Source organism: Chinchilla lanigera, unplaced genomic scaffold (genome assembly GCF_000276665.1).
Source record: "Chinchilla lanigera isolate Chin_1 unplaced genomic scaffold, ChiLan1.0 scaffold00011, whole genome shotgun sequence".
In the NCBI taxonomy this organism is placed as follows: domain Eukaryota; kingdom Metazoa; phylum Chordata; class Mammalia; order Rodentia; family Chinchillidae; genus Chinchilla; species Chinchilla lanigera.
This window is the reverse complement of record NW_004955412.1, coordinates 1,844,207-1,988,385: the sequence shown is the minus strand read 5'-3', so window position 1 is coordinate 1,988,385 and position 144,179 is coordinate 1,844,207.

Genomic DNA, 144,179 nt, shown 5'->3' with positions numbered 1-144,179 from the left:
TCAAATTGTAACAGCCAGATAAGCTAAATTAGCATGGTTCTGGCTGTCGGAGGCCCACCTGAGGACTGTTGCCCACAGCATAGCAGAACTGGACGGGAAGGTGGTGCGCTGCTGACTTTCCCGCAGAAGCTTGTCATGCTGGTTTTACCCGCCGTACTCACCAGAGGAGGAGCTTGGGACCTCATTGCCATGAGGAAGGCTGCGGTTCTCTTTGGGGGAGCTCTGCTCCTTACCTGAAGCATTGCTTCCTGGCTCCAGTGCAGATCCCTCAGCCTGCTGGCTCAGATCCTTCATCCCACTGGTGCAGACTTTCTAGCTTCCACCACTGACCTTTGGGCCTTCCCAGCACAGATCCACGACACAAATTTGTAAGAGACATTGTTGTGGGCTCTTGGTCTGAGGACATTGCCATGGGATTCAGGCCTTCAGCTGGATTCTTGGGGTAAATGGATCTCAGTTTTCTGCATTTGACTCTTTAGGTGAATATTATAAAATAATGCTATAAATTACGTGTCCTGCATTAAATGTGTTCCCTGCAAACCCTGACCACCACTCACCCCGCTGACTAAAAGCAAACTTGGAGCCATCCCTCACCCCACAGATCTGCGGCTCACCTTCTCTGCAGTTTGCTTTCAGTACTTTTCTGAATGACAAACCCATTCCCAACAACTTATAATTTACCAATTATGACATGCTGTTCTGCACCTCACTGCCTGCAAATTTGCTGAACATTTGGCCTAAGAGACTTCCTTTTCTTCTACAGCCAAGTCAAACATTGTTTTCTGAAAGAAGGCTCTATGACAGCAACAAAATCTCTCCTAAGCAATTTTTCAGCAGTAGTGTAAGGTGGGTTTTTATTTTACTGTTCAAAATTTATTATTATTAATAGTAGTAGTAGCGATAGTAGTAGTACTGGGAATCAAACTCAGCACCTTGCCCTTGCCAGGCACGCACTGTGCTGCTGAGCTATATCCCTGGATGAAATGATTGATTCGCTTCCCTTATTTAACTGTGAAATCATTGAGATCAATTATAATGCATTTATGATTATATTTTGTACATTGCACACCTCAGTTTGTGAAGATGAAAAGAAAGACAGGCAAAAAGAAAGAATAGGCAGTAATCCCTAGTGGAACAGAAACTATTCTATTTATATATACACATATACATGTATGTCATATATATGTTTATGTACATGTATGTACATAACCACTTAATATAAGAAATTGTTTCTCTTGTTGCACATAGATATGGCGGTTCTAAAATTCCCCCACCTGCAGTTGTGCAGTTTCAACCCCAGTCCACAGGTGTGGCAGCCAGAACTAATATTGTGTATTTCAAGTTGAGCCATAATCAAATTCAGAAAAAGATCAGTGTCCCAGCTCAAACACGGGCACAAATCATGCATTTTTTATTCTTTTGTAGTTGAGATTAAACTGGGGGCCTTTACCCTGAACCGTACCTCTCGCCCTCCATCCCCCTTTTTAGAAAAGTTCTTGCTAAGCTGCTACACTGGTCAGGGTGGGCTTGAACTTGCATTTCTTCTTCCTCAGACACCTGCAGCACTAAGATTACAGGCAGAACCACGGCGCCCAGCCTGAATCCAGTCTTAGTCAGCCCTTTGCTCTGCTCAGGCCTTAGCGGACTGGATGAGCATGCCCACATCAGGAGTGCAATTAAAATGTAAGCCTCACCCAGAAACACCCTCACTGACTCACGCAGAACTCTGTTTATGCAAGTATCTGTTCAGCAATTCGATGGTAAAATTGAAATGTTTCAGTCTACCAATGGAAACAAATAATCAGCTTATCCACAGAAAAGAGTTAAAATTGCTTTAAAATTGTGCTCTCAGTTCTTGCATTAATTATTGAGAAAGTATGCATTGACCACCTTTCCTGTTACTCCCTCCCCTACATTACTGACATCTGAGTAACTGCCATTACCCTTTCCACATCTACAAGATCAACTTTTTAGGTTCTGCGTATGAGTGAGGTCATGCAGTAGTTGTCTCTCCGTGCTTAGTTATTTCACCATAAGTAATGATCTATAGTGGCTTCCACATGGCTTCAAAGGACAGGCTTTCTTTCTTTTGCTGGCTAGGCAGTGCATACACGTACGTACATTTCTCTGTTCACCAGCTCGAAATCACTGGTATTGGTCACATGTCTTAGCTATTGTGAATAGTGCAATGAACATGGGAATGGAGATTACTTTTTAACATATTGCTATCATTTCTCATGGATATATCTCAAGTCATGGGAGTGATGGGTTATACAATAGATCCCTTTTAATTTTTGAGGACCTTTTTAAACTTTGTAATAGCTGTTGAGTTTTAATTCTTTTCTTCATATCCTTACTGGCACACTACCTTTAGTCTTCTTAAAAATAGTGATTTTCAGCTGGGTGAGGAAATATCTCATTGCAGTTTTGATTTATATTTCCCTGAAAATTAGTGATGTTGAATATTTTTTTCTGTTGGCACTGATTTATCTTTTTAGAAATGTGGAAATGCCTGTTAAGTTTTTCTGCTATTTTATATCAGGCTGTTTTTTTCAACTGAGGTTTTTTTTGGTTCCTTATATATATTTTGGATATCAAGCCTTTATGAAATACATAGTTAGCAAATTTTTTCTGCAGCTTGTCTGTACTCTGTGTGTACTGTTTTCCTTTCTATGTTGAACCTTTGTACTTTGATGTAATCCCTTTGTCTACATTTCCTGTTATTTTTCATCTTTTGGAGGTCTTGGCAAAAAAATTTTTTTAATGTATTCTATTCTAATGTTCTAAGAATGTCATGAATATATAACTATATTAATTTCATAGTTCCTGTAGGTATATTTAAGTCTTTAATACAGTTTGGTTTGATTTTTCTTATAACTGGTAAGTATTAGGGTTCAAGTTTTTATAGACCATTCCACTTTCTTGCCTGGAACAGTATAAACTACATCCAAGATATGATAATCTTTATTCATGTATTTCAGTATGATTCATGAAAAATATGGATTTAATTACATAGCAGTAATGGTAGTTTTACATCTAACAAAACTACTTTTAATTCCTTGGTATGTATTTAGTCTGATTAATTTTTTATAGCATGAAAATGTTTTTTTCTAATTTCCCCCTTACATTGCATGTTGTTTTGTTTCTAAAGTGGTTTTACCTTCCTGCCCTTTCAACCCTGTGGTAGCTTTCTGTTCTGATGTAATTTAAAATTTATAGAGAACTTATAAAAAAATTCAGAGTGGTATAGGGAAATTCCAATATATTTTCACAATCTATAATATTTTGTATTTTAATTCTAAGTCTATCTATCTTTCTATATAACTTGCTATGTATAGATTTCTGAAGCATTTGGAGTTAACTGTGGATATCCTATTTCCTTATACCTAAGTGTCACAGGGTCTAATTCTTAAAACATTGTTATATAATAACAATATAATTATCAACCTTAAGATGTTTCATTTTAATGCAATATCGTTTTGTAACCCCAAATCCACATTATTTTAACTGTGTAATGTCACTTTACTTTTGGGGGGAGGGGAGTTAGATGATTCAGTTAAAAATTTTATAAAATTCTTAACCATCACTTCACTTTAGTCTTTTCACATCTGTAATAATTCTTTAGCCTTACTCTTTTTTAGTGAATATAGGCTAAATACTTTGTAGAATGACTTTCAGTTTGGGTTTGTCTGATGTTTCCCCATGATTAAATTCTGGATAAGTACTGCTGAAAATTATATCACATAAGTGATGCTGCCTTTCTCAATGCATTATATGAGAAGGGATATTTTGTCTCTTATTGCATTATGATAATCTTGAATCGGACTCTTTTGTTAAAGTGGTATACACCCATTTATTCACTATCAAGTCCTTTTTCCATATACAATTAATGGTTGTTATGTGATAAGACACTAAAAACAATATAAGCTTGGACTGACGTAATGTTCCTCCAAGACCATTCTTTCTTCGGAATTCTACTTTAATGTAGAACAGCTTTTGCCTCCTTATGACATCTTTTATGCCTTTGATACAAAAACTGATTTAATGGTTAAATAAAAATTTCCATCTTCTAAACTGTCAGCTTCCTTCTATTTGGAATTTGTTTCCTTAACCTCTATATTTCATATAAATAGAAATTATCTTCTGTGGTTTGATTAAATTTGTGCTTAATGTTTGCAAAAATAGTTTCCTTATGTTTCAGGGTACTTCCTATTTTACAATATCAAAACAAGCATAGACTGAAGTTTCTGTTTATTTTTTAAGATTGGTCACATAATTCACATACTATCACTCCAATCTATGTTTTATAAAGTTCTCCGTCAAATTTTTGGTTAGTGGCTTCATTACTCCTTTCTGTTTTTACTTGATTTTATTGTGTAATTGAAGTGGAATAATTTTGTACTTTTTCTAATAGATCATTTTAATTATGGTTAACCTTATCCACCCCTAGGCAATGTCCTTTATTTTTGCAATCTGGACTCAGTAAAAGATTCAAAGAAGAACTACTTCACTATCTGTCCAAACATTTTATTTATTCTTGGTTTTCCAACTATTTGTAGAAGGGAAACTGAACACCAAGTATAACCCTATCTTTTATAGTTGAAAAAAAATTTCCATGTAGTTTCCAAGGTTAAAACATAAAGTTATGCCTAACTTCCTTTTAGCAAACCTTGGTGATATAATATAATGCTATCAAGTTCTATTACAACAAAAATTAGAGTATAATGGTTCTTCCTAAAGCATGTGATAACTCCTGAAAATTATTTATCACAAAGAAGGATTCTTTAGAAGTGGGGTCATACATGCCTCAGATAATTATTCGATTTCTTCTAAATTCTCCAGTTTATTATCATATAGGTTCACAAAGTAATTGTTAATAATTTGGATTTTGGCTGTGTTTACTTTGATTTTGCACTTTCATTTCTAATTGCGCTCATGTGGGTCTCTTTAATCTTTTTTTGTAATTTTTTTGTGAGATTGGCAAGGGTTTATATTCTTTCATAGAACTGGCTCTTCAGTTCACTGATTCTTTGTATTTTATATCGTTAGTTTCATGAATTTCTGCTGTGATTTTTAACATTACCCTTATTGTAATGTCTTTGGATTTTGATTTTTCATGTTTTCTAAGACCTTGAGGTATATTATTAGTTTGTTTATTTGGCCTCTGTTTTTCTGGTGTGGGAATTCATAGCTATAAACTTGCATCGTAGTATTGTTTTCACTGTGAACTGTACATTTTGGAACCTTGTACATGCATTATTGTCTGCCTCTAGGAACTAGCAAAATTCTTTCCTGATTTCTCCTGTGACCTAATTATTCCAAAGCATATTAATTTCAATGTGTCTTTATATTTTCTGTATTTTTTACCGTTGATTTCTAGTTCATTGCTCCATTATATGCATGGTATAATTTCAGTTCTTCTGCATATATTTAAGCATGCTTGATGGGTTAGTACATACTCTATTTGCTGGTAAACTCTGTAAATATAAATCCATTTGCTCAAGATTTGGTTCAACTCTGGTATTTCTTTGTTGATTTTTTTTTCCTAGTAGACCTATTTATAATAGTGAGGTTCAGGATTACAAATGTTTCAGTGTTTATACATTATTTTGTCCAGTTTAGTGGATGTTTCATGATATTAGGTTTGCATGGCATTTGGTGCATATGTGTCTCAGTTGCTTTTCTGTCATTGCTGGGACAAAACACCCAACATCCAAGGTTAAAGGAGGAAAGGTTTATTGAGCTCACAGTTTGTGAAGTTTCAGTTCATACTCGGCTGGCTCTGAGGTAGAGTGGCACATGACAGAGGGCAACAGTTCATCGAGGCAGAACACAGCAAAAGAACAAGAACAGAGGGAGGAGCAGCAGACAGCAAGCCTCCTTCTCTCCCTTACATACGAAAACTATCTGCCCCAGGGCGTGGGAAGCACTCACACCCATGAATCAATCATAAACTCTAAAAGGCTGCCCCATGACTGCATGTATCTTTGAGGGGGGCATCCAGACACAAAGCATAACAGTATGTGTTTATAGTTATTATTTCTTCCTGTTGAAGTGTTCTCTCAATCAGTTTGTAGTGATATAAGTTTGAGCATGAAATCATCTTTAAAATCAACACAGGCACTTAATTTTTTGGGGGGGTTCCAGTTGCATGCCATAGTTTTTTTAAATCTTTTGATTTTCAATATGTATTAAATATGCTTTGTGTTAAATATGTTTCTCGTATATAGCATACAACTGGACTCTTTGAGATCACAATCTGTCTTTTCACTGCAGAATTGAGATCATTTATATTGAGAGTTATTACTGAAAGGTATTTGTTGGGTGAACTAATTGTCAGCTTGTAACACTTAGCTTGACTGAAGCAACACGATTCTGGGTGGGAAGGCCCTCCTGAGGATTGCTGCCAACAGCGTAAAAGCAGAACCGGAGGGGAAGATGACAGTGCTGTTGATTCTCCTGGAGAAGTTTGTCACACTGCTTTTACAGAGATGAATTCAGCTGTTCTAGTTGTTGGAGGAGCTCTTCAGTTCATTGTCCCTGAGGACAGCTGTGCATCTCTTTGGGGGAGCTCTGGTTCTTTCCTCAAGCATGGCTTCCTGGTTCCAGTTCAAATCCCTCAGCCTGCTGGCACAGACCTTTTATCCTGCAAGTACAGACTTTCTAGCTTCCACCAGTGACCTCTGGGCCTTTCCAGTGCAGATCCTTGATACAAATTTGCATGAGACGTTGTGGTGAGCTCTAGGCCTCCATCTGGACCCGTGCAGAACCTTCCTTTGGGGTCCAGGCTTGATTCTTTGGGTCTCTTGTGGGCACAGATGTCTTGTACTTTTCTACACTTGACATTTTGGGTGAATACTATAAAATAATCCTATAAATTATGCATCTTTTATTAAATCTACTTCCCTGCAAATCCTGACTGCAACAGTATTGGTTTATTTCTGTCATTGTCATATTCTCTGTTGCTGATCCCCTGCCCCTTTTGCCTATTTGTAGAACTGCTCATCCTGCCTTGGGTTTTCATTTTATTACACATGTTGGCCTTGTTGACTTCATTTCTCTTTCTAGAACATCTTTGAGAATTTTTATATTGTTGGTATGGTGGTTATGAATTTCTCAGGTTGCTCTTTGCCTTGGAAATTCCTTATTTCTCCACAAATTTTGAAAGATAATTTTATAGCATATAGAAGTCTAAGTTGAAAGCTGTATTCTTTTAGAGTTTGAAACAGTTAACTCCAAGGTCTCCTGTTCTTTAAAGTTTGTGTTGAGAAATCTACTGTAATTCCAGTGAGATTACCTTTAAACGTGATTTGGTGCTTTTCTTTAACAGATTTTAAAGGTATTAAAGTGTTATACTTCAGGGATTTTGACTGTAATGTACTGTGGAAAGTTTCCCTTTGGGTCCCAGCAATTTGGAGTTCTATGTGCCATACTTACTGTATGTTTATTTTCTTGCTATATTTGGAAAATTTCCTACTGTTATTTCTATAAACAAGTTTTTTATTCCATTTGTGCTGTCTTCTGCCTTTCACTTATTGTAATAATTTTAGATTGCAATTCTGTGCATCAGCTTGCAGCTGTTGGATCCATTTCTTTCATGTTCTCTTCTTGTTTTTAAGGTATCTCTGAAAAATTGTTCCTTGGATCCCTGTCTTCTAACTCAGACACTCTGTTCTCATGTTGGTCTTTTCTGCTGCTTGTACTTGGGATGTGATATTTAATCTTCTGGATATCTTTTAGCAACTTTTACAAGGGCAACAATTCTTTGCTAAATTTGTTCATATTTTATATAACTTTGTGCAGCTCAGGTAGCTCTTTACTAGTTTCTTTTGCTAGTTCCCTTTTTAATTACATGAACTATTTGTTTAATTACTTCACCTGTGAGCCCATCTAGCATGTTACTGATTTCTTTCTTTAGTCTTCTCTGTTATCCTTTCAAATAATTTGGCTTCCACTTCATCCCCCTTGATCCTCACTGGATCAACTCCCAGTGAGTTTGAAGTTTTGGAGGCATCCTGCTTTTATAGTCTAACGTTGTTCAGACCAATACTCGTCTGTTGTCTTCTCATGTTTCTAATGTTTATTTGTTTTTCTTGTTTCAGTTTTCAGACATTTATCCTGGAAATGTTTGTTTCTGGTGTGAAGATCTCTTTAGTTACTATCCGCTTTTCAGTGATGCCCTCTGAGCACGGTAACTATAGTCCATTGGTTCGTCCCAATATTCAACAACCACTCTTAATTTTGAAAGGAAGGATGCAGTGTAACTGGGCCAGCACGCAGTTCAGAAATAAACTGTAGTGTTGTTAGTGACACAAAGGTCATTCTGATACTGGCACACGGAGGAAATCTGTTAATAGCAGCATCTATGAAAACCTGAGAATAGCAAGTAAATTGACAAGAATTTTATTGTCAAAGACAAACTGGATATTGACATGCTATAAGATATCCAATAATATGCCTTTAACCATAGAAAAGGGTTCTATAATTATGGTGTAAACAGTAAGCCAAATTGAAAACATATATTCAGAAAATATCTACTAAATGTGACAACTATAGGTCCACAATCAGTAGGAAAAATCCAGCTTTAATACAATAGAGTTAAGTAACAAGCTAGAGAGAAGTAAAGCTGAGTGGCTATGCGCATATAGATGTAGAAGTCTTGGAATAGGAGAATGAAAGAAAATATCTCAAAAGTTTAAAAAAATGGCAGAAGAGGAGAGAAAAATGTGATAAATGACCCTATTAATAGTTGGAAAGGGAGTTGGGGGTTTAGCTCAGCAGCACAGTGCCTGCTTGGCAAGTGCAAGGTTGTGAGTTCAATTCCCAGTACCAGAAACCCTCCCCCGCAAAAAAAAATTAAAAAAAAAAATAGTTGGAAGGGTATAGCCAAAGGTTATAGAGTAGAACAAACAAGAAAAAAGAAGAAAAAGCATGAAGAAAAATAAAAAGCAAAAGTTTAAACAAAAAATCAAAGGGAAAAAGAAAAAAGAAAAGCAGAAGATACTACAAAAGGTTAAAAAAATAAAAAGGAAAATTCCTCAAACCCCTTACACCAGTTAAAAAGAAATGAGGAAGAAAAAAAAAAAGGAAAAAATGAGTCCAAAAACAGAAAAAACACTGTATGTTTTAATAAGCGGTTTCCTTCCAGGATGCACACATTTTATGGCCAGCAGTCATGTTCTCCCCATGAGTTTTCTGGCCTGCGGGTTTGCGAGGAGCCCCTTGTACCATGGGGCCGCTGTCTACCCCAGGCTGTGGCAATCTTCCAAGCATGGGTTTGCTCATGTTGGTAGGTGGAGAAAGCAGCCAGACCTCAGACCTGCGCCGGAGGCAGGCAGCAGAGCAAGGGCTCGAGTACTCTGCTGCCCTTTTCAGATCCAGCCACTTCTGAGTGCAGCTCAAACCAGACCTGGTTTCCCACTTCAGGGGGCAGAGCACATGTCCTCTAGAGCCCGAGCCTAACCCTTCTGGAGTTCTCTGTCAGCCTCCTCTGGTCCACAGCTGCCTTCCACCCAATCAGTGGGGGAAAGCCACACTGGAAACCCTGAAATGAAGACATCGCCAATAGTTCTGAGTCCAACAGTCAAATACTCAGCCCCTTTCTGAAGTGGCACAGGGTGAAGCATTCTCTGGTGAGGTAGTGAACACTGTACTGGGTTCCCTCTTCCACTGTTGCCTGCTGCATGCAAAGAATTCTCCCAGAGCCAAAGCTTGCACCTTCTTTGCAGTCTAAAGGAGATGCAGGCTCATCTAGGACCTGCATTACCAGCCCAGCCTGCCACTTCCTCCTAAAACTCCTGGCTCTGGGTGTTTATTCTGTGTCTGTGAAGCTAGATTCCCCTCCTCGAGAACCTGGCATTGGGGTGACTCTTTGACCCTCCAGACTGCCTCATTCCTTTCTCTGTTCTGTGGTCCGGCTCTCCACCTTCTCTGTAGCTGCTAATTTTCCTGTCGGTTCCTTCCCAGTTCCCAGCGATACACTTCTCTTTTTCTCTTCAGCAATTTTTTATTCTCTAGCTGTCTGGGCTTCAGATCTTGAAGAGGCTTAATTCTACTGCCGATCTCCACTCTACCATTTTCTCACCTTAGAGTGGAGATTTCCCATTCGTAATTTTTTTCATATGATGGAGGAAATTTTATTTTAAAGATAAAAGAACCAAAACATATTAACAAACACACAGACATAAACAAAACAACACAAAAACAATACAGAATTTCAGGCAAGGTGATAGAAAATTAACAGTGGTTGTTGTATTACGTAACGTTATCTTCAAATTGTCTACTTAGTAAACAAATATAGGCATGTAAGATTGATCAATATATATCAACTGTTCCCTTCAATAAAGCAATAAAAATCAGTAGTACAATTATCTTAGTTATCTTGTGTATACATACATGCATAAGTATTTTTCCTTTCTTTCTTTCTTTTCTCTTTTCCCTCATCCCAGTCATTCCTTTCTTTTATAACTTTTTGAAGATCCTCCATATTGCTTTCCATAATAGATGTATAACTTTGTATTCTCACTAATGATTTAAATGGCTTCCCACTTCTACAAATCTTCATCAGCACTTGTTGACTTTAGCTCTTTTTTGATAATAGTGAGGTGATGTATCATTGTGACTTTGAAATGTCACTGTTTTATAGTCTAAGGTTGTTCAGACCAATACTCGTCGGGTCATTTTAAAAATCTTCTAGTGGTGCTCTCATATTTGGTAGACAGAAAACTATTAAGTTATGTAGAGGTTACCAAATTGTCTGAGGAACTGAAGTGTTAAGGTTATTTAATTTTTATTTGGCCACATATTAGATAAAGAACATCTACAGAATGAAAAAAATCTAAACACTATTTGTCTAAGACTTTATGGTAATTTAAAGTTTTTGGATCCTAAATTAATACTTTATACAGAGTAACTGCACTAGAAAGTAGGGGTCTTTTTTACTTTGCTGTGATGGGTCCATATTCACAACTTTTTACTTTTATAAAGGAAAGGGAATCGCATAACTTATCATTAATGATGGACTCTTTCAATTTCACTGTTGAACAATGGAATATAAATTCTCATTCCTTTTTGTATGTAAGTGATACCTCATTCCAACACCATCCTACTTCTCCACCACAAAGCTTCCTCTCTCGCGTGTTCCATGGAGTTACTGCCAGCATAGTTAGCAGTTTTTTCTCTGGTAATAACCATTTCCTGAACCTGTGAGAAATCTGTGGAAAGAAAAACAACAGCTTTCATTGTTCACTTGCACTCATTATACCAGAAATAGTGAACCAAGTTGCTGACTGTTTTGCTGTGAATAATTTTTAAACTTGCTTAATTCTTCAAGTGAGCTCAGATTTAGAGAGGTGAAATGAATCACTGCAGTTCATCTGACCACATCCATCGCCGCCAGATGTTATCGTGTGCCTGCCGTTGTCTATATTTTATTTGCTATATCAAATTGATAAAATTCTCACCTTTTAACTATATTTGACTTAAGAACAAATATAACTGAATTTCTGCTTTTACTTAGCTGCAGTTTATCTCTAAGTATTCTTACATGGATTTCAGATTCAGTGTCTTCTGTTTGTGTCATCCTTATGCAACAGTGAGCTCCAGATGTTTGCCCTGAGAGCAAGCACAAAATCCAACACTCTACAGGTTACTTCTCAATTCAAGAAATGTGAGCAATTTTTTCCATCCTGAAAGCATTCCAAAATTTTAGTACTCCAATTTCACTTTGTCTCTTGGCACAGTATATCAGGACCCTATAGTAGTGAGGTCTGACAGAGGGAGCTTGCCTCTGGCACCTCCTGTGACTTACTTTTCTGCTCTAAGTTTCAGCTGTGCAGTTTCCTTTCCTCCCAGTTTTTGATGTCATGTTTAGTAGAAGCCAGGTTTCTTACAACGGGTCTGATGGTACACTTAGAGATGTGTGCTTTAGGCACTCTCAGTACCCACGTCAGTCAGAACAGTCGAGCACAGTTGCCATATGAATGCTCCTAATAATTCCTCCCTCCTGGCCTCACCTTTATCTCGCTTCCCTTTGCCCACTGCTGGTGTCCTTTGACCCTCTGTGGCTTTTAAGCTACTTGAGGTTCGAGGCCCTCAGAATGAGCCTAGCCATCTGAATGACTTGATTTTTCTACTTCTTTCCATAGATGATGCTTATGTAAACAAACTGTTTAAGTTAATAGAAACAACTACTTAGAAAGTCTCCTACTTTGAAGGATAAAAGTGTGTCATACAGATTTGATAATGCAGAAAGTATTTCTTATGCATTTTATGTGGGTTCACAGTGACTAATACAATTAAAAGCTAAGTGTTCTGCTTGGGATAGACATGTCTCAAAACTTTGGTTCACAAAGCTCGTTTAAAGCTTTCTATTTGAAGCAGCAATCTTCTAGGAAAACAGATCCATGAATGAAAGTTATGAAATGCCACTAAAGCATTGTCATGACGTCGATGTTTCATCACCTCTCTTACAGCATCTTAGACACCTTCCAATGAGTTATTATAAAAGCTCATTCCCCACCCTGTTGGAAGGACACAAAACATGAACATACACAGATTGGAGTTTTCACTTAGGAAGTAGGCAACATCTTAATAAACTAGCTTCCAGTAGTGATCCTTGGGCCTCTCGGGGGAGATCCTCCACGTGCACTTGCATGAGGCATTGCTGTGGGCTCTCGGCCTCCAGCTGGACTCACGCAGGAGATTGCCATGGCATCCAGGCCCTCAGCTGGATTCTGTGGGTCTCTAGTGGGTCAGATCTATTGCACCCTTCTACATTTGACTTTCTATTATATTATAAATATTATAGAATATTTAATACTATATTACTATAATGATAAATATTATGAAATACTCCTATAAATTATGTGTCCTGTATTAAGTCTATTCCCCAGTAAACCCTTACTACAACAGACGGACATAAAATAAACTATCTTGATCTTCCTAAAAGTTGGAATTACTTTTTTCCAGCTGCTCCAGGGCTTGGGGACAGCCTCGGTTACAAAAGGGACATACTAAAAGTTGTGCCCTTCCCGGGGCAGTACACACCCAGGTGCCTGTTGGGGGGGAGGGACAGTGGTGTCATCACTCAGTGCTGTGGGGGCCCCTTCACTGGATCGTTTCTCTCCACAAGGCCACGTAGCCTGGACACGGTTACTGCAAGGCCAGAGTCCTGGGGTAACTTCTCCGCTCTCCTTCCGTCTCCTCTATTCACAGGTGTTGGTCCTAAGTTTATTGCCAATGAAAACCCTGCACTCTAGATTCTGCCTTAGTTTCTGTACCCAGAAGACTCAATCCACAGCAGCTTGTAGGAGGAGAAGCCCAAAACATATTACTGATATATTAACTTTAGACTCACAGAAGATTTACATGGGTAATGCAGTCTTGTAAATATTTCACCCAGTGTTTTCAGATATAAAAATAACCATGGCACGATTATCAAAGCTAAGAAATTAAAATTACTATACTAGTGAAATTACTAACTTTCTTCAGTATTAGACTATAGACTTTATTCACATTTTCCAGTTTTTTCGCTAATGTGCTCTTCAAATCTTTGAGCTAATAAAATGATACTACATTATGTCTAAATTTCACACTTCATAATTTTTCTTTAATCTTTGAGAGTTTTTAGTCTTTCTTCATGTGTTATGATATTTTTAAGAAAAGGAGGAGAGAGTCATTCTCGCAAGAGGAGGTAAATAGTGTGCGTATGTTTCTTAACAATGCCTTTAAGACTTCAGCCAGCATGACTATTTGATGGTTTAACATTGGCATAGGGCTATACATAATATCACATCAATATGGGAAACACACTTTACAGCTGAAGAAGTATTGGAGTGTTTCCATGACCTTAGGACTCACTGGTCTTCTCACATAGTTCACTAGACAAAATCTTGAAGCAACAGTTGTGCAGTGCTAGAATGTATTTATACACAATGGAGTACTATTCTGCCGTAAAGAATGATAAACTTGAGTCATTTGTAATGAAATGAGTGTACCATGAGACCATAATGTTAAGTGAAATAACTCAGACTTAGAAGCCTAAATATTGTGTGGTTTCTTTCATATGAAAATCTTAAATATATAGAATATACATAAACTACAAAATTAAAGGCAGATAATAGGAAAAAAGAGAAACAAAAAATTACTGTGGTCCACTGCACACAAGTATCTACAACTGTACACCAATTTAGTACAATTGACTTTCAAGTTTTATGTGTTCGGTATATTACTCTGGTTTTAAATCTATATTTGTGATAACTTTATAAAGTCTTATAAATAAATCGACGCATTGCTGTAAAAATAAAAGAGTGTGGCAGGAAGGAGACGAAAGAGAGTTGAAATGTGTTCTGTAGCTGTAACAGTTCCCCATGGTGAATATAGTCACTGTGTCCTACAAACATATACTAATGAAAGTCACAAAATAAGGTTAAACATTTGGCAAGGCTGGGTGGTGCATGCCTGCAGAGGTAGCACTTGGGAGGCTGGATCAGGTGGATTCCTGCAAATGAGGCCAGGCAATAATAATGTTAAACAGAGATTTACCACATAATTCAGCAATATAATCCCAATTATACATTCAAGAGAAATAAAAACATGCCCAGAGAAGTGGCAGAGTAGAATATCATGTCACTTTGTAGGAATTATGCTATTTGAATCCAAGATTTATATAGTATGCCAAATGGTGATTTCCAAAATATATCAAGTCATGATGCCAAGGTCCAGGATATGCTACATTAATTGGAAAAAAAACCTTCAGGTAAGACCCTGAGACAAGTTGAAGCAGAAGTAGTTAGAGTTTATTTCTCTCCTTAAGATTCTCCCAGGAGCTGACGCCCACTTGAATTCTAGGAAAGCTACTTCTAGGTGACATGTAGTAATGGATCTAGTCAGAACACAGGGCTGGATTTTACGCAGATGACTGTGTGCTGCAGATAACTCTTTAAGGAAGGGAAAAACAGACTCCAGAAGTTGGTCGGCAGTTGGCTTGCACCTCCCGCCATGCTGGAATTGCATCAGATAAAAGAACTATTGTACTTGAAACGTCTTTCCTAGGCTGGCTCACATTCAAGGACTTACAAAGGCAAAGTATTTTTTTCTCATTGTATAGTTGTTTCTCTTCTGTCTTGGTAGGTCAGTTACTGTGAGCCAGTCATTGTACTTCATTTGAATTCATTCTGATGGTCTGTTTTAGCTCATAGGTTCCAAAGAGTACTGTCTAATATCTGATACAAACTTACATTACATTTGACTTCTCTTTCTGTCACATAGTACTTTCTTCCCCCGTTAATTCACTGAATGTCCCCAAAGAAAACCCTGTAATAAGTATCCTTCACCCTGAATTTTATAGCAGGACGTACTTCAAAGACAACTGCGTTTACAAGAGCCCGATCGCATGGCTCTGTAGACTTGCTACCAGATGTGAAATCCTGTGTCCCAGGATAGTCCATCCAAATGCGCAAATCCCTCCTCGGACGTGCTGTTTACTCTCTGCTTCCCACAGCAGGCTGGAAACGCAGGAGCCAGTGCTGGGTGCCAGGTCAGCTCCTTGCATGTAGTAGGTACTCAGTAAATGTTACATAAATTACGTACATTGTCAATTGGGTCAGTCTCCCCAAAATGCTTCCTGGTCATTATTATTATTATTATTATTATTATTATCATCATCATCATCATTATTATTATCATTATTATTATTATTATTATTATTATTTTAGTACTGAGAATCGAACTCAGGACCTTGCACTTGCAGGCAGGTACTTATGCCGCTGAGCTGTATCCCCGGCCCGCTTCCTGGTTATTAAAGTGTATTATAAAATGTGTTACAAAAATCCTAACTCTAATCCACCCTCACCACTTCTTGAGATGACTGAGATTATTTCACTATTTTGTCTTTCTTTCTGGCTGGTCTTACAGGTACAATGGCAAAGGCGCTCATGGGTACACGGGAGGTTCTAAGGGGGCGGAGAATTTTCAGGCTGAGGTCATTGTATTTCAGCATTAGCTGTGGTTCACGAGACTAAAAGCTTCCTTTTGGCATTCAGGCCTTAGTGTAACTAGCTCTGTCATTTTCAGTGGGACATTTTTGCTAGTCAGTTTATTTCTCAGTCTTCATAACAACAGCCTGTTTGGGTTGAAAGAGAATTATTTTTTCTCATTTTATACTTGCTTATTTTTGTCTTAGAAGAAATGTAAGGGGATACGATTAACTTTCCCATACCACAAAACAGATATAATCATACATAAACAAACACACACACCATGCTGCTCACATCTACACAGAATATAGAACTGTAATTAAACTACAGAGCACAAAATGTGTAATTTCTCTCTATTTTAAAAGGAAGAAAGCATTTCTAGGAACATTGAAACATTTATCTCTTGATGCTTAAAAATATTTGTATGTTGACTGTTTCTACATAATAAAATTTTAAAATGTAAATATTTACCCTATTTCTATTACATTTCATACACATATCTTCTAACTAAACACAAGTACATCCATTTTGAAGAAAATCATTAAGTGGTAGCATTGTCTTAAAGAAACCGAATGCTCTTCGTATTGTCCCTGAGATCCATGTATCCCACAATGGCTACAAGTATTTTATCAGCAAACCAACCAGAACATTTTAGACAGCTGGATACACTTCTATGCTAGGGACTCTCAAGGTCTAAACCTACAAGCGTCTCTTTACTCTGAAAGCTACGATACAGACTAGCCAGCCTCGGTGAAGCACAGGGATACCCTTGCTTAATCTATAACTTTATGGAAATAAACAGAAACATACTAGTAAGAAAGCGATTTTGGAATCAGGTATAGGGTGTTAGTATCAGAAGTGCGGCACTGTAGACCTATAAGCCTGTGTGGGTTAATATCCAATAGCAAATATAAAATATTATAATTATTGTCAGTGAGTCATTTTATTTAATGGGAATAATGTTTTTCTACTAACAGTTTGTGATTATGGGTAAATACAATTAGCAAGTGAAAGCATGTTTCTTATTAACTGAATGTAAAGGATAAAAATTACAGCCAAGCATGGTGCCACATGCTTATAAGCCCAGCAGCTGGGAGGCTGAGGCAGGAGGATCTCTGTGAATTTGAGGCCAGCCTGAGCTATATAGGGAGATTCTGTCTCAAAAAACAAAACAAACAAAAAATAGAGGATAAATATTATAAAGAGATACTGACTCATATTTAGAAGTATATCACTTTATAAAAAACAATGCAAAATATACTTTTGACATGGCATTTAGTATGTAAATTTCTATATTTTAGAAAGTTTGATCACCCAAATAAACATGATATAATATTTTTATTGATACCAACTGTGTAATCTTTGCAGATATACGGTGCTCATCTCTGTCTGTCCTAATTTAAAATTGATTCCAGATGAAAAAGTAGTGGGAATTCTCTGAAAAGATTGTTAGGTAATGAAAAAACAGTAATTCCCTTGGCAAATGACGCAGCTGATCCATACAATAGACAATCTAAATCCAGGAAGGAAAAAAATGAGAGAGTTTTGTTAAATTTATGAAATTAGATGTACCATGCACACTAGGGGATTTAACATAGCATGAAATAGCCACATATGTTCCTGTTTCTCTGATCTCCAAGCTCAGTACAAAGAGGAGTTAAGTCCGAGAGTTGTAATGAACTGGCAAAATGTTCACAGAAAAATCCATTACACAGCCAATACTAAAACGCCAGGTCATTTTCTATTTTCTTTTACCTACTGAAAAACAGGAAATTTTTATAAAATATCAGCAGAACATAAACTAAAAGAACAGAGACTTCAGTGCCTCAATGACAAGGAACAGAATTCTTGCACAAAGAGTTTCAAAAAGTCACCAAGCAAAGAGATGATTCCTTCAGTGATCAGAAACGTCAGTACCAAATATGTGTCTAATTTCCAACCATAACACCAAAATCAAGCCAAAAGAGAAATGTATGTCTCATTTAGTGCAATAAACTAAATTGATGGAAATTGTCCCTAAGGAAACTTAGACATTACATTTAATAAAAACTTTGCAACGGTAGTCTTCGGAGTGCTCAAAGAACTAGAGGAAGCTATTGGTAAAGAACTAGCATGACTAGTTTTAAAAATGTAAATTAACAAACATCTGTGACGATGTGGAGAAATTTTCAACCTTATTGCTGCAAGGATTATAAAATTGTGTAGCCACTCCAGAAAACACTTTGGTAAGGAGTCAAATAATACATAAGTATTACTCAAGCCAGAAATTCTACTCCTTTGTTACTATATAGTCAAAATAAGACAAAGAGGGACACAAGCATATGCTTACATAGTAGGGTTCAATACCAGATTAGTCACAATAGTCAAAATGCAGAGACAATTCAAGTCAATCAATACACAAATGAATAAACACAATCAGATGTATACAATGAAATATTAATCACCTGAAAAAATGAATAAAACTAAGTATATGTTATAACATTCACACTTGTTGAAAACATTATGCTATGTGAAACAAGTCAGACACACACAAATTTCACTTCATAAACTACGTAGTGTAGGAAAATTAGACAGAAAATAGATGAGACATCATAATCACTGGAGGAAGCAGGGAACAGGAAGTTATTGGTTCACAGGCAGAGTTTCTGTCTGGGGTAACAAAACCATTTCGGAAATAATGGTGATGGCAGCAGAATATTGTTAATGTAATTGATGTCATTAAGCTGCTGTTATTGTAATTATTTGTCTCCCAAAATAAAATGAAAAGTAAGAGGCCACTTAAAATTCTAGATTACCTACAACAAAGAAAAGGGTCCTGTACCAAGGATGAGCCTCTTTTAGCCTGGAGAAAACCATATGACTCTTGTGTGAGTGCTTCTTTGATTGACTGAATAATTGATAGGGTCCCAGGATTCAAACGGTGCCATGAGCAGGAGAAAGATCTGCAGCTGCTCTGGTTTGCAGAGCAAGCTGCTTTGCCACTTGGTATTTATGACCCAGCTGATTAAACAGTGCCCTAAATATTTGGGGCATATTGGATGCTCTAGAGATTTTTTTTGGTAAGCCCCAATCTGGGGACCATAGCACTTGCTTTTCGCCTAGTACAGAGCAAAGCTGTACCCTGTTCTGAAACTGTTTTCTATTTGTGAAACAGGTCTTGCTTTGCTAATAGGGCAGAGCAGAGACTGCATGGTTGATGATAACATAAGCACCTATGTTTTTGTGCTACCCCAAATGAAATAGATATCATCTGATCCAGCAGACCATAAAGCTGTGCTGCAGTAATTCATCCTCAAGTAAAATTTTATTGCATTAAATAGATTCAAATGTTTCTAAAGTAGCAAGAAATTTTATGAGCAAGTGTTTCACACTGAATGGAAACTAATCCTGCAATAGTGATGCAACTCTTCTTCAGTCCATACTATAGTTGTATCAAAATATTTCTGTGGCTCTCTCACTGAAGAATAAAATATAGGGACCAACTCACATTACTGATAACAGCTGGAAGTATACTGGTACAGCATCACACTCTGACTCAGTGGACTAAAGTATGACTTGAAGAACTAACACTGGAAAATAAATACAAGTTTTCTTGAGGAGTAAATATTCAAACAATTTGTACATTTAATTCAGAATTCAGATCTCACAATACTAGTAAAGAGCTTACTTGGATTGGAAGGATCTACAAAGAATTTAGTAACAAAGATAATTGCACAAGTTGTCTGGATATCTAACTCCAAATAAACAAAGATGGAAAAGTATATCTTGTAGATCTACTAATAAAAAGGCAGAAATTATGTTCTTATTAATTCATTAGTTAGACGGAAAATGTAATTTATGATGTGGATATTAGTCAATTCATTTTTCCAAGCCAAAACAGAGCTTATTAAATAGATAATAAAAAGTGCTTAGGTTTGCAGACGCAGCGAGTGTTGATTCATTAACGGGCTTCTTGTTCACAAAGCTCAGGTTGCTGGTAGTGCCAAATTCCAGCATCACCACATGTGCCTTCGTCACTACTATGGTATTAACATCTTTTGTTGTGACCAAGGAACATGTTTTACCTTCAGATATTGAGACAATATGCATACTATAGTCCAAGTTGGTGAGAAGTACATGAGAATGTCATTAAATGCTAAAGTTTTGCAGATAGAGCTACAGAAAGACAACCTGAGAATTTGTAATACCGTTCTTCAAGTTACATTTAAAACAGTAACCAATGTGTGATATTCTGTACTTAATTAACTTGCGCAAATCCAGGAATTACAGAGTGAAATGTCACTGATTCCTTTTCACTCCCATTCTGTTAGCAAATGCATGGTAGTTGCTACTGTAGGATTATTTTTACCATGGTGCAAACACTATTTCTACTGAACCAACATTTGAAAGTGGAAACTAGCCAACCTGGTCTCTCCGTGTCATCAAAACTATTGACAAAATAGTCTTGCTATTGTGTTGCTTGGAGCATTAAGTGCAATTACAGAAGGCAGCATAAGCATTACTTCAAATTAGTGTGAGGGAGGTGCCTAGAGTCCAGAGACTTTCCTACTCCTGTAGCTCGTAGTACTGGAAGTAATGCAAGCAACTCATGGAAGAGTGTGGGAATCCTGAATTAATGACACAGACCTTGGAAGAAGGAGGGTTTTGAAGTCATCTCCTCAAATAACAAATAAAAGTTAGCTGAGAAAAGAGACAGTAGATGAAAGCAATATCAGTAATAATCATGGTGTCATTAACAATTTCAAACAAGGTCTGCAGTAACTAATATTTTCTTTCATGTTTTACAAAACTGTTCCCCGTACTATTTTCTATAATATTTACTAGAGAGGTGTGAGAGTTAACTTCAGTTTTCAACCTGATCAGATTACGAGGTTACTAGCAGCTTAGTACAGCACCCTGCTAGGTTTGTGCGGGTGTCTCTCAGGGTGTCTGCAGAGGTGACTGCCACCTGGGGCAACCAATGGGAGGGAAACTTCCTGCGACTGTGGGCGGCACCATCCCATATGGAGAAGGCAGGTATGCAGCAAAAGAGTTGGAAGGAGAAGCCGCACTGGCCGGCGTTCCGTTCTTTCTCTATCTCCGCCTCCTGTGCGTCCTCCACGAGGGGAGCTACTCCGCTCCGTTACATACTTCCCAGAATGATGCGGTGTCTCATCACAGACCCAGCAGCAGGGCACCAAGTGACCATGGACGGAAATGACGGAGATCATGAGCCAGAATAAACCCTTTCCCCTTTAAATGATCTCCAGGGTTTAGAAACATTGATAAAAGCTGACTGACACATGGGGATTAAAATAATGTCTTCTAGGGGCCAGGAAGATAGCTCAGGGGCACAGCGCCTGCCTGGCAAGCCCAAGGTCCTGAGTTCGATTCCCGAAACCAAAAAAGAAAAGAAATTATGTCTTCTATCATGTAAAGGAGCTTTCTCACTGAAATAGGAGCAAATAAAATAATAATAGATACAGTGGACATGTGCTGTGGTCTCACCTTCTGTAGGGAAAAGGTAAATCCACATTACTTTGTACAAAGCATAGTCTTACTAGGTTATAAAGTCTACCAGACACGTTGCTATTTTTCTTTTAAGTTGAATACTGGCGAGCGGCTGTGTGTGGACCCTTGATAGTGAGTGGGTGGGCAGACCATCTTTCCACCATGCGGAGTTCTCTTCTCTGTCACAGGGGTGGAATGTTAGGAAGCTAGAACTGCACACACCCAGGAAACAGAGTCACACATTTGAAACTGCTCATGAAAGCCATTCTCTTTAAGATTTGAAAATAAATGACAAAAAATTCAGAAACATTTATTTCTGCCAAAGTAAGCAAGAATATGAAAATTTCAGAGGTCGTCATGAAAGGAAATTTTGCAAGTAGCTTTTAACATTATATGGCAAATCATCCATTTGAATGCAGAAGATAGTTGAGTTAATCGGAAGTGGTTTCTGCCTTTCCAAAGCTGAATGCTAGACCTTACATTCTTTACCTTATTCCTCTTTTTTATTTTATGGAAAAAAAGTAAAACAAAATGTCATAACAAAATTATAGGAAAATAACAATAGTTATTACACTGCATCTTGTTATCTTTAAAGTAGTTATTCAGAGTATAAAATATGGGCATAAAATATTCTCCAATCAATATCAGCATAATCCTTTCTTTTTTAACAAAGACACTAGCAGGACAGTGATTTGGGGTTAAAGAACCAGCGTGATTCTGTATTGATGAATTTTCATGAAGACATAGAAAGTAGGGAGTGAGGTGGGAAAAATAGGCACTGATCGATCTGCCCAGTGCTTTCCAGGGCATATCCACACCCTTTAACACCTACCCAGTCGACTAGAAGTGAAAACAATATCTGAAATAAAGTAATATTGTCTACTATACACAAAGTAGGCACTGTAGAGAAAATAACCAGAGAATAGTTAGAAGGCATAGAAAAACTCAATGCAGGTAACAGTAAGCATAACACTCATTCCAAGATTATCTTAATAAAATTTTAGAAAACTGTGTTAAGAGAGACTTTTAAAAAGCAGCCCAGAATGAAAAAAATATCATCATCTATCCACTGACAGAAAGAGATGAGACTATAGTGAAAACATACGTATAATTTTTTTTTTTTCAGTACGAGGGATCGAACTCATGACCTTGCAGTTGCCAGGTAGGCACTTATGCCACTGAGCTATATCCCCAGCCCCGTATGTATAATTTTGAAAAGTCATGACTTGGCTGAAATTCAGATTTAACTGTTTATGTTATATGGAAACCATACCAATAATAAAATAAATATACCATGTACAATTAGTGCAGGCAAGTTTTTGCTGGAATAGTAATATAAGTGAAGATTAGAAGAACTGAAGAAGAGAATAAAGATTTACTCACTGGAGACAGAAATTATTCATGCTTAAAATGTGCAGTCTTGAGAGCTGCTTTTGCGCTTTGCTTTGGTGTCATTGCATTATCTCTTGTACTGTAATCTGATTGTATGATATAACAGTGTAGGCGTTGATAGCACGGACGTGGAGTGTCTGCAGTATTTCTCCACCACAACTGCTATTCTTTACACAAGGCCTCTATTTTCTTGGCATTTCTTTTATTTACTTCATTTTCTTTACTCAGTTTTATCGTGTTGTGGACTAAGTCTATTTCTGTTTTTATTTTCCTACTTATATTTCAAAGTGTATCTGAAATGTAACTTCTTTGATAAGATTTTGTTATTAGGCAGATTGTTTAAGTTCTCCAGTAAGTCTTTGTATACTTCTATTAAAGCAATTGTCACATTGTTTTATAATTTCTCTCCGAATAGAATGAATTTCTTAACCACAGGAACAATACATTATTGACTATTTCCCAAGAGCATGGTCTGACATATACTTGCTTAAAATGTGCATTGAATAAAATTAAATTTGTAGAAATAATAATATTTTAAATCTTTACTGTAGGCCCAATGTTTACTGTCATTCTGCTAACAATGATAAAAGCAAAATTCTGTCATACTGTATGGTCAGCTGCCTCGTACAGAAAGATATCGCAAATATTTGAAGGAATCACGACTGTGGCTCTTGGGGAATTTATTACTAGCTTTAGCAAATGTGCTCCTACTGATCAATGGGCCATTACGTTGACCTTTCCCTGCTTGTTTGCTCTGATTCGGGCATTTACAGTAGATTACTCTCTGGGCATTTCAACTCTGCCCCTCGCTTCCTTTTAAAAATGTTATGGCACCTTTGTCAATAGGCATTGCCAGAAAACACAATTGATGTCTTACTTTTTGTTTTTACTTCTTTGCTTTTTCATAGTGATAAAAATATATCTGCTGCCAAGATGGAAAAGATTTTTGAAGGTTTATATAGATTGTAATCGTTGGTTATAGACACCTTTATGTGTGTGTGCAAATATTACCAGGTTAACATGAAACTCTGAAACCTCAGCGAGATATAGGGTCACCTGACAAAGTAGAATGCCAGCAAACCCCAGCAGGAGAAATTTTGAGGGTAAAGGATATTTCAGCATCTAAGAATTAAAATAGTATATGCATGTTCATAGAACACTTTAACAAAATGTAACGATACCTTCAGTCTTTATGATTAACCAATTTGTTGTAATGTTACAGCTTGGAAAAACTTACAGCTGAGGAAGTATGCACAACCATGATCAATAGTCTTGATTCCAGTAATTGAAAAACATATAAGAGCGCTAATGCTTATTTGCAAGTTTCCATCCATTGGTTCTTTCTTACGTTACTTCTCATGTTTAACTGATGAAGTTGAATATCCTCTCTATTCTCTTAAACCATGGAAAGTTTTCTCGCTAGCCTTCCTGTAACATGTTTTAATGTCACTAGAAAAGCAGAAATTGTGACTGTGAGAAAAAACTGTGAGGATTACAAACAAGAATCTAAAACTGACAAACGGTAAGAGAGAAGTTCAATAACTGATAAGCAGAACCCAGTGAGGTTAGTTATAGGAAGTTTGTAGATGAGAGAATCAGAATTATGTCATGGTGACAGAAAGAAAATGATTCATTCATTTATTTGGCCAGTATTTATTGGATGTTATGTTTTAAGTAGGCTTCTAATTTCTAGGAGTACAGTGCTGAATATCATAGACAAGACTATTCTTTTAATTGAAATCCTAGTCAGGGAAAGGGGGAGAAACAGAGTGAGAGGGAGACAGAAAGAGAGAGAGAGAGACAGACAGAGACAGACAAAGACAGGGAGAGGGAGACAGGGAGAGACAGACACTGAGACAGAGGCAGAGAGTGAAAATATTAAAGGAAGTACCAGGGCTATATCTTTCATTTTAAAATGCCCGTAGCTTCTTGAATCTCACAGAACACTCACTCATTTTTGCTAACATCTATGTCCATGGGAGCAAATGATGATCAGGTCCACTTCCAACATGAGAACTGGTAAATGTTTTCTTTTACAACAATTAATAAGAGAAATATGAAATCACAAATGTGTTTTGGAATTTTATACACTCATAAATGGCTTAAGTCAGTAACTATGCTCGACCCAATTTATGAATCATCTATTCATCACTCAGTGAAATCATCTTTTCTAATACTTCTGTGTAACTTTAGTTTTTCCTCCAAGCCTAATCTGTGTTTTCTTGATAGTGCTATCAATCACAGTGAGAGGACTGAAGAAGAAATTTATTGTAGTGTTACAGTATAAGGTATAGAATGGAAATCTCACCATATTACCCATCAGCCCATGTGACAATGGTATATTGATTATTTCAGGTCTCACTTTTCAAGTGCTTAAACATTCAGAGATCTGTAGATAAAATGAAAAACACTTTAATAGTTTAAAAGCAATCTTCATTTTTTATTTTAAAGAGATAAATAATAAAACGATAAATATGATACAGAATTTCAAAACGAAATGAAAGGAAATTCACAAAGATTCTTATATTGCATGTTGTTATCTTCAAAGTAGTTGCTCAGATTACCAGATATAGGCAGATTACAAAACTGATCAAACAGTTAAGCATTAACTTCAATAAAGCAATAGAAATTAATAGTACAATTACCTTAGCTATCTTGTATACATATATATATACATAAAATTTTCCCCTTTGTTCTTTCTTTGTTTTCTCCTTTCCCCCATCCCAGTTGTTCTTTCCTTTGGAGCAGTTTCTTTCTCTTTCACAATATCTATTGTACTTTTTGGATTTTATTTACTCTTTCAGTGTCTTACACTAGGGAGACAATGGTCTCCTTTTTATTTTTTTGGTACTAAACACAACATGATAGGTATACACATGGCCTATGTTTAATTTGAAATGTTTTTTTCTTTATCATATTTTCACCTAGCAAATCAACAAAGCACTTGGAGTATTCACCAGATTTCATGGTGTAGATACTTTATGTCAATTTCAATTTAAGATGATGCCACTGAATATGGAGCTAGCAAAAGATTTGCATTAATACAGAGTGTTTAAATCGTACAGACAAAACAGGTATCAATAAGTTCAAGAGCAGAGGTAAAAGCAAACGTTAGTAAAATAAGTGTGAAAGTGATGAATTTTGAGTACATATTGTGTTTGGGTTTTACATATTCTAAATTTAGACAACTTAATTCTTATTAATTGTTATAAATGAAGCATAGTTGAAAAGTGCCTGAGAGGTAATAGCATGCATGAGCCGGTATAAACGGAATCAAGCGTCTCCATGAGCGAAGAATGCTGGAGTATGGGTTTCTGCTCTGCCTCTCAGGCAGGAAGTTCCCTCTGAGGACGTTTGCTGACATGGTTCTGACAAGTCTCCTCCAGCAGGCTCCTTCAGGCGACGCAGACGTAGGACCGCCCAACCTGTCCGCCTCGGCGCGTTCTGCGCCATCCCCCAGGAGCTCCAAGGCTCGTAGTTCCCTGTTTTACTTGATAATGTTTTTTCTACAGTTCAGTGTTTTCTCTTCCTTGAAACGCATCTAAAAATCCAGGCAAATTTAAGTCTAATCTTTGAAGATTTTTCTTATTTTATTTTTATTATTTATTTAATGTTCTCTCTACACTATTTTTTAGTAATGACTATGGATTACAGCACAAAATTCTTCATTATTTTCTTGAGCTTATATTTAAAAGATAGGGTAAGGGCTGGGGATTTAGCTCAGCGGCAAAAGCACCTGCCTGGCAAGCGCAAGGTCGTGAGTTCGGTTCCTGATACCAGAGAAAAACCAAAAAAATAAAATAAAATAAAATAAAAGATAGGGTATTCCACTGTACTGTCATACTGTTTGAGAGAGGATCATCCCCCGTCTTACGTAAAATAACAAAAACCAAACTAAAAACAGGAAGCATAAAAGACCCCAAAGTCATGCCTGTATGACCCACCCAGACACACCCAGAGAGTGCTTTACTAATTCTTGGGCAGCTGCCAAGTCAACCAATTGATGAACAGCTCTGCTGTCACATTTGCTGTTTTTAATTATTAGTTTTAAATTTATATAGAGCTATATAACTTCAAAAAGTTTACCAGTTTTTAAAGTTGTTTCAAAGTATCATATTGTTACAACAATTGGATATATATTTTTGAAAATACAAAATGATTTTTCTTTTTATTTTAATGCCTATTAATTTTGCAAAATGCTGGTTCTCCGTGTATATTGCATATTATGGTCATGTCCATTCCCCTTACTTTGCTTCTTTAGACCACCCTCCTCCTCAACCTCATTTCCTCCCTCTTGCCAAAAAAGGCTTTCCCTCAAATATTTATGTGAATTGTGGAATCAGTTCCGTACTACCCACATAAAAACACTAGGCACAGCTGTGGGTTTAATAAGATTTTGCTGAATATATCCATAACTGTTTGAAAATGGCATGTTATAATACTAAACTTTCCAGGGCTGGGGATTTAGCTCAGCGACAAAAGCGCCTGCCTGGCAAGCGCAAGGTGGTGAGTTCGGTTCCCAGTACCGGAGAAAAACCAAAAAAAAAAAAAAAAAAAAAAAAAACTAAACTTTCCAATTGATGAGCATACCATGTCTTTTCATTTACTTATATCTTCTCAAATTTCAATATTTTACAGTTTAATGTATTAGTATGACACAGCTTTGTTAAATTGTTTCCTAAGTATTTTAGATTGTTAATAATATTGCAAACTCAACTTTCTTTTAAATCTCATTTTTGGATTATTCAATGTTATATAGAAGCACTGTTGATTTTTCTCTATCAAATTTATATCCTATAACCGTGTATCCATTTAGATATTAATTGTAATATTTTCTTAATGAATTCACTAAGATTTTCTACTTATATGATTATGCCACTTGTAATTAGTTTTACACTCCTTCATAATACGGATTTTGTTCTCTAATTTTATTGGGTGAAGCTTCCCGGGCAATGCTACAGAGGAGAGGTAGGATAAACATCTTTTTCAATCTTGTGACACAGGGTTCTGATGTGAACGGTGGGTTTTCAGATGTACTTCTCACCAGCTCCCCTACAATTCCTGGCACTCCTGGTGGTATTTATTTTAAGAGCATGTTGAACTTCCACAATATTTTTCTGCATGTATTGAGGTGATTATGTACTATTCTGTCTACATTCTATAACATGACATGCCATTTACTTGATTTGTACGTGCTTAAACAATCTTAGGTTAGTGGGTATGTAACAAGTGAGCATAATCTTTCTTGTATATGCTGCGAATGGAGTTCATTAGAGTTTTGGATGTCATTGTACATTTACATTCATAAGTCATATTAGTGTAAAGCTTGAGAGTATCTTCCCTGGCGATATGTTTATTTGGTGTGATATAAAAGTAATACTTAGGAGTATGCCCGTCTCACTGGGAATTTCAGTTTGTTAGCATGCAGCTGTTCCTTGTATCCTTAGAACTCTATTACAATTCTATTGTTTCTTGGAGCTCTTTGATGCTCCTTGTTCACTCCTGATTTTAGTAGGTTAAGTCCTCTTTCCATTTTCTTGGCCAGTGTGTTCACAGGTTTGTCAGGGTTTTTACTCTTTCAAAGCAAAACCTTTTGCTTTTATGGATAACCTCTGGTTGCCTTTCTATGTCTTTGTTCACTATTTGTGCTTCTAAATTTTAGATTTTTCTATTACCCCGTGTCTTTGTTACTTTTATTGCTGCTGAGAGAAAAGACAACACCCAAAGACAACGGGGCAAAGCGTTACTTGGCTCACTGCTTGTAGAGGTTTCCGTCCATGATAGGCTGGCTCTAAGGCACAGCGGCATGGCAGACAGCCCTCGCAGAGGAGAATACTCATGGCTGGAAGAATGTAGCCAAACAAAGGGACCTTAGTAGCATCTTCTGGCCCCTTTTGTGCTCCAGGCTTCCAGGATTAGGGCAGTGTTACCCCAATCAGTGGGCTGATTCAGTAATCACGCCCCCTTAGTCCCAGTATTGCACCACGAATCTATTACACATTTAGATGGAGCCGCCTTTGAAAAGGCCCAAACTGTGACCGCACGAGGCTTTGCGGGGTCCTCTACGCACCGCCACAGCACCCCATATTAGTTACACACGGTGATGACTTCACTGGCGTTTTCACACCTACGTACCTGCTCTGAGAGAGCGCAGCAGCTCAGCACTCCCCTCCACTCCCGGTCCCCAGATCCCTTACCTCTTCCTTAATAGTTTCCCTTCCAGTTTGTTGCCCACCCCTGCCATGCGATTCTGTATATGAGGGAAAGCATGGGATACTTACCTATCTCAGTCTGTCTTTTCCCTTAACATCGTCATCTGCAGTTCTGTCCGTTTTCTTGCAGATGACATTATTTGATTCTGATATATGGCTAAATGATTCTCCATTATATATGTTTTGGCTACTGTCAATTTCACAACAAGCATGCATATTTCTGTAATACACTAATTGTAAGTCCTCCAGTTGTACACCATGGAATGGTATAGTTGTCATGTTCACAGTATTTTTTTGAGGAACATGCTAGAGACTTCCAAAGAAGCCATTAATTTACATTTTCATCAGCAGTAAATAATGTTTCCTTTTTTCCCACATACTTGGAAAGTTGCACTGTTTTTTGTATTTTAGGTGGCAGCACTCTCACCATAGTGAGAGGGAATCCTCATGTAAATTTGCTTTTCATTCCCTGATGACTAAAAACGTTGAACATTTTTTTCACATAAGTATTGGTCAGTTGTGTTTGTCTTGGAAGTGTCTCTTTGGTTTGTTTGACTATCTATTGATTGGACTATTGTTTTAAAAATCAGTTTTTGAGTAATTTCTAAGCAACATATGTTAAAAATATGATGACTACTTAAAGTTTAAAACGTATATTACAGAAAAAGCCACAGTGCCATTAATCCCCTTCAAAATTAATCTCCTTCAAAACCTCCTCTTATTTCAAACACACCTATCCCATTGATTTTCCATTTTAAATCAATTCTAGAAGTTCTTTTACTATGAGTGTACTTAATTATGCTATTGTAGCTGTCTTGATGTCTCAAAAAATTTCAGATATTGTCTTTCATGGTCATTTTGACTTTAGGCCAGGGCCAGAAGTTTCAAAATATGAGATCAAGTGAGTGAAGACATGCCAACCTGCCTTTCCATTGAATGGAAGTTAGCAGAAGCATTCAACTTATTTTTTTAATCACACTTTATAAAGACATTCAGAAAAAGGACCTCTGGGACTGCTTCAGAAAGTGGTAAGAAAAATGGAGCAAGTGTCTTTGAAGTGAGAGGTAATATTTTGAAGGACATTAATAACAATGTGTTTTTACTGTAATAATTTTTTGAATTTAAATGTTCACCTTACATTTTGATTACCATTTGTATTCTGGATATTATTCCTCTGTCAGAAGAGTAGATGCCAAAGATTTGCTCTAATTTTACAGGCTCTCCTCTCACTCTGTAAATTGTTTCCTTTGCTATGCCAAAAATTTTAATACGATGACACCTATTTGCTTTTTCTTGTTGTAGTTTCTTAAAGTCTTGTACTCATGTTGAGGAAGCCATTTCTCATACCTATAGTTTGATGTGTTTTTCCTAATTTCTTGCAGCAATTTTAGTTCCATGTCCTATATATTTAAAATTTTGATCTATTTTAAACTGACTTTTGTACCTTCGATAGATGCAAGGTGAGAGATAGTGAGGGAGTTTAAATTATCTATATATATACCAAGATCACCGAAAGAATGTATATGCAGTTCAGGAAAAGAAAAGTAGTACGACATTTTCTCAACAGATGGTGTATCCTCTGATGGGGGACCCTAGAGAATGTCATATATCACAGAAAACCCACCACGCTGCCAATCTGTGGTGAAGAAATTGAAAATACACGTGCAGCAATCTCAGTGACCAAGGTTACCGAAGCAGCATTTCAGTGTATTAATAAATATCTGAAAGCTAACAGGTACCACTCTGAGTGTCCCTTATAAATGTAGAGGCCAAAGGTAACATGTATTCAACTCATGATGTCTTGATAAATTTAGTGTTAAAATATTTATACCAGTTTTCCTTTTCCTGATGTGTGCATACATTTTTGACAAACTCTGTAAACAATAAGGTTTTCCATTTCCATTTGCTCTCCACTGTATATTCTAAAAACTTTGTCAGGAATCAGACAGCTGTAGTTGTGTGGGTGGCTTTCTGGGCCTTCTATGATGTTTGACTGGTCCGTACATCTGTTTTAGACAAGTGCAGTAGTGGTTTTCTCTCTTTCTTTTTTTTTTTTTTTTTGGTTACTGATGTGTTGTAGTACATTTTTTAATTCACTGTTGAGATACTGCAAATATTGCCATTTTTGCTCAGGCATGATTTTTCTCTTCTACATATTTTGTTTCCATATGAATTTTATGATTTCTTTCTAGCTGTGAAGAAAATGTCATTGTCGTTTTGATGGTGGCTGCATAAAGTCTTTCATAGATTTTGGAGATGTGACCATTTTAAAAGCAGGTACTTTAGCACTGTGTCTTAGTGCGCTGGTTGTGCAGAGCCTCAAAATCATTCAAGTGTAAAAGATTTGGAATTCTCTTCACTGTATGAAGTCCTCAACTTGCATGTGGTCTTGAGTATTACCAGCAACAGATGGAAAGTTTTCAAAGTCCCATTTTGTATACTCAATCCTCAGTTTATCCTTCTAATGTTTTTGAATCTTTTTATTAGCACTGGTCATAGGTAACTAGAGTATTAAAGGATCATCACTGATTGTTTTACAAACATGTTTGTTTGTTTATTTAATTATTTATTAGGGCTGTTGTCCAGAGGGATCTCTCTCGAGGCAAATAAACACAATCAAATGAACACAATAACTTTCCAAAGTTATTGCCCACCGTGTCTAATGTTGCCACTTTTGTAGGTGTGAGGCTTTTGTGGGAGTTTTAAATTCAATCTAATTTCTAGTGAATACTAGAAGTGTGGCTTACATCGCCTCCATAGCAGTGTGGGTAGAGGTTGTAGAGGTCACAGCAGAATGTAGAGGAGACAGCAGTATGTCAAATTACAAAGCACGGAGTTCATTGTTCTTCCCAAGATATCGCCATTCTTTAAAAATAAGCTTTCTTCACATGGTTGCAAATTTTGGGTTATTTCCAGAGTTCTGAAAATTGTTGATTTTGACAATTTTTGATAGTATGTTCATTATGTGTATGAAGAATAGTATTTTTAGCTGTTTTTTCTACCATTCTACATGTACTTTTTCTACTAGGTATGTAAATTAAATACACAACCATTTATTATACATAATTTGGTCATTACACCACTTAGTATATGCACTCACATATACAACTCATGAATTTATGTGAAAAGTTCCAGTGCTTTACCTTTCATTCCTTTTCAATAAAATAGATTGATTTAGGTAGATTAAACTTCGTATTTCCTGTGCAATTTACATGTTTGCCCTAATTACCCAAAATAAACCTAGGATGAAAAGCTTTTTCTTCTCACATCTCATGAATATCCTCAAAATAAAGTGCTTTGCTGAAAAGAAATATATAATTCTGATATGGATTATAGACTTCTATCATCTTTTCAACTGAACCTGCCAAGAAGGACACTTTTCTTTTTGAGAGTGGGTGTCGCTATGCATCTTAGGCTAGGCTTGAGCTCACTTTGTGGCTCAGGCTGGTCTCGAACTTGCAATGACCCTCCTTCCTCAGCCTCCTGAGTGCTGGGATTGTGGGCGAGTGCCACCACACCCAGCCTTAAATTTTTAAAAATTGCATAGTTTCAGTTGAACACAGGAGGCATTGGAATAAGTTTCACTTCCATCCTGTGAAAATGATCCCATTCATTTTGGAAGTAGCCTGATTCAGTGAAATGACACATGAAAAACAAGATTTGCAAGTTTTGGAGGAGATCAAAAGTGAATGATCAGATTACTCATGCACGGATGATGAGGATGATCCATTATGGTAAAGTTTATGCTTTTATAATGGAAGAGTGGTGTGGGTGGATCATATGATGGTGATAGTGATGATGACAGTGACAATGACAACTTTGATGCTGGCCTTGTGAGCCAAAGTTCCTGTGAGAGTGAAACGGAGCAAGAACCGACCGATGCAGACACAGGGAATCCAGATCCCCTCAGAGGACAAGGAAAACAGCAATGTGATTACATATTTAACTTGTCAAAATGTTCCAAAATGGTGACACAACCGAATGGAATGATCCAGTGTTAGAACCAGGTCCCAAAATATAGTGAGGGTCTTGGCAGGGGTGAAACATATTGGACAGAATTCCAGCACTGCCATTCAGTGTTGGAAATTATGACAAACAAAAGGCTACAAGATGCTGTGAAATACACAAAGGCTGAAAGGCAAGTAAAATGTTCCGTGTGCACCAAGAGCCATCTTCAAACATGTATTTGTTATGACATCTCACTAGCTGACGTGAACGCATTCATACATCTACTGTACTTAGCAAAGATTTCTTATGGTGATCGCAGGACTGTAAAACACTTATGGAAAAGCAGTGGGTCAAAATATGACATAAAACTTTATGCCTTTGTAGATGTGAAGACTTTTTTTTTTCTTATTTTGATGTGAAGATTTGTTGTGCTTTCAATTTATATGTTGATCCTGGAACTCAGTCATCAGGTCCTTATTCACACAGTAATAAACCAAATGATGCTGTGATCAGACTTGTTGCTCCCATCATGGAAACTAATCAGAATGTGACACCCGACAATTGGTTTACTGCTTTCCAGTGGAGGTTACGTTTGCTAGCAGAACACAAGTTGACCAGCACAGGAACTGTGCACAGGAACGAAGCAGAAATTCCAAAGTAAATGCTGCAATTTCAAAACAGAGAATTGTACAGTACAATCTTTGGATTTCAGAAAAATTTACATTGGTCTCATTTATGGCAAAGAAAAACAAACTGGTACTGTCGATGCAATGTCAACATTGCATCATGATGGAAGTATTGATAGAGAAATCTTGACAATGAGGAAACCTGAGATGGAAACTTTTTCTTTGGTACTGGGAATCGAACTCAGGACTTTGCACTTACCAGCCAGGCCCTTGTGCCACTGTGCTTCATCCCTGGCATGGAGATGGAAACTTTCAACCACAAAACCAAAGGTGGAGTAGATGTTTTTGATGAGTTATGCAGCAGTTATGGTGTCACTTAAAACACAAGCAATGATTGTGTTTTACTCAATCCTAAACATGTGTGGCATAGTTTGATAGTTTACAAAGAAAATACCAAGAGCAAAATATCACAGAGAAATTTTCTTAGAGGACTGGGGCTTGAGTTCATAAGAGATCAGTTGTAGCAGAGGAAAAACAAAATGTTTTTGCTCAGGGGACTATACAAAAAAATTCTGGAGCACACTGGTGAGCTGACAGGTGAACAGGCTGGTGCAGCATCACAAGGACCTACTAAATCAGGCATGGTGGTGCATGCCTGCAATCCCCACACTCGGGAGGCTGAGGCGGGAGGATCGTTGTGAGTTTGAGACTGGTATGGGCTGCAAAGTGAGCTCATGGCCAGCCTTAACTGCACAGTGAGATCCTGTTTCAAAAAAGACAAAAATAACACAAAAAACAAAAAAGACCTACTAGGACAACAGAAAAACAAAGACATCAACTGTGCCCTACAAGAAAGTACAGGAAAACAAAACATACATGCAATCAGTGTAAGCGATACTTGTATATGGAACATGCAGCTGTCATGTGTGAAGATTGCCTTGGGTGTGACAATTGAAGCAAAGCTTATGTTTGTCGTAGAGTTCCATTGGTATTTTCATTGTAGTTCATAGAGGAATTTATTTCTGATGTTATCTTTTAGGCTTTGTAAGCAAAGTGCACTTGCAGCTGAAGTGCACAGTGAAAGTGCCGATGTCTCTTCCAAACACACAATGCATACTAAGAATTTATTTTATTTTACTCATATTTTCTGTTTCTGTTAACTACACACTGTATAACAAGAACCTCTTGACAAAACAGCAAGACCACTGGGATTCCACGTATGTCCTACAAAAAGGCCAGGAAAGCAAGACGTGTGCTGTCAATGTAAGCGATGTGTGTGTATGGAATGTGCTGTTGTCGTGTGTATGGACTGCCTTAGGTGTGACAATGGAAGTAAAGGTTATCTTTTGGTAGAGTAAAATAAAATAAAATAAAAGGACCCCTTTATAGTCATACTATTTATAGTATATTTATCCTGCCACTAACAACCACAAATGTTACTGTAGTGCCCCAATATTTTCCAAGTGCCCAAGTATTTTGCGAATGTATACTTTGTTCCAGATATAATTCTAAATTTTTCTTACATGCAAACATTTTCACAGAAATCTTGGTATAATTTCTTCCATTTTATAAATTAATTCAGAATATTAAAGAACTTGACAGAAATTTCAGAGCTACTGAGGATTAGAACCATGATTCTATGACTCAAAGCCACTACTGTTAACCACTGTTATTTTTCATGCATATAAAATACGACCTCAAGAGATCATACTTTATAAACAGCATCATTCTCATATCCATTTTCCATAGTGAAGTCATCATCATGATTCTGAAGTGAACAACAAAAATTGTGACAAGCGTATAAAGACAAAAAGGCCTAAGATATGAACAGACACCTAAGATTAAATACGTTCAAGTAAAGTGTGCTTTGCACCTACTGCAATGGTCTTTCAGGTTAGAAATATATCCAGGAAGAAGAATTTTAAGCTTGAAGAGCATTGATGCTTTGTACATCAAAATGACTGATCAATGCATGCTTTCCCAGTTATTTATATTATATATATATGTATATATATATATATATACATATATATATATATATATAAGGTAGTTTATAGTTTTGTTGTGAATAAAATAAGCTTAATAAATGCTAGTAACATGTGCTTTTCCTCGCCTGACTGTACTGCTATCTGCAGAAATCCCACACTAAATGTCAAAGGAATATCTGATTGCATCAACAAAGGCTTGAGGTGAAGACCTCCTTCAGTATTCTGGGTCTTCTTTCCGGTCAAATTGTAAGGGAGTGATTAAAACCATACCCGAAAAGGAGCAACATGGTGTTCACACACTGCTGAGGTTAAGGTTTCCCCATGCTGTGTTCCAAGAGAATTCATTCTGTCTGAACGGGAAGTACTGAGGACAGGTTCTCTACACACTCACGCCTGAGTTATGTGACTCATGTCTGCTTGTCTGGAACTACTTTACTCCAAAGACCTTAAATCATCAATGTGCAACATGAGATTTTAAAACACACTGTTAGGTAATTCACATACCCAAGGGCAAGACAGGTATTAAATCATTGTCAGACTTCGTGTTTTTTCATCAGGTTCTATTCTGTGATAAGACTATTTAGCTTGAAGATATTTTTGTACTTTGAAAACTAACTTCGAAATTCTGACAACAAAAGGAGGTCAAGGAGGGAAATATTACAGCTTGTACTTGCATGTGTATGGGACATATTGTGTGTATTTGCATATGAAGTGAAGAAAAATAAGACAATTTGCATTAATATCTGGATGCCCTTGTCCAGTATACTATAGGCATTCTAATGTTGCAGCACATATAATCAGCTGGAGGTGGTGGCACACACCTGTAATCCCAGCACTCACGAGGCCGAGGCAGAAAGAGCACCACAAGTTTGAGGCAAGCCTGGGTTATATACTGAGTTCAAGGGAAGCCTGAACTACATATTAAGAGTCTGTCTCAAAAAACAAGTTAATAATGTTGCAGTTCATGTAATACTTTGAATAAAGCAAATAAGGACCTAAGTAGACTATGAATTCAATAGACACCTAGCCTGCCATTTCTTTTCTTATTTACCCGGTACATAACATAGTGCCTGGAACTATACACACTCAATATTTTCATTTTAAAGACTAACAAATAATTTAAAATTTATCTTTATAATAGCCATAGTCAAGTATTCCAAGTTAATAGATGAAGAAATAGAATATTCTTCCACAAAGAAACTGGCTGTTCATTGTTCATAACGTTAATAGAGGCAAATTTATCACTAAATGAGTTCGCATGTGGTAAATGAGATAGTAATTATCCGGTGTAATCTGCAGGAAGTTATTATTGCTAAGACAATGAATCTGACCATTCAGAGCACAGTTAATGTTTAACTTAATCACCTATTTCATAATTGATATAACCTTCTGAATCTCATGTCACTGAATCTCTAGTTTAATAAGATGATACCCTTTTGGTGTCCAAATAGTACTTTTCCAACATTAAGTAATCCAACAAGCAATAGTTTCAGAACATTTTTATACACTATCATTGCTATCACGTATGGGACATATTGCTTTCATGTTCAAATCCCACTGAGCTTCAAGAGCAACTTAAAAAATATATATCTCTATAAGGCCTTTTCTATACAAGTAGTTTTCAGTTGTATATCTATTTTCTCAGGTCCTGTATCACTGACGGTCTGTCTTGGTTACTTTTCTCATTGCTGAGAGAAAATACCCGACACCCAAAGTTAAAGTGGGAAAAGTTTATTTGGCTCACAGTTTGTAGAGGTTTCAGTCTATACTGGCTGGCTCCAAGGCAGAGTGGCATGGCAGAGGGGAGTGAGAGAGGAGGAAGAGTCCGTGGCAAGCAGGCAGGCAAGAGCACATTCGCTGTCTTTCCGTCTCTTGTACTTTATGCAGGCTACCTGCCCTAGTGCAGGCAGCAATCACACCTTTAATCCTAGCCAGAGCTGTGCCAAAGCAATCAGTGGACTGCTTTAGTAATCACACACCCTTGGTCCCAGCGCTACAAACTCTAGATCCAGCCGCTTCTGAAAAGCACCCCTGTATGACTGCATGAAGCCTTGGGGGTACATCTAGAGACAAGCCTTAACAGTGCCCAATTTTAATCATTCTGTCATCCTGTCTCCCACAATGACTAGTTTTACTTTTCAAAATGGCCACAGAATCTAGATTTTAATTTTTACGTTCACTGTTTTTATGCGCACATGTTGGAGTACACAGCGATGACATTCAGCTTGGAGACGTGAACATATGCATACTGTGTCGTGTCTTGATAAACTGCAATCCCCCAGCTCCTTGCCCTTCCCACCTGCTCCTTCCCCAGACCCCCATCCCACGCTACACCTCCCTGTTTCTTAACGTAGCTCTTTACTTTGCTCCTTTAAATTAACTATAATTTGGATTTCTCGTATCAGAGAAACCATGCAAAATTCAACCTCTATGATGAGCACATCTCAAGTGGCATTATGGCCTCGAGATCTATCCGTTCTCTGACAAATGGCTCCGGTTTGTCCTTCTTAATTACTGATATAGATAAAAGGACAAGTAGAAGGATAGACAGACGGATGATAGATAGATAGATAGATAGATAGATAGATAGATAGATAGACAGATGATAGATAGGTAGATAATAGATAGACATAATTTTCTTTATTGATATATCTACTGATGGGCATATATGCTGTTTCTATCATTTAGCTATAATGAGTTATGCTGCTATACACATAACTGTGCATATACTGTATTGCTTTAATGTGATGACTCTTTCTTTTGGAAAGATATCCATGAGAGATGTGACTGGGTCAAAATAGAATTAGTATTATTAGTTTTTTTGAGATAATTTTATACTAGTTTCCAAAATGGTTTTTTCAGTTTACATCCCCATCCACAATACAGAGTCTTTTTTTTTTTTAACCACAATCTCACCAACATTTGAAGTTCTTTGAGTACTGGACAATGGCTATTCCTATTAGAATAAGATGGAATCTCAGTGTTATTTTGACTTACAATTATCTAATGGTCAGAGATGTTGAATATTCCTCCATGAACTTATTAGCCATTTGTATTTCTTCCTCTGTGAAAATATCTATTTGTTTTCAATTATCTATTTTTATCATGTCTTATTTGTGATATTCTAATTTTTTTAGTTCTTTATATATTCTGGATATTAAGAACTTTCTGAGGAGTAGCTGGTAAAATTTTTCTCCCTTTACATAGATGGTCTCTTGTACTGTTGCTTTGTTTGCTATCCAAAAGACTTTTTTAGTGTATAATGTCATTTGTTTATTCTCGATATTATCTGTTCTGCAATTGGAGTTCTGCTCAGGAACTCTTTGCCTATGCAAATGTCAAGAGTTTTACCGACTTGTTTTCCAATGCATTCAGTCTTCCTGCTTCTATCTACAGGTCCTTCATACATTTAGATTTGATTTCAGCACGGTGTGAGAGAGACGGATTGAGGTGCATTCGTGTGCACACGGGTATCCAGTTTTCCCGGTACCGTGTATGGAAGAGGCTGCTTTTCTCTAGCACATAGTGATGTAAGGAAAACTAACTTACAACTTGCTAGATGACTGGTATGAACTGGTATTTTCTAAAATCAAAGAACGAATTTTAGGAAAAATGGAGGTTAAAAGCAGAATATTTTTATTGGGGGAAGAAATCCTCTGTCCGAGAGAAAGACAGAAGGGGACCCAAGTGGATAGCCAAGGAACCTGCCTTTCCTAGGCATTTTTATAGAGTAAATCCACCACTTGAGGTGGGTCCAAGGTAGGAAAAATGGGAACTTGTAAGGTGGCCATGATGTGAAACTAAGCTATGGCCAACCAATAGGATTAAAGTATAATTGCTCAGGTAAAATTGATTTAATCGGGCTCAAAAAGTCACAAAGCAAGCAGGCATGAATACAGAACAGGGGCTTTTCCTGTAGAGAGTTGAGTTATTGTCTCTTTCTGGTTCTCTCAAGGTGATATGATACTTATTTAAAATAATAATCCCTGATGTTTATTCATAGTGAAGTGTGTGGGTGATTTGCTCTATCTTGTGTCTTGAGGTCTGGCCCACAGAAGAGGTGCCCGTCTCTCCCACAGTTTCAAGGCTTCTGTCTTCTGCACTGGCTCCGTTGGGGGCCTCCCCATGTCTGACTGCCAATAACATTTTATCTAATTTAGTTGCCTACAGCAATAGTACTGGCAGCTGGGTCAAAATGAAACAGGTGGGTGAAGTTGCTTAGGGTTTTTTCACACCCTGTGTTCTCACTTTTTTCATTTCCAGTCTGTTTTTTGCCCCAGTACTATGCCATTTTTACTACTATGGCTTTGCAGCAAAGTTTGGAAACTGGGATTATAATGCCTATGGCTTGCTTTCATTGCCCTGCATGAGTCTGTCTATTCTGATTCTCTTCGGTTTCCATATACATTTTAGAATCATTTTTTATAGTTCTGTGAGAAAAGTTACTGGTATTTTTATGGAGATTGTTAAGTCCATTTATCATTTTTTTGAAATATGGTCACATTGACAATGGTAGTTTTGCCTGCCCAAGAACAGGTAATGACTTCCCATTTTTTAATATCCTCTTCAATCTCTTTTTTTCAGAGCGATATAGTTTCCACTACACAGCTTTTTCATTTCCTTAGAGTAATTCTAAGGTATTTAATTGTTTTGAAACTACTGTGAATAGGTTTATTTTCCTGAATTCCTTCTCAGTGGGTTAATTCTTTGTATATATAAACACTATTAATTTTTTACATGTTTATTTTGTGTCCCACCAATTTGCTAAATTGTGTTTACTAGTTCTAAGTGTCTTCTGATGGAGTCCTTTTCAGAGGTGTTTTCTATGTTATGTATTGAGTCATTAATAAACAAGAATATTTTAACTTATTATCCTGAAGAAAATCTCTTTTATTTCTTTCTCCTTCCTAATTGCTCTGACTAATGTTTAAAGTACTGCATGTATTGAACAGGAGTGGTGAGAGTTGATACCTTGCGTTCTTTCTGGTTTTAGTGTTACTTCATTCAGTGTTTTCCCATTTAGTATGTCATTAGTGGATCTGTTGTAAATGGCTTTCAAGATTTTTATCATAAGTGGATGTTGAATTTTTCATAGGTCTCTTCTCCATCATGTGAGGTGACCCTGTGTTTTTCTTTATTTCCATTTATGTCATTCCATACATTTTGATCTATGTTTGTCTATCGAGGACCACTGTAGTGCACCCTAATCTCCTTCAAGGTGTTGCAATGCATGGCAGGAGGAAAGAGCAAGAGACAAAATGGTGATGCAGTGGGGGTGGCCACTTGTTCACAGGGAACAAAAGGCCACGAGGCAGCCAGAACCTCGGTATTTACTGATCGCATTCACACTGAGGAAAATGCTGAGGGGATTGTGTCTGGATGTGTAGATAAGTGGCTAGGCAGGCAAGGCTTGTCAAAGAGGGAACACAGCATTCTGGAAAAGAGGCGGAACAGCCAGATTCAGGTTGTGGTTAATGTGTGACCTCTTTTGTGGTCAATTCTGGGAAGGAATTTTCTCTGGAATCACACCAGCCTTGGAAGTGACACTAGCTCATATCTCAGTTCTGCAGTCTCACAGCCCACTTCTCTGGGCTGAACTATGGCCGTTGGTGAGGAGCAATGCTAGCCCAGCATGCCACCCGCTTGCTTCGGTGAAGATACATACACAGCCTTGGTCAGCCTACTGCTCAAACGGAAAGCCAATTTAGGGATGTCACCACTACACAGCCTGCCCTGCTCGCAAGTGAACACAATCACCTTTGGGTCTGGGGAGTGTGATGTGATGGTCCTCCACATGTGTCAAGCCATTCTTGCATCCCTGGTCATGATGCAAGAGCTTTTTAATGATTTGTTGCATTCTGTTTGCAAGTATCTTGTTGAATAATTTTGCATCAATATTCATTAAGGAAATAAATCTGTGATTTTTTTTCTTTTATTAAGTCCTTGTTTTTTTTTTTTTTTTTTTATCAGAGAAATACTGCCTTTCACAAATGTTCCTTCCCTGTCTATTCCAGGGAAGAGTTTGAAGAATATTGGAAGTAATTCCTCAAATTCTTGTAAAATTAAGTGGTGAATCCCCTGGGGAATTTGGTTCTGGGCTATTTTAGTTTTACTATGCCTCATTTTCACTGCCTTTTGCTGGGTTGTTCAGGGATTTCATATTTTGGCTCAATTTTGGAAATTCTTATGTGACTAGGATCTATCCATTTTTTCTCGATTCTCCGATTCGTTAGAATAATACAGGTTATCAAAGTCGTTCTTCACAACCCTCTGGATTTTGGCCATTTCTGTTGTGATTTCACTTTTTCTGTGTCTGAAGACATCGAATTGGGTCATTTTTCCTTCTTTTGGTTTGTCTCTTTTCTTTATCCTTTCATCCAACAAACGCTTCAACTCATTGATTGTTTTAGTTTTCTAAGTGTCAAATTCATTAACTTCCACTTTGTTCTTTGTATTTTCTTTTCTTGTACCTGCTTTGGATTTAGATTCTTCCTGTTTCTCAGAAACTGAAGATGCATAATTAGATTATTTATTTGGGATCACTCTTTATCTAATTTAGGCTTTCAGAGCTGTAAAAGTCCTTCTTAGGACTGCTTACATTGTGGGCAATAAATTCTGGCATTTTATTTTAATTATCATTTGATACTAAGAAATTTTAATCTCCTTTCATTTTTGTGATCATTAAATATTCAAGAGGCTATTACTTAACCTCTATATACTGAGTATGAGTAATTTCTGTGACATCTTTTTCCACTGATTTCTACTTTCATTATATTATGATCTATAATATATATAAGATTATTTCAATTATTTGTATGTATTTTAGTGTGCCTATTATAATGTTTATTTTGGAGAAAATTCTATGTACTACTAGTATGTATATTTTGTTATTATTGGGTAAAATACTGCATTAGTCAGTGTTTGCAAGAGAACAAATTTAATGCAAGACACAGAAATTTACAAGAGTAGCTGACAATATTTGCCCACAGAATCCAATGTAGAAGACTGCAAGATTCCTTTTCACACACTAGAGATCCAAAGAATCTAGCCAAGGATGAGGACTCCCTGGCATTATGCTGTAGGAGCCCAACCAAATGGTTAGCGCCTCCGCAATATCCCATGCAAGTCTGTATCAGCATGCTGAGCTATCTGGGATGGAAGACAGAGGGTTTGTGCTGGAAATCCCACCGCTGGTGCTGGAGGTTAGAGAGTCTGAGAGTGCAGTTGGAAGGCCAGTGCTGAAAGCTGAAGTGTCTGCCAAAAACCAGGAGACAAAGCTCACAATGAAGGCGAAGACCTTCAGAGCTCTGCCAAAGAGCATAGCAGCCAACCCTGGCAAAGGTGAAGACTGAAGCTCAGCCAAAGAGAACAGCTGAAGCTTCTTTGAAGAAAAATAGCCAGAATGAAAATGAGCACCGGTGAAATTCTTCCAAGAGAAATCAGCATAGAACCCTCTCCTCTTATTCTACTATACCCTTCTGACCACAGTTCTCCTTAAATGCACCTTCCATGCCCGGGACCACACTGACTCAATTCAGTTGGGCATTCCTACTCAAACTGACTATTAATTCACCACAATTACTATAGATATGTATTAAATTCATTTATTCTAAAATGAGTGTCAACACTGATATTTATTTTTTTTTTTCAAGTTGACCTACTTGGGACCATGATGTGTTGAAACCACCCACCGTGATTGTGTTGATGTTTGTCTGATCTTTTCTGCCCAGTAGCATTATGACAGTATTCAGTGCATGTGTATTTACAGTTACTACCATTTCTTGTTGAATTGTTCCCTTTACCAGTATATAGTGAACTTCTTTTACTTTTGTGGCCAGATTTGGCTTGAAGTCCACTTTTTCAGAAAACAGAATACCTACTACTGCTTGCTTATGGCCTTCTGTTGTAGGGAATATCATTTTCTATCCTGTGATTTTTAGTCTATGTGTTCTTACTAGGTTTTTCCTCTTGCATGCAACATACACTTAGGCTTTATATTTTGATCCAGTCTGCCATTCTCTTTCTTTCATGGACAAGTTCATATCATTTACATTGGGAGTTATTACTGAAAGATATCTATTCATTCTTGTCATGGGGTTATTTTTCTAGTACCGTTTCCTTTATTTTTCCTTTGTTTCTTCAATGTTCATTTGGTTTGATGTGTGCAATCTTTTAAGGTCCTTGCTGTTTGCCTCATTTTCTCTCTCTAGGATGTCTTTGAGAATTTTTTCTAGTACTAGATTGGTGATTATGAATTTCTTAAGGTATTCTTTCTCGTGGAAAGTCTATTTTTCCATCTATTTTGTAATATAATTTTGGAGGATATATTATCCTGGGTTGAAATTTTTTTCTCCTTTTGTCATTTTGGGCTTCAAAAATATCAGTCAAAACTCTCCTGGCTTTTAAGCCTTGTGATAGGAAATCTGAGATAATTCTAATGGATTTGCCTTTATGCGTTGTTTCTTTTCTCTACTTCCTTTTAAATTTCCATCTTTGTGCTGGAGTTCTGGGATCTTCTGTGTGATATGTCATGGACAGTTTCTTCTGTGATTATGGCTATTTGGAATGTTATGTGCTTTGTAAGTTGAAGACTATCATACTTGTGAAATTTTCTGCTGTGATTTCTATACACAGATTTTCATATCATTTGTGCTGTCTTTTCATTTTCCTTTAACTCTGGTTAGTTTTCTTTGTCATTTAGCAAGTGTTGGACCCATTTTCCAGGGTCTCTTCCTTGTAAGGTGTCTCTGAGTATATGGTCTTCTGAATCAACCCCATCTTGTAGTTCTGATACTTCTTCCTAACATTAGTTATTTCTGCTATATCCTTGATTTTTTGATACCTTTTTGTACACTATAATTTTTTAATAAAATACTCACTCATTTTTTGCATTGTTTGATTGATGCATTCAGCTTTTTATTTATCTGCTTTATGCTATTTTTGGGGGAGCAGAAGAAGGGATTCAATTGGAAGGAAGCGTAATTGGAAAATGAAAAAAGTTGAAAAAAATCAGAACCTGTTACTACATCTATAAAGACATGGTGTTTGAATTTTCACTGAACAGTTTTGTTAAGGGCTACTCTTACTTGCACATGAAATGTACTATTTAGGTGAAAGCATTGGTTAGTTTTATTCTACTTTAAATATATACTGACCCCTTCCATATATTTCATAGATGAAGAAAAGAGGGAATTTAAAGGAAAAAGAAATAAAAAAGTTTAAAAAAGAGTTCCAATAGAAATCAAATGCTCCTCACAGTTCTCCTTCTACTATAGTCTGAATTCAACCGCTGAGCTCTGCTCTCTCCTGTCACAAACTATGTTTAGATTTGCGGTGGTGTGAGGGTCCGAATGGATTTTTGGTCTAACTCTATCCTGTTCCCCTGCTCTCTGCAGAGCGTTACTGTGCTCAAACGATGCATTTTGTCTTTTTTTTTCAAGGTAGGGTCTCACTACATAGTTCAGGCTGGCCTTGAATTCACTATGTAGCCCAGGCTGGCCTTGAACTTGCAGCCATCCCTCTGCCTCTTCCTCCTGGGTGCTGGGATTACAGGCATGCACCACCACTCCCAGCTGTCTTTCATCTTTGCCTTTCTTAGTCGATAGCTTTTATTCCTGTAGGGCTCACCTCCTGTGATATGTTCACTTGCCAACCTGTGAGTGAAGACTTTCGGGGACTCAGAAGAGGCAATGAGACTGCCTCCACCCCCTAGTCTGTTTTCTGCTTAAATTCAGTTTTACCTGTGTGGGCAAGGCTCACCAGAGATTTTACCTTTGACTTGTGATTGGACACCTCACTTAAGCTGCACCATACCTCATCCAACTTAACTGACTCAACCACACAACCAAATCTTAATTTGTGAATTTAAGGGAAAGAGCTCACTGACTACACCTAGCAATTGCTTGGGTTTCTAAATGGCTAGCCATTGTCCTGGAGACCGTAGATTTAGTGCGTCTAACTTAGAACTAAGAGTAACTTTGGTATAAAGGGAATATGACTCAACATACATGAAGCTTTATGTTCTGATTTTTTTTTTTTGCTGGTATTAAATATGCATACCTTGTTCAAAATAATTTCCAGTTAAGTTAAAATAACTTTCATTCTTAATTTTCTTACCTGTAAAGGAATTTCTATGATATTAAGTGATATAGTGTCAAGTTTGTTGATTGTAATATTATACACAGCTAAATTAGATGAAAATATTATAGGCAGTCATGCAGGGGTAAGCCCTCAAGGTAGTCACTTGAAAAGATAAGAACATATCAAAGATGTGGCTGGAGATGCATTTGAAGAAGATTAAAGTCATGATGACCAGGTTTACATACTTCCCTGAGGGATAAATGGAAGCTTGAAATTATTGGTACTACCTTTCTGGGGTTGATTGTATAAGTAAACTATTATCTTATTAAAGGTGGGCCGTCCTCTCTCACCCACTAAGATAAAATTAAGGCTAAAACTAAGATTGAGACTAAGACTAAAGGCAAGACTAACACTGTAAATTGTCAATCAATGTTGATAATGTCATCCATGTACATTTGCTACACGACCTGTTTCCCCACTGGATCAATATTTCCTAAGTGACTGTACTTGTAATCTCTTTGATTGATCATAATTTTGTCTCACATTGCACCTACATCATAATTTTACTCTGTAAAACTTCCTTTGAGAGGTGTGCTCATTGGCGACCCATTCAGAACCCTTCCTGTCTCTCAGAAGCTATTCCTATTCAGCTTCCTAGCCCCCATTTCTTTTCCCCAATAAATGTTCCTATTCTTAGCCCTGTTGTTCCTTAGAATTCATTCTTCAACTTCAGCGAATGTGAGGTTGGCATATCAGACATCTGGCAAGTCGAGAGTTACAGTTATTTCCCTAATATCATCTGGAGGTCATATCACAGTAAGATGAATAAGATAGCAGCAGTCTACTAAACTTTAAAGACAGAAATTAACACGTACAGAAATTCAACTCTTAACTTTCTTTCACAGGAATCATATTCCATACATAAAATTCAGAAGTGTGATGAATTAGAAACAAATTGCATTGTCACTGAAGTAATAGGTTGACTAAATTATACCTCTAGTTTGAAAAATGTGTTAGATATAAAAGCATAAATGAAAACTAAGATTCTTTGATGTCAAAAAGGTAGAAATAGTAAATACCAATTACTGTCTTAACAGTCATCCCTTAAAGCTTTTACATGACAATTAGATACCACAGAAGTCTTAATGACTGTAGTTTGAAAGGAAAAAAATATTCAAGCATCTTGTTTCATCACCCTGTTTGGTTATATCTTCTATTTCATAAAATATAAGAAAATCTTGTCCAGAATACATCATTTCAAAGTTAGAGTCAAAGTTATTTTCTCAACTGAATTTAGGAAGTACAAAGACTTTCCCTGGGAATTTGTCAACCATCTGATGCCCTCTGTGGGCACAGAGTGAGAGGTGCCTGCTGGTAAATATTAGAAGGAGGGTCTCAGAGCCAAAGGAGCCCTAAGTTAGTGTGAGGCTGCCGCAGCTGGAGTTGGAAAGAGGTGAGCATGATCAGCCATCAAAACTCACTACTAGTTGCCACCAACACACCACTGCACCCTGTGGCTCTTATTTTTCTCTGTCTTAAATAATGTAATTTCCAGGGCTGCACCACATTGCTCTGTAATTTATAATTACAGTAATTTCTAATATAAGCGTGTCACACTGACCACGCAATACACTATACTCTTAGGATTTAGCCAGCAATTTAGATGGATTGAAATATGCTCACATAAAAGGAAGTTTAACTATTTAGCTTGTAAGTGTACAATCAGTAAACTGCAGGCCTCAAATACACTCAGTGGATTACAAAGAAATTTGCAAGTACACTGAACTGAGTTAATTAAGAGTTAGTTAATTCTCATATCTAGTGAAGTTTAAAAATATAAAAATGAATTCAGGAAAAAAGGATAAATAGTTAAGATAAGAAACCTTACTCTCAGAAAAGGAATTTCTCTGGCAGAATGCCCTAAAGTGGTTAACAACTTTTCCCTTCCTCCAGGGTAAGTTTTGAGGAAATTAAATATACTGTACAGAGTAGTGGGTTCTTTGAAATCAGTGTCATTTGAATTTTGCAATCTGAGTCACTGCTTTTCTTTAAATCTGCATTACAAAGCCTACACCCCAACTGTTCATTCTACAGCACTGGAACCACTTGTGGTAAATGATCAATGGATAACTAAGCAAGTTGTAATGCACTGCTTAACTATAAAATAATAAGACAGAAATGTACCCTAGCATTCAGGCGAGAGACTAGGGTGTGGAAAACCTGGCTGGGGGTGTAAGTAGGGACATGAGGCAGAGACCTCTTGAAAGGCTTTTGTGAAAGTAACAAAGCATATGGTTTAATACCTGGGTGCAGGCAGAGAGAGGGCAGTAAGGCCATCTGTAGGGAACAAAGAGTAGTGGGCCTTTTTTTACAGGGAATGAGAAGAGGGCAAGGGGCATAGGTGGGAAGATGCTAATAAACATCAGTGGTCAAAGTTTTCTGGCTTTCCTTCCCCTCAGTGCTCAAAGTTCTTGAGGCATCTGTGTAAATTGTTGGGCATCTCCAGATGTTTGGGGACCTGCAGCGTTCCTTCTCCTATGTGATCTCTTCTATGGCATCTTGTATTTGCTGAGGAGGGTATCAGCGCTGTGCTCAGGCTGAGAACAACGCCTCTGCTGATGAGCAGGTGAAGGCTGGGAGAGTCATGTCAAATCCCAGCCTTGCTGCGAAGCAGGTGACGCATGTGCAGAACGCATGCACAGAACATTTCCAAAGGCCCTGGATTTTGACTTCTTGCAAGAACTTGAGCAGGTTTTCAACAAGTGAGTTTAAACCTGACACCAGTCTGAGAAGGGGGAAATACAAAAGGGTATTAGACACTGAGTTTTTTGCCGTGGTGCCCTTTGACAATAGTCCATAATTGTACTTTACAGTATACCTCTTTTCCTACTTTTTCTTGACTCAAACTTGTTCTGTACAGCATGTTTCTTCTTCTACCTTTAAAAGATGTAAAATCTGGCTACCTTTTGCATTTGTCTCAGCCAATTCTTTGTTCAGGAAAGAAATCATCAAACCACATCTAGATGGAGACTGCAACATCCCAAACCCTACCAATAGTATCCAACTTCCTGGGACTATTCTTGGTTACTGGGAGCCTGTATTTCTCATATTTGCAATAAATACTTTCCCTTTAATTTCCTTTGTGTCTGGAATTTCATTCTTTTACTTCATAGCAATAGGCTCTATTGAAGTGGTAAAAGCTGTTTCAGATTTGGAGGTCCCACTGAAATTGATGGGAGGTAAAACCCCAACTGGGGGATGGGTTGGTCTTTCCCCCTTTTTACCTCCACTTTCACTTCTCTATCTGCACATGGCTTTTTGTTAACAGTGATTACATTTAGGAGGTGAGCAGGGTTTGTGTGGTTTGTACTGAATGGGCTTATGCCTCTTCTATCACTCACTCAGTGTTAGAGTAGATTTGGGAAGCAATGTGCCCCGTACCAAAATGCAGTACTCTGCAGCATAAACGTCAGTAGGATAGCTGACACTCCCAAGCTACAGGTACAGGTTTCACTGGAGCTGTCTGACCTGATCCCTCTCTTGTACGTGTGGGACTGAATTTTGAGCCTGGTCTGCCTCAGTTTCCTTTGCATTTTGGTACTACACTGGTGAGGGAATATTTTTAGCTCTTGACATCCTTGGTCTCCCAAGACTGATGGCTCTTGGGTTGGTTTTTCCATGAATTAATCAGTGTTATTCATGAAGACAAATCTCTTTCACTACCAGGGCCTTCAACACCAACTTTCTCCTGCTTCCCTTTATTCTTTATCATTTTTTTCAAGGATTATTTTACCAAAGACCATAGGCTAGGGACTGAGAAAGTGTTAGGTCTCCACTGCCTTCCTGCTCTTGATATAGCCAGGTTTTGTTGAAGGTGCTGAGCCCTGAAGATAAAGTTTCTGTACCTTGTATAGTTACCTTTATTGGATTAGGGGTTTCATGCCAAAGTGAAAGGTATTCTTCTATTTCTTCTCCACTGCCCTCCCCTGAAGAATGACAGCTGAAGAATTATTTGCCAAATATATAATATTCTTAATGAAACTAGAGAGGACTATCTGAGCTTGGGTAGTTTTAATACAAGTGATTTAATTAATAAAACAAACAGTTCTGAGGACCCTTACGTGTTTCATAGCCACTTTTTTTTTTTTAGTTTTTTTCCAATACAGGGAATCAAACTCACAACTTTGCGCTTGCCAGGTGGGTGCAGTGCTGCTGAGCTAAATCCCCAGCCCCTTCATAGCCACTTTGGAATAAGCAAGTAAGAATACTAGTAGCCACTGATCCCTGTCCCCCAGGAGACTGCCTCTCCCTTGTCATGATTTCTCTCTGGATCGTATCACCAAGCTGCCAACTGTTCCTCAGGCATACGTTAGCTGGGCTTGAGGAGAATCTGACTGCTTGTAGGCAAGCAGGGTTACAGGACCGTGAGGGGAGGGGAGGGCAAGTGCTGGTAAGGGTGGACAGTCCAACCTTGACCACGTCTTTGGTCACTCCAGCCTGCCGCTGCTGGCACGGGAGAGATCAAGGCTGAAGGGCACCTTAGCAAAAGAGACAAAGCAAACAGGGTTTGACAGAGAAACCTTTCCTCACCATGTTGTTTCTCCACATGGAAGCTTTATGTTAATTCAACTTCCCCTGCCCCTTGGAATGTGTTCTGAGAAGTAAGGACTCCTCTGATGCCCAGACTCTCAAATCAGCGTCACCTGATTTCTTCTAACATCCATGCCTGGTATGGGTATGGCCCAGGAAATGGGGAGAAATAGTTGCCAAATGAAAGTGTAAATCACAACAGGATACCTTTAATGAGGGTGTCTCAGGGAATATTTACATGGGAATATTTACATGGAGAACAGCTGTGCCAATCAAAAGAGCATTTTGGGGTTAGGGCTGTAGCTCAGTGGCATGTGCCTGCCCGGCAAGAGCAAAGCCCTGAGTTTGATTCCTAGTACCAAAAAAAAGAGCTCTTTTCCCATACTGACCCTAATCCTGAAAACCCCAAGAAATCAACAAAAAGTGGAAGGGCTCCTGCACTATGGTAACAGCTATTCCAAAGATTAAGGTATTATATCCAGAGGTCCACATAGCTAGTCTTCTTAAAACAGTCCTTAAGGGCTGGGGATTTAGCTCAGTTGCACAGCGCCTGCCTGGCAAGCACAAGGTCATGAGTTTGATTCCCAGTACCAGAGAAAAACAAAACAAAACAAGAAACAGTCCTTGCTTTCACATATATAAGACAGACAAGGCCTTGAATACTGTTTTATAATAAATAGTGACACTGGACAAGTGTCCCATCTGCTAATCCACAGCTATGTACATCTTTCCACCTCTAACTTATTGGTTATAAGTGTACAGTATTAACTAACAGGAAAAATCCCTCAGAATAGACTAAGATATAAAAAAAAATGCTATGACTTACTTAAAAGAAATTAGCACTAATTGATGACCTCTAGGGAAAGTTCTAGCTAACTAGTCTATTTATAGTTATATACTAAAAACCGCAGAAAAGATTGTTATAATTCAGCATGGCTAATAAATCTGAGTGCACTCTGACTAAATGTAACTATTTTATGTGTTCTTTATGTTTCATTATCTGTTCATCTACCTGTTAAGATTTTCCAGCAGCAGGTTAAACAACCTGAAGCCCAGTAAGTACAGAGTTTTTAAGGCATTTCAATTTCATTGCTTTTGTTTGTGTCTATGTAAACGTCTGGCTTCATTGAGGCTTTCCTTGAAGAACTAGTAGTACAGATGTTTTGGAGTTAGACAAATTCACATAAAGCATCAAAGGGTAGGGGTTGGTAGACTCAAGGTCCACATAAAACTTGCAAATAATAACCTTAAAGTTTGATAACATAAAAGTTTCATATGAATTAGGTTGATATGTATGTTTCTGTGTATTAACTTTTGGGTATATATTATCACCTCAAATTTCTATTTAAATTGGGTTTTAGACTAGTGAGCACTCCTGACACAGCCCAAATGCTTTTTGTTCACATGGCTTAAGGGAACAGAGAGCTAAATTAAGTTGATTAATAAAATCAGGCTAAAGAAATCTTTAATATTGATGACTTGCTCTCATCCAGGTTGTTAGCCAATCATGATAATATTTGTCTTAAAAAATTGTTGTTATACATGCACTGTCCATTGTTTTCAGTGTACAATAATTTAAGACTTTCCTTGGTTATAGGTATTACATGTATGTCTTACAAAAATTCACTATGCTATTTTGGGTCTCTTGAGTCATCTAGGTAATTGTTAAAATGACGATATGAGTAAATGTGAGTAAGATTGATGCTTATAGTTATTCATGACAAAACCTAAGCCAGCATTTACCAAGTGGAAATTCAAATATTCTTGGGCCTGAGGACCTACCAAAGCTCCCTTCTGCGGCTGCAAACAGCTTCCTGAACCAATTAGCTTCAGTTCTCTCCATTGAAGCGTGGCATCTCCGGTTTTTCCATGAGTATTACTGTCGCACACTCCACCAAATATCATTAAAATTATCATATAAATCAGGTGGGTACAATTAAAAAGTTAAAATTTTTCTGTTTAAACCAAGAAGATTTTCTTAAAATAATAAAATACTCTTCTTTCACACTTACAAAAACTAGATTAAAAAAGAAAGGTTTTATATTTTGCTAAAATAGTCTCTTGTGTTTTCCATTGCTAGGCTTTCAGTTACTAAAAAAAAAATCGAGTGTTAAGAGTTACAGAATCATTGTTTTGTTAAGGTTGTAATGGTTGATTGTGTCAAATGGAGCTTAGAAGCTTAACTAAATCAGCTCAACAGTTCTACTCCCTAGAGTTGTAGAAGAACCCCCCAAGGGCGGCTTGTTGTCTGGATGGTATAAAGGGTAAATGAGGAAGGATGCTTCTGTTTCTGTCCCCCAGAAGAGCTTCAGTCTTCACTTTCTACCTGGATGTCATCTCCTGGCTTTAGTGCAGACCCATCAGCGTCCACTGTAGACTCTTCAGCCCTCTCACACAGACTCTTTGGCTTCTGCCAGGGATTCTTCAGCCTTCCAGCACACAGGTTTATCCTTCTGTCACAGGCCCATTGCCCTCCTGATATGGACTTGCATGGGCTCTGCAATGAGCTCCAGACCGTGGACTGAGACTTTGCTCTCCAGCATGCAGACGCCCTCTGCACTCTTCCTCATCTGACCCTGTGGGTGACCATCTTAAGCCAATCTTGTAGGTTTGTATACATTTGTATATCTTGTGTTGTATCTGTATCTCTAGGAAAACTCTGACCAAAGCAAATAACATTCTGCTTTGTTTTGTTTTGAAACAGCATCTCACTATGTACTTTAGGCTGGCCTTGATCTCACTATATAGCCCAGTTGGGCCTCAAACTCACTGTAATACTCCTGCTTCAACATCATGAATGTACCACATCTGACTTAAAATGTTTTCAATAATCAGTTTATGATTGGTTAAATGAAAAAAATATTATCTTAGTTTGCCCTATATTTCTGGGACTAAAGGTATGTATACATCCAAAACCAAGATATGCTCAAAATCTAAGCTTTAAAGTTAAATTTATGAGATTAAAACTAGGTATGTTTAATGCATACAAACTAAGTTCTTTTATACAATAAATATTACATCTAGAACTTAGACATATGAAATGGTCAAAATTTTTGTCTTCTCCTGAAATTTGATCCAACTACTTAAAGTTTTACCTGTGTTTATTTGGCTCTTATTGAACAAGTATTCAATTGTTACAGAAATGAGATATCACTATATGTTAGGTAATTCATTTATTTGTGGTCAGTATTACTGCTGGCTAAATTTGTAAGTGGGCTAAAGATTTATTAAAATTCTTACTGGTATAGTTACACCAGGTAAAAATTTTGAAGGCTGTATAGCATTTATGGGTAATTGATGCTAATCTCATTGTACATTAAAAATGTTATGTTTTCAGGGGGCTGGGGATTTAGCTCAGCAGCAAAGCACCTGCCTCGCAAGTGCAAGGTCATGAGTTCGGTTCCCGGTACCGGAGAAAAACCAACAAACAAACAAACAAAAAAAATAATGTTATGTTTTCGCATTTGTACAGGCCTCTACAGATTCAGAACTTTGAAAAATATCTTACCATACTGATGACCTCCAAACTAAAGTTGTTTATGATGGTGAACTTTTTCAGGCTTAAGTTTGTGTGATTATTCTGTAGTTATGACTTAACAGTTAGATATACCTAAATATTGTACAGTTCAGGCAGTGCTACTCTAATGATTAGAGATTGGATATTAGTAATAACCTAAAAATTACTTCTGTAAATAAGTACATTTTATTCAAAAGACACTTTATTTAAAGATAATAAACCTAGATGACAGTTTGTCATTTAATATTTTATAATTGGACAAAAGCAACTGATCAATTATGTAAAAATTTAAATATTTTCCAGAGACAACAACAAAAACCTAATAGTGTTTATATTACTATGGTACTGTCATGTAATTGATATATAAATATTCTGTTTACTTGATTTCAAATTTTCCCTGTAAAACATTAAAACTGCTATCTGTAAGTATTCTAAAGAACTTGATTTCAACTGTGACTGATAAAAGAAATACCAGTTGTTGGCCATAAATTATGTTTCCAAATTCCCAATATCATGTGAGAGTATAATAGTTAAACCCACTTCTCCCACTTCAATACTGATGTGGCTGATCTGAGTGTTCAACAGCTGAGGCTTGACAAAGCTAAAAGGGATGCATTGGCTGTGAGGATAGCCAATATTTTGGTTCTGGCCCTCCAAGGTCAGGTAGGAACCAGTATGTGATGGAATTCCCCTAAAAGTACCCTAAATGCCTGTGAGTCACCCAATCTCCTGAGCAGGGAAACTGTTCCAGAAGACAGAAGCCAAACAGTTTAAACCGTGCTATAATGAGGATCACAAAAGAGAAAACTACGTCCTGGTCTTCCAAGGGAAGGACCATGGCCCACCCTGACAGATGGCATTGGTAGAACAAAAGACTATGGGGAGTTAAGAGTCTCCTCCCATTATTATAGACAGCTAAGTTAGATGAAAACTGCCACGCAGTCAGAGAGGGGCTGAGCTCTCCAGGAACTCAGTGAAAGGTGGAGATGTCAGAGCTGTGCCTGGTGGCACATCTGAAGAAGGCCATGCCTCCAGATTAAAATCATAATGGCGAGATTTACACATTTCCCTACAGGATGAATGGAAATGAGATTATACTGTAGCTGGTCTATTAAGCCCAGATGTGGATCAGACAGCTGCAAGGGTCACCAGAACACCACCTGGGCCCATCCTTTCCCCAAAAAGTATCTGTTTTAGAAGTCACAGATAAAACAACATTAATAATGTCATCCATATACCATTGCTACATGTTCCACTTCCTTATTGGATCAATATTAGCTAAGCAGCTATACTTATAATCTTATTGGTCGATTATAGTTTGACCCATGTTGTACCCACCTTGCGATTTTGCCCTATAAAACATTCTCAGAATAATAACCTTGGTGGCAACCAATTTGGGACCCCTCCTGTCTCTCAGGAACTATTCTTATTCCCAGTAAACTTTTCTGACTCAACCTCCTTTGTCTTTTGGAATTCACTTTTCAATTTCAGGGACATGAATTTGAACTTGTGACATTTGACATCTAGCAGACTGGGAGTTATTTCCCTGATATCAAATGGTCCCAAAAATAATCCCCAAGGATGCTTAACTCACCTTGACATACACATAAACACACACATACACACATACATTCACACAAACACCTATCTATATATCTGTATGTACTCAATGTATAATGTGTATATAGTATATATGTTAATTTTGACCAACACAAGTCTTACTTTGACTTACTCTTAAGCACTCAGCAGAAGAGTATAATCAATATGATAAATAGAGTGAGTAATAGTGATATTAAATGAAGAGCTCAGGTAGATATAAAAGGAGGCTCCAAATTTTTTACTACTCTCAGCTACACCTGTAGCATACTGCTATACAGTTAAACAAAGCTAAAACGTCATGGTAACAACTACGAAGATGCAACAAAAATCTTTAAATTCTGTAACTAATGCAATCCTTGAAAAATGCAGACAACTTGGTTTCCTTACAACCAAAGCCAGTGGAGCTTGAGCCCTCATAAATAAAACTTGTCCTTGGAGAAATAATTCACATCATGTGGAAGAAAACCTTAAAATTATATAAAAAATAAAAATCAGTAGATAACCTCCAGCAGCAGGTAGGTATAGGACTCAGCTGGTTACAAGCCCTAATTTAGCCTTAACAGTGTCTTGAGTTGGCTCCTTCCCTAAGCACCTCATGTCAGACTTTTCATTCTGATTTCTGTTTGGTCATAGATTCTTAATCTTTTGGAAAAATTCGTTTCTTCTCTCTCAGAAGCTGTCAAACTCCAAACGGTCAGGTAGATAGCATGAAAAGTAAATGTGCCACTCTCCTTTTAACGGGGTCCACTTGGCTGACCTTCATATAGGAGCACATAACTGCTGACCGCCAGCATAACTTCTATCATGACCTCTGGTATCAGTCTTCTGGAGAGCATCCTAACTGCCACTCGTAGTTTGATCCACTTCAGCTCTGAAGAGGTTAGATTGGTCATCACCACTATTCCCTAATGGGAGTTAGGGATACTACTTAAGTGGGGAAAATGTAATAGGCAGTTTAATATACCTTACAAGTAAGTAGCCAGTAAGATACAGGGTCTGAGAAAGACTCAGTGGATTGCAAAGAAAATAACATATACACCACATTAAGAATAAGCTCAAGCCTTATAGCTAGTTAAGCTTGAAAATGTAAAAGCAACAATGAGGAAAGTTGATAAAGAGTTAAAATAAAAATCCTAATTCTCAGGAAAGGAATTTCTCAGCCAGAGTACTCTAAATTAGTTAACAACTCCTTCCTCTCTCCAGTCAGAATTTTGAGGAAAAAATGCTGAATTCAAAAATAGACATGCTCATCAATGGAGATCTTGGCTATGTAACCAAGCTGGCAAAACGGGACTTAAAAGTCAGATTTTTTTTCTATGAAAACAAGCAACTTTCCTATACTTCCATGGACCTGGAGCATAAATTGTTACACCCTGTTCTATTATCTTGGTCCAGATGTGTATGTGGAATATGCAGATGTGGCTTCCAGGAGACCAAAGTCCTGTTCATTTCCACTGGCAAAGGAGGAAAAATGTAAGTTCCAGGAAAGGATGAAACAAGCCTGGACCTGTCTGTTATCCAAGTCTGCTATCTCACTGTGCTCTCTCCCTCCACTCTTTCTTACTATAAAAATCCTAGCACATCTGTACACAGGGTGAGGTGGTACTTTATGTGCTAAGATGCCTCTATTTCCTTGGAGCTAGCTTTGAGTATATCCTTTCCTTATTACCAAAATAAATGATCCTCTTTGATTTGGTCAGTAGTAAGAAAACAAACCTGAGCATTTGGACCTAACTGGATAGTAACAGTTATATTTGTTTCCTTGGCCAACTTGAATATAAGAGCCTTCAAAACACTATGCATTGTCCTCCAAATTCAATAAGGTATGTACTGTGAAGCTTTCAAGATTCATTCCTGAGAAACATGTCCACCTGTGACACACACATATACTTAAAAAGAAAGGCAATGATAAATGCCAGGAATTATGTTTATGTCTCTAGGTAAAATCCAATTCAATTTCTAAAACACTATAAGTTAGACATTGTTCTCTGTATTTGATACATAGGGACTCAAATTTCAGAGAAAATGCACAGTATACTCCAAGAGACAAGTCTTGCAATAACTAAATAGAACTCATGCCTAACTTTGTGTAATTCCACATTCTCTGAATTGTCTTCCACTCTATTTCATTGGTTTTTCTCTTAGAGCAGGAAAATATTATAAATCTGCAAGTAAGAGAGGTATTGTTTCCCTCGCAGGATGAAATCATTCCTGGCCCAAATGACTGCAGTTAATACGTAGAAAGAAATGCTAAGGATTGAAGAGGAATTTCACTTTGACCCCAACTGCTCTATTTTTAGGTCGGATTTTTCTGGACCTTTTTTTCCCTTTCACTCTTCACATTTAGAATAATTTATCCAAACATCACCAGAGAGGACACTTAAATGGTTTATAATTAATTTACTGTATTAGAGAAGAATTTATTTTTCTACTCTTAGCTGATTTTAAATCACTTAGTGCTTATAAAGTAGAATATGATAAACTATAGTTTTTTGCACATATTGAAAATTTTGGAATTTAACACCAAACTGTAATAAAAGAGTACCAAAAAATGATGCACAAATTTTACCTGGGTGCCAGGCTTTGACACAGTAACAAACCTGTTCCTTACTTCCTTGGTGCCTGTTTGTTTGTGGCCGTATGAGAGTTTAGTCAAGGCCCAAAGGCCATTCAGAAGTACAGGTAAACTTCACCGTGAAGCACATGCAAACATAGTCACACCTGCAAGCAGGAAAGTCACCAGTGCCGCAAAGAGTTAGGATACCTTTTTATGTACCCGAGAGCTATTCTTAGGGTTTGGCAAACTGGGGCAATTATAATGCTCATCAATCATCATTTTACCTAGAAATTATGCAGGAGTTGTAAAATGTCTTTCTGTCCTTTATAAATGGTCAGTGTTTTCTCAGAGGCTTTAATCATCCAAGAAAGTTACAAAAGTTAAATTCTTAATGTGAATCAATCCCAATCTAAGGCAGAAGGGTCTTTAAAGAACATTTCCCTTCCAATATCATTGGGCTGTAGACTAGGGCAGCCAGGAATACATTATGCCTTGTTCTGGGCTTAGCTGGGCAGATAGATATCGGAAGGAATCTGCACAATGTATAAACAAAATGTTATTGTGATCTGCGGTATCTCTTTGGTTTGAGATATAACAAATGCTCATAAACAAATTATATATTGATGTATTTCTGTAATTAATCGGTAATGCATGATATTTTGGACCCTCCCCTCCCATCTCTCTGGCCTGCTTGCCTCTAACTACCTGCCATCCTCAACAGCAGCAAAGATGCAGCTCCTCCGAGGATGATAACTGAGTTCACATCAGGAAAACCAGTGTGACAAGCTTCTCCACGAGAATCAACAGCACAGCATCTTCCCTCCAGTTGTGCTTTTATGCCACTGGCAACAGTCCTGAGGGGAACCTCCCACACCCAGAGCCATGTTGATTCAAGTTGGTCCTTAGTTAATCAGTGGGTTATGGAGACACATACCCAAAAGAAAAATACTATGTGTTAACTTAGGTACTAGCAAGAGAAAGGATAGAGGGATATGTACAAGGTCAGATGACAAGGAACGTCAAGCTTATCCTGTCTCAGGGTGCAAAAGCAGAAAATGACACCCAAATACCATGCATACTTACAATAGTTTGAAGTCACAGGATGAAATAAAGTTTCCTCATAGGATGTCTTGTCAATGTTACCGTCTTCACCATGTTTTCTGGAAGGATTGCATGTGTAATAGGTTGAAATATATGTATTAGTTTTGCAAATAAGAGTGAGTCTATTTGTTAGAAATAATGTTAAAAAATTTCTTTCAATAATAATTTGAGCACTATGGATATGTAAATGTATCAGACATTTCTGCTTATCCTAGACATGATGTAAATTGGGTCACATGGGCTCCACAAGGGCACCTAAATGAAAACATGATCATGCAATAGTGCTAGAAAAGTCTTTGTGTTGAAATACACAGGTCTTTCAAAACTTAGGGTAAAGAGTCTTTGGAGTTGATAACAAATTCTGCAAAAGGCATTTTGACTATTGAGTTGTAAGCCACAGCTGCCTATCAATACTGAGTTTTATGTGTCACATTTGATATCAGAATAAATGGATTGTTAGAAATCTTTTAAATATATGTATGTCATATTTTTAACAACTTAGAGAAGTGATGAAAGTGTGTTAAAGATAATTTGGACAATTCAAGGACAAAGGTTTTAAAATAATCGATGATTTTATTGTTGAAGAACTGTTTTGTTATAATTCCATTCCTATTCTGAAAATTTATATTCCTCAAATCTAGCCATCCCCCAAGAGAGGCCATTAAAACCTCAACCATAGTGATTGAAGCTTCTTCTTTCTCTCTGCAATATATAGCCCTAACTATGATTATGAATCATAATTATCAGTCACTTTATGTCTTCCCATCTTGCAGTTACACAGGAATATATTTTAATATCTTTTTTCAATCATTTTCAATGATTTGTACATATGAATATATGGCCATTATGTCTCAGTATATCTCTGTGCATGTATTAATCATGTATTTTTTACAATGTACTAGAATTGGAATTAACAAAGAAAACAAAGGAATGTTTTAAACATTTTGAAGCATATTCTCAAACCATCCTCTTGAAAGCTCTTACCAACCTAGACTTATGCAGGAGGGTGAACGTGGGAACTCTCCAGCGAGGGCTGAGTTTATCTGACGTTTGGCCTATTCATACGCTTCCCACAAGGTTGTTCTTGGCCCAGCCTGTCTGTCTTATGCAGAAACCAAGTACCACCCAAGCAACTGACACAACGAACCTGAAAGAAATGAAAGGAGTAAAAGATGACCGAGCTCCTGCTCCACAGGGTGGAGAGCGAGCATGCCACGTGTGACTGATGAAGCCACATTTAATGAATCCCCAGCGTCCTCAGCTGCAGCCTCCGCATTCTCCCTATTTTATGCTTCTATTTCCGCAAGAAACTGCCAATTTATTTTGAATGCTAAACGCAGTGAGTGTTATTCCATCCGTTTCTCCCACTACCTTGTCATCGCTACCTTCCAGTCTGAAGGAAAAGAAAGGCCTCCTCGGCGATTCCCACCCTCCGCTTTCTTTGGCTCCCTCTTGTCACTCTTCCTTGCACACACACCTTGCTCGTGCACAAATCCTAGAGTGAAGCAAACCGCTCCCTGAGTCTGATTATGTGCTTACAGGCAAGCTTGAGCTCCTTCAGCTAAAATTAATGTCTTTCTGACCAGGTTTTTATAAGATTATTTAAAATAACATAAATAAATAACACTTCCAAGCTGTGTCGGCAGTCATTTGCAGCAGTTTTCTGCCGCCCTAGCGTTTCAGCAAGTCCTTGAAGTTAAATTTAATTGATTTTTCCCACAAACACTAAACTACAGAGAATTAGCTCTGGGTTAGAATTTTTGTTGTCTTGGTAAAATGTACGAAGCACCACTCTTTGTTTTCTTAATCCTTTTTGAACTAGCTATTTTTAATTGATTTGAACACTTGATTACTTTCTTTTGAGACTATAGGCCATGTCTAATATTTGCTTTGTTTTTTGTCTGTCGATCAATATATTGTTAACATCTATTTTTATTTATCAGACTAGAGAATAGTTTCAGAACTCCAAACTTCGTAATGGTTGCATGCAGTATTTGTTTGGAGGGGTTACTAGTTTTCCAAATCATGATGAAAGTGTATCAATAATAACAAAAGGCAAAAAGGGATTAACATGGAAGGGCTGCCTACCAGACACTCATGACAAGCGAGCAACACCTGAAGGCTGTTCTTACCTTTCCTACCTCTCGCTTGGCTGTCAGCTTAACATTTCGAATGTCAAGTATTTCAGAAAGAGAATCATTGCACTTATTATAAAGAAAAATACATTTCAAAATTCTTTTCCCCTAATGCTCAGAATTTAACAAATGTAGCTATTTTCATTGAAAATACTTATATGTTTCATTCTTATCCAATTAAGAAATCATGACTTACTGGAAAGTATATTGATTTGAGTAATTTTTTTAAACAGGTTGGAAATACGGATTTAAAATTGTGGGTTTTGTAAATTTGCTTTCTTAAATACCCCAATCATATTAAAGTATTTTGGAAATATTCAGATTAAAGTTAATGTAGATTTCTTATGCTAAGCCCTCTTTATGAGCTATGCATTATGCTGAAAATTAAATGGTACAGATCCCCGACAGGGAGACCATGAAAACCACATTTATTGACTACCTGCTAACTTACTCCATTATGTTCCAGAATGAATCCTATATTTATGTTGGACAACTTTCTCCCTAAAAAAAAAGAAAGAAAGAAAGCGAATAAATAGAAACACTCAATGTTGCTCTCAGTAGTTCAATTTGAAAAACATTTTTCCAGAGCTACTCACTATTAAAAAACAGACATGAAAAAAGCATTGGAAAACGTTAGAGAAATGTTTTTCATTTATGTAAATATTCAAAAGCAATCAGACCACAATGGCAACAGAAAAAACAAAGGGCTTAAAATAGATATGCGATTTTATTGGGGAAACAGATGCTTGACTAATTCACGATATCAACAAGGATGTGAAAACAGTAGGCTATAAAGTCACCCCATGACGTGCTAAAGCTTGGAATTTGTAAAAGATGCAGTTCACTGAATTGTTAGCTTAATTGTGTGAACTGCTGCTGCTGTTAAAACTTGATTTTTAAAACTTTATTTGATTTCTTTATTGCATAACCACCCACAGCTTAAAGTATTCTAATTATAGTTATAACTTTAAAACACTATGCACTGAAAACGCGACAGTTCTAACCCAAAAACACAAAATTGGAAGGACAACCATAAATTGTTCTTATGACATTTGCTTTAAACTCCTACTTTTTGGGGGAAGGAAAGTTCTTATTTCTTTTCTCTCAATCCATTTTCATTGCTTTCATGGTTCTGGTAGTGCCTGGGCTGATTTCTTAAATATGTTAATCTAGGTAATTGTTGCCAACTATTCTGATCCAATTAAATTTCTTAGCAGGAACTTGCCACATGGAGTGTCCTATCAGTAGGTCAAAACCATAGACTATAAGCAAAAAGAGCTTTGTCTAATGGAGGTCAAGGGGGCTTGCACAAGAATGCACAAGAGTAGAGTGTGCCTATCTAGAATTCTAGATAGTATGTATTATGTATGATGGAAAGTATGTATTACATGACTGAGCACTAAAAGATAAATACGGGAGTGCTAGAACCAAGACTGATCCTGAAAGGTCAGAACTGAACCCTGCCTAGGGAAACGAGACTCACATACAAGCCATTTTCTTGATATCCATGAACCGTATCTCCTTACCTATGTCTCCTCTCATCCCCCTCTGCTTCCTGTGACACCAGGTTATTTGTATTTCTCCCAGCTGACAGTTTACAGATCTAGTCATGCATTGCTGCATCTTTTACAAACTCCGAAGTAATACCAGCTGTGTTTGCTCCTATCCTATTGGACTACATTCAAGCCAAATGCAGTATGATTTTAAACAAAATTCTAGAAAGACTGTACAGCTCAGTGAAGACAATCTGATACAGATCTGGGACTCACAGATCATAATTTTAGTAGTTGCTGAGTTATAAATTTGCAGGAAGATACATGAAAAGGGCAAGCTGGCTTTCTTGGTTTCTCACTTCTAGCCTTTTTGTATTTTTTAATCTCCGTTTTGGACCTTTCCTATCTGTTGGACATATCTTGTCTATATTCCTTTAGAACTCCCTGCTGAGTGCAGAGAGACTGGAGCTTTCTATTTTTGGAGGCACTTCAGCTGAACAAACTAAAGGGAATAAGAATGGGGTGGATATAAGAGGAAAATGGGACAGGCAGAAGTTATTTAACATAGATGAATTTAACTAGTCTACACTCAATTCGCCAAGCTAGAAATTTAGGGCTGAAGCACAAACAACAATGCAATATTCATTTGCCACATTTGGCAGAGGTAGTTTCTGGATCAGTTAGCCTCAGCATTCTGTAGTGGATGCTGGAAGTTCTGATCCTGCTCTTGACTTAACATTCATTCAGTTTATGACCCCCCCACACACACACACACACATGCACACACTGACATACCATGGAGAGATTTTAGTATTTTAATTGCAGATGCAATTTTAATTCACAAGTAGGCCTTTATTTTCATGTTATAATTTGGACAGTTCAAAAATATTGCAGCTTTCTCTCTTCAATTCTAGTTAAGGAGGATGCGATTAGCTGCGGTGTATTTTTTTTCTGTCCACCAGAACTACCACAGTTTTCTCAAGCAGATCATGACCGCTCTGCACTGTGGGTAAATCAGCCACACGAGAAAGAGCCCCTGACAAACCTACGACGAACACAGTGTTATGGATCGATCCACCAGTCTTCCCAACACCTTATGAGCTCACAGATGGGACTCTGGGGGGTAACTGGGTCGTGGGGAACGACAGTTATCAGTGGGTTCATCTGGTGATGAATTCAGAGCTAAATGTGATGTTGGGAAGAGAAGCCTGGCTGGAAGAACGCGTCACTCTGGGCGTGGCCTGGAAGGGTCTGACTGGCCTCCTCCTCCCTTGATCTCTCCACTTCCTGCCTACCTGGACAGTCAAGAGCAACCTTCCTCTGCCCTGTCATACTGCCTTGGAGTCAGCTGACTATGAAATGAAATCTCTACAAAGTGTGAGCCAAAGTAAACCTTTTCTCCTTTAATTTGTGGGTGTTGGGGATTGTGTCCCAGCAACAAGGAAAGTAACTAAGACAGACAATAAAAGCAGGAAGTAAACTGTGCTGTTTTAGGTCACTGTAATTTTGGGTTTGTTTATTGTAGCATAACCAAGCCTATCCAGACAGGTAAATGAAGAAAGAATGAAAAGTATATTTTGGTCTTAAATATAAGCATCAGTAACTGAAAATCTAATTTAACCTAGATTTGTGTGATTAAACACAAATTAGTAGAAAATGTATTATTTGAAATTTATTAACAAAACTGAACTTGATCACTAATGTCAAAATATATAGTGTACGTGGTAAGCTCATGCAGTGCATCTCTATTTATTTCATCAAAAATAAGTGTGTAAACTGGGAAGTAGAGGATATTTTTCATGTAAAAGATAAAAAAAACATGTTTTACAACATTCCCAATTTAAATAAATTAAGAATTATGCTAAGTGAAAACATCAGTCTCTTATGCAAAGGGAGATAATAACAAAGCACATGAGGGACACTAAAATAACCTAAAACCAACATATGGTATGATAAATCAAGGCAGTGAATTTCAAGTGGTTTGTGAAAACACCTTCCTTAAATTTCTCTCAAAATCAGTTCCCATGAGTCCTATGTGTGAATGTGCTTTTAACAAATTCCTTTTCTGCCTTTAAAATGTAAATGCTGGTCCTCATCTTCAGCTTTTTTGGTTAAATGTTTTATTTGGTGAAAACTTTTGGGAGAATCTCATTTCATTAGTTCTATATTGCAAAAGTTGGGCAATAGCAATTTCAAAGCATTTGTAGGTTTATTCAAATGTTTGATTTTCTCCTCCTGGAATCTTATCATAGTCAGTAACGCTGAGGTTGTGTTTGCTGTGCAGAGAGGTAACAAGGTTCCAGATGTACTTCGCAGAAATGGCGCCTTAATATTTAAAGAAATTGCACAAGTGGGCGAGAAACTAGAAAGGATGTTCCTTAGCCTTTTCTTCTAAAGTAGGCCATAGAACTTCCCTGATTATACTCTGAAAATATGTCATAAGACCATCATTTCCGTGGGGTCCTGTCTGATATCCAGGCAAGAGGAATATTATTCGGAGAAGAAAGAAAATCTGAGTAGGCCTTCCTAAGCCCTTGTCAGCCCAGTGTACGACCATTAGATCATATCCCTTATGTTAAATCATGATTTCCACAACTATCTACTTAGTCATCAGACTTGCCATAAAATATACAGTTTTCCTTATCCTTTCATTCTTCATTTCCGAGGGCTCCAGTATCATATACAACTTAAATAAATTTCTTGCTCTTTTCTATCTTTTGCTACAAGCATCTCTGCCATATATCTAGCCATGGATAAGGAAAGATAATTTCTTTTCCCCTACAAATCAATGTACTGTAACGTGGTAGTACAGAGGCTTGAATTATTCCTTGTGAACTTTCAAGTAAAAACAAAATACAAAGAAATGTTCACTATATCATGTGTCTTTAATTTAAAATAGGAAGATTTTCTGTGGTCAGAGCAAAATATACTGGACCACAGCATGTTTCTGAATTGAAAAATATGAAAACATTCTGTTGATCTTCAAATCCCATTTGAGTAAGTGCTGACTGTCTGGTCCCTAAGCAGTGACGCTGGAGGTGGGGGCTGAGGAGCCCTGAGTGGCTCCCGGGGCAGACTCTGAACGCTTTGACGTTAGCATTTCAGGAGTAGGTTGCTCAGGTGGGAGAAAGACATTAAAAGCAAGGCACTGCTCACACTTTGTCCTTTGCACAGACTTGCTCAGCACTTCACCATGTGCCGTTTCATGACGCAGCAGGAGGTCCCCTGCTAGAGGCCACCACTTCCCTCTGTAGCATCTCAGCCTCTAGACTCAGAAGCTAAAAACCTCCTTCATAAATAACCCAGTCCATGCTATTATATTATAGCAAAAAGACAAATAATTTAACAACTTACTGCTCTAGCAAATGGTTTAGAACTTAGGCAAGCCTTCTTTTAAGTAAACCACTACAAAACTCCTTGGGATTTTTCTTATAAAAGAAACAAGGAAAGTATCATAGACTTGCTCTTTGTCCTTGACATCTATTTTTCTGAAGCTCCCTTTGTGGGTGACGTCTGTTTCTCCTTTATAGCTCTATTATAATGCAGAGTTTAAATGTTTCTTTTACTAACTCAAGTGGGCAGAAATGGTATGGGCTGATGGGAATAATCTAAAAATTTAGGTCACACAGGGGCTGGGGATTTAGCTCAGTGGCAAAGAGCCTGCCTGGCAAGTGCAAGGTCATGAGTTCGATTCCTGGTACTGGAAGAAAAACAAAACAAAACAAACATAAAAATTAAGGTCACAAATGGTGCTCTAGTCTGCAGCATCACTAGTGAAAACTGACCAGATATTTTTTTTTTTTAAATCACCTCTTTTTACCCAGTTCTACTCCACAGGAGAATAATGCACTTCTGTCTTTATTTCTTCTGGGACTTGGAAAAAAAATATTTATCAAAACAGTGTGCTTCTGAGGTGAAAATAAAGAAGAGAGAAAAGAGTCAGTTTGCCTTTTTTTGCTTTCTGCTTCATTCCCTCACCTGGAGGGACAGTCGTCTGGATTCACACACCCAATGAGAACAGGGACAGAATTGAAATCGCGTTTCCAAAGGCGACCGTGGTCCTCCTCTGTAAGTACAAGAGGCTAAAATCCAAGCCACGAGGGCAGCCCCGCAGAGTACATGAGGCTCTTTCTTTCCCTTTGAGCCAATCTTTTCTTCCAGGAGTTTTCCATTTGCAGTAATGGTAGTTAAGCCTGGGGCAGGAATTGCCATGACATTTTCATCAAATAGATGTGAGAGCCAAAGGCTATTAGCCAGGAGCCTGTTGTCTGAGGTAGGGCTGCAGTAGTCCTTGTAGAAGAGGAATCCCAATAAAATATATTTCTGCTTTTCTTTAATTTCACTCCTTTTGTGAGTTCCTTTTCATTTGTATATCTGAACAGCATGCATTTTCATTAGCTGAGGTGGTTAACGTAGATTATTCTTCATCTTTTTCCAACATCTGTTATTTAAAACACGTTTACTGTCAACAGTGTTAGAATGCAAAAGCATTGCTGTCTTACACATGGTTCAATATTTTATCTTCCTTTCGCTTAATGTTTGATATTTGGAACTACCTTCCCTGGACTGAAATGGAGAAAAGTTTTCACACACAAAACCTTAGGCCAGACAGAGCTTCAGTGATTATCACCCTACCTGCACTGTAAGTATCTCAGCATAAGAAAATGTCTACTGGGCCAGTGTATCGTGACAACTTAACAGGAAAGCAGATGTTGCCAACCTGTGTAAAGCGTGCAGGACATTCTGTGACTCAGCGAGCGTGGGGTCTATTGAGAAATACTTTCCATGTGTTACAAAATCATAGGGCTGTAAAACAGTCTTTGTAGTCATTTATCAAATATCACAAATCTGTTTTTTCAAGGAGAATAAAATAACGGCTAAGACAAAGTGAAGTGAAAGAAAGAACCTCTCTCTCCCATTCATTCAACTTTCTTTACACTCTCAAGGAAAAGAACAAAAATATAGAGACTTATCATGGTTGATACAAAGAATGGTATGGTGTAAAAAAAAAAAGCGTGTAATCAATAAATAGGCATAATATGTCCTAGTAATTTAATAAAGGGAAGTATTTACAAATAATATGCACATGTGTGAAATATGTAAATTTGAAGTAAATCTTTTGCAATTCACTTCTCCTTCTCCTCCTCCTTCTCCTCCTCCTTCTCCTCCTCCTTCTCCTCCTCCTTCTTCTTCTTCTGGTAACTGCAACGGAACTCAGGGCCTTGTACTTGCCAGGAAGGTGCTGTGCCACTGAGCTAGATCCCAGCCTTGCAACTCTCTTCCTGTATTTTACTGATACATTGCTTTTATAAGAATGAGGGAAAGTGTATGTAATAATCTCTTAATGTGTTAGTCACTACAAAGTTAATCCTATCCAAACTATAAATTATTTAGTAAATACATACAAAATGTCTCAGACCCATTTGGGAGAGATAAGTATTTAGCAACCCTTGAGATTTTTTTCAAAACCAATTTTTAAACTTTAAAAAAAAAATCTCCTTGTGTTTCTTAAACTCTGTGGTGAGTATACACATTGGAGGCTAAAACTCAAGACGTCACACCAGTATAGCATATAACTCGATTTTCCTTTGGTTTAAACTTATGTTAAAGTGCTTGCGTCTGTACATTAGAACCGGTTTTCATACCTATTAACTCCATCCCCCCATCTCCCAAAATGAATGCCTGTATATTGTCAATCATTGTTCAATCTTCCTGCAATGTAAGACCAATGACATGCAAATTTCTGTGATTTACAGCCCTTATCTTATTCCATTAATTTTTGCGTCTTCAATTTCAGTTCCTGGCTTCCTCCCAACTCTCCCTAACTAAATTGTTTTAAGATGACTACCGGATATGTAGGTCCTCATTATTTCTGGAAGCTGTCTCCTACCTTTCAACCTTTGCTTGATATATACAGCTGTCAGAAACCTGGATGCAATCCCGGGCATGGAGCTTTCTGCTAAGAAACATTAAGGCTGTCACTTGGATATTTCTTGAGAAAAGAACTAAGAGACGCTGCCTAATTGGCACAATTTAATCAAACTTTTTACAGTTGTGTTACTTTAATAAACATCAATGAAAAGTGCAGGGTTTACGCTCTCATCTCAGTAAGTTTTTTCTATAAACAGCCTTAAAATAGAAATGCTGCAGAAATCACTACTTGTATTCATCTATCATAACAATTTATTTGTTTTGTTTTGTTTTTTTTCTTTTTTTGGTTTTTCTCCGGCACCGGGAACCGAACTCACGACCTTGCGCTTGCCAGGCAGGCGCTTTGCCGCTGAGCTAAATCCCCAGTCCCTATCATAACAATTTAACTGATGTGCCTCATAAGCATAAAGACTTGAAATCTATGGAAGGATTCTGAATTCTTTTAAAAATATCTAAAATAGGTGCTTGTTCATTTGCATTTTTGGAGTTTTAAAAATTTTATTGGTATATTTTAGATATTCATAGTGAAAACAGTCATCCTGAAGAATCTGTACATGTACGTGATATATTTTGCTTCTTCTTTTTTTCCCGTTCCCCTCCCCTCCCACAGCCCCTCTTCCCCTCTTATATACAAAAGCTTTTCCTTCTATTTCCTTCCACCTTTCCCTTCTATTCTTTTTCCTTTTCTTTCTTTTTCCTTCTTTCTTGGAGTTTTGTTTTGGAATTTGATAATGGCACTAAGGGTCTTATAAACATAATCTATCATGTTTTCAGTCTTGCCAATATTACTCAAAAATTCAAAGTTTTATTTTGTATCCATTTACAGTAGCTATTTTTTTCAGATAACTACTAATACCCAATTCTCTTTTCAAGTAAATTTCTTTGATCTTTATTTTTTTTTCTCTAATCTTTAATTGTCTCATTGATCTTTTATTTTTCAAGCTGTTTTTATTTTGGGGGGAGTGAACCCAACCTCTCAACTGAACAGCCATTCACATTCCTATCTACTTTATCTATGAGATCTTTTTTAACAACCCAAAAATAACCTAACTATAAAATCCTGGAAATCTAAGTTTAGAACAGTTCCAGCAACTTTCCTAAGCTCAGTTTGAGTCCTTTATCCTAACAATTAAGGTAAATTACACTAAGATACCAGCAATAATGTAAAGTTCTGTGATCAAAAATGAACTCATATTAAGATATGTTTTCCCAAACGTGTTATAACATTCATTCAAAACTTTACTTCACATTTTACTTGTCATTTTCTCAAATCTTTCTAGGTTTATTTTAAAGCACCCTGCACGGAAATAGTGGTCCAATTCAAAAGAGATCGTTCTCTCATTAGAAATCCTGCATTCTATGTCTAATTAAAAGCCCCTGATTAGCTTTCCCTTTTACAGTAAACAAAGAGGGTGTGGAGAGTCCCTGGCTTGCCCGCAGAGTTCTGCAGGATGTGTGCCTTCTCCAGCTTTGCAGCTTCACCTGGAGGCTTCCTTGCCCAGGTGAGACTGCACTGCATTCCGCACAAGCACAGTGCCTTTTCCAGGCTGATCTGTCTGCCTGCTGTCCCTCTCCTGCCCTTTCTACCGTGCAGCCCCCTCTCCAACCTCAGATGTGCCCCCGGCACCCCTTCCAGATGCTCGACAGTTCTTTCTGTGGCACTGTCTCTCAGCACATGTCATTTAACCTTCACTAAATGTCCCAGTTGAAAATGTGCATTGTACTGATAACTTCACAAATACTTAACTCTTCCACCATAATTCTTAGTGTCAATATTGCTATCTATTATTTCTATACCATCTAGAATAACGACAGGTCATGGGCACCTAAAAATAATAAAAATAAAAAACAGCTGATCATGGTATCATTGGAACCAACAACATGGTAAAGATCAGTCTGTAAGTGTTTCACATGGTATCCACATATGACTTTAGCCATTTTCTAACATCCCTGAACCCAAAGTAATTTAAAATTTAATACATTTTACCCTTTTAAAGATTTGCACTGGCCCAACGTGCAAAAAATTAATTAATTCTCATTACAAAATTTTTAAAAGCCTGTTGATTGAAGAAAAGGATGTTATGAGGTGTTCTTCATGTTATTATATCAGATGTAATTATTAATTGCTTTTTGTGTTTTGTTTTGCCGAGGCAGGGTCTCACTATGTAGCCCCGAGTAGCCTTGAATTCACGGTGATTCTTTTTGAGCTCTGAGTTTATAGGCATGCACTGCCATGCCCACTAGAATTTATTGTTATTATAGAGAAGCACTTTCAACAGCACTTCTATACATTAATGAGAAAGATTATCAATCTCAAGTATTTTTTCTATAAAATGTGCCTACTATGTCTAAAAAAATTTTAAAGAGAATAAAAAACAATAAAACCTATTATTTATTGTAGGAAGAGATAGCTGAGGACATCTCTAATTTTATATACTAATAACAACTTTAATGTATGTGTTATAGCAAATAGTTTTACTAAATATTGTCACATTTTAACATAACACATACTTTAACATGTATATATACAGTTTTTACATAAATATATGCCTCTGTCAAATAATGATAAAGGTGAATATATGTAGATGTAGATGTATATCAGAAGTCAGCTGAGTTCTCACTGGGTGTTCAAGTATGTGAAGATCTTAGAGTTGTTAGCGCCTATATTTGGTGTTCTTGTAGGAAGAATGTTGAAAGGAGAAGTAAAAATACACTGACACTAGTTCTGCTTTTAATCTGAATTAGCTCCAGAATATTAAGGAAATTACATTTTAGGGAGCAGCTTCCTTGTTTGTAACTCAGTTGTAACATAGACAGCAGTTTGGAGGAAAGACAGACACAGAGACGTTCCTTGAAGAGATGGTCACATACTGGCAAAATGATGGTAGCTCTGACTTGGGAAGTATCCGCGGAAGGAGGTAAAAGTTGACAGTTAAGATATTTAGAAAAAATATGAATTTGATGGACAAGATTGTTAATGAATTAGACATTGAGAGTAAATCAGAAGACAAGGCTTAATTATTCTGCCTATGTGTTGACCCGGTAAATGCAATGAGCGCTTTCACAGAGATAAGGAAAACCAGAGAGCAGCCAGTTCGACAGGGAATAGCTAGCATAGGTTTGATTGGAGGAGTGTAAATATGGGGGAAAAAAGAATATGTTCTTTCTCTCCATATTGCCTAAGGGTGCCCCTTATTATTTCTATTTTACCTTGGGAAGTACAAAAGCTTAGGAAACACATCCCTTGTAAACTCATAATCTGTATGATGTTTCTGGATAGTTCTAAAAGTGTGAGATACACTACTTCTTGAAAGGAAGGCCATATACCTTCCTGATTGTCAATTCCTTAATATGAATTTCCTAAATTAAAAATCTATATTTAAACTTTCCAACATAAAAAGTATAAATTATTTCAAAATCCCCTGATATTTATTGTCAGGGTTCTGAATATCCTCAGAGAGCAAATACCTAAAGGCACCTTTAGAGCACCCGATATGCAAAAGTGTTCTCCACATACTAATTAACAATGTGCATTAGTGTGTGTTAAAGGTAACAGGCATAGTTTTAATCAAGGTTACACACGCTGATCCATTTAATTCTCGAAATAATCACATAGGGGTGTGTTAGTTTTCTTTCCACTTGCTAGTTCATACATAGGTTATAAGTCAGTGTTAAAGCTGAAAAGCTAATAAGTTACAAAGTCAGAATTTGAAGCCGGTCAGCTCTTTCCACAGGTGACATTCACATCCTTATAACAAGTTCTGAGCTACACACTATTGCTTCACTTCCAGGCAATAAGCGCTCCATTTATTAATGTCTCAAACCAATCAAATTTGACATGCATTCCCGGTACAGTATTAACTTATGAGAGAGTAAAGAAGAGTTCAGATACTTTCAGCAGAATGACCACCACAACCAACAAGAAATGAACCATCTCGCTTGTAAAAAATGACAAAAAAGGAAAGATTGAATATAGCATGAAATATAAAATACCTTTTAACAATGTTAAAAAAAAAGGGGGGGTGGGGATTTAGCTCAGCGGCACAGCGCCTGCCTGGCAAGCGCCAGGTCGTGAGTTCGATCCCCGGTACTGGAAGAAAAAACAAACAAAAAAAACAAAAAAACTGTTAAAAATATAAAAAGAAACACTTCTTTATTTCTGATGTGGGTTTAGTATGAATAATATATATGGGAAATTTGAATCCACTGTTAGCTTGTGAAGTAGTGGTGTAATTTAAAAGTAGAAAATACTGGTTCTCATTTCAGCAGTAGTGACACTACTCTGCAGAGCATGTTTACATAAAGAGGAAAACCATTTTAAGGAACCTCACATCATTCTGATCAGGAAAATCTTCAGTATGATGCGAGGCAATCTAATAAATTGTACAACTGGCTTGCAATTAAATAGTTTATAAAATCATTGCACTGTCCGGTTACTCTCTACTCTCACAAAAGCATTTCCACTTACCACTATCGGAAGACTTAGAACTTCTCAAGCCCAAAAGTTATTCTTAGCAATTTAATGCTGTGAAAGAACCAAGGTTGACATGAATGCGCATCTTGGTTAAAGAGGGAAAGCTAGATACCTCAAAAACATTCAACCAGTTCCAGAATCACTATATTTTCCTGCTTTCCATTTTCATCTTCATTAGATGAAAGGTTTAAGAAGGTCAGATGAGGGAGAACTGGATGACAAAGCATATTAGAATCCTTTAACAAAGAATCACCAACTCCTTTTTAAAGGTCAACTGAACCATTATATTTTTACCTAGTTTTGATTTAGAGGTGGAGTAAAACTCAGATAAAACAGCTAAAGGTCAAAGTAAAGTAAAGAAATAGCTAACGGTTGTGGATGAGAGGAAGGGAAAGAGAATATGAATCTGAGTATAAATTATAAGCTAGAAAAATTTTGTAGAGGAGAAAAGGAATGAAAAACATGGGGGAAAATGAAATTACCATCTAATCTGTACTGCTGTGCACACACATTCTGGTGGCCAAAGCATCTGGAATCTGGGACAACTTTAAAAGCTATATAAATACTGGAATATTTATCAGCATACCTGGAAGATTTAGGAACTCAAAATTACATTAAGCAAGAAGCCATATTTCCAATCTTGCTCTATCATCACTGCAGCTCGCAATGTCTCTGAGCATCTCCGTAGATATCGCCATACCTTACAGTAAGTCCTGAAGACTCACCCTTCAGTTTTCTGATGATATAATATTTGGGTGATTTACTGCACAGATGGCACTTTTTAATTAATTGCATGATAATATCTCACATATTTCTGCAAACGTCTAATATTCTTCTGAGGTAAACTTGCTTTTAGTCCATGCTCTGGCCATCCACAGCAACGAGCACGCACTGCTACCTACTGCACTGTATGACCTGCTCTCCTGAGCTTCAAATCACAAGTGCTACTGCACTCTCTAACCTCCACTTCACAGGAAAATGTTATGCATTATCAACATTCAATAGCGCACTTGTGAAATAGTCACAGTACGGTAACTCACAGGAAGTATTTTTCCAAACCTTATAATGAAAGATAACTGATTTTAATTCACCAAATGTCAGTAGGAATTATCGTCATCAATGTTTTTACATGTGTGTGAAATGAGCTTTAAAAAGTCCACGTAAAAGTCCAGTTTCATGGAAGGTACTGTGAATTATACGGAAAGTTTGTGGATGGTTTAGATTTCATTGTGTATTTCTCCAGAAGAATTAGGAAAACAAATTAAGTTAATAGGGGCACACATATATACATATATAGACACACATGGACAGTGAAACTTTCACATATTCAAAAGCAAATCTGACAAAAGGACTAATATATATAGATATATATATAGATATATATATACTTTTTTTTCCCTTTAAACATTTCAAGTTCTCAAGAGAGAGAAATGTCCTTGTCCCATTTCTTTGCTCACAGAAATTAACCTGAAACTTATTTTTCTCCAATTTACCAAGAGATAGTTTAATAATTTCTAAGCATGATATGTAAGTCTTCTTATGCCTTGAAATATGAACACAGAACTACTATGCCCCCACATTACTGATAAAGTATGTAGTTTCATATAGCCATCCCAAGGAGCAGAAAATGAAATACATATTCTTATATCCTCTATTTACTAATTTATAAGGCAGGCATTGAATATTTAATATCTGTATGAATTAATAGAAAAACTCTAATGCCAGCAAAATGGATTGGCTATGCTTGAACTACCCTTCATGAGCCTATTTCTTGCACAGCCATCTGTCTGCAGGAAGTGCAGTAGATTAGAGCTGAGACTGTACGAAACACTTGCATTTTCTTCAGCTCAAGAGCCGCTAATAGAAAATGAATCTCAGTGATGCCAAAGTCTGTCAGGACACACCTGCCCTATATTGGGGTTTTCCATGACATAGCAATACCCGGTACCGTATTTTGGGTTACTGTGGTATTTTAAAATCAAAACTGATTTTAAGTGAAAGGAAATTTTAATACAAAATTCAAATACTTCTTACAAATTTAATTAGAGTTTTAAATCTCTAATTAAATCCGCTTGACTGACAAGTGATGAGAACATTCGCAAAGCACCTGGTTTACAGAAGTTGGGAGAGCACCTCGGTTAAAACTGCAGAAGACAAGCAGAAAGCAGAAGCTGTGAGGGTCATACACATTCGGGAAATACCTAGAGATTTAAACCAGACCAGGGAGACTGTAGCTGGACATGTGACTGTGCCTCTGAGCCCGGCATCTGTGCACCTAGGGCTTTCCACTGTAGACCGTGGATTTATTTGTCATGTTTGAATCTCTAAAGACTCCTCCCTGTGATTCATCTCCCCTCTCAACAGCTATACAGAAGCTAAATTCTCTTTCCCTTGCTACAGAAAGTGTCTTTTTTTTTTTTTAATCCACAATAACACCACAGTACAGAGATTATTGCTTTCAGCTGCATGGGCAGATGTAGGCACACTCATCTCCAACTTGCTAATTGAATAGATCTATAAATTATCTATGAGTCACAATTAGACATCTTGCAAAAGAAGGAAATGGCATGCTTGAATTAGCTTTCCAATTCTCCAGACTTACAATTTTAAACTTTCCTTTGCATCCTAGCAGCACTTTTATATCGCTATTAGTCTTTTTTCCCTTTGCTTTTCTCTCTGTCTCCCTTTTAAATTCAGTTTCTATGGTTTTGTAATTTTATTTTTAAAGTGGGAGCTTCTGCGTTTTTTGTTTACTTTTAAATCACTGCTACAGAAATGTCTCCTATCACTGCTTTGTTTACTTTAAAATCACTGCTACAGAAATGTGAGTGAGGGTGAATAGAGCAGCGTGACTGGAGGATGTGTTCTGCTGCAGTTCTGTCTTGGTCATCCTCCTGTGGTGAGTTTCCTGAGAATGTCCTGTGAGGAGAGCACCTCACCATCTGGAGACTCCTCATTTTTACTATGTGATCAATTCCTTTTAAAATTTGGAAATCCTTTCTCAAAAAATACCAATCTTTTCTGAATTTCAGAAAGCGATGTGCAAATTCCTTCTGTGGAGAAACTGCAGGATAGACACTGGTTTGAGCTACAGTCTCACCTTTTTATTTAGTTAAGCACATCTATATTTTAAGCATATCCACTTCCTTCAGGGTCCCATGTGTAGAGCCGTTGCCCACAGATCATGCTAAGGACAGGTGGGCAAAGAGGGGTGCTTAGCAAGAGGGGTACTGACAGCTCGGCTTCACTTGCCCGCTCTCAAACTTCAGTCTTCACTGAGTATCAGGAAACTTTCTCACCTGGAACTCAGTGTCTTTAGATGTGTGTGCTCTCTTTATTTAGGAGAAATATTAATTCATATAAAGACGTAAGATCATTGGTCACACAGTTAGGAAATGCACAGAGACATAAGGATCAAATTAGAGAAAAACTGTACTTTGACCGAGAGGGTTCTCTGGTTGTACTGAAGAACAGACCACAGTGCTCGAGCCCAGAAACGTGATTATATTTGCTGAGGACGAACGTCACTTGAGGCCACAGCGAGAAGATATCAGTGGGATTAAAGCTGATGCATGTAAGACTGTTGTGGTAAAAGCCTGAGGAAGGAACGGAGTGTCTGTGGGATGACCACCACGCTATCCTGCGTAGCGCTCACAGAACCTGAGGCCAGGCACACAGTACTTCTTGAACCCTTAAATAAACTTTCCCAAAGAAGATGATTGAAATTCTTCGTGTGGTATCCAGTGTGCTCAGAGTGCTGGTAATACCCCAGCAATTCTGCTGGTAAAGGATCAGACAGTAGAGTAGCTGAAGGAGTCTGAGATGCCCTGCACCCTAAATCCTTAATTGGAATTGTCAGTTGCTACTCTTTGTTCAATGGATGCTGCAAAAAAACCAAACCAAGGCTAAGCAGATAACATATTTTGTCAAATTGCATCCTCCGAAAAGCAGATGCCAGTGTGCAGTTATACATACTTGAGATATCTGGACAAATGATTTTGAAAGATACAGAATAAGGAAAGTAGTCAAGGCAAACCTTCCGACGTGGTCAGACATATATGAGTAGAAAGGGGAAGGAAAATCATTGAGCAGACGGAGCCTCTCTCACTGGTGCAGCCTGAGACCATCCCCAGCATCCCAGTGGGAACCTGAAGTCTGAAGACATCCCACAGAGGGACCCCTTTAGTCGGCAGTGACCAGGTACTAGCACCATGTCAAGATCATCACGGGCTAGGCATGCTGAGGCTAGGCTTGCTGAGGAAGATCCTGGCCTCAGCCTGCGTGCTGCTGCGGCTGGAATCCGGCAAACCTGTGTACACCTTGCAGTCGATCGACATTTCTCTCACTTTCAGGGGGAGCCAACTGGTACACCTCCGTGGCTGCTGCTCATGTAATGTTCGGTGATGCTGTTAATCTTTGAACACCACATTTTACACAAGACAGAAAAATGTGAAAGTGGCCTCATAGAACAGGAATCAAATGGGAAAAGGAAGGAAGAGGTAAGGACTATTCAGTGAGGATGAGAAATAACTCAAGTGTCACAGTTGTACATGGATGAAATATTTGCCCTCTCCACCAGCTTTGTCTTTATTCAACAGCCTTACCCTAGCCCTCCTTTGCGGCTGTTGTCTTACACTGAGTCTTAGACGATAGTGAGTCCCTGTTCACAGAAAACTCAAGCAAAAGTTAAATTATTCCCTGCATCAGAAACTCTGCTCTAGGTTTCTTCTAGTCTTAGCATTCACTTTCATAGTATGAGTTTTCTAGACTTAGCTTTTGCAGTTTGGAGAAAGCCTTTTCATATTCCCATGCAATTATTCTCTTTATAAGCATGGAACCACTACAAAGTAGAAAAAGCTCTTTGTAAGTTGTCACTGAACACCTGAAATGGCAGTGCGACGGCACATTATGAAATCGTGAATTACATCCCATGAGATTAATAGGAGGACATAATTGGTGTCATGCTTTGTGCTACAAGTGCTTTTGAGCAGTTGATCTCATTAGTCCTCGTGGTATTCCTGTAAGGTAAGTTGGCGGGCAGGTATTCTTTCTTATATGCACTGCAAGGACAGGAAAATGAGCAGAGCGAGAGAGAGAGAAGAGAGAGAGAAAGACTGGCTAAGAGCTTTGTGTAATTCAGGGACATGGAAATAGAAATAAGGAATTAAGTCCCAAGGTATTAAGAGTGGACAGCACTAAATGCTAGTTAACAGTTCTAACCTAAAATACAAACACACAACCCAGTGGTGATGTCAGAAAGAAACACAACCCATGGCTGAGGCCCTAGCCCACTTTAAGAATGAACTTCCATTAGCCTCTGAGAAATGCACAGCTCAGAGGCCGATATTGTGGTGTGACTCAAGGCTTATAATAGAAATGCTTGCAAGTCCCAAAATGTGAAGCAACACGATCATTATATCTTCTCTAAGGCAAGATGGTAGAATAAAACAAAGGCTATTCCAGAGAAGCAGCTTGCCACGTAATCAGACAAAACACAATTGCCACTAATATCAGTAATTAATATGTGACAACTCATTCTGTTGGGTGCTTATTTGCTTAACCAGATTAAAAAACACAGAACTAAGCATATAGAAGACAGCAGATCTCAAACTGTGAAGAAAGGGAAAAAGAAGAAAAAGTAAGACAATACTTAATTGCAGGTAACCCATTCAGGATACCTCCTGCCTCTCAGGAGCTACTCTTATTCCCATTCCTATTCCCAAATGCATTCTCCTACGCTTAACAAAAGAAAGAAAGAAAAGGAAAGAAAATTGTAAGTGTGAAGATTAGGATTTTCATGATGGCTTTGATAGCTCAGGTAGTTTATTTAATATTTCTGAATCTCAGTTTATTACTTTATAAAATAAAGTGTACATTAATAAATTATTCTGAGATCCATTTGGTTCTAAGATCCTATTAATGATAAACTGTATAACTGTATTCTTATGGAGACTCATATACTGACAGGCTGCAATCTTCCTTCAGCTCTTTCCATAATAAAGCCTCCGGTACATCAGTAAAGACAGAGTATCCTTTAAGCTCAGAGGAAAATCAAGAGTGTATTGCCTGTGAAGGTATGCTCTACTATAAATCGTTCTCATTTCACAGACGTTATTTTAAGTGGCACCACCACTCAAAGAGATTAATGAAAGATGAGGCATCAAGCAGAAATGGAGCAAAGCAAAACAATTTGGAATAGGTAAATGAGCGCATTCCTCTTTCAGAGCTGCATCTCTGGAGCTGAAAGTCACAGTCACGCCAAACTTGGGTGAGCTATGACAGAAATATAAATAACTCTGATGTTTATGATAGCACATAGCAGAAGACTAAACAACTGATGTGTATTATCACAAAAGCAAAGCAAGTCATGTAGATGGGGTTCAGTCTCCAAGCTGGCATCTGTTGTGGGCACACTTTATTCAGGCATACACGCCACAGATTTAGAATATCAACTGAGGCAGAAACTCTCAGGCAACGGAATATGAGTGATAAACAATAAAAATACTTTGTTTAATATTTAGCAGAGAAAGTCTTGGTTTCTTTGCTTCTGAAAGGTGCAGAAAGGGTCTACTTTGCTCCCTAACAGGTAAATATCTTTTGCATAGTCTCACTCATCTTACCAGTAAGAAAGGCTGAAAAAATGGAAAAATCACACGTCTGTCAGAGAATCAAAGTCACAGAGATTTTAAACTGGAAAGATATGGAGAATCACAATTTACTTGGAACACAGGCACCGGGACTTGCTTCTGGAGTCAGTATCAACAAGAATATTTAAGTTATAGCTGACAAACTGCTGGCGGGTTGGTGTAGACCTGCTACAGAGTTAAAAACCCTAGGAGAATGATGATTATTTTCAAAAGACAGTAAGTGATATTTCCAAGGTCATATCCTAAATTCAAAGTTAGTGTCCTTGCCCCAGGTACATCTGGTAACTTTACACCATGAAGGTTCTCTCCATAGGAATATTTGCAAAGTTAAAATTATGTTGAAAATATTGAATAGGATACGAAGGTTACTAAAAACATAAAGAAAAATTTTAAATGCCACACATATGAGTTTGTTAAAATCCCTTCAGCTCAGAATAAGTAACTATATAACAGCCTACTAAAGTGGGAATGTTTGCTTTCTGATCACTATCACAGAGGTGCTAACATTCTACATCCCTTAGATGCAGGTCCATCTAGGTGACTTAATTCTACCTAGACATCTGGGCAGGTTTTGCCGCTAAAGGAGGAACACAGTACCTACATCTGGCACATGAGGCCTGTCACACATGATCTTTAAAGGGCTCTCCTTGTGTCAGCCAGGCAGAGATCACTATAAAGCTTCAGCCTATGCCTGCATCCTGAGATGGAACGATCTTGTGCCACTACCGACTTGAAAGTCTTGATTATTCTTCGCTGAGTGACAAACCTCCTGTTTATGAACCACTGAGACCTGTGGGTTATCTGTTATAGCCTGTGATGTGCTCTTTTTTAGAGCATTGTGTCTTTGGCTGTGTTTTCCAGGTAACCTTGCCAACCTACCAGTGGCAACTGTAATGGAACTATGTTAAAGTGCAAACAGGAGGAAGACGACCTTAGCTACTCTCTCCTCAGTCATTACTTTTGACGCATACCTTGCAGTGGCTACTTGTATCCCAGGAATAAGCATCTGCAAATAGGATCTAGACACAGTTCCGTTTTCTACCATGTGACTGTAATTCCCAGGCTGTGCTAACACTTTGCTCACTTCAGCCCTACATCTGAGAGCATCTTCCTACTTTGGCTAATTTGTGAGTTACCACACAACTCCTGATGGTTCTTAAACCGTGTTAGCAGTTCTATACTTTGTTTGCCACATTAAATTCCTGTTTAGGTGCCTGGTGCATTTTTGTTCTTTTAGCTGGATGCTGAAATATTATGCTCCAGCTGGTAGCAATGATTTCTGTGAGCTTAAATACAGGTTTAGAGGAGATCAATGACAGTTAACCTGGACTGTCAATGGATTGGCTTGAGTGCCACCCAGGGGCTAGGAAAGCACACTTTTAGCTGCGTCTGAGGAGTCCGAGAGGCATGATCCTGAGTGCTCTATGTGGTCTTTAGCTCCTTTCTCTCCAGTGCTATTCTCTTGTCTGATTCCTTGTGCCGGGAACTTTGCTCCACCACAACCTTCATCCTAATGTTTCTGCACTGCAGCAGAGTGACTGTGGACTGCACCTTCCAAAACCCTGAGCCAGAAATAGAACTCACATGCCTTAAATGATAGGTGCCCGCTAGTCTGCCCCAGTGTCAGAAATGCCAACTAATACAACAGCCAAAGTGGTTTCATTAGGCATGGCGCAGTAAAGCTCAAGTGATAGCTCTGTTTCAAAAGGCACATGGGCAAGTTAAAAGAAATGCATTGCTCAGGGTGCTTCCAGCTATAACAGAAAACTGAAGTGAAAATGACTTAGGTAATCAGTACATTTTGCAACTGAAAACGCAGAGGTGGCTCAGTAGTGGAAGTGTCAGGTTCAGGATACTGTGGCCACAGCACCATTCCTTTGCTCTCTTTGCTTTATACAAAATCTTTGACTAAAGACTGCACTCTGAAGTTTGTTTTCAGTCATAATTACAACTTGATGGGCCGTAGTGGCTGGATGTAATGTGTTTCTGTTTATACTCCTAAACGCGTTTTTCATCATCACCCAAACCCTAAGGTTTTCACTATCTGGACTAACCCTAGCAAGTAATTCTACTCAAAGCTTATATATATAAGAGCTGGATATAGTACATATATCCTAAATCATACAGTTGTAATACCACATCCAGTAAATAATTGATCCTAAAACTAAAGGATATTAACAAGAAGGAAGAGAGAATTTCAGTGAATAGACTTTCAAATTTTTTTTCAATTTTTTTCAGTGTACATTTCAGTGAATATTTAGACTTTCAATTTTTTTATTAGAAATTTTTTTTTCTTTATGTCACTCTGACATTTATATGGGTTGGAAAATAAATCACCTGAATAGAGTAAATCCAGCTATCATGTTATGTCATGGGGTTCCAAATAAATCTGCAAGAAGGCAATATTTACAACCCAGTGGGTGAAATAGAAAGGAAAACTAGATCAATGTCGTAATCTTAAGTCTTTTTATAAAAGTAATTATTAAAACTACTGTGAATTCAAATGCAAGTTCATTTCCTAAGTTATCTCAGAATATGCATGACCAATTAGTGGAGTCATCCATATATAGCATCCTATCAGAGCCTGAGATATAATATTATATCAAGAATGATAAATATAATGATTAACAGCAATAAAATAGTACAGCTAACATGTGTGTGCTTTCATGGGACGCACCTTTTAGAATTTCATGACCAGTGACTGGTTATCTGAGATCAAGAGTTTATACATTCACCAAGGGGTGATTTAATATCCATATTACTAACACTTGTTAATAGCTTATATATTCTCTCTAAAATTATCTAAAAACACTAAGTCATCTTCATCATTGCCTACTTTAATTCTAGACATTTTATTTTATATGCAACACTCCTGTAACACTTATGTTCAGCTCACTATTCCTGTATCATAAGGCAGCACCACTGTGGACTTGCCAAGGCTTTAGCAGCTTTACTCCGCTTATGCTGACTTTAATACACCTCAGCCGATCAAGGCATGCCCCAGATTCAGCCACTGTCAATAATCAGCAATCTATTGTAATCCTAATGGCAAGCACCCCACTTGCTGGTGTGCCTTCTATTTTGACTTCATGTACTCCAGAACTCTAATAGCAATAGCAATCTACTCATACAATCAAATTCTTATTTATTTTTTTATTCCATAGTTTTTTTTTCTTTCTGCTTGTTCTAGACAACTCCCATCCTCCAATCAAGATAATAACTTTCATCTTCAATTTGTTTGTTGTTTTTTTACTTTTGTTAAACCTTTTTAATCTAGACATTTTCAAATTCAACTTTTTGTCTATTCTGGTTTGTGCTTATATATTAGAGTAGGGCTGTAATACACTTGCACATAGAAATACACACACAAGTCCCTTTATTACAATAATTTATGACAACAAATTTAAGAAGTCATACTAATTTTACAAGGCTAGTTTTGTGGTTACCATTTCATACTTTATCATTTCTCCTGTAGATCTTAATGCCTTCTATTTTGCATTCTGACATTATTTCCCATCTTACTGACAATAATACAAACTTTAAAAGGCCCACTCCATCTACTCTCTTCCTACTGTCTTTTTTCTCTAGTAATTATGGGTACACTGTGTTCATACGTGAGGTCAGTGCTTGTCTATTAGACATCTAGTCACTTGCCTGTTGTCACTTCCCTTTGGCTGTTGCAGTGTAACTCTCGCCTCCTGCTTCTTTCAAGACTGCGCAGATTGTTACCAGTGTACATTAGTATGTGGGGCTCTGTGGCAGATACACCCGCAATATGTATTTGTTATCTCTTCCATTAACAATTGTCTCAAACTGACCATGGCGATGGATGTTTCAGGAGACTGCTGGGACGTACATACTCCTACGTGTTTGACTGCCTCCCTGTTTCTCAGATGTAACCTTCTCCTGCTCATACATGTGCTTTCATACTCACAGGAAAAGTGGCCTCTTGCTATTTCATGTTTGCTGATGCTGTGGTGTGGAATAAGAGTATTTTGCTTGGATGGCTCTTCTGTTAGATATCCGTGACTTGCTTCCTTACTTTTACCGGTCTTTATTTTTTCAGTGAGGTCCTTTCTCACTTTAATTTGCATTGTTCCCAAACTACAGCTCTTCATTCACTTTGTCATTTAATTTTCCCCAAATGTTCGTATCATTTTTTCATTTACGTCTTTATGCATTTGTTTCTTGTCTCTTGTTATTCCCTGGGATGCGAGTTCCTTTACACTACAGATTTGTCTGTTATTTTCATACTGCTATGCTTCAGCGTCATGAACAATGGTTGACCTATTCTGTGGATTTGATTAGTAGCATTAGTCCTACTTAAGTAAATGTACTTGTTCTATATTAGAACACCAATGTAATGAAAATAAGCTCAGAGATTAGATACCACATTATAGGCCAACTTTGTATTATTTAGTAATGAATATAGTTGTTTTTCTGTCATTTTTACTCAAGAAGCATTCATCCACTGCTTACTGTGACTGGGTTACTATGTAGACATCATGCGATACACAGCAAAGAGGAAAACTCAGTTTGAATTTCAATATATATTCTGCTTTATTGTTTTATTTTTTGGTTTTTTTTCCAGTACCAGAAATTGAACTCATGACCTTGTGCTTGCCAGGCAGGTGCTGTGCTGCTGAGCTAAAACCCCAGCCACTTTTTCTGTTTTATTTTAAAGAGAATAATAAAAAAAAAAATAGCAAAATATCAACAACATAGACAAAAACAAAATAAAGCATAAATATTAAAAATGATACAGGGTTTCAGCACAAAATGATAGGAATTAGCAGTGGTCATTATATTACATACTGCTATTTTGCTATTTCCAACAAAGTTGCTCAGATTACCAGATGGAAGAATGCAAGACTGATCAAACCATTAAAGGGAATAAAAAATAAAAACCAAAACGCCATTAGAAATGATGCAGAGTTTCACTAGACAAGACGGTAGGAATTCACCAGTGCTTGTTACACTGCATATTGTCTCCAAATTGGTGTTTAGATTACCATATATAAGCATTCTAAGAGCTTATTCTTAGTGAGGAGTTACGGAATTCACAAAATTGGGATAATATATAATTAGTCTAAAAAGCCAGAGTAGAGACGAAAGTGAGAAAACCATACAGAATGATTTATTGAAAAACACTTGAATTGGGAAAATTAAAGCTGTATCTTCCTTCTTTCTAAGTCTTTGTCGGATCAGTCTCTACACTCACGCTCATATTTACTCTCCGTTTCTCACCAGGAACACTCTCTCATATAATATTAGTTACTTTTAACTCCACAAAACTAGGTTCCTCATGACCTTAAACACATGCAAGAGCCACTTCACCTGTATTAATCAGTGATGCAGACTGTTCTTACTCTTCATAGAAAGTCGGAATCTGCCAAACAAGCTACGACAGTTATACTGCTATATGAGTCCAAGAACATTTTTCTCTGAATAGCTACAATCACTTCTATATATTCTCTCATGTTCTTCTAAGATAGATAGATCCTGCTAACATCATAGATTTATCTTTTCCTAGACTTACTGGGGCCAAAAATAATACTGCTGGCTTAGGCCAACCCTCTCATAAATATGCATCATCACTCCATAAATTAGTCGCAGGGCCCGAGAGCAGATGGAACAGGACCGATCCATCACTTTTACTCAAAAGAGCACATATCCTGCAGACTACGAGTAGCAGCATTTTATTTAGATATGGAAGTTGGCATTAGTATTATTGAAGCTCTCAGTAGTGTGAGAGAGTAATTTAATATGTGCTATATAGATTTCCTTTATAGGTTTTTTGCCTCAAACTTCTAAATATCACGTAAAATATATGGATAGAGGAAAGCATGCATTCATTAAGTTAATAGTGAGAGTCTATAATTGCCAGTAAAAGCAAATCAGCTAGAGTAAATGGTTATAATATAGTCAGATTGAAAGTTAATTCCAACGGTGATAATCATTATTATCTGAAATCCATCCTCAGGAGAAAGGCGTATTGGAATATTAACCGAAAAGCTCTGTACATCCTCAACTCATGGTCTTCCCTGTTTCCACCTGCATTACCTTGGCCCACTCTTAATGTTTCACATCTCCCAGAGTGAAGGAAGTGACTGTCATGGTTTCAGTTATCAGGTAAGCACACAAAGTAGGAAAACGTTGTCGTGAGTTAGGCTGCAGCATTGCAGCTGCTGTGGGTTAGGAATCTGACTCATGCGTTAGTCTCACCTTGTTCACTGACTGCCCGTGTGATCTCACCCTAATGATCACGTGTGGCACAGCCTGTATTGTCCTCACTGGGAAATGGGCATGCACGTTCTGCACACCTTAAAAGAATGCAAGAATCCAGTGAAGCAGTATTTTCAAAATGCTTGTTTTTATAATCATAAAGTTACTAAAATTTAAAGGACAGTTTCTTGTATGATTCTAAACTTCACTATTATTTGGCATTTTTTATATTAATACAATGTAATGCAAACATTTCTGTCAGCACCATTTTATAAGTATTTTTAATTCAAGATCAAATCTGGGCATTTTCAATTTATCAAATATTTATAGTCCAATAGTTCTTCCTCATCTTGAGCTATATTAAGAATACTACTTTAATTTTTACTATTCATGTGTGAAATTCTATCTGTTTTTCTCTGCTCCTCTTCCTGCATACTTCATTTGTGCCTCTAGCTTTGCTGTCTCCTCCTGCGGGCTCACTCTAGGTATATTGCTGAGGGCACCATTCTGACCATGTGTTCACCCTATGCAAATCCCTACTTACTCCCCTAAAACATAAAATGTGCCTAATTCTCCAAGTTTGGGCTCAGGACCTTAAAATCTTCCTTATGCCATCTTTTGCTCCCTCTTTTCTTCTGCCTTCTCAAGCGCATGCGCCCACAGCGCCGGCTTTGTTCCTGGTGTGCTGCACACCTGGACCCGTCCCGGGAGTCTGTCCGTCAGTGAAGAGTGCTCCCGCTGCTGGAGCTTTCCTTGCCTGTCCGTTAGAACCTCCTTAACTGCGAAGGTGTTTATATCTACTGAACTCAGCACAAGACTTAGTACAATGGATCTTACTAGAAAAATATTGGTTTAATGCACAAATGGTTTACTTCTTTCTGGATTCCTCCTTTACAACTTGCATTTAGAACCTTTCTTGCTTTTTGGTTTGTTATTATTAAATTTTGTCTTTGCATCCAGGTTTTAATTTAGTTTCAACCCAGTGCAGCTTCATAAGGTCCCTCTGAGCTGGATAAAGTGTATTATCCTTCTGTTAGGGGAGGGGGAAGGCACATACATCTCAAATGGCTTTGTCCAGTTCACATAGTACATTGTGTAAAGATCCACGTGTCAGATTTTAAGAAAACTCTAATCTTTCACAGAATGTTCAGAAGATCAGACCAATGTCTAACAGAACTTAGAAGATATATTGAATTTATAATCAACAGTTTTCTGATATCCAGTCACTAATTGTAAAAATGAGATTTTAAGATCTGGAATGTCAATAATTTGATGAATGAAAAAAAGAATATTGACCCTGCAAACTCTCCTAAACTCTATGTCCTGGTAAAAGCAGTCACTGACAGTTGCAGAAAAATCTACATTTGTTGGAGACCATAGTTTGAATCACATGTCTGCAGAAAAGTAATGCTTATTTTGTTTGAGATTTATACCTTCCACCCATCATTACTGTCAGGCCAATTCTAGGCTCAAGTCCAGAACAGCCTAAGCAAAGAAGTATAGGTTTTCTCCAAGATGAAATAACATGCACAGCCTCAAACAAAATGCAGAACTTGATTAATACATATTTGCAGAAACCGAGAAAATACGTGCAGAAGTGGATATTGATGTGTTAGCCTGGGCTGAAGCTGGGGTTGCAAAACACGTGAGAAGAAAAGGAACACTAATGATATGGATCACTCATCTGTACTGGGATTAAATTTATTCATAACGATGCCTCCAGCCAGTCCTAAGAGTTCATTTGGATGACCACTGGAAATAGCAACATGAAAATTACTTGTAGCAAATGGAATGAAAAAATTTTGATGTAAAGCAGAAATGTTAAGCTTGCTTTTCTTTGTGAGTGTTCAGAATGCGCTATCTTAATATTTGCTCAGAGGATCTCTAGGCTAAAATGTCACTAACATGAAAATAGCAGAACTGTGAGGTGCTTGGTGGTAGCTGCCCTCTGCAGGATGAAGTAGGAGATTCTTCGACCAAGGCTGGCTCCATAATTTAAATGGAGCCTGATGGGGTCGAAGAATACTGAAAGCCACGTGACAACACTTAATCTGTATAGGAAAGGTAGATGTGATTAACATAAATGGTAGCAAGGCTGAAGTGACAGTAAAGATCCTTTGACCCACAGGCATCTGCTGAAATACCTAATAATGAAAGTCCCTCGGGCTTATAGGAGACAAACAACTAAGATGTTGCTCATGTTACAAATAAATTTTGGGTAAGCAGACAACTGTCATCAAAAACTATAATAAAAATTGTTCTCCCTCACTGAGTTGTAAGATCTAAATCAATACACAGACCAATAGTTCCTTGAGGAAAGAATTTGCCCTGTTAACACACTATCTTAAATTCCTCCAATTTTTTCACCACCAGGGACCCGAGCTTCACCTATATCCCAGAGAAAGATAAATATACTGACTTTTCAAGGATGACGCATAAGGATCTGAAGTATTGATACTATGGAGTACAGTATTTCATCACGGCCTTCTGATTAGAAGTGGCAAATAGAAGTTAGATAATTAATGGTTCTTTGGTCTGAATGTGTCATCTCATGATTCCAGTAAATCCGCAGACCCACATGTTTAAACGGACAAACATCCAGATATACTTAGTAACTTGAAGTTATCCTCCATCTGATTTTATTACCTGTGTAGCTGGGGGTGGCCTTCTTTAACAGTCTCTGTTCCTTGAATGTGATAAAGAGCCTGGCTTCATTTTGAAATACTTGATGTTTGACGACTTAGTTTGCTTCAGAATTCCAGGAAAGTTGTGTTGTGCTTCCAGACTGTCTCCTAGCTGGTGACCGGATGAATTAGGATATATCTTTGGGGTCATGCTGTGGCCAGATTCATCTAATTCGTCACTTTGTCTGCTTCTTCTTTTGCCCTAGTTTTTCCTCTTTCACTCCCTTATAGGTTTTGCATTTCGATCACAAATCAAATAAATCTCAAGTTCTGCCTCTTGGGGACCCAAACTGGAATATTTAAAACATAAATTATCCTAGGAAATAGATTCCGAGTTTAGGATCCTGGCGTCGGTTCGTTCTTGAGAAGCACATCACTCAGGAAAAGTAAATGTTGATAATCCCTTTCATGTCAAAGAAGTAGAATATTTTTCTAAGCTAAAATGTTCTGATTTGGTGAACTGGAAAGGAATACAGGCAGAAAGGTGCAAAGCAGCTCAGGCACTAGAGAAGCAGAGGAGGAAGAATATTTACAAAGGCTGTATGTATTAACATCATTAAAGTTTGCATAATAAAAAGATTAGCTGAGATGAGGTGGTTTCCCACATAATAGAAAGTATGAACAGCGAGAGGCTTCTTTCAACTTTTTGAGCCAGATGGCAGAGTGAGGGGAAGGTAGGCATGTGAGGGGAAGGTAGGCAGAGTGAGGGGAAGGTAGGCATGATTAATTGCAAGAATTGCTAAACTTACGAGGAGGTTTGCTTTTCAGTGATCATTAAACTCCATTATTTTGGATAGTTTGTTTGAGTATACTCAAGAATGTTAGAAGCTCCAAGTACACTGAATTCTCTGGACTTCCAAACCTGCCCCACTCACTTCGTCCGGGGATAGCTGCATTTATTTTCATTGAGCACTGGGTAACCTTGGGGAGACAATGTTTTTGTCGCTTAAGATCTCCACCCACATCTCTTACCAGCCACAGTGAAACAGATTGATTCTGCTTTGATGACCAACTTGTCCAGGTACAGTGAGCCAGAACAACTAAGTAAGTGCACATTTACACCAGGAAAATTCATTACATAATGACAGCACAGGAAAAGCAAAGCACCTAGGATTCTTAAAAGTTGGCCCCTAAAAGCTCAGGAAAGCTACCTGGGGTGAACAGAAATCTGTATTGTTCATGAGCTAATTGCATCTCAGGTGACCCAGATTACATGACACAGGGACAACATGACAAGCTGGGCTGAAGTGCTGAAAGATTTAGATTTTCTGTCGAACAATATTGTGTACCCAGTTTGCTCTACATTATTTTTGAGAACTGCAAGCAAGACTTGAGGGAGAACTAGGCTTGCTCAAAGCTACCAGACCACTAAAGCCGACTTAATCTAAGGTAAAAGCACCAAGCCCACTAAAGGATGATAAATATTGTATTCTATGGGCACTGACAGACATGAACTGGAAGAATCAGGAGAGTTGACCTGCGAATTGCTCCTGAGGACACTGAACAGATAGAGGAAGGCATAAAGCTGGAATAAGGTGATTGCATCAATAAAGGGGAACTCTCTTGCCAAGAAGTCATGGGAGCTGTTATTTCTAAAGTTTTACAGTGCAACTTGGGGAAGGGTGTGCCATTCATTAATTTCGATGCTAAAATTTCCATGATTAATCATAAAAATGAGCCCAGGTGCCCAAAGAAGTAGTGTACTAAGGTAGTATTTTAGACTAAGACATAAACTGACAATACCTCTCGGGAGGGTAGGGGTGTGTTAGTCAGATGGTAAGGGATGTGCTCCTAAGGGCAATGCCAACACTGCTGAGAAATCCGGCAGTGGTTGTCCTCTGTGGGCAACTGGCTTAATCTCTTTTTTCTTTTCAATACCCACTGCATTGGTGTATTATTTTCATGACACTCCTACACCTAACATACTGTATTTCTTTGGGGTTTCGTCTTCATCATACATTTCCTCCTATTTAATTCTAAGCACCCGGAATTCTGCTTGTTACCTCATAGCTATTAAACACACCCTGGATAAACTTTTATATGTAAAATCAGTTGATGTCAGTGTCCTGAAACTTAGCATGATATTCTATTTTTTTTCCCAGTACCGGGAATCGAACTCACCACCTAGCGCTTGCCAGGCAGGTGCTGTGCCACTGAGCTAAATCCCCAGCCCCTAACTTGATAATCTTGAAACAGCAGGTACTCCATAAATAACTGTTAGAATAAACAGATATTATATTGTCACATAATTGTTTCTATGAAACCATTAGTACCCTACACAAATAACTAAAATAGTTGTGCATTCAGTTAGAGAATAAAATGAAACTTAGGTGCTAGTGTTAGGTTCTTCCAATATCTGTTCCTAACTTTCACATCTGTTCCCAAATACCGTATCCGGTCTCACTTTTTACTTCTACTTGACTTGTGCTTGAACCAGATCAATTAATTCCACTCCATCCCTACCTAGTCTTTGTTCATTCCTCATTCTCTTTTTAGTTTCAAATGTATTGTATTATATACTAGGAAAATTATTTTCTTATTCCTTCTCTTTTTCATAATTTTGTTGACTTTTCTTTTTTTAATTTTAAAGATTAAAAAAACTAATAAAACAAACACCTTGTTTTGAAATTTTGTAATGGTTTTTTTTGTTCTCTGTGTTTTGTTTATGTATTTGTTATTTTGGGGGTCTTTTTTGTTTTTTTTCTTTTCTCTTTAAAATGAACAAATATATATATATATGGACAGGTGTATTGCTGATGTCTGTGGCTTACTGAAAGGACCAGCTAATGCACTCCTCAATCTTTAATTTGCGTGTGCTTTTATTTTACCCTCACAGGTGGTACTAACATAGAAAAATTGGGAGGAGAATATCTAACAACAGACTAGTGTCTTTCTCACTTTCGGTAAGTTCTGTCCCACAGCTCCACAGCTGTTGCGCTGTGAAGTGTTTCGGGGAGAGGGAGGCAGTGGAAGACTTCCCTGCAGAACCTCGTCTTTCTCCTCACTCTTACCTTGCGGTCTCGAGATTTTGCTGCTGAGAAGCCTCACTCTCCCTTGCATCACTGGCTGAAGATTCCAAGAGCGGCTCCAAACTCTCACTACTGTCCCTGTAGAGTCTGTAATTCTGTTTCGCTTCATGCTGGTGATTTCTGCCCCAATAACTGGGCTTTGTGATTCTAATGTTCAGAATGTGTAACCGTAAATATTCAGTTGCACAAGTCATTAAGCAGGAAACAGAACGAAGTGAATTGTGCGAGAGACGTGTTATTCTTGGAACACTGATCAGAGAAGAATTTCTGCTACTAGTTCATGAAGATACTATGTGATATAGGCAAAGTATCTCCAAACACTGTCCTTTAAAAATAAGCGATGAGTTTGCTAGATTTAATTTCAATAAACCTCAGTGTATTATACTACTAAGATCACACCAAAGTTTCATTTGGAACAAGTAGCTCAGTGGGGCCTAGAGAAATACAATCCAATTACCAGCTTTCTATTAATCTCGTTCTACTTTGTGGACCCTTATACACTTGATAGCCATCCCTTACATTTCTCCCATGTTGCAGCAATTCCTTAGTGTTCATGTAATTGGTGTCTTTAATTTGCAATAATATTTTTGGTTGAACTTCATAAATTCTCTTACAACGGCCTGTTTTAGGTGTGGTTCCAATAATTTGTTACAGTTCAATCTAAATTCAATTTCTTCTGAGACTTATTTCAACTGTCAATCCAATTTTGGGGTTTATTTTATGACTAGTATGTGTTATCTTTAATCCTCAAATTTGGTAGTAGCAATCCTTCATTATGTTCTAAAGTTTATTATCTTTTTAAAGGCATTTATCTCACTTTTAGAAAGTTCACTGTTAGTCTTCCCAGAAGTGAGCATTCATTGATAATGTTGATTGGTTGCAGAGAGTCTTGTATTTCCTCTCATATAAATGCATGAGGAAAATTCTTCCTAATTATTTTGGTTTCGATTTTACAAATATCCTTGTCAGCACTTTCAAGAGTTGATGTCTATTACTAACATTGCCAATAATATCAATAATGATATTCCTTACATGTGTATATTTTTGTGTGTATATATATCGACACTAACATGAATTCCAGTTTAGTGTGTTTCCACCTATATTTTGTGTTTGAATACCATCAAGCAAAATATACTAAATATTTTCTGTCATGTACACTCCCAATTTTAACTGAAGGGAAATATTCCATTCTCTTTAATGGATATAGAAACTGATTTTTGTCTTTCTTTCTTATTCCTACTTTCCTGTTTTCACTTTTTCTTTTAAGGAAAAACAAGGAAGCTTGCTTTTAGATATCAAAATTTCTCTATCACCTAACAAAAATTGACTTCAATAAGATTTCAAAATTATATAATATTTCAGAATTATTTACAATCAGTCAAATTACTTATTTTCTGCATTTTATTTGGTATATGAACTTGATCTAATACCTTTTCGTTTTAAAGCTAATTATTAAAACAAAGAATTAATAACAATTTACATTATTTTCCCCTAACTATTTATTACTTCCTTGTCAAGTTACTTTGCATATGTCCAATTTTAGATGATAGACATTTGGCAGCTTAGTATGAAAGGACACTGAGAGACTTATACACGATAAAAATACTTTGCCAGATGTGCTCTGAGCGACCGCAGATATAATGTTCTATTTAAGAAAAATATGGTAGACTGTGATCGAACCATTGGAATCTTCAACCATACTGCTTTCTGCAAACAACGGTTGCTATTATTATTTTGCACAGGAATATAGTTACAGAATCGTTAACTAAACTTTACGAAGTGAAAAATAGCTATAAAACAAAGGGGGTATGAGCCATATAATAAAACTAAACACATTTATAATTCCTAGAAAATTACCGATAGCAGTAATGGAAGTCATTCTTAGCTGCACACTGCATTGCTGTGAAAGGTAATTTAATGAGCAAACAAAGATGAGAAATCAACATGAGAAAGCTTTTCTAATAAGAACAACTTCATAGCACATCAACATTTTTATCAGTCTACAAGTTAATTTATTCAATTGAAACCTTTAAAATGAAAGGCTAAATAATTCATCACAGTATTAGTCATCAGCAATTTCATCAAGTATTCCGACTGCAAAACAGGAGCTGAGAAAACATATGGATCCAAGGCATATCACATATTAAATGTAATTTTCCTACTTATTAATTTAATGTAGCTGGGGACTGAAGTGTTAGTGAGAAAAGGCCACACCCTGAAATAATGGGGGGCTTCCAGTCAGCACTTTGCTTCTCTTAGACTCACCTATCTGTTCTGGACTCTCAGGTGTCTAACATTTAACTAGTCCAAATTCCAACCAGCAGTTTCCTCTGTTGTACAGAGGAAAGATTTTAGCACTGGAGAAGATAAATGACATGAAACACTCCACTATCTGTGTAAGAAAAACATTGTATCAGCTCGTAAGATATTAAAAACTGAAGTTTCTAATATCACACCTAGATATAAGAAAGTGTGCCGTGTGCTCTTACACCTGATGACAAACGTGTGAGGCAAATACGGAGTTATTATGTCCATGTTATAAGTAAGGTGATGATGTCATAGTGAGTTTAATTAACCAGCCCCTAATTACACACCAGTGTAAGGATTTGAGATTTGTACCGAGGAAGTTATACACCAGAATATGTACTCTTGTCTACCACTGCAAAAGACCGGAGCATTTCATAAAACAATACTTCAAACAAATGTCATTAGTTTATATGCCCAGAGATCACAGCAAGCGTCAGTAGTTTATTTCTCAGAGGCCTAGTTATCATATTAAAAGAAGATAAGCAATTTCATGTAACCGTCCCTGCAGCTCAGTAATGGAGCTTCATTCCAAGTCAGTTCCAATTTAAGTGAAGTCAAGTCATGATTCACCCCATGGCACTGCTACACATATAAGCACGTACAGAGAGTTCACCGTCACCAACACCAGGTTTCAGCTGTCAGTATCAGCGTCAATGAGTATCGACGGTACATTTAAGTTTGACCTAAAAACTGGTCATTTGTTTTTATGCAGATACTTCCAAAAATAGGGAGAAAAAAATCTCCAGTTCACTAGATGAGCCAAAATCAAATAGGTACAGGAAAGCAATGTCATAACTCAGTCCCAATCACAAATATAAATCCAAATATTCTCTCTCTCTATAGATATATATGAACAAATCACATCTAGTAAAAGATAAAGCATCACATTCAAGCTAAGTTCTCCTAGGAAAACAAACAGAACTTATCCTTAGAGGAGTATGAGTTTATGTGCATTGTTTGGGTTAAAAAAAAAAAAAGAAAAAAAAAAAACTAATACAGAAAATTTCCTTCTCAATCTTAGTCTTTACACACTAAAAACAGGATTTATATCCTTAACCTCATAATAATCACATCATTAAAACTTGCAGCAATCATTATTCTAAATAAGAAAAAAATAAGAATTAAAAGTATTCATTTCTTGTCATTGCTATAAAAAATTTCTATAAACAATGTAGCTTAAAAATCAGACATTATTCTCACAATTCTGGAGGGCATAAATTTGCAATCCTTCAAAGGTTACAACTACAATGTTTAAAATGCTGTGCTTCCTCTGGGGTTTTAAAGCACACCCTTCCCTGACGCTTACCTTTCCTAGTAACCGCTGGTGTGCCTTGACCTGTGATTACATCACTGACATTTTGCCTCTTTTCCTCACGGGACTTCTCTCATTCTGCCTATGTCAAAACTTCATCTCTGTCTCTTTCTCTCCCTATCTCTGTCCTTATCTCTATCTTTATCTCCACCCCTCTCTATGTCTATCCCTGTCTATCTTTATCGACCTTTTAAGGACATATGTGACTACATTTACAGCCCTCATGAGTCACACAAGATGATAATCTAATCTCAAAATCCTGAAAGCTGCAAAAATCTTTTTTTAACATCCATACCATTTATAAATACATGCAATTAGAGCATGGTTATCTGTTGAGGGATCATTTTACAGTCCACCACAAGAAATAAAGAATGATTTTAAATGAGAAAAAAAATGACTTATTTCCAAGTATTGCATAAAATATCTTCTACGTTTAATTATTTGATTCTAACTACAACCTTATTTTTTTACTTTGTTTTGTATATCGTGGTAATTAATGAAAGGTAAAGAAAACAAATACATCTGTAAGGATTTTCATGGAAGAAATAAAACTGTCACAGTTGATACGACTTTTTACATTGAAAACACCTATAAATTTGAGGATATATTTTTTAGAGTAAATGATATGTTGAATGGTATCTGAATTGAAGAAAATATGCAAAGATCAACCTTTTCTTTCCAGATAAATATGAAATAGATTACAATATAACATTAACAGTGTTCTTAGTTATAAAAATTATACTATACTAAGGAATAAATTTAAAAGTATGCATATGTAACATCTTTTACAAAGTGAATTTAATATTTATTGAGAAAGAAATATTATTTCATACTTAGGAATAAATCTTATACTTAGGAATAAATTTAAAAGTATACACATGTAACATCTTTTATAAAGTAAATTTAATATTTTTGAGAAAGAATTTAAAAGTTCATAAATAAATTAATGGTTATGATATAATAAGAGACAGATGAATCAATATACTATATATATAAACCATTCCAAAATGTATCCATGAATTCACTGTAGTTCAAGGCTCAACAGGGTTTCTCAGAGAAATTTCACAGATTTATCGTAAATGGTAGTGAAATATCTCATGACTCAAGGATAGTCAAACACTTCTAAAGAAAAAGAATGCAGTATGGCCATTAAATATGCCATATACCAAGACTTATTTTAGAGCTGTAGTAATTAAATATACCTAATAATTGTAAAGGATTTGGCCAGTGAAACAGACCTAGGAGCACAGATATAGAAAACAATCCATTAATTAATTGTGCATATCAAACAGACAAATTATTCAATTAATGTGAATTAGACCATGCCTATGTAGAAATCTGAAATTTGACAAAAGCATTAGAGGTTAAAGTGAAATGATAGATTACTTGACACACTGTATGCATTGTGCTTGTGAAATTGGTTCTTAAAGAGGGAAAAATAAAATTAGATCAGCAAATCACCTCATGCACAGAATTTATTTCTATGCATAATAATTATTGAAATGTGAAAGAAAATATTCAAAACTTCTACAAAACATGAGGGAAAACGTATCTGAATTCAGAATAGTTTAGCATCATTAATACACAAAATATTAAACATAAATGAGAAATCAATGAATTTGAATAAATATAATGCACTTTTGTTCTTTAGAAGATATTATAAAAAGTGAAAAGGAAAACCAGGAACTGAATATGATTTGTAAACAAATTGAAAAATGGGAATGAAAGAAATGGCCAATAAACATATAAAGATGAATGATCTCTTTAACAGGGAAATTCAAATGAAGGCCCCACTGAGCTAATACTTTATGTATGCTAATTGGGAGAAAGAAAGATAAAATGATTGGTAATAATAAGTGTCAAGAATATAGACTTTCAAATGGTAAGAGTACAGATTGCCAGGGTTCAAAAAATTATGACTCTGCTATTAATTTCACAGACTCCTGATATTTAATGAAAACATACTTGTTCAAATTAAATAAAACTTGATTTTAATTAACCCTCTTTGTTTAATTAAAAACTATGTGTTTTAAGTTAAACATAAAAATGTTTGTAAATCTAAATTTTTATTTTATAAAATATTGTTTAAAAAACCCAATAGCTTATTTTATCTAAAATGAATGAAATATATTTATGATTAACACCATGATAATTTAAATATTTCAGTGCACAAGTAGTAGCCAAAATGTTTTAAGACAATTTAATTTGGTAAGCACATATGTATTGAGTGCTATGTGCAAGACACTGCATAGGAAGACAGACAGTCCCATCCTAAAGCTGCCAGATAGTTACACTGCATTTCAAGGACTGAAAGAACATCATTCCCTCTGCTGTGTCATCAGCCACGGAAACAAATTCGCTTCCTGAAAGGCACTTTTGAGTTGTCTGAAATATCAGAGAGAGGCTTCACAAAAGCCCTCCCTAGGTTCCCTGTAGGGTTTGTTTAAATCTAAGCACATTTTATACTTAGCTTTCAGGATGCTGAGTTTAACTTCTTGTACACAAACTCTTCTGAAAAGTTTGCTGTCTGAGGAAATGACAAGGAAATTCATACGTGTATTTTACATACTGTAATAGACAACAATGTTATTTTTGTATTTTAATACATGTCTGTAATGCATAACGCTTACATTCCTTGTGTAGTTGGTACACACATGTAACGTTTCTTAAGTACTTTTCCATCCCCTTTCCCATCATCTTTCCTCCCTCTGTCTCTTGATCCTCTTCTCACTTGGAAAGCATCTGTTCAAGCGTCCTGAAAATGTTTAATTATTTTAAATTTTTTATCCCCATTCGCTTCCTTCCCTTCCTCTTCTCCATGCCCTTGTTTCCTGCACCATTTGGACATTTTCTGCTTACTTGCCAATATCTACTATCTATTTTAGACCTTATTTCTCCCTTTGCATTTCTCACACAAGAGAAACAGTGTGGCATTTAAACATGAGTTTCTGATTTATTTCACTTAAAATCATGGCCTCAATGCATCCATTTACCTAAAAATGTCTCCAATTGATCTCTTTATGGCACAGTAGTACTCCATTGTATATAAAAACCATATTTTCTTTAACCATTCATCTATTGCTGGGCATCTGGGCTGTTTCCAAGATTTAACTATCACAAATTGTGCTGCTATGAATATGTGTGTCCGTATATCACTGTGGTATGAAATGTTTAACTCTTTCAGGAAGATACCTAGAGGGGACTCGTTGGGTCAAACAGAACCTGCAGCTCTAGTTTTTTGAGGAAACTGCATACTGATTTCCACATCAGTAGTACCAATTCATACTCCCACAAACAGTGAATAATGGATTCTTTTTCCCCACAGCACTGCCAGCATTTGTTATTGGTTGATTTCTTGATGATAGCCACTCTTTCTGGAGTGAGATGGAATCTCAGAGTTGTTTTAATTAGCAGTTCTGAAGTGACCAGTGATGTTGAGCATTTTTTCATATATTTATTTGTCATTTGTATTTCTTCATCTGAGAAATACCTATTCATTTCAGATGCCCATTTTTAGATTGGGTCTTTTAATTGAGGGATCTGACTTTTTCAGTTCTTTATATATTCTAGATGTCAGTCCTTTGAGGAGTAACTGGCAGATTTTTTTCCATTATGTGGGTGGTTTCTTCACTCTGGTGGTGGTTTCTTTTGCTGTGCAGAAACTTTTTAACTTGATGTCATCCCAGTCGTTGATTATTTGTAATATATCTTGTGCACTCTGGGTTTAGTTCCTAAAGTCTTTTCCTACACCTATCTCTTTACCAGTTTTACCTCTTCTATATTCCAGCAGATTAAGTGTCTCCATTTTTATATTTAGGTCTTTGATCCATTTCTATTTTAGTTTAGAGTGTGATGAGAGATATGGGTCTATGTTTAATATTTGGCATGTTAAAAGCCAGCTTTCCTAGCACCATTTATTAAAGAGCCTTTCTTCCTGTGAAGATGTTTGGCTCCTTTGTCAAAGATAAGGTGTGTGTGTTTGTAGTTGTGTCTGCATCTTCTAATCTGTTCCATTGATCCCTGGGTCTTTCCCTCCTCCTCCTCCTCCTCTTCTTCCTCCTCCTCTTCCTCCTTCTCCATCATCATCTTCTTCTTCTTGTGCCATGCTTTTTTTTTTTATCATGGTACCTTTGTAGTATACTGTCAAGTTAAGATTGTAATCAACCCTGCCTTCCCTTTGTTGCCCAGATTTGCTTTTGATGTTCTAGGTTTCTGTTGTGTTTGATACATTGTGTCAACTTGAGTAATCTAGAAGCTTAACTAAGTAGTCAGCTGTTCTACATCCTGAGGGTGAGAAGGACATGCCCTTACCTCTCTAGAATGTTGTTCATTGTTTCATTGTTCATTGTTTCAACTTGAGAAGTTTGAAAGTTCAACTAAGTGATTCAGCAGGGAGCCAGGGTCCTTACTTTGTAACATCCTTAGCTGTGAAAGAAGAGGGCATGGAGATTGTGTGAGTGCTACATCTGCCCTAGGAGGGAGGATAGCCTGCATACAATATAAGGGAGAAAAAGAGGCTTGCTCCCTGCTTGTGCTCTTGCTGTTTTTACTGTCTTCTGCCACCTTGCGGTGTTGCCCCTCTGCCATGCCACCCTGCCTTTAAGCCAGCTGATTACAGGCTGAAACCTCCACACTGTGAGCTAAACAAACCTTTCCTTCTTAATTCTGGTATTTGGGTATTTTGTCTCAGCAACAAGAGAAAAGTAAGCAAGACAGTTTCATATGATTTCAGATAAATTTTAGGATTGTTTTCTCTAACTTTTTGAGGTATGCTGTTGTTATTTTGATCAAGATTGCATTACGTCTGCCTAACAGTTCTGAAAATAGGTCCACTTTCACTATATTGGTTCTTCCTATCAAAAAGAAGGCATATCTTTCCATTTTCTGATATCCTCTTTGATTCCTTTTTTTAGAGGGCTGTAGTTTTTAATATAAAAATCTTTTACTTCCTTCATTTGATTGATTCCTAATTATTTCATTTTTTGATGCTATTGAAAAACCTTTTTATAAAGAACAAAATAAACAACTAAAATAAAGCAAAAGTTCTATGAGGTCAGAGTGTTTATCTGTCTGTTTAATCTTATACTCAATTACCTGGAAAAGTACTCAACTTGTTAAATATTTGTTGAAGGAATGAAATACTCATATATAAACAGAGCCCAGTTGACTGCAGAAATACTCATATATAAACAGAGCCCAGTTGACTGCAGCATGAACTATGAGAAGCAATAATTGTTTCTAGGGATATAGCTCAGCACTTGTCTAGCTTGTATATGCTAGGTTTGATCCCCAGCACTGCAAAAACCATAATTGCATTTTTACTTGAGATCTGGATGAAAAGAGTTTCAATTATTTAACTTATCTAAAGAATATATGGCACGATATATTGACTCCATGTAATAGAATATTTGAGAAAACTAAAGCACATACTTTTCTTGTTGACATGCTACGAATAGGAAAAGGATATATATATATATATATATATATATATATATATATATATATATATATATATAATTTCAGTTACTTTTCTCATTTCTGAGAGAAAATATCCACAGCATAATAACAAACATCATACCTCAAAACAACAACAACATACCTCAAATGGGCCCTTTAGCTTTGCATCTGAATCTTGCCCTGTTAGATCCAGTACTCATAAAGCGAGCATTTTTTACTGATCCCCCAGTTTCCTGCTGAGTGATCACCACTGTGCTTTGCACTGCTGTGGGAAGTGTTCAGATGTTTAACAGAGATGTAATTGAATTGCTTCTGTCTTAGACCGTAGACAAGTGTATACAATTGAAACCTTTTTTGAAAATGTAATTTTGGGTTTGTCAGCACAAAGCGAGCAGTGCTGCTGCTACACTGCTGCTGCCTAGAACTTCTGCCACCTCCCGGTGTGAGGAATGTTGATCAGGTTGTACTTAACTCAAAGTAGGGTGTGAATACAAGAAGATACCAGCTGGATGCTAAACAGACCACAAGTATCACAAGTAATCTCTGTCTCTCTGTCTCTCTGTCTCTGTCTCTCTGTCTCTCTCTCTCTCTCTCCCTCCCTCCCTTCTCTGGTGTAAAAGACCAAACAGTCATGGGTTACACAGAGATCTAACTTTCTGCTTTCTGCTTTCTGTTGCCAAAGATTGCTTCCCGTGTAAGTTCTCTCCAACTAGTGATTGACTAATTACTAACCTGAAATATCTGCATTTGTCCACAGCTTACACATGGCAGTTGTCAGTTCTGAAAGGGGCTTTTTTTCAATAACTGCAGAGCCAACCAGGAACTAACCAGGTAAATGGGCTTGGAAAATGAAACACGGGAGCAAGTCCAGCTAGGCAGGCAGAGACTATATTGGGATCAGTGGCCCTTGTACTTCATCCCTACGGAGCTCCAACTGAGGGAAAGACTGGGAAAAACCCCAAGGTCAATTTGAGGAACTCTAAATAGGATGTGGCTGCAAGAAAGGAAAAAGCACTGTGGCTTAGGTATGGTGGTCCCTGTTTCGGTCAGTTCAAGAGGTAAAGATACACACCAAGCAGCAGAAGCAAAAGAAAGAACACTGAAAATGATACTAAAGTTAGAAAAAAGTGTGCTGATTTAAGCTATGCTGCTGGTCATCGGGCTAGTTCCTAGGGTTGAAAATCAGGAAAACTATGATGCGTAGCTCTTCTAAATTTTGGGGAGAATGTTTCCCAAGGGGAAAGTCAGCACCTTTGTGTCACAAAGAGATGGGACACATAGATACTAATAATAAGATTAAAACTTTAATCGATATAATTTTTTAAACTCTATCGGATCTGACCTTCTAATCAGCAAAGTGCTGGAATGACAAGAGGCAAGTGGCCAGAGAGAGAACAGGCAGCCTTCAGGAGCACCCACCACCGAACCAATACAGGTTACTGCTGAGGTGGACAGAAACCTGGGAAGAGACTTTCTGTGAGGCTGAGAGGGCATGGGATGTGGGTGGGGATGGAATATCTCTGAGTGGACAAAAATGATGATTAATATAACTACCCTCTGTGCCCTGTAACAGTGCTTACATGGGGCAGGAAGCCTCCCAAATGCCAACTCGCTATTCAGTTGAGTTACTGTCTCAGTAGGCAAGACTGACCCAGTGAAGAAAACTTGCTGAGCTGTGTACCTGGATGTAAATCCACAGAAAAAGTAGAGCAGATGTCAAGAGAATTGGGAATACACAAGGTGGTGCAGGACATTCTCGTTGAAGGCACAGAACAAGGCTACATTGATGAGGAACTACATTTACTACAATGATAAGGAACTCTTTTGTAATCTGCTTTATCTGCTTGGGGTTTGATATGAACCTTGACCTCTATGCTTGGCCTTGTTTCAGGTAGAAAGTCAATGAAGTAGAGTTTATTACTGGTCTGGGAGACGCTGGCTGATCCTGTGATAAAAATGCATTAGCAAAAGAGAAACAGCTACCCCTACAAAAAGTTGCTAACCCAGTGAAAGTTGCTTACACAGATGAAAGGAAATGCATGGGGGCATCTTTGAGTGTCATGAAAACAAGTGCTGATAAATTTGGAAGAGGCCAGGACACATGGAAATATAGACATTCCAGTGTTTTGTGGTTGTGAAAGACTTTGAAACCAGAACAGCTGTTTAGATCACAAACAGCACTTAATTTGCCATCTTTTCTTACCCAGCTGAGGAGAATTCCAGGGTATAAACAGGCAGGTTGGGTTCCTCCAACCCTAAGTTCTAGAGATGGAGCCAAGATCCCCATCAAATGTGAGTGACTGGGAAACTGGAGACCACATGCAGAGAAACACTGCTCATACCTCGTTCCCCTGGAAATAAGGAAAGCATGCTGGCTTACACAGATGCAGGACTGTGTTAGCTTTTCATGACTGTGAGCAAATTACCCGATATAAATCAGTTAAGGAAAGATTTACTGGGGCTCACTGTTTCAGCGATTTTCACCTCTGACTATCTGACTCCGCTGCTTCAGAGCATCACGATAGAGAGCATGTAACAGAGCTCAACTTTTGCCAAGCTGAAAACTGAAAGAAAGAGAAATAGGGACCCACTGAGGACCAGCAATTGTCCTCAAAGCCACGCCTCTATCACCCATTCCCCACGGACCATTCACCGTGGTACCCATTGGACCACACTGGTAGAACAGTTAGAAGTGATCGAACGGTAGGTGCCACGCTGGTTTTCTGGGCAGATATCTGCGCTGAGGAGAGCCTAGAGGAGTGCTGAGAAGTAGTACGTCACGTAAATAGTACTACAGGTGTCGTAAAATGGAGGCTTCTGCAATGATCTACCTACGGTACTTTATCAAACAAAGGATAGTGCTTCCTAATATGGAATAGCACCAAACAAACAAACAAAATTATCAAAAATTCACGTAAATCCAAAATAAACTTATACAAATAACTCCAGGTTTTGACAAACTGGGTCAAGTTGGCCCCTCTCTACTGTGAACACAATTTCAGCAGAAGGGTGATTCCAGTGCACAGATGCTGTCTCAGATAAGTTCTCTGTGAAATTCCACTGTCTTCAAAACAGTTATTGTGCAATTGAATTAAAATTTCTAAGTGGGAAACATATCTGTTAATCATCTGTCTGTGTTCTTTGCTCTGCTTTTTCTCTGTGTGTGTCTCCACTTCTGATGTGGACTCATCCCGCAATGTGGTACCAGATTTGTGGGTAACGCCACCAGTTCGACTCTGAAACGTCTACTGGAAGCTGTGTGATGACACAGTCCAGCTCCTCAGGAGGCTGAGGGAGAGGATTACGAGTTCCAGGCCAGCCTGGACCACACAGTCAAACCCCATCTCAAAACAAACAGAAATAAAGGAGAACAATGACAACACCAAGAACTAGTGGCAACCAAAGACTGTTGCAACAGATGGGATGTGTGCAAATATACGGCCAGTCGCAAACAGTAGAGCACTGTGAGAATGTATTCTGGAGAAGGATGGTGAGCTGTGTGCTAGGGCGTGGTCACCGGAGACTGCCCACTTCTGCTGCCTCCTGTCACTCTAAGAGTGCTGATTACATCGATGGTGTCTGAATCAGCCCTTCGAGTACAGAGTAAAATAGAATAAGAAAATAACCAGAGGACTTAATATGCCGTCAATCACATATCTCTGTAAGTTTGGACAGATGTGCCTTGCAAACTGAGAAATGGCTTTGCCCTGCTGTACCCCAAGACTGCCTCTCCTGCAAGCTTCCCCCAGTAACTGAGCGCCAACCTATCTGGAGTTGTCTGCCTTTATCTCAAGCAACAAATGTTCTTGTTCTTCAACCCAACAAACAGAATTTAGACCTTCTCAGTGTGGGTAACTGGGCAAATAGGAACTCAATATTTTAGCCATAATATCTTAATACCATGATAATTCCACCTTTGATCCACAACTTAAACTACCTTCGAATTTCTATTTTTATGAAAAATTTTTATTGTGACACTTTCAGATAACATTTCTGTTATAGCTGTTTATAATCACATTACATATAAATTCCAATAATTCAAAATTTTTAGGTGCGTGTCCTCTCAAATCTATACTGGATTTGAATTAATTTCCAGTAGCACCAGAGAATACAATTCAGATCTTAGATTGGTAAGTCCTAAAACAGGGTTTGTCTTGGTAAATGTAGGGCAGTGAGTTCATAAATGATAGGATCATACACTCAGCCAGTAGTTTCTTAGCTCAGCATGCTCTGAGCCAGCAAGCAGTTGGTTCTATTTAAATAAGTTAAAAATAGACTAACCAGCAGTTAAAATTTTCAGCACAGCAAAATGCAGGGAGGAAAAGGTTTATTCTTCGATCTCCAAAGGTTTGCTCCATTGAGTCTGATAATGGTGCATGACGTGAAGAATGTTAGCTACACTCCGGTCTCACATTACCTGGGTTTTACTTAGTCATCAGTGTAATTTATCTAAGGGCAGCTTGCTGCTAAAAAAAGAGCTCAGCTTGAAGCCTTCCAGCTTACACAGCAGGACTTTCTAGAAATTTTACTGCTGGTAAGGAAACTCTTATTTATGGAATCAGGGATCCTTGTTAACATTTTGACTATGCTGGCTTGCAAGCAGGAAACTTTTATTTTCTTTATTTCTGTTGCTAGATTGGTCCTATTTTCAAAAGGCTAGAATATATACAGCACTAAGTATTGCTTCTGTCAAGTAACAAGACTAGAATGAAGATACGGATATGGAGATATTTATATATATATATATAATTTCCTTCTCTACAGCTTTAAAAGTAGTATTTTGGAACAGATTTACAGGTATTTGGTAAAATTCAACTCTATTAAGATTATGTTATTTATTGAATATGGTCTTTGGGAATGCCCATGCTGGAATATGAGAAACTTGACAATCACATTTAAGTTAGTTTTACCAAATCTAGATAATTTTTTGCTAAGCAGGCAAGAAGGAGTCAGTAAACACACTATGTGAATAAGAATATTTTTAATAGCTATAAATGAAGGAAAAAAAATCTAATCTCAGTATCCACTAATAGCATCTCTTTTTAAATATTCTATGACTAACACTACATATTTTACTCTCAGCTATTTGCCAAAAGAGCTCCTGGATTTACTTAGGTGTTGTCTGATAAAGATGGAGAATAAATGGATTACACTGCATGGTAGACGTACAAGTATTTGTAATCAGTGAAGAACAGGCTGGACGTGGTGGCGCATGCCTGTTATCCCAGCACTTTGTATGCTAAGGTAGGCAGTTACCACAAATTCAAGGTGAGCCTGGGCTACATAGTGAGTTCAAGTACAGCCTAAACTGCATGGCAAGACCCTGTCTCAAAACAAACCAACCAGCAAGCAAAATGGTGAAGAATAAAAAGAGGAGAAGATGTAGTAATAACAACTATGCAACAGATGTACAAATAAGAGAATCAAATTTAAAGTTCATTGACTTGCAATGAATCCTTTGGTTTTCAGCCTGTAATCTTCAACCATCTATCTATGCATTCACCCACTCATGAGTAAATATTTAAGTTTTAAATACAAATTACAAGCGATACACTACCTATAAATAAAGAGGCTCACAATTTAGTGAAACCAAATACATCAAAACAAGTCAGTTACACAGAGCTGAAGAAATGCCCTGATAATTGTTACCACAGGAACACAAGCACTGTGGAGCTGAAGACTGTCTCTCCTCCTACGGATGGGCTGTTTGAGCTGGGTCTTAAAGGATAAGCAGAAGCTTAGCAGCAGGAAAAGAGGAGAAAGAGAGTCTAGTAATCATAGCAGCATCAGAAGGCACAGGGTTGCAGATTAAGACAACACTGATATGTCCATACAAAAGTGCAAGTTAAGTAAAAAGTGAGACGCACAGAGGCATTGAGAGAGTTTTTGGATGCATCTTGTGTGCTAGAATTTTTGAAAATTTTAAATATTTAAGAATACAGGTAACATGTAATTAAATAGCTTATGGTTTGATTTCACAAGAAGACTTTTAAGATATTTTCCTTTTTTTTTTTTTTTTTTTTTTTTTTGTCTTTTTTTGAGACAGGGTCTTACTGTGTAGTTCATACTGGCCTTGAACTCACTATGTAGTCCAGGCTGGCCTTGAACTCTTGTCAGTCCTGCCTCAGCCTCTTGAGTGCTGAGATTACAGGCACGTGCCACCACACATGGCTACCTTGTATTTTTATTGATCAATATCCTTTCAGTTTGTGTTTCTATATAGCATGTTTTATTTTTTGAGTTTTTCAAAATTCATTAATTATACTTAGCTACATTTTGCTTATGACAAAGACATTTAGATCTTTCAATAATAAGTCAATTCCAATAACACCTTGTAACTCTTCAGCATTTTCAATTTTTTTTTTCGCAGAACTTACTTCAGATATTTCTCCTGACATACCAGAAAAACATTCTGTGAAATAGGTCAGATTTGGAGCTACAAGTAATTTAATCAATGTCACACAAGAAAATCAATATCTGAAACGTATTTTTTTGATAGTGGGAATCAAACTCAGGACCTTTCTCTTGCCAGACAGGCATTGTGCCGCTGAGCCATCTTCCCAGCCCAATATTTGAAATGTAAAACCTATTCTCTCATATCACACTACCTTTTAAGTCAATTCCTTAATACAATCTCTATTTCTAAATCACAGATAATTGACTTTCTTGTTTAATTCTCCATCTTTTGCTTCAGCCAAACACTGATATATTTAATGTAAGTGATTTCCCATCTGTCACGGGAGTTACCTTCCAAAGCCCCCCGCGATAGGTGAAAATCAGCGAAGTAGTGACACTATATTTATTTTACATTTATATATACTTTCAGGTTTTATAAACACTTCCCACACTCCTGTAAACCTTTCCCACTCTCTTATTAACCTTTTCCACACTCTCATAAACACTTCTGAAGCTCTTAAACACTTTCCATACTCTTAAACTTATGTAATTTTAACATGTAAAATTGATATGGGTACTCACCAGTGAAGTACAATTTTTGTATTATTTTTAAAAACCCATGATACAGTGATGCCACAATAAGTGAACCATGATATAGCGAGGGACAATGGTAATCACGTACAGATTGAAGTTAACACAGTTTTCACATAAATGATATCAGATGAAAAAATCACTTAATCTAATGAAAAACAATCATCTTAAATGTTCTACCCTGTAAAGCACTTTCACATTTGATTGTTCAATGGTTTCAAAGTATATTAACAATTTCTATCATTGTTAAAAGAAGTATATGTATTAGAAAAAAAAGCTTAAGACATTATTCAAAGGAAAACAGTTTAAGGTGATAAGATTTACGAAGTTTTATTACTGACAGTTTTTCTTAAGAGTATCATTTAACTTGGGTATAAAGGTCAATAGAAGGTATAAGGTCCATAAACCTGAATATTGTACTAAATATACTCTGCTGAAATGCTTAAATTTTCATGTTAATGCGGCATTTAGCACTATTTAAATTAAGACACATTTTGGAAAAAATAACAATAATGTTGGATCAAACTCTGCTCTGTACTGAGGTATATTTAATAATACAAAAGATCAATTTTCTTATGCATATAATTATTACAATCTCTAAAACTTTAGCACTGAAAATGTATGAACAGGTCAGATTGTTTTTATTATGGCCTCCTTCTATCTTTCATCTTACCTATATAGTTTTTTACTTATATTACTATAACAATATACACCATCTTGACTATAAGACAATTCTGCTTTCTTCTCAAAATTCTAGCCCAAGAATGAACCAACACCTCCAGTTTTTATAGTTCTATATTCAGGACAGCTGAGATGTGCTACAAATTTCAAGAGAGCATGAAATCAAGAGACAACGAAAACAAAATAGACATAACATGGAAAATATTATTGCCTAAGTATTTTTCTTCACTGTCAAATTTCTTTAGAATATATTTTTCAATCATTGTCTCTAAATGTTTCTCTTCCAACATCAATAACTTAATCAAGTGAATCATTTGAGTATTCTAACTAAAGTGTTCAGTTGTCACTTATTTTAGAAAATTTGACTCCATTGAATATTGAGAAAAATGTATATTTTTAAGAGATATTTTCTTCATCTCCGTAATGTTCAATAGATATTTTAAAAGTATGCTAAGTTTCATAGTCTGTCATGTAGCATTTAGAAAGAACAAGAGCTTAAAGTGTGGCTCCATAATAGAGCCCACGCCTACCATGCTCACTGCCCTGTGTTCAGACTCTAGCACCTCAAAAACAAGCAAGCAAATAATGAAGTGCACCTTGCAAAACTAGCAACCCAGTGAATTGATTTGTTTAATACTAATCCTAAAAAAGTTTAAATTAAAAACAGGAATTTCTTAAAAAAGAAAAAGAAAACATAAACAGTTCAATGTTTCAATTATCTATTTTCTCTGATACTGATCTCTTTCTGATTTATATCAGCTAATATGTTCATATTAATAATCATCTTCTATTCATACTTCTCGTTCAACTTTGCATTCTACTATCAGTGTTATAGGGTATTCTGCGAGTTCCACATATTACCTAACAGTAAATCCTGGAATCTTCCTTTCTCTTATTGTTTTTTGGTGGGGGTTGTTTCCCGTACCTGGAACCAAACTCACGACCTTGCACTTGCCAGGCAGGCGCTGTGCCGTTGAGCTAAATCCCCAGCCCCTCTTCCTTTCTCCTACTTTTATCTTTATTCTTTAATTATTTTAGTAGCCACTTTTTGCATTTATCACACCCATAACGTTTATGTGGTACTGTTTTATCTATGTTACTACCCTTTGAATCTAGTCAAAACAGTTTAAAATGATAAGCATCCAGCAGTCTTTCGAAGTTTCTCCAACTCTCTATGGTTAGAAGACCCTCATCCCGAGGATTCTCAGAGGCAGCGTGCATGCACATTTGCAGTGGAGTTCTTGAATTTTAACTTGTTTTCTGTGTTCTTGACGTTTGGAGCACAGCTCAGCTTAACGTACGATCAGTGCCTCATATTTTCTCTCTTGCAATTTGTTGAAAATAATATTTTACTATCATTTGCCTTGTATATTTTTTGAGAAAATAACTACTTTTTCCTGGCTAAGTTATTTGGTTTTACTGGCTGCAAAGCCTAAGGGTTATTTCCAATGTATAATTTAACAGTTTTTATGGATATACCTTGGAATTAATTATTCCTAGCACCAGTAGGAAGTACCTAAAATCCCTATCATTATGGCTTAGACCTAGAATGACCCCAGAAGGCTCGTATGTGCTCAGGGCTGGAGTCTCGTTAGAGGCAGGTCACGGGGAGCATGACCTGGAAGGGCGTACCTCCCTCTCTCAGTCATCCCTTCTCTGCGTCATAGGAGGAATTTTGAAAACTCTAAAGATGTGGGCTAGCAAAGCCCTAGAATGCTTTAGCAAACCTGAAAAGGAGATTCATACCAGATTTCAAAAGAATACAATGCTTATAAAAATTTGGACAGTGAAGTCCAATCTCAGGAGGCTTACGTTGGGAAGAAAGACTCTACCGCCATTTGTCTAGAGGGCATGCACACTGCACTCTGGCAGAAAACTGGTAAACATTTTGCTGACTTTGAGACTTTGTGGGAGACTGAGATTAAGGCCGCTGGACTAGTTAAGCTGATGGATAAAATTTCAAGGCAGCCTGACCTCAGACTGTGTTACCTGTTTTTAGCCAGAAGCACAGTTAAAATCAAGAACAAGTAGCTGAGTTAAAGGTTTTGAAAACCTTGAAAATTTTTCAGGTTTGCCAGAAAAGAAGAACCTGCAGTTTGGGCAAAGAGGAACCTGGTTGCTGAAAACATTTGTATTAAAAGGAAACCAAGTGCTTTGCATTAGGAGAATTGGAAGGTTGGCTTGAAGGCAAGATCCCTTACTATGCAGGCGCAAAGGACAAATATTGTAATATTGTAAAGACTTCTTTTGAAAAGAGAGTTCCAGGGCTGCAGAGGAAAATGTTTCCCCAAGTGCAGCCATCCAGACACTCAGAAAACTTTTTATTCCTAATCTGAATGGGCCTGGCTGCTGCTACAGCCGGCCATGAACACTGCAAACACACACGGCACTGGCTTTATATGCAACCAGAAAGCAAAAGTTGTGGCATAATGAAGACTCCCCCCAGATTTCAAAGTAAAATTTGGGAAGACCAGATTTTGACAATTCTTAGAGATGGACAAAATATATTTTGCATAAGAGATGGATATAAGTGTCTTTTGGGCCAATGGTGGAATATTCTGTTTTGATCCAGAATGTCCTCCAAAAGGCTCATGTGTACCGAGGCTGGGTCTGGTTAGAGCCAAGTCACTGAGTGCATGACTCGAAGGGTGCATCTACTTCCTTCAGTCCTACCCTCTCTGTATACTCTCTGGACACCACAGCCTGAGGGAATTTTCTCTGCCACACTCTACTGCCAGGAAGTTTCTGCCTTGCAGCCAGCCAGCTACAGACTGAACCCGCAGGAGCTATCAGCCAAAAGTAAATCCTCCTTTGTGATGCAGACATTGCACCATTATCTTATGGCAGTGGGGAAGGGACTACACCCATCTATGGGTAGTTTTAGCTATTTTTATTTCCAGAAAGTTTTCTATTATATTTTGAATAGTTTTTTTTTTTTTCCATTTAGTTTTGCTTCTCTGTCTAAGAGCTCCAATATTCATATGTAACAACATTTTGCATGGCTCCCATTTCTGCTTGTCCAAAGTGTACTACAAAGCTATAAAAATCAAAATGGCGCATTCCTGAGAAAAGATATATGGACGTGTGTGTGTGTTTTACCAAAAAATATACAGAGTAAATTCAAGAGTCCAGAAATTACCCTCACTTTTACAGTCCATGGATTTTTTCACCAGGATGCCAAACCACTCAAGTCTGCCCATTAGATATTAGTAAGTCAAATAGATATCTATATGCACAGTAATGGAACCCTGTCTCACTGCATACACAAAGATTAACTCAAGGGATCAAATTCCTAAATATTAGACTTAAAACAGTAAAAAGTCTAAAACATGTAAATCTTGAAAACTATGGGCAATTAATACATCATAGTTTACTTTCAGCTGTTATAACTGAGAATAATTTATAAAGAATAGACATTTATATCATTACATCATTATAATAAGTTATCCAACTACAACATGGTCAGTGTGATAAAAAATTATATGAAGGAGAAACAAATTGCCAATGAAAACACAGAAGAAACAATGTTCATCATCATTTTCCATAAGAGAAATAAAGATACAAATCAAAATGAGAAACAAATTAGTACTCACTAAGATGATTATAATTGAAAAAGACAGCTAACCAAAGAAGCAAAGGATCTACATATTGCAAATTACAGTACTCTGAAAAAGGAGATCAAAGAAGATTCATAAAATGGAAATATATCCCTTGCTGATAAATTGGAAGAAATAACATAGTGAAAATGGCCATACTGCCAAAACTGTTGTAGAGATTTATACAGTTCAGGTCAAAATACCATAAGCATGCCTCACACAGCTAGAGAAAACACATGTGTACACAACAAATTGTCTCTCTGGTGTGAGAAACTGAAAGAGTATCTACGTTCTAAAATGTACAATAGATACTGTGAAATGGGAAGACATTGTTCAAAAGGAAAAAGGAACTAGGATGAGTAAAAGGGGAAGGACAGTAGGGAAAAAGGAAACAGTAAAAGTCATTTATACTATCAGTATCTCTCAGTTCATTAAAAAGGAAAATTTGTGCTAACACTGATGGGAGAAATTTTTAGACCCATGTCTTGAGCCCTGAAAAACTACTTTAAGGATAACAACATGTGATGTGTTACCTATTGTTATTCTTCTCTTAATTTTGTTATGAAATTTTGTTTTACCTTTTTTCCATGAAATAATTTTTTTTTAAAAGACAGGTAATGACAAATCTTTGAAAGTATAAGGAGAAACTGGAACTCTTACATACTACTAGTGGAAATATTATGTGATGTATCTACATTAGTAATCTGACAGTTCTAAAAATTTAAACATGCCATTGTCACCCAAAGGCAATAGAAACACAAAAAAAGTACATAAATATTCATAAAAGCTGTATTTATAAAAGTAAAAATGTAGAAATCAACCAAATGTCTATCGACTGATCAATAGATAAAGAAGATATTGTATCCACATAATGGAAATTATTTATCAATAAAAAATATGAAATACTGATACAAATCACAGTACGGACAATCCAATCCTTAAAATCATTTTGCTAAACAAAGGATTCAATTAAAAAAATCAATTATTTTGTTTAATTCTATATATGAGGTCTAGCTCAGACAAATCTATAAAGACAAAAAAATTAACTATGGGTTGCTGACAGATGATAACTACTAAAGAGTATGGTGTAGGGGCTGGGGATTTAGCTCAGCGGCAAAAGCGCCTGCCTGGCAAGCGCAAGGTCGTGAGTTCGGTTCCCGGTACCAGAGAAAAAACTAAAAAAAATAATAATAATTAAAAAAAAATAAAGGGTATGGTGGAGCGACTTGAGTACAGATGCTGAGAAATGTTCTAAAATTCATTACAGTGATGACTGAACAACTTTGAATACACTAAAAAACCAAACCTTGGCTTGTTCAGTGTGAACTGAATTTATATCTAGATGTTGCCCAAGAGCTCAGGCACTCATAGGCCAGACTTTTAGAAGGCAATTGGATTATGCAAGCTTTCAGCAAGCTGTCTACTAGGAAGTAAGGTCGGGTGAGCAGAGAAGGGACACAGGGGAATTGCCCTGGGAGCATTTATCTCCCTCCCTGGCTCCTTCACTGGTGTCTATCTTCTCCTCCGCTATCATGTCATGCTCTGACACACTGACTAAAACTATCTGTAATAATAAGCCAAATCAGATACGTTCTGTTTTACAGACTCATTTTTTAAAAAGATTTTTAGTATGATGAAATAAGCTCCCTCCGTCTGCTTGAAATGAAATTTGGAACTCAAAAAAAAAAAAATTAAAAAAACAAGGTTTTGATCATTTTCCCTGCTGTCACAAGAAATTAGAGAAACTAGTCAGATATTATAGAGCTACAAAAACAGTAACAAAATGACTTTTTAGTTTGAAAAATTTTCTAGATGTTGATAAGTGCTGTTATTCTTTTCTACATTCATTGAGAACATTATACAGTTTTATAATCCATGTTACCGTGTCATGGATTTTGTGGTAAACTACTCATCAGTCCTAAATTTTTTTTCCATGTGTATCTCTTCTTGCTTCTTTTTGAAACTGATTATTCTTTAGATTCTAGGCCTCTTTGAATTTCAAAAGGAACAAAAAATTGTGATTGAATTTCAACTTATTCACCAGCTCTTTTGCCTGTCTAAAGTTTGGTATGTAATTTTCAGAGTAGGCATGAAGATTTGTAGCTTTATGTTAATAAAGAGATGGTAATCATCTAATAGTGTATTAAAATTGAAAGAAAACTGCTTCACGAAGCACCATGTTTTAAAATCTCACTTCTAACGTGCAGATGAATCTTAGCTAAGATTGAAGTGCTGCCGATGTGGCAGTATGATTAGACCGTCCCTTGTGAGTGGGCTGGAAGGCCTTAGAACAACAAAGGCTTGAAGCCATTAGAGTTAAGGTAGCTACCCTTCTACCTTCCTCCCTATGAAGACATAGCATTCCTTCCCACTGAGAGAAAATAAATTTACCTTGTTCTCAAACTACCTGGTTTCAGGTGATTTTTTTTTCTAGCAGCACAAGATTAAGCCACTCACTAAAATAATATTTCAATGGAAATGGCGTTTTGTCAAGGGCAACTGAATCAGCTGACTTTAGTATTCAAAGGACCATGTTTGTTCAGTTCAGCAGATACCAAATGTAGCATTAACAGAGACCTCTAGGACTCTGGAGATAATTATGAATAGGATACAATCTCTTCTTCCAGAATTTAAAACTTTAAAAAAGGGAGCATTCATTATAATGTGTAAAAGGCATTTCCCCAGTTGACATAAGAGGTCGTGTGGAAACATGACCTTCATGTGAAACTCATCCCTCCAAAGATCTTGGTTATTACCAGCCTTTTAAAGTAGTCATTCAAGTGAAGGTCAATGTTATCATTCCTGCTGGTGAGACAGTATTCTGCTTTCATAGCAAATATTCCCCTATGCTATTATTCTAGAATTATAGCTAAAAATTATTCAAAGTCATTAATGTGGCTGTTAGTGTTCCTGGGCCTTATTTTCAATGTACTGAAGTTCAGTTTCCCCTTTGAATACAAGCCTAAATTGTCCACATTGTGTCATTGAAACAGCAGCTGTCAGAATGATAAAATCACTTTTTAATTCATCAAAGAGCGATGCCTAGGGTAACCGTAAAGTCAGACTTGACTGCCTTAATTGCTCAGAGATGGGCCTTTCAGGGCCCTTTAAAATACGAGATCATGAAACAAACTATCTTTAGTTTCTGGTCTTCTGCCTTCCGGTTTTCTAATTTCTAACTGAAATTGCCTGGCACCTTGAGGGGGTGGAGAATAAGCATTAAAATGGACATTTAAAAGAAAATTTACTTTTCAGGGAGTGTCTGTGATGACAGTAGAAGGGAATAAAAAGATCAGCGTTCACTGCCAACTCATACGGCTTCAGATGTATGCTCCTTGTGAGTTAGAGATCCTTCGGATTCACAGCAATTATAGGTTAGGCGCTTATCCCGTGGAGTATGAAGGGGTAGCTTAAGTTCCTTCTACATACGCAGTAAGTCTCCTCAACCCCCCGTGCTTTGTATACTACTCAGTTTCTTGCAGAAAATTATGCCTGGTAATTTTGAATGATTATGAATATTAATTGGATTCTGTCGTTGGTCAAAACTAAAGTTTTATTGTTAGCACTTTGATCTTTAGTGCCTGAGTGTCTGAAAACAGATCAGATAAGGTTAAGTGACGGGTATAATTTTTTTACAAAAAAGGGTTTGTGATAAATAAAAAGAATTCATTATTTCTTTACAATAACACTGCCCACAGCTAACTAAATACATAGTTTAATTCAACAAAATAGCACTTATTATATATTTCAGAATGAAACAATCCACTTAAAATAGAAGATAGCACACTAACAGAGATAAAAAGAGATCAGACTCGATAGCTTTACCAGTGAGAAAAAGAAAACTGTGGAGCCCTAAACACACCAGTGCGCTCTCGGGTTATGCAGAGACCACACACGGGGGAACCCCACTGAGCGTCGATTGTAACGCATCGTGCCAGCTCATGTGTGGCAGTCGTTTTTTTATAGCTGAGACAACACACCCAACGTCCACAGCTTAATGGAAGAGGGTTATTTCGGTCCATGTTTTCAGTCTAGGCTCCGCTAGCTCCATGGCCGAAGCCGCTTGTGACAAGCGTATGGGCAGAAGGCAGTTGCTCACTGCAGGGCACTCAGGAAGACGAGAGTGAAGGAAGAAGATGGGGAGGGAAACCTGCCTGCCTCCTCGGCTACACCTCCAATGACTCGCTGCTCTGGTGTAGCTCTCGTGTCCAGAAAAGGCTCGTGTTTGGACAGTGATTGGGTCCCAGGGGCACAGTACTCCACGTGCTGACCGCGCTGCTGGAAGGTGGAGTCTGGCTGGAGGCGGCTCCCTGACAGTGTAGCCTGGAAGCGTGTACCTCTCAGCTCCTCCCTTTGCTCTATTCTCTGGCTGCTACGATGTGCCCAGCTTTCACCCTTTACAGTCCTTCACTCTGCTGTCACTGCCTTGGGTCCAGCCCATCACAGACTGGATCTTCTGAAAACCTTGAGCCAAAATAAAGCTCTCTTTCGGTAACGTGCAGATGCCAGTTATTGTGACTCAGTGAGGACAAAATGACTAAAAAGGATTTTGCCATAGAGACTGTTGTCATTACCACGTCTTCCTCTGACCATGGGGTTCAGAAGACTTCAGAGCCCATTCCTGGGGGGAGCTGAAATGGTCTGCAGGTGCGAGCTAATGAAGTCCAAGAACACTGCAGCCCACGCTGGATGGGAAATTCTGTTCAGAGCTTTAAGGACCAGAACGCTCATCAATATGCAGAGAGTACAGCCAGGCCAAGGAGGCTGCAGTTAGATTCAAGACTCTTCTGGAAGTTGGGCAGAAGGCCATGTGTGTTGTGTCCTGGGAGAAAATTTGTCTATATTTTGCCCCGTGTCCTGATTTTGCATCCTATGGGACACAAACGAATCTGGTAGAGAATATTTCAAGGGAGCCTAAAGCTGCTGGCATGGAGAAGCCCTGGGAAGAGTTTAAATGAAGCTGCATTGTACAAATGAGCAGCGTAGTTAAATCTGACTTACAGGACATTATTTCTACCGTCAGTGCAGAGCATGGAGTAGGGAAAGAAAGGAGTTGGGAAATAGAAACCAGTTCTTTCACTTACTGAGTCTGATCGCCCAGATCTACACCGATGAAGCCCCTGTCAATTAATAAGCAAGATTGGCCCCTCTGTTTGAGAGAAAACTGGTGGCCCTTATGCTGATTTCCGTTCTTGTCCTGTGAAACTTGGCCAATACTATGAGACAGTGAGTCTTCAGTGTACATACGCCAGTCCCTACCCAGACGAATACCTAACTCTCTCAGTTCCTAGTCCAACGCCACACACTTACATAGCATCACTCACTTGACCTGCTTGGGAAAAGAATGTTGAGAAACTGTCAGAAATTGCCATGCCAAAAGTTGACATGAAGTAATGAGCACACCAAGCAGACAATTTTCAGAGCACGCACTCTGCCAGCACAATCTATTTTACACGAACAATGGGAGGCTTAAAATAGCCACAGTGTCGTGGTAGCTACTTTGAAATGAATAAAATGTTTTAGATGACAAAGGGACATGTTTGCTCTCCTTCACAAGGTCACAAGGGAGATTGTACAACTTTCTACGATGTGCCACTGTGAAAAGGAATAAGAAAAATGTGACCATGACTTCATGAGTATAAAAGTCATATTTGTGCTTTCCAAGGCTTTTTGCTATTATTTATTTAACTCATGATAAATGCCCTTTAACAACTTAGCAACAATTACATATACTTATTTCTCCTATTAAAAGTGTATCTCCTTTTATAAGGTTATTACTTTGCTCGTCTCAGTATAAAATAAATCTAAGTACTATATATGTGCAAAAGAGTACCCTATTTAGCTGCAACATTATAGTGCTTGTCACTTTAAAATCAATAGCAGGGGGCATAGAATTAATTAAATTGTGGCATACAAATTGCTAAAAATTCATTACATTTTATATCCATAGCTTATGAAAATTATATCCTGCTCATAGAAACTTCAAGTATTATGAGTTGGAAAAAAATCTAAAGACTTTTGTATAAGTTCCAGTACCGGCATACATCAATGGTACATTTAGAATGATCTACATGAAGAGAATATAGCTTTTTAAAGAAAGGCTCTTCACAGAGTTTGAGTGGATCAAGAAATGCACAATAAATGGTGAAATGCTCTGGTCTTTAGGCGGTGGGAAACCATTATCACCAATGTTCTGCTGAAACAGTGGGCTGAAGCAGAACCATCAAATTAGCAGCCAAGGAAGAAAGGCTAAGCTGAATGAAATACAGCCGTTTAGCTCGGTACTGTCTACACTAGGCCTCAGATGGAAAGGCGCAAAACAGCAAGGGAGACTCACAACTTTATCCATCCCTCCTCATGCATATTTTCAATCACTGTTTGTTCTTTCACAGAAATGAAAGGGAAGTGGAGTACTTGTAATGCAGCCTGCAGTCTTTACAGGCACAGAACCTAAAGGAGTAGGGTAAAAACCATGTGTGTACACCACGACTTCCGCTGCACAGCTTTCATTGCATTTCATTTAGGTGAAAAAAGCTTCCTTTTTTCTCTGGAGGAAAACACAGTGTCTCGTCAACCACCACAGAATGCAGGGAACGATTATAACAGGAAAAAATAGTCAACACTGGTCCTGCCATATATGTTTGTAGAGTAGTGTACACCAGTGCATGCACAAGACACAAAAATGTTACACACCCCACTTCACAGCTGCTGACAAGATGTAAACTGTCGTACTCGTAACTTCCTCTTTATACTACGCTTTCTTTTTTTTTTTGTTTTTCTCTGGTACCTGGAACTGAACTCACGACCTTGAGCTTGCCAGGCAGGCGCTTTGCGGCTGAGCTAAATCCCCAGCCCCTATACTACGCTTTCTGTCTCCCTCTGCCCCTTGGAATGTTGGTAACACTTGCTGTTTTTTTTTTTCCTGAGGAGATGTCTCAAACTTCTGTCTGTATATTTTCCAAGTCCCTAAAAGGGCTATTTTAATTCTTATTTTTGTTTTCTTGGGGGGAAGTTTTTCATTTTAAAGCAATAAAAGCAATAAAAATAATGATACAAAATTTCAAAACAAAATGGTAGGAGAGTAAAAATGGGTAGTATATTGCTTATTATCTTCAAAGTAGTTGCTCAGATTATAAGATATAGTCAGGAAAAACTGATCAAACAATATAAGCACAAACATTTCTTTTCAATGTACTAATAGAAATTGGTAGTATGGCAGTCTTAACTATCTTGTATAACATATATTATATGTTATACACTTTTTATATGCTCCTTTGCTGTATGTATATATATATATATATATATACACACATACTTTTCCTTCTCTCTGCTTTTCCCCTTTCCCCCATCCCAGTTTCTCTTTCCTTTTGGAACAGTTTCTTTCCATTTCCCAATATCTATTGTGTATTTTGGGTATTATTTACCCTTTTAGCATATACACTAGGAAAACAATGTGATGTTTACAAATGCAAGATAGATTTATTTCACTTAGGAGTATGATCTCAAATTGCATCCACTTACCTATAAAAGTCTCAAGTTTACACTTCTTTATAGTTGAGTAATACTCCATTATATAAAATACCACATCTTTTTTATCCATTCCTCAGTTGAAGGGCATTTAGGTTGTTCCAAGATTTAGCTATTATAAATTGTGCTGCTATAAACATAGGTGCACATATATTGCTATAGTACAATGTTTTTAATTCTCATGGGAAAATACCCAGAAGGGAAATAGCTGGGTCAAATGGGACCTCTAATCCTAGGGAATCTCCACAGTGATTTCCACAGTGGTTGCACCAGTCTACACTCCCATCAGCAGTGGAGAAGTGTTCCTTTTCCCGACAGCCCCAACAACGTTTGTTATTGGCTGATTCATGATGACAGCCATTCTTTTTGGGGGTAAGATGGAATATCAGTGTTGTTTTAATGTGCATCTCTTGAATTACCAATGATGTTGAACATTTTTTCATATATTTATTTGCAATTTGTATTTCTTCATCTGACCAGAATTATTCATCTGAAATGCCTATTTCTGGACTTAGTCTTTGAATTTGGGGGTTCAGACTTTTTCCAACTGTTTATATGCTCTAGCTATGAAAGTCCTTTACCTAAAGGACTGTTGGCTAAAATATTTTCCCACTCTATAGGTTGTCTTTTCATTTTGTTGCTGATTTTTTGGATGTGCAAAAGTTTCAAAGTTTAAATTTTTGGTCCATTTTGACTTGACTTTAGTGCATGGTGATAGATATCAGTCCAGTTTTAATCTTTGGCATGCAGATAGTTTTTTTTTTTTTCAGCACTGGGTTGGTTAGTTTTCTCTCGTTGCTGAGACAAAATACCCAACACCCAAAATGAAGGAAGGAAAGGTTTATTTAGCTTACAGTTTGTGGAGGTTTCAATCCATACTTGGCTGGCTCCGAGGCAGAAGACAGCAAAGCAATAAGAGCAAAAGGGGAAATGGCAGCTAAACAGCAAACAGCCAGAGCAAACCGGAGGAATGGCGGTGAGCAGCTTCTTTCCCTGCCTTACAATGTAAACAGGCTACCCCCACCTAAGGGGCGTGTAGCTCTCACATACATTCCATGCCCTCCTCTTCCACAGGCTCAGGATGTATACAAAGTAAGCACCCTGGCTTCCTACTGAGTCACTTAGCCAAACCTCTAGACTCCCCAAGATGACACAATGTATCAACCATAACAAGCACCATTTATTAAAGAGACTTTCTTGCAGTGAACATGTTTGGCTCCCTTGTCAAGGATAAGGTAGCTGAGTGTGTTTGTAGTAGTGCCTGCATCTTCTAATCCATTCCATTGGTCCTCAGGTCTGTTTTTTTGCCAATACTATGCTGATTTTGTCACATCTTTGTAGTATGATTTCCTATCAGGGATTATGATACATCCTGCCTTGCCTTTGTTGCCTAGGACTGCCTTTGCTATTCTAGGTCTCTTATGGTTCAAAATGAATTTTATCAATGTTTTGTCTAGTTCTGTGAGGTATGCTAATGGTATTTTGATTGGTATTGCATTAAATCTGTGCAACAATTTTGGAAGCACAGTCATTTTCACTATGTTGGTTCTTCCTATACATGAGCAAGGGATATGTTTCCATTTTCTGATATTCTCTTTGATCTCCTTTTTTCAGAGTGCTGTAATTTTGAATGCATAGATCTTTTACTTCATTAGAGAGATTCCTTATATTTAATTTATTTGGATGCTAGTGAAGGTGTAGTTTTTCTAATTTCTCTCAGTGAGTTTGTTGTTTGTGTACTTCAATGCTATTGATTTTTGAGTGTTTGTAGCCTACTATACTAGTGAATTTGGTTATTAAATCTAGAAGTATTTTTGTAGTCTTTTTGAGGTCTTCCATGTAGAGTATCATGTAATCTGCAAATTATGATAATTTCAGTTCTTTCTTTCCCATCCTTATTCTTTTTATCTCTCCCTCTTGTCTAATTGCTCTGGTTAATTTTTCCAGAACTATATTGAAAGGAGAAGTGATAGCACGTATCCTTGACTTGATTCTGAGTTTAGAGTGAAACACTTCAGATTTTATCCATTTAGTATGATGTTGGTTGTTGGTTTGTCCTAGATGGCTTTTATCAGGTTGAAGTTAAGTCCATCTATTATGATTTACTATAGGGTTTTTATCATGAATGAGTATTAAACTTTGTCAAAATTTTTTCCTGCATCTATTGAAATGATTATGTGATTTTTGTCTTTGGCTCTGTTAATATGGTGTATTACATTTAATGATTTGCATATGTTGAACCATCCTTGCATTCCTGTGATGACTGTCACTCAGTTATACTGTATAATATTCTTGATGATTGTTGCATTCTGTTTGCTAGTATCTTATTTAGGAATTTTGCATCTATATTCATTAGGGAGCTTGACCTATAGTTCTCTTTTGGATAGGGTCTTTCTCTGGTTTTTGGTATCAAGGTAATACTTGCCTCCAGGAATGAGTTAAGAAGAATTGCTTCCCTTTCAATTTTATTAAAGATTTTGAGGAGCAGTGTTATTAAATCTTCTATAAATTTTTTGTATAATTCAGCAGTGAGTCCTTCAGAACCTAGGCTTTTCTTGGTTCATATGTTTTTGATTACATTTTAAATGTTGTTAACTGACATCAGGATTTTCAGGAGTTTTATGTCTTCTTGATTCAGATTTAGTAATTGATACATATGTGGGAATTTGTCCATTTCTTCTGTGTTTCCATCCTATGAGAGTAAAGATTTTTGAAGTAGGTATTGATGATATTCTGAATTTCCACAGAATATCATCAATACCACTGAATGATTTCACCCTTTTCATTCCTCAGTGCATGAATTTGAGCCTTTTCTTTTTTTGATAAGATCAGCTTAGGTTTTATAATTTTATTTATTCTTTCAAAGAACCAACTCTTTATTTCATTAATTATTTGTATTATTTTCATAGTCTGCATTGCATTGATTTCTGCTCTCATTTTTATAATTTCCTTCCTTGTATGGGTTTTGGGCTTGTCTTGCTCCTTTCTGAGAAATTTGAAGGCAGTATTAGCTTGCTTTTTTGTGCTCACTCTGTTTTCCTCATATGAGAATTCACCACAATAAATTTCCCTCTTAGGGCTGTTTTCATTGTGTCCCATAAGTTCTGGTATGTTGCATCTGTTTCGTCATTTAGTTGTAGTTATTGTTTAATTTCAATTGTGACCCATTGGTTGTGTAGGAAGATGTTATTTAATTTCCATGTGTTTGTGGAGTTCTTGTTGTTTATTCTTCCCATTAATTTCAAATTTTATTGAGCTATGGTCAGATAATTTGCTTGGAATAATTTCAATCCCCTTGTATTTACTCAGGCATATTCTGTGGGCTAGTATATGGTCTATTTTAGATAAAATCCAATGTGCAGCTGAGAAAAATGTGTATTCTGATGATGCTGGGTGAACACTCTGAAAACATCTACTAAGTCCATTTGGTTCATCTACTAAGTCTGTTTGGTTCAGTTCTGATATTTCTTTGTTAATTTTTTGTCTCGTTGATCTATCTCATTGTGACAATGTGGTACTAAGTTCTCCCATTACATTCGGATTATTGCTTATGTAGTTTTTCATGTGTAATTAATAATTGTCTTATGTATTTGGGTGCTTCCAAACTTGATGCATACATATTTATGATTGTTATCTCTTCCTCTTGAAGTTTTCTCCTAACAAGTATATAGTGACCTTCTTTATCTCTTTTGATTATTTGTGATTTAAAGTTCACATTGTTATCAAACAATAGCTACCCTTGCCTTTTTCTGGGTTCCTGTTGCATGGAACATTGTTTTCCATCCTTTCTGTCTATGAAATTTTTTTTGAGTTAAGTATGTTTCTTGTGTACAACATACTCTTCAATTTTGTTTCTTGATCCACTCTTCCAGTCTGTTTCATTTGATTAATGAACTGATGTCATTTACATTGATGGCTATAACTGATATGTATTGGCTTATTCTTTCTTTTTTTTTTTTTGGTTTTTCTTCGGTACCAGGAACTGAACTCATGAACTTGCGCTTGCCAGGCAGGTGCTTTTGCCGCTGAGCTAAATCCCCAGCCCCTGTATTGGCTTATTCTTGCCATATTATTTTCCTGCTGTTGGTTCCCTGATTTTCTCCTCTGTTTAATTACTTGTCATGCCTGGTGGTTTCTTTCTGTTGTTTTTCTTGAAATTGTGGTCATTTTTTATCTCTGTCTAGAATACCTTTCAGTATAATTTGTGCAGTTGGTTTAGTGGTCATGAATTTCTTCTGTTGTTCTTTGTCACTGAAGTATCTTACTTCTCCATTAATTTTTAAAGACAGTTTTTCAGGATACATGAATCTGGGTTGGAAGTTATTTTCTTTCAAGACTTGAACTACTTCACTCCAAGCTCTACTTGACTTGATGGTGTGTGTTGAGAAGTCTTCTGTGATTTTAATGGGCTTTCCTTTATGGGCGATCTGTTTCTTTTCTCTAACAGCTTTTAATATTCTGTTCTTGTGCTGAATTTCTGGAATCTTTATTATCATATGTTTTAGCATAGTTTTATTTTGGTTATGGCTATTTGGAGTTCTATATGCTTAATTTATTTGTATGTCAAATTCTTTATCCAGGCTTGGGAAATATTGTCCCATTATTTCTGTGAAGAGTATTTTTGTATAATTTGCACTATCTCCAGTTTTTCATTAACCCCAATCAATCTTATGTTAGTCTTCTTTGCATCATATTGCAGCTATTGGTTGATTTCTCATCATCTCTTGTTATTTTTAAGATATCTTTCTTTCATTATCAGTAGTTGCAATTCTGTCTTCAAAATCTGACACTGTATCCTCTCCTTCATTCCATCTGTTGCACATACTTTCAATGGAGTTGTGAATGTATTGGATTTCTGTTTGGATATGTTTTGTGGATTTTTATTTCTTTCCTGTGTTGGGCATGTTTGTTTCCATCATTTTTTAAGTTCATCTATTCTTTTATCTGTGTCTTCTCTAATATCTTTGATTTTAAGCATCATTTCTTTTCGTACTTGACAGATTATTTTCTTTATAACATTTTCCACTTGTTTATTCACTTCTGTTGCTATCATTTCAGACAGTTCCAGTGTCTGACTTCCAGGTTCATCTGTCTCCTTGTGTTCCACTCTTGTGCTGTGTGAGCTGTGAGTCTGGATTTGCGTTTTGCTTCTGTGACTTGCTATTTTATATTTTCTCTTATTTATTTTATTTTTTATGTTGGTGTTTGCTAATTTCTTATGATAGCTTTATCACTAGCATTAAGGCTTCCCTAGGAGATGTCTGTCATTTGGGGATGTCCTCTAGATGTAGGTGGTTCTTTATAAGAACCTACCTTCCCAATTTGTAAAGGATGCAAAGGTACTGCTTGGCTCAGAACCCAACCCTTTTGTACTGGGTTGTGGTAGGGATTATGACTGCTTATAATTACAGTGGTATCATACAGTAGAGAAAAAACTAATTATAACATGTATGACATCCTGGGTAAAGTAGTATGGTTAGTAATAACAAGAATTTCATTTCAAGTACAGCTTAACTTCTGAAAAGCTATGGTAACCATTAACCTGCTACCTCTAATCACAGAGGTAAACTCTAAAATTATATAAAAAAATCAAACCTATGCCATGTACTTGTAAGCAGTGATTTTCCCCTTAGTGGAGTACTTTTACCCTTTTGCAGGGTTTGGGTGATTATGATGATTAGAGGAAAGGATAAATTGATAAATGATTTAAATATAGTAGAGTCAAAGCTTGAGGTCAAAGAATGTTTACGCAAGTTTTGGGAAACTGAAGGACACAGGAGGGGAAAAATGAAGTAGAATGTGAACTAGTGATCAGAAAGGGAAGAGACAATGTTTACTCATGTGATATTTTAAATTCAAAAGTAGTTGAAGAAAGACAGAAAGATTAATAGATGAAAATGAAAAAGATAGATAAGAAACCTAAACAGTGAGAAAAAGAAGTAAGAAAAAAGGAAAATGGAAAAGAAAGGGAGAAAAAAGAAAAGAAAAACAAGTAGATCCACGAGAGAGGAGAGCAAAGAAGAGAAACATCCAAAAGCAAAACTAACAACATGATACAAGACAGAACGAGATGACTCCCACCCGGACCAGAGAGGAATAGACAACCAGGCAAGCAAGGGGGAATAGAAGTTGTAAAATACCTCTGCTGTTTATAGTTCTGTGATAGTGTCCATGTCAGACTCAGAAACGTGCTGGGTACACCAGCCAAGTTTGCCATGGGAACTGTGCTGGGTGTGGAGCTTGTCTTGGCTCTGGATGTGGGGGCTGGGACTGGTCTCCTGTTGGTGGAGTCTCCAGAGCCCAGCTGCAGGCTCCTCTCCACTGCTTCAGACACTTCCATGTTATTGGTCTTGCAGACTATTCCCTTTGCCCAGGACTGACCATCCTGTGTCTCGAGGGTTCTGGTTGTTCCATCCTCCAAAGGCTTGCACTCCCACATGCCCAGGGCCTGTCCTGTCCTGCTTCTTGGGGTTCCAGTCAGTTCCTCCTTTTCCTTGAGCCAGAGTCTCACTCAGTAGTGCAGGCAGACCTTGAATTCACTATGTTGCCCAGGCTGACCTCAAATGTACAGTGATCCTTCTGACTCAGCCTCCTGCCTCACCCTCCTGTTCTGATTATAGGCTTACATATTCCAATTATTTTTAAGTATTACTATTAAAATAGGAATACTGAGTTACACCTTAAGTTTTCCTCAGATTCCAGACCTGGTACATTATAGCTATAATCTAATTTTTCCTAGGCCATAGATCAAGCCTCCTTCCCACTCTAGTGATCCAGAAATTGCTCATTTAGTAATATAAGGAGAATAAAATTATACAGGAGCAAGATCAGCTTCATAGTGGCAGCTGAGTTGCCTAGAGCATTTTCTTATATAATGAGTTCTTGGACTGCTAATCTTCATGCCTAAGACGGTGAGCAGGAAAAAAACATTTAATAAATTATTAGCCACATTTATAACTTTTTGGTTTCTCAACTCTTGGAAAGTGGAAAATAAAGCAAAGGCCATCTTAGGTTGGTGTCTGTTTTAAGGCATGTCATCATGCCTTGTACAAGTGCATGCCAATTTAATTCTTGGTTTGCAGCTGGCTCTAAAATTTAGACTTCAACACTCTAGATAAAATCAATCCAGATGCTTTTGAATGATGGATTACTGGATCAAACCAATGGATGTCATCAGTGAAGGCCCACTACAGACAGTTGAAAGAGGCTTACTGATATTTACAAAGCAAAATGGATCAGCTTGTCAACCTTGATTATTCATACACTCCTCTGCTCAGGAAACCCTCCATGGGAATTCACATGAATCTCGATGTAGTCTCTGTGTGCCTATTCTCTGAGTACCTCTCCAAAATACCCCCTGGAAACCAGATAGCATTTCATTCTTTCCAAGTCTCCAGAAAATTGGCGAACCCAGTAGCTATTCTTTGTGAATTTGTGAGGATGTCTATTTCAAATCATCTCTCATTCTTGACAAAGCAGACATACAGATTTGCTGCCCAATTTTTTCCTCCTGTGTGTACTTTTATTGCATATCAAAGGAATATATAAATGAAATTGTAGTGCAGCTTTTTATATTTGTAGTAATGCCAAGTACCATGAAGATTCTTTTATATGCCAGAACAAGACTGAGCTAACTAGGACACAGGAAACTCCATAAATTCATATAGTTAGGTTCAGAGAGCAACAATACTTCGAGCAAGTAACATTTTGATGCAGTGTCTTTGTGCCTTCAAGACTACTTGCAGTACATCCACGCTATACAATGTTCATTTAACAATCGAGTGCTTGCTCACATGTCCAACTTTCTGATTGTGTGGCTCAAATAACACATACTTCATAATGGACATCTTGGGTTTCATGTTCATTTAGTGTTTTCTCTCTATATATGTTGCCAATTGCCAGAGAAGAACCGTTGTATTAAATGTGGAATTTCTGTCAGCAGAATATAGCATGACCTTGCCTTAGCATGTGTAAGTCATCACTGTGATTTTCTGGGTGTAACTTCTGAAGGTTTGAAACTATCTCTTCATACTCACAACTGATCAAGCACAATTTTGCCTGTTGGATAATACAATCTAAGAAGCAGGGCTACTAATAACAAAGCCTGGATATGTTGTAGAACCCTTTTTTCACTCTTTGTACAGCTGAAACTGGCACCATCATAGACTGTCTTGTAGAGAGTCACCCCTTCTTTTGTTTCTCTAATTCAAAGAACCTCATCAAGTACTTTTTTTCTTTCAACCTCATGGGTGGTTCAAGGAACAGTAACTTCTCTTTTACTTTAAAAGATTGATATCTTTGATGTGCTTAGAAAACTGGACCTCTAGAATTTTCAAAGACTTGGTGTATCCCTGAATTTCTCATAAATTCTTGGCTGAAGGCAGCATTCTGATAGATAACAACATGATAAAGCTTTCTCAGACTATGTCGTGACAAACAGCAGGAGAGCTGATGTAACCTTGATTTCAAGGGGTAGTGTTATAATGTTTTCCCTGAGAAACAAAGGCAAACTGATTCTGATATCTTTTCTCATTTTATTGAATATAAACCATTTCCTATACAACTACATAACCCTTCTGCTACTACAAGGGTAAAAAATTAGCTATGATTAGTACACACTGAGCATCCCTAAAACAAAATTGTGAAGCTAAAAATGTTCCAAAATTTAAAATTTTTGAGCACCACATGATACTATCACCCTAAGAATACTGTATAAAAACTACCTTCAAGGTACGGGTGTAAGATATATATGAACCATAAATAAATTTTATGCTTAGACTTGGGTCTCATCCCCAAGGTATCTTATTATTTATATTCAAAAATTCAAAAATACTTGAAATCCAAAGCTATTCTGACCCCTAGGATTTCAGATAAGGTGTACTCGTTGTATCATCTGTTAATTGAGTTTAAGATAATATAGTGATTTCCAACACTCATTTGACATTCTCCTCATCCCAAGAAATGAGTTATGTGGGTATACATAAAAATCACCATCTACGTGCTTTCAAATTGTTAATGAGCTATTCTCTGCAATTCATCCAAGGATGGTTCATTGCCTCTTGTTACTTATTTGACTAAAATGAGAGATGAGGTGGAGAAGGTGGCAATTCCAGGCATCTTCCCTGGTACATTAGGGAATCAGTTGGGGCTTATAAAAGTTAGTAAATATATCTACTCTCACCCTTCATTCTAAGATCTAGTGTATAACCACAGGATGGGTTCATCGATCTACTTTACTCATCTAAAGACTCACATGGATCGAGATTCCATCTATAGCTTTTCATATACAAAGAGGGATTAAATCACTCCAAGAAATTTTGTTTAAAATTAACTGTGTCCTTGTACACACATCACTGTACTATGTTAGTCTGATTGTTTCCAACTTCCATTTTTCTTCAGTTTGATTTCATTTAAATGATCAAACACTTCAGAGAAAACATTGTCCTAATGGTATACCTTCCTTGTTATCATTGGGGAGTCCTGTATTTAAAAAAAAAAAAAACAACAAAAAACAATGCCTCTTGATTGATATAAAATTTTGATTCTGACTTTTCTTTTTTAATTGCAATACTGAGAATTGAAACCAGAGTCTTTGTACTAAGCTACATACCTAGCACTTATTTATTTTCTATTTTGAGACAGGGACTCCTTAAATTGCTGAACTTGAACCTACCATCCTCCTGTCTCAGCCTTCCAGAGACCTGGAATTACAGACATGTACTACCACACCTGACTGCTTTCGTCATTCATTCATTCAGGATATAGTTAATGGGCAGCACTCAGAAATATAAAAAGGAAAACCTTCAGAACTTTAAGGGTAAAAATGCAAGACATACATGCTGCTCCACTATAACTTACATTCAAAGTTTAAAAGAAGCATGTTTAAATATTTAGTTACAGTAGGAAAACAAAGACAAATGGATAGTAGGGGAGATATCTAAAGGAGTCATTACTTATTCTGATAATCACCAAAGTTCTTCTAGAAAGCAGATTTTAAGGAAAAATTTGAAGAATACACAAAGTATTAATAAAGTGAAAGAAGAGAGAGAAGTTACTTGTGGATCCAAAAGTTCAGGCCTAACCTTGCCTCCCAAATATTTCTTACTTACTTCTTTTTGATAATAGCCATGTTAAATAGGGTGAGGTTGTTTCTCATTGTGGTTTTGATTTGCATTTTTCTGATAAAGATGTTCAGCAGTTTTTCATGGATCTCTTGACTATTTGTGTCTCTTATAAGAAATGTCTACTAATATTTTGCCTCCAGTACAGTACTATTTGGCCATAAGAAAGCAAAGAATCCTATCATTTGTGACAACAGGTGTGAGCACAGAGAACATAGAGAATGCTATGCTAAGTAAAATACGTCAAATGATAAGATAAATATTACGTGAACTCAGTCACAGATGGAATCTTAAAGAAGTCATACAAGTTGACAGTAGAATAGTGGTTATAAGAGACTGGGTGAAAATAAATAAGAAGGATGAGAGAAGCTGCTCAACAAGTACAATGTTATAGTTAAGTAGGAGGAATAATTTCTGGTGATCTATGACATAGCAGGGTGTTGACAATGCATTAGATCTCATAAAAGAGGATAGGGTTTTTAATGTACTCAACCAATGTGAAATTATAAAAGTTTCCAATGATGACTATGATAAGCACCATGAAATGATCAGCATTTTATTTCATAAATATGTGCAAATATTAATAAATCAAAAAGATAAAATTAAATTTAAAGTTTTCTGGCTGTTGGAAGAGAATAACAATGGTTTTCAGAACTTAATGAAGGATTATGAAAACTGTATATAAACGGTGTAAATTTATCAATGAGAATTACATAAATAAATTTTCAGGCCCTAAAGTATATTGTAGAATGCAAAAAGAAGTGAGAGCCAGTGTATAGAGCAGCTTCCTTGTCCTCACTGTGTCAGCACAATGAGATTGTAACAGCTAAAATATGTAACATTCCTAAAATTTAAGGAACTGGACTTAAAACTAAGTTATTTAGCCCTTCCTTGTATACAAAGTAAAGCTGACAATGGTAATCATAAATTGTAATTTAGTTATAACATTTAAAAATACATGGGGAGAATCAGCTTCAAAGACAGTTTTAAATAACTTAAAAAAACCTGTAGATTGAAGAATTCATATCAACATATTGAAACAATCTCCTAGAGGGAAAATTAAATGGAAGGAAGAATTAAACAAGAGAAGAAAGGCTTTTAAGGAAGAATAAACTTATATATCAAAAACAGAGGGGAATCATTTAATCAATCTATGTCCTGGAGTTCCACCAAACAAGATAAAATCATCATACTTAGAAAGTATTTGTTGCAATATAATTGTGAAACATATTTGTATGTACTTTAGAATATTGTCCTGCAGCTGTTTATTATCTATTTGTTTTGTGTATGAACTTCTTCTATAAAGACATCACATTGCTTAAATAAAAAGGTAAATTTAGCTTGAATGCAAAGGATATGGGAAATATAAATCTTTAAATATTGAAAAACGTCAAATCATATAAATCTTGAAATTTATATGAAGATTTTGGGCTTAGTTATGAGAACCCTGGGATGTTTAAGGGTTTTGGGAAAGAACTGGCATGATCTTCTTCATACTTTTGTCCAAAAGTTCTGCTGAGAGATGATTGCAAGTTTGAAAATTTAAATGTTGTTTAGAGATAAAAAAGATAGAATCTAAAAATATTATAAAGTTCTTTTTCTCCTCCCTTTTAATCAACAGCTTTCTGCAGACAGAATATGTAGACATTACTTTTAACAAGTAGCATAGCTATAATAGCAGAAATCACTTCCTCCTTCTAAGAACTATGGCTGAAGACCCTGAAAGCATCAGCTTTTAAATGAGCTTTGTGAATGGTGAGAGGAAGGAGGTATAAATGGAGGAGATGAGAATGGGGCAAAAGAGGAATTAAGAGACATCCTGCACAGGTACAAATTCTAAATAATGAATGTGATCATTTGGTATGCAAGATTGTACCAAATAACTTAAATAAACTAAAACTAAAAATATGAAATAAATTAAACTACCAAAGTTCACTAGCATGGTATAAACTGAACACCTTGGCACTGCTATATTCCACTGCCACATTTTTGAAACCTACATAGGGGCAGAATAGAAGTCACTTTCAATTAAAATCATTATTACTTAATCTGCAAAGAAATTAATGCTAAGAAATCTTTAGACGTTAACAGAATGTCATTATGTGGCAAATTACACAACATAAAACTTATAATGCAAAAAGCCATGTTTTTTCATGTAAGTACTGGGTTCTCTTTATATTTAGGGTAATGGAAAAGCAAAACTCAGAAGGCTTGAATCAACCACTTTATAAATTCAAATGAACTTCTAAATGGGAATTGTTTTATAGATATCAAGTTATAGAGTTATATGAACCAGGGACATGAAATGATTTCATTCTTTGATTTGTGAAATTGCTCATGGCCATTATTTAAACCTTTGTAGATTTCATAATTTATGCCAGATATTTTTTATTTAATTCAAAATGTCATTGTGTGTTTCGATTCAAATATTACAAACTACAGATATTTTCTTACCCCCAAAGTCAAACCATAAAACGGGAGAACCACATTTTTAATCTTGATCACCCACATTTTTCAATGCATGTTGGCTATGAAAATCATCACCTAAGGAAATATGGAGTAACAGTAATTATTGTTTCCATGCTTCAACCAGGGAAGAGATTTCACCAAATTATAGTTCTAAGTATTCAACTGATCAGTAATCTAGGTGTTACCCTGAAGGTAGCTGTGGATGTGTTTAAAACCCATGGACAGTTGTCTTTAAGTAACCCATGATCCTAAATAATCGTGTTAGACCTTAAGGAATCAAGAGAAAGTCCTAAATCCAGAATGAAGTTGAGTTAACAAATCAATTAGACACTATATAAAATCGGATGTCAGACTTACTTGCCTCTGTTCTAACAAAATTTTGATTCATGCTCATAACAGGTCAGCATAGAAATCGTAAATCTTCCTTACCTCCACCTCTGATAGACTGCTTTCTGAATCTGACTTCTGATACCAAATCAGTTTACTTGTTACAAAGAATGTCAAATAATCTTAATTAATTTAATTGGAAAAGCAAATTAAGTTGAAAAAAGGGATAAGTCACATGGTTTACCTAGTTCCAACTTAGTAAACAGACAGGAATAAAAGACTAGCTAAATCTAACTGAGAAAAATACTTGTTTACAATCATTCCCATTATACTCATTTATGACTACACATTTATGGGCCATGCCTGCCTCTAAAGCCATAACTCTTTGACATTGTAGTTTGCCGCTGGACTCCGGTACATGAGGCTGAATCCATTCTACTTTCATTTCTAAACTCATGTACCAAAATATTTAACTGAGCTTGAATTTTGTGCCACTTTTTCAAGAATTAATTCCTTGGTAAGATGATAAAATTTCCACAACTTAAGTCGTATTCACTTTCTACAGCAGTTATGGAAGCAGCTGAAAGAACTATTTAGTCATCTTACATTCTCAAAAGTAAGTAGGACTACCATATGCTAAAAGCCAAAACTGAAGAAATCCAGTGTTCATGAAATGATTCAGATGTAATAAAATTGGAGTATAGCCATAACTTAACATATAAATAAAGGGCAACCTAGAAATTTTCCAAGAAAATAAATTTGAGGCAGTCTTTGAAAGACAAGATGATACAAATATGAAAAAAACAGTAAAAGTCAATGTGATTATGTCTTAATAACATAGCACTAGCTGTAATCAGGCTCTAATTGATTGTAGAAGTCTTGGGAACATTATTATAAGGGTAGAATGATTTATCCTGAATATGGAAACATAGCCAAAAAAAAAAAATGATGTAGAAAAGACGATCTGAAAGATAATCTAGTGATTGATTCATGGACATAAATTCACTTCTGGACCAAAACAGTGGAATAGCAATCAAATGCAAAATACAGTATCTCTAGGCCCTGGAATCCAGATACATGGAATATAACAACGTGGTGTAAAGAAAAAAAAGAAAGAGATCTCTGGGAATTGGGAAAAAAGATGACAGGGGAAATGAAAACCTACAGAGAAGGTAGAGAAATGGAGCACAATGTGAGAAGAAAACCAAAGTCATCTGCATGTTCATTCCAGTTCCCAGGCAGGGGAACTTGTCCCTGCAGGCACAGGTAAGCCTCTAGGGTTGGAAGGCCCAAAGAGAAACAATGGACCAGGTCAAGAGTGCTAGTCCCAAGAAAAGATAACTATTTTAAACTGCAAAAATAACATGGGATTCTATTCTGAGATTGACCCTTTCCACAATGCAGGCTACAATTGGGAAATGGATCCAGTGCAGCCCTTGCCTTATAGTCAGAGTATTTAATCAGGTGTCATTTAGGGAAGGGGTTAATTATTTAAACCGGAGCCACAGGAAAACAACAGAACCATTTCACTTCAGGATTCCCAGGCTTTCCTTCCCACAGTGACGGGGTGAGAGAAAGGCACGGGGGACAATTGAAGATTGGGAAGAAACTAGACATAGACTTCTGAGAAGGTGAGGAACCAGACCCAGACCCACCATGTGTCTTTTCAGAACAGCTGAGTATGCAAGTGGCAGCACTGTATGTAGCTGTCTGCTAGATCCCTTACCTTGCTGCCTACATCTAGCACAGATCAGAGGTCCTACTGCTTTCCCCATCTATCAACATGAGCAAGAATACACCTCAGATTGGACGGCTGCCACAGCCTGGGGTAAACGGACAGAGGGATTTTGGGAGTACGGAGTCACCTCACAATCGCAAAAATCATCAAGTTAGGGAAAGAAAAACAAGACTTGCTGGGTCCCAAAACTGTGGATCCTGGAAAGAAACTACCTATTCAAATATGCAGAGAAAATTGTTTTTCTGAACTTTTTAAAATTTTCTCTTTTGTTTTTTAGAAGGTTGCATGTTTTTTTAATTCAATTTTTCTTTTTTCCTTTTAGTTTTTGTTTTTTTTTTTAATTTTTCTTTGTTTTTCTTTTTGTTTATTCTTTTCAATTACATTTATCTAATTCTACTTATGTCATTTAATATCTTATAGGAACTTTAATCTCAATTTAGTCTCCTCCTCATTTTTTATCAGTTTTTCAAGTTTTTATCCTTTAGTTCACACATTCCTCATCCTTTCTATCTTTACTACTATAACCATTAAAGTGTATTAACATTTAGATAGTAAACTCAATGCTACTACCATTGATTTTTATATAAATACAGATTTTGCAGTTAGTAACTATTAACTTCATGTCAATATTTGCTGTGCCTTAGTGTTTATACAATAATTATAGATCTTTTTCCTACAGTTAAGGGTATTATGTTATTAGTCTTCATAGTACATCAATATCCTGACTAGATCTGATGTGATTTTGCTGATTTATTAACTATTACTGGAGAAGTAGAGTTGTTGCTATGAATAGAGTTTCTCTGTATGCCAATATCTAGATTACTTTTGTGTCATTAACATTGCTGCAGTCTATTCCTGGAGAATTGAGTGGTGGGACAATAACACTGCATATTTTCCTCTAAAATTAGTTGAAATTGTTGAATCTTGGAATAGAGGCAAATACTTGTAGCTACTTGCATTCAGAGGACATCACTAAAAAGTAGACCTGAACTAAAGAAATCTCTATACTAGAAATAAAGTCTTTCTACTATAAGTGCCTGCAAATCTAAGCAGACACACAGAAATACACACACACGCCAACACACACATGAAAAACTAACAAAAACTAGATGAGCTAAACAAAACAGTGCAAAACATGAATGACCAGTTTAGCAAAGAATATGAGGCCATGAAAAGGTTATATGTATGTAGAGGATGATAAACTAGTTCTTCAGATAAGAAAAAATAAATGTTATTTCCTGTATATGACATAAACGATTTTTCTACTGCTAAAACTTTTACATTTAAAGGTATTTTTGTACCACTACTGACATAGATAAAGTACTCAGTTAAAATCAATATCACCATCACCATCATCATCACTTATCTTTATTCTGAAAGCACAGATCTCAACTTGAACTTCTGCTGGGCTTAACAGCAAATTAGTGAGTAACTTGATCAAAAGTGGATTTTCATGTTATATCATTGAACCACTTGAGAATAAATTCAAACCAAGGAAAGGAGGAACAAACCTGTAACTTAATCAAAGAATAAAGATATGCTGTTGAGATGAAATAAAAATGTCTGATGGCTCTTAGAGTGATCTGTCTCTTATTCAATATCAATTGCATTCATGACAAAACTGAGTGCAATGAGATTGAAAAAGTAGAAATAGAATGAAAACAAAAATCAAAACAATGTTGTCATGACTTGTATCTAGACGTCCCCAAAGCTTTATGTGCTGCTAAGTGGGACTTTTGGGAGGTGGCTGGCCATGGCAGTGTAGTGGCGGATAAGGGTGTTGATACTGGGTTTAAGGGTATGTAATAGCTAAACTGGTTTAGCATAGTTCTTGCTGTAGACAATGGAAGCCCCTCCCTGAGTGTTGCTTGCACCGATCAGTAAGCCCACAGCCTGAGTGGAATATAAAGGGGCAGAATGAAGGTTGATTGCTCCTTGCTGCCTTCTGCCTACCCTGCATGAACTGTTTGCTCCATTTAATGTCCCTCTGCCAAGCCACCATGACTTGGAGCCACCCAATTATGGACTGAAGCCTTTATAAACTGTGAGCCAAAATAAACATTTTTCCTTTAACTTGTGAGTTGATAATCTTGTCTCAGCAACAAAAAACTAAGACAAACCTTAGGTAATTGCTGTGGAAAAATAAGTGTTTCTTGATTTACCCTCTGATATAGAATATTGTTTGAGGAACGTATACTTGCTTGCCCTAAAATGGAACACAGTTAAACTATGGCACACGGAAACTTCCATACTATGTGACATATCAATAGATGAAGGTGATGAGACGAAAAGGCAATTCCCTGTAGTCACTAGAGAAAATTCATAAAGAAACAGTCCACCCTCCAGGATATCATGCACTTCTGTGTACATGGAAGACACCCTCTGAGGCTCTCATAAATATTTGACATCATAAAGAGCAGATGGGAAAAGACTACCAGTGAGATCTGGGTTTTATAGTTATTGTCCCCTCATTTATATCCATGAGCTGCTTCCCATGACCTCTAAAAATGCTTGGATAAAAATTATTCAAGAAAAATAGGCATTTTAAATATTTTTGAGAATAGATGTCTTTCCAAATAGGACTGGGTTAAGAGATACTTAGCGTAGAATGTTGAATATTTACCTTAATTGGCACAGTTGATTCATGGAATGGTTTTATAATTTAAATATGTATACACTCTTATCATAATTAGATTTCTTAAAAAGTCTAGACTGAAAGAGGTTTTAAAAAGCATTCTAAAATTAAATAGTGAGCCACCTTTATTCAACAACTGTCAGCTGCCTTCTTCTCAGGTAACCATGAAACTAAAAATACCAATTCATTCTAGGTCACACTTTTCATTTAAAGAATTCTTATCAATGCTTGATAGAAGAGTCTTTGCCTCCTCTTGCCCTCAATCTGCCATTTCTCTTTTATTTTGTTCGATTTCAGTTCTTTTTCTAAAATTAAACAGTTCTTACCACTACTTAACTCCTCACACTACTTTCTACACTGCAGACCTTTCTAACTATGGCTAATATACCTTTTTAGCAATATATCCCTCTGGATTCTATTCTTAGTTATCTATTTTCATAAATTTCATCACTCTTCTTTCTCCTTTTCTGTCTCATTCTTTCTACCATACACCAGTATACCCAGGTCCTTCCAAAACCCTGTGAAAATACTCACATTTTTGAAAATAAACTAAAAGGGTTACTCTTAAAACTGAATGTAGTAATACTTAATGAAAGCTCATACTGTAGGTGATAGGAACAATAACAGTTAAATGAAGACGGATCTCCATATACTGTTCTTTAATATTATGGTTTCATATGTGTTCTGTGAATGAATGAATGGTAAATTACTGAAATGTCCTTGAAACTCTTAGAAGACTTAGATTTCTGAACTTACATAAGTTACTAAGTTCTATTAAACACCTTTAGAATGAAATCCATTAGTGATTAGTTTCTCTTTCTTTCCAGAAGCAAAATACTTTTGTATTTCATTTGGGAAGACATTACTGGCTCATCTCACCAGCTGGCCAGGAGTGAGAAATGAAGACAACTCTGCTATGTCCCTGTATGGGTTGTTGCAGCCATTGAAGTAGGTATTGCCGTTAGGTCTATATCACGTATTGTAGCACTCAGTGAACAAGGCACATGATGTCTTTCCTGCTATAAACCTGGCCAAAGTTAAAAATTATTTTATGTTATAAAGTATAAAGCTTAGTAGGCTTCAGACTTAGTGAACTTTGCTCATAACAAAACAACTGCTAGAAGTAGAGATGTGATTAAAACTAGGTGCATCAAGCCATCCAGCTAGTGTTCTAAGACATAAACTTGGTTCTGATTCACATATTACATCTAATTACTCAACATATCCTTGCCTCAGACTCTACTCTGGCCTTATGTGTCCTTCTGATGGCTGAGCATCTCTCATATGACTTAAAGGGAAACCGGGAAGAAATATAAGTCAACGGTGTGTATTTACCTTAGTTCACTTGCATTTATCATTCACTTATAACCTCTAATTAAGCACTCCATGCAGAAATGTGTATGCTCAAGTGCTTCATTTTTTATATTTTGGGATTGAAGTAAAGAGAAAAAAGGTGTAACTAGAATTATTTTAAGGTTACCTGATTATTATTTATTATGTGGGAAATATTGTAATAATATCTTCATTTTAAATGAGTATGCTCTACTATTAGTAGAATGTTATTCAATAATTCTGTTTAATAAGAACATGATGGGCATTTAATATAAAGTTAAGGTGTAGGAATTGTGTAAGCTAAATAAAAGAAAATAAATGAAAATTTTGAGAAACACAATTTCTATGGATACAAGGAAACTTGTTCAATGAAAGCCAATTTGAAATGCTTCTATCTTGATTTTATCTCTAGACTAACTGTATAAAACTGATCTGTGCTAAGGTAAACATTAATGAAATACACCTGAAATTGAAAAGGTCATAGTTCCAACCTACTTCCAGTATTTGGGAAGCCTATGTAAAAATTTGGCCAGTGAATGATCCCAACATGGTCTGTAGTGGTTTGAATGGACCATATTATTAAATGCTCATAAAAAATTTGTTCTACCACCATTGTGGCTCATGTCTGAGCCGTGAGAGAGATAGGTACAATCCATCAACTGCCTGGGGTCCCCATACTGGGCAGCTGCCTCTGGCCACCATCAAGAAGCAAGTCTGATGCCCAAGAAAACTGTGGATCCTAGGGACCTTCGGTGAGGTGCCTGGGAAGGGTAAAGCTCAACACTACACCTGTGAAATTAAAAATGACAAGATATGCAGGAGCAAATTGCAATCTCAGAGCTCCACCTCACCCAAACCAAGTCAAGGAGACATTAACATAGGAGAATTTGGGAGTCACACCCTGAATTCTCTGAAATGATCTCAACTAAATTAAAGAAACAATTCCATCAGGCCATAGAAGAAATAAGATCAGAAATCATCAAAAAATGAAATGACAACAATAATGAAAAACTGGCTCAGCATATCTAAAGAAGACTTATATATAAAATGGAGGAGCATAGATAAATCATGGAAACATTCAATGAACAATGCAGTAAAGAACTAGAATGCATGAAACAGATTGAAAGAGATATCTGGGAAATCAACTTTCATTGAAATTTGGTAAAACTGATTGAATGAAGCTGAAGATCAACTTTCAGATCTAGAAGACAGTATTGCAGCTAATAATAGTGAAAGCAAAGATCTCTTAAAAATAAGAAGGAACCACAAAACATCAATTCAAAAGCAACAAGACCATGTAAAGAAAAACAATGTAAGACTAACAGATGTACAAAACAGCAGGAGTCAACACAAATGATATAAAAAGTATGTGCAAAAATAATAGCAGAAAATTTCCAAGCAAGGTAAAAGAATCTGACATACAGGTAAGTGAAGGATATCAAACTCCAACTAGCCATAAGCAAAATAAAACTTCATCCAGACATATAATAATCAAGATCCAAGAAATCCAGCAAAAGAACAGAATATTAAAAGCTGTTAGAGCAAAGAAACAGATCCTCTATAAAGGAAAGCCCATCAGAATCACAGCAGATTTCTCAACACAAATCATCAAATCAAGAAGAGCTTGGAGTGAAGTATTCTAAGCCCTGAAACAAAACATCTCCCAACCCAGATAGATATATCCTGCAAAATTACCCTTCAAATTTAATGGAGAAATAAAATATTTCCACCACAAAGAATAGCTGAAGAACTCAATGAACACCAAACCAACCCTACAGAGAATACTAAAAACTACTCTAAAAAGAGATAAAAAAGGACCAAAGTTTCAATAACAATAATAGAAAGGAACCACCAAGTAGGGTAAGCAATTAAACAGAGAGAAAAATTAGGAAACCAACAGCAGGTAAATAATATGACAAGGATAAGCCAGCACATATCAGTTATAAATGTTAATGTAAAAGGCCTCAATTCATCAATCAAAAGAAACAAACTCGCAAGTGGATCAAGAAACAAAACCAACAATATGCTGTATACAAGACACACATTTAACTCAAAAGGAAATTCATGGACTGAAAGTCAAAGGATGGAAAACAATTCTCCATGCAACAGTAACCCAGAAAAAAAGCAAGGTTACCTGTTATGTTTCAGACAATGTGAACTTCAAACCAAGAATGACAAAAAGGGATAAAGAAGGTCACTACATATTTGTTAGGGGAAAACTTCAAGAGAAAGAGATGACCATCATATACAAGTATGAACCAGATATGAGAGCACACAAGTATGTAAAACAAACATTAATAGACATAAAAATCAAATGACTAATAAAATTATTTTAGTAGGGGACCTAAATACCCCATTGACACAAAGAGATAGGTCAACCAGACAAAAAAAATCAGCAAAAAATTACAGAACTTAACCAAACTTGTGAACAAATGGACTTAGTAGATGTTTACAGAGTGTTCCACCACACCACATCAGAATATACATTCTCAGCTTCACATGGGACTCTCTCTGAAATAGACCACATTCTAGCCCATAGCACATGCTTAACTAAATGCAAAGGAATTGAAATAATCCCCATGCATATAATCCAATCATATTGCAATGAAATTGGAAATTAATGACAAAAGGAACCACAGAAACTCCATAAACACATGGAAATTAAACAGCAGCCTTTTGAACAAAGTAGTCCTCAGAGAGAAGTTCATAGCAGTGAAACACACACATAAGGAAAACAAAATAAGAACAAATAAATAGCCTAATACTGCACCTCAAAATTTTAGAAAAAGAATAACAAGTCAAGCCCAAACCCCAAAGAATGGAGGAAATTATAAATATCAGTACAGAAATTAACCCAATGGAGACAAAGAAAACACTACTACAAAGAATTAATGAATCAAAGAGTTGGTTCTTTGAAAGAATAAATAAAATTGATAAACCCCTAGCAAACTTTATCAAGAGAAGGACAGAAAAAGTCAAATTCATGTAATAAGGAATGAAAAGGGTGAAATCACTATGGATCCTATAGAAATTCAGAGCATCACCACTGCTTACTTTGAAAATCTTTACTTCCAGAGGATGGAAAACACAAAAGAAAAGGAGATATTCCTAGAATTAATGTTTGAATTACCAAAGTTGAATCAAGAGGTATAAAAATCCTGAATTAATGAGATTGAAAACATGATTAAAAACTTACTAACAAAGAGAAGCCCAGGTCTTCATGGATTCACTGCTAAATTCTACAAGAAATTCAGGAAAGGTTTAATGCCAACACTCTTCAAACTCTTCAATGAAATTGTTAAGGAAGCAATTCTCCCTAACTCAACTCTGGACGCAAGTGTTATACTGACACCAAAACCAGAGAAAGACCCAACCAACAAAGAGAACTGCAGGCGAATCTCCCTAATGAATATTGATGCAAAGATACTCAATAAAATACTAGCAAATGGAATGCAGCAAATAATCGAGAAAATTGTACACCATAACCAAGTGGGATTCATCCCAGGGATGCAGGGATGTTTCAATATATGCAAATCAATAAATGTAGTATACCATATCAGTAGAGCCAAGGACAAAAGCCTGTGATCATCTAAATAGATGCAGAAAATGCTTTTGACAAAATCCAACATTTATTCATGATAAAAGCCCTACAGAAAATCAGAATAGATGGTTTTTACTTCAACCTGATCAAAGCCATCTATGACAAACCAACAGCTAACATACTAAATAGACAAAAACTGAAAACTTTCACTTTAAAATCAAGACTAAAACAGTGAAGTCCACTGTCACCATTCCTGTTCCTCAGATCTGGAAAAATTAGCCAGAGCAACTAGACATGAGAGAGAAATAAAAGGAATAAGATTGGAAAGGAAGAAGTGAAATTATCATTATTCACAGATGACATGACACTCTACATAGAATACCCCAAAAACTCCACCAGAAGACTCCTAGAATTAATCAACAAATTCAGTAGCATAGCTGAATACAAAATCAACACTCAAAAATCAATAGCATTCCTATACACAAACAATAAGCACACTGCAATAGAAATAAGGGAAACCATATCTTTCACAATAGCATCCAAAAAATTGAAATACTTAGGAATCAATCTAAAAATGAAGTGAAAGATCTATACAGTGAAAACTACAGTACACTGAAAAGAGGTTGAAAAAGATTTCAGAAATGGAAAGACATTTCTTGCTCATGGTTAGGAAGAACCAACATTGAGAAAACGGCCATACTCTCAAAATTGTTGTCCAGATTCAAAGCAATCCCAATTAAAATATCATTAGGATCTCATAGATCTAGAGAAAACATTGCTAAAATTCATCTGGAACCAGAAGAGACCCAGAATAGGAAAAGTGATCCTGGTCAACAAAGGCAAGGCAGGTGGCATCACAATCCCTGACTTGAAATTATATGAGGAATCTTCTGTGATAAAATCAGCGCAGTATTGGCAAGAAAACAAATCTGAGGATCAACGGAACAGACTGGAAGATGCGGTCACAACCACAAACACAATCTGCCATCCTATCTTTGACAAAGAGGCCAGACAAATTCATCAGAAGAAAGATATCGTCTTTAACAAATGGTGCTGGAAAATCTGGCTCACCACACGCCAAAGACTGAAACTAGATCCATGTCTACCACAATGCACCAAACTAAAGTTCAAATGGCTTAAAGATCTAAATATTAAAATAGAAGCACTAAATCTACTGGAAGAGAAAGTAGGTAAAAATCTTGAAGATGTAGTAATAGGCCAAGATTTCATGAACAAAAACCAAACTGCATGGGAAATTCTGCAAAGAATGAACAACTAGGGTCTCATCTTATTGAAAAGGATTTGCACATCAGAAGAAATCAACAGCAGAGTAAGAAGTGGTCCAAAAATTGTGAAAAAATTTAGCCAACAATTCCTTGGGCAAAGGGCTTCTGTCTAGAACATACAAAGAATTTAAAAAATTCAGGTCCCCCAAACTCAGACCCAATACAAAAACAGACATCTGAGATGAATACCCACTTCTCAAATAAAGAAATACAAATGGAAAATAAATATATGAATAAATGCTCATCATTAGTCATTCAAGAAATGCGAATAAAACAACCCTGAGATTCCATCTCACTGCAGAAAGAATGGCTATCGACAAGAAATCATCAATAACAAATGCTGGAGGGGCTGTGGGGAAAAAGGAACACTTCCCCACTGTTGATGGGAATGAAGACTGGTGCAACCACTGTGGAAATCAGTCTGGAGATTCCTCAGTAAACTAGGATTAGAGGTTCCATTCAACCCAGATATTTCTCCTTTGGGTATTTTTCCAGAAGAACTAAAATATGATATCACAGCAATATATGTGCACCCATGTTTATAGCTGTGCAGTTTGTAATAGTGAAATCGTGGCAACAACAAAAATGCCCATCAACAGTGAAATGGCTAGAAGACATGTGGCATTTTTATATGATGGAATATTACTCAGCTATGAAGAAAGATAAACTCAAGGCTTTTGTAGTTGAACTGATGGATTTAGAGACCATACTCATAAATGAAATAAATCAGACTCACGTGTGTAAACATCATATTCTCTCCCTGGTGTAGGAACCTGAAAGAGTAAATAAAATCTAAAAGGTACAATAGATATTGTAAAAAGGAAAGAAACTGCTTCAGGAAAGAATGACTGAGATGAGGGAAAGGAGAAAAGAAAGAAGGAAAAAATATGTATATATCTATATATAAGATAGCTAAGATAATTGTAATACTAATTTGTATTGCTTTATTGAAAGGAAAAGTTAATGTTTAATTGTTTGATCAATCTTATATGCCCATATTTATCTGAATAACCAATTTGAAGATAACAATATGTAATACAACAACCACTGTTAATTTCCTACCACCTTGCCTGAAATTCTGTATTGTTTTTATTACTTTTATGTTGTTTTGTTTATGTCTGTGTGTATCAATATGTTTGGGTTCTTTTATTTTTAAAATAAAATATTT